The sequence below is a fragment of the Lepidochelys kempii genome, chromosome 24 (genome assembly GCF_965140265.1).
Source record: "Lepidochelys kempii isolate rLepKem1 chromosome 24, rLepKem1.hap2, whole genome shotgun sequence".
NCBI classification, from domain to species: Eukaryota; Metazoa; Chordata; order Testudines; family Cheloniidae; genus Lepidochelys; species Lepidochelys kempii.
The window spans coordinates 6,102,788-6,218,794 of record NC_133279.1 but is presented as its reverse complement, the minus strand read 5'-3'; the positions used below and the strand labels follow the sequence as shown (position 1 = coordinate 6,218,794).

At 43.7% G+C, this 116,007-nt stretch overlaps 1 protein-coding gene across 6 annotated transcripts; it reads left to right on the top strand.

Annotated features, from left to right (window-relative positions):
- The first annotated feature begins 33,392 nt into the window (after positions 1-33,392).
- Positions 33,393-105,534, top strand: OTUD7B (OTU deubiquitinase 7B). Of its 6 annotated transcripts, none has more exons than XM_073323618.1 (12): positions 33,393-33,549; positions 67,964-68,114; positions 75,891-76,061; positions 77,145-77,360; positions 86,927-87,028; positions 89,741-89,967; positions 92,556-92,668; positions 94,033-94,160; positions 94,827-94,976; positions 95,886-95,997; positions 97,834-97,918; positions 99,378-105,534. In XM_073323618.1, exons 2-12 carry the CDS (start codon positions 68,030-68,032, stop codon positions 100,704-100,706), a joined length of 2,718 nt encoding a protein of 905 aa, XP_073179719.1. In that variant the 5' UTR covers positions 33,393-33,549; positions 67,964-68,029; the 3' UTR covers positions 100,707-105,534. The 6 variants fall into 6 exon arrangements, with proteins under 6 accessions (XP_073179719.1, XP_073179721.1, XP_073179718.1 ...); XM_073323620.1 differs by having other exon boundaries at positions 89,741-89,868; positions 95,883-95,997; positions 99,378-105,533; XM_073323617.1 differs by having other exon boundaries at positions 95,883-95,997; positions 99,378-105,533.
- The last annotated feature ends 10,473 nt before the right edge of the window (positions 105,535-116,007 follow it).

Below are 116,007 nucleotides of genomic sequence, written 5' to 3'. Positions count from 1 at the left end.
CTACACTGGGGCTTGACTTGGGAACAGTGTTTAAAGGAGCACGCTCTTGCAATGAAGCATTTTGCTGCATGATTCCTTGAGATGCAGCAAATCACCCTCAATGGTATTATCACCACTTGACACCTGGCATCATTATGGTAGCTTAGAGGGGGTTTTGTCCCTTTTGGCCCTGAAGATCATCAGAATCTAAACTTTATTTAGGCTTCCAGACAAACAGCGCAGAGGCTGTTGCAGTCATTGAACTACAAGACAAACAGTTGCACAGAATCCCGAATGACAATTCTCCCACAACCCTTAATTCTATTATTTTTGGCCTAAAAAGCTCTAGTCTGAGCCCTGAGAAGCTGCACAATTTTGACGGTCAACCTGCGAGAAAACAACGGCATGCCTAATACCTGGAGAGAAAAAAAGAGGTGTGTTATGCTGACTGCTGCGTGGCTCTTTGATCTATGGACAACTGCAGACCTCATTAAAGCTGATGGGTCTGCTAACCACCCTTCTTTCAGGCCAAATGGAAGGAGCAATTAAATGCCCCTTTGGAGAGTGATAGTTGGAAAATGGTAGGAAGCCACAGCTCAAGACAATGGGCTGGATGGCTAGGATGACAGAAGCTAAGCTCTATGTGTTTCCTGGGGAAAGATTGCAAACACTGGGCAAGAGAAGATGTGATGAGTGTGGCCCTGGGACAAAGCCAAGAGACAGAGGTTCTTTTGGACACAGTACTCAATAGAAAGGCAGACCTACATTTCTGAGCAAATTGCTATTGTTTGTTTCTATTGTGTTTAGGGAAACAGGACTTTGTGTACATTCTTTGTAAATAAACAGGATAGCACCAAAGAAATATCTGACTCCTAATTTCTCCTCTTAACAGAAGAAACCTGCCAAAGTCCCAAATATTGACTAGGTGCTTGGGCCAAAGGGGGTTGTATAAGGGTTGAGCAACAACCTTGAACTTCCGTTGACTCACACTGAGGAAGGAGAGTAAACCTCCCCCATATGCTGCTCCTGCCCCCCCCGTGCCAATCCTCCCTGCTGCTCCTGCAGCCCCCCCAGGGCCAAGCCCCCCAACTGCTCCTGTCCCCATGCCAATCCCTCCTGCTGCCCCTGCTCTCCAGTGCCAATCCCCCCGACTGCTCCTGCCCCCCCATGCCAATCCCCCCTGCTGCTCCTGCTCCCCACGGCCAAGCCCTGACTGCTCCTGCCCCCATGCCAATCCCCCCTGCTGCTCTTGAGCACACACCCCAGTGCCAAGCCCCCCATAGGCTGCTCCTGCCGCCCGTGCCAATCCTCCCTGCTGCTCCTGCCCCGCAGTGCCAAGCCCCCTCATAGGCTGCTCCTGCCCCCCTGCTTCTCCTGCACCCTGTGCCAATCCCCCTCCCCAATGCAAAGCCCCCCATAGGCTGCTCCTGCCCCCCCATGCAATCCCCCACCGCTCCTGTAGCCCCCCAGTGCCAAGCCCCCTCATAGGCTGCTCCTGCCCCCCTGCTTCTCCTGCACCCCGTGCCAATCCCCCCTCCCCAGTGCCAAGCCCCCCCCCAGGCTGCTCCTGCCCCCCCCCGTGCAATCCCCCTGCTGCTCCTGCCCCCCAGTGCCAAGCCCCCCCAGGCTGCTCCTGCCCCCCCCGTGCAATCCCCCTGCTGCTCCTGCCCCCCAGTGCCAAGCCCCCCCAGGCTGCTCCTGCCCCCCCCCCGTGCAATCCCGCTGCCTCTCCTGTAGCCCCCCAGTGCCAAGCCCCCCATAGGCTGCTCCTGCCCCCCCGCTTCTCCTGCCCCCCGTGCCAGTCCCCCCTCCTCAGTGCCAAGCCCCCCCGCGGCCTCGCCCTCCCCCCAGTTCCAGCCCGGGCCGTTGGAACCGGCGCCTCGAGCGCGGAGCGGCCGTTGCAGAGCGAGGCTCCGCCGCCTGGGCCGGGTGGGTGCGGGGCGTAGGGCGGGGAGAGACAGGCCTGGGGGGGGGGGGAGGGTGGATATGGGGATTTTCACTATGCCCCCCCCAAATCCCTGGGGTGAATGAGGGAGCTTTGGGAAGCCCCCAAGTCCCTGGGGTGCATGGGGGTGTATGGGGAGCCCCCAAATTCCAGGGGAAGCTCTGGGGAGCCCCCAAATTCCAGGGGTGCATGGGGGCGTGGGGGTTTCACTGTAGCCCCCAAATTCCTGGGTGAATGGGGGAGCTGTCAGTGCCTCCCAAATTCATGGGGGTGAATGGGGGGATATGGGGAGCCCCTGAAATTCCTGGGGCGTGTGGGGCAGCTATGGGGGTTTCACTATAACCCCTTAGGAGATAACTAAAGTGGGGGTTGTGAAGGAGTCTCATTATAACCCCTCAAATTATTGGGGTGCAGTGGGGTTTTGCTTAAGCCACTCCCCAGATTCCTGGTTACGAATAAGGGGGGGGGCTGTGAAGGTTTTGCTATGCCCCTCCCAAATCTCTGAGTGTGGTTAAGGGGGAGATTGGGGATGTTTCATCCCCACCCATTACATGGGAGGAATTCATGTGAGATCCTCCTGTTGCCACCCCACAAATTACAGGGAGGTAAAGAAAGATGGGGTGAGCTTGTCTTACAGCCTCCTCCACTCCAAATTCCAGGATGAAGACCAGGGTGGGGAATTGGGGTTCTCCCTTTAGCACCCCACCCCCCAAGTTCATGAGGAGTTCTGGTCATCTAGCTCATCTAGTTAGCTCAGCTCCTGGAAAGTGAAGCTATGGACTACCCCCACAAGTACTTATCCAAGGGTCCAGGAGGGTTTGTACATCCCACACCAAAGCTGATCTATGGATTTTGTTTTACTTAGCTCTTAGAAACGGACCTGATAGGGTATGAAGGTTAAAAATTGTAGCATCCCTACAAGAAAGGAATAACTGTAGATTGTAGCCTAAACTCATCTCTGTTTCTGATTTCAGGTTCCACTCTCAAAATGCCATTACTTGAAAAACAGGGTAAGTTCGAATCCTTGGATCTATTTATGTAAGGTGTCTCAAACGGCAAGGCGCCAGGCCAAAATGATAGTTGTTAAAATCACTCTTCAGGAATGACAAAATAATCAGGTCAACCTTTCCAATCAGTAATTTATTTCCAACATAATATTAGTCAACAAGCAACTACGGATGAGAATTTAGGGTCCAATTCCGCAAGGTGCTGAGCATCCTCAACTCCCACTGAAGGCAGTCTCAGAAGAGGTATTCAACATCCCAAAGGATCAAGCGCTTAAGAAGCCTTAGACCTGATTCTCCATTCACTCACATTGTTGTACATTAGGAACGATTGCATTTAAATAATTGGGGATACATCAGTGTGAGTGAAATCTGAACTCAGGCCCTTGGCTACATAAGTCTCCAGGTCAGTTGAAAGACAAGTTTAAAACAAGCAGTTCATTGTACTGCTAGGACTTAACATTGTCTTCCTGCAGACTGTGGCCCTGCTCCTGGAAATTGAGCCACATGGACAGATCTCTGTTCCCACATGGCGCCCCACTGAAGTGAATGTTAGGGTGCAGGGGTCAACCTGCGTTGAACAACTTGCAGGATTGAGCCCTATATAGTTTTTGCTTTAAAGCCGTGGGTCTGTGTGACACTTATTCTGCTGCTATTGTTATTCCTGATGATGACAGTTTTGGAAAAGAGCTATTGTGTTCATTAAAGTGTAATAATATAATGTGTGCATGTTTCATACAGAAAATGGTGAGCAGGTGCTGGTGAAAAATGAAACCTATTTGCAAATCTTGTAAGTACCTTTTCTGAGAAGCTGAGCTCTTTCATATGCCGTGCCTTTGTACTTCTAGTTCACTTTTTATTCTGTTTGATTTACACTTAATGTTCATCAAAGTACATTTAAAAATGTGACTATAGTCTAAAATTCCTGTATTTTGTAGGAAAAATAAGGATCAGAGAAAGAGACTTGTCCATGAAATCTGTTCCTTTTTAGACAGCAGTCAGTCTGTAAGTAATACATAACAAACAAACAAAAGGTTCCTGAAGACATTTACATATACATTATTAATGTTCAGTCTGTGAAAACTGAGGTTCGTGTATGTAGCTCAGACTCTGTGAGGTCTGGTCTACACACTGTTTTCAGATTGGTATAACTATGTCTATTCGTGGTGTTATTTTTTTACTAATATAGTTATATTGTACAATCACTAGTGTGAATGCTCTTTTACTAGTATAAAGGTGCCTTATATTTCTATAGCTTATTCCCCTTCCCATATGGTATAACTGTTAAAATAATAATAATAATAATAGTAATAATAATACTGTAATTAATAACAAATACAAATAATAAAGCAGTATAACCTTTGTGTGTAGGCAAGGCTGCCTTTTGCTAAAAATGATTCCTCTATTCACCAGATAATGCAACATAAACAATCAGAACCAACAGGAAAGTAATTCTTCTACATGTGAAGGGACACAATTATAGAATACCAGGGTTGGAAGGGACCTCAGGAGGTATCTAGTCCAACCCCCTGCTCAAAGCAGGACCAATCCCCAATTTTTGCCCCAGATCCCAAATGGCCCCTTCAAGGATTGAACTCAGAACCCCGAGTTTAGCAGGCCAATGCTCAAACCACTGAGCTATCAATCTCCCCCTCTGCTGAGCGCAATGAAAGTGCTCAAGCCAGAAAAGTCTCCTTCCCCACTTTCCTTCTGTAAACATGGCATATTCCACTTAGACGCACAGGGAGCAGATAGTAGAGGAGAATCCAGTAGTATCTCCAGAGTGAGACAGATTGTAACAGTCTTAAAATCCCAGTGTATAGTTTGAACAACCAACTAAATCAGACAAGGGCACCTTAGTTGGGAATCAGAGGGGTCAGAAGTTCTCTGTGAATGAGGTCAAGGGATAGGAGGGGGAGTGAGGGGAGGTATTGAGACTTAGGCAGCCAGCTCTTGGCTGGGAAGGTGGGTTCCAGGGGTTGCAAACTTCTCCCAAGCGTGTTCCAGCTTCTCTGATTCCCATTCCCTGCTCCCTAGCCTGACCCCGGATCCTGCAGCGACAGCTCCAGCCCCCTGGATCCACCTCTCCCCCTCTGCCCCAGATGCATGCAAGTTTACACAGGGGTGGAGCTCCCACAATATTTCCATTGCAGGGGTGCTAGTCCCCCCTACTTCCCTTCATTCCATCGCCCCTGACCTGGGTCTCTCCTGTTCTCCAACTGTGGCACACAACTATTTAGTCTAACTCAAGTTATTGGGCTCAACAGAGGGGTAGCTGGGTGAAATTGAATGGCCCATGGTACACAGTCGGTCGGACAAGATGATCCAATAGTCCGTTCTGGTCATAAACTCTATGAAATCTGGATTTGTTGGTAACATGGCTTGACTGTGTGTGTGACATTGAGGAAGGAGTAAACCTCACAATAGTCATTATATCTTTCACTGGCTTCATTTTTGTGATCCATCTGGGTAGTAACATTCTGCTAAATTACATTATACTTTTAAAACAATGGCCCTGTTCCTGGAATATACTCTCTGTGTAGAATCCTGCTCTTGCATGGAGCACCAATGAAGTCACATCGCAGGATCAGAGCCTGTGTGATTACAATATTTATTAGCCTAATGTGATTATCATATTTATTCAGTATCAGTAAACGAGTTAACTTTCTTAAAGTTGTTTACAGCATATACCTAACATATAGAATTAAAAACAGTATTACAGGTGTTCTAAAATTTGACAAGTATATTGTAATAAGACCTGAAAAAGCTGACATTAATTTCAAGATCTACAAAGGTGACACAGATGGTAAAATTTTCCCAACACAATGATTGATATATTTATTTTTCTTTCTTAGGTCCAAGAAATTGATGCTTTGAGGACAGAAAATAGGAAGCTAAAAAATGCGGTATATATTTTACATAATGTATTTCAATTTTTAGGTGGTTAAATGTATGACAGCTCTCTGCAGTTGCTCAGGGAATAATTACAGAAATCACTTTAGCTAATTCTGTTTTTTCAATATACAGAGATTTCAATGTTAATGTTTCTATATTTGTGCCTAATCCCATTTTCATTCTGTTTCGTTTTCATTAGAACTCAAGGCTGCGTTATAAAACTAAAGGTACATAATCTAAAAAGAACCTAGAAGTTTCCCAGCTGGATCATTATAGATATTAGAAACAGAATTGAAGATTAAATGTGTGGGTTTGAAAAGGTTTAGATGCAATATTATGGTAGAAAAATGATGAAAATGAAGAAATTGGATATGTATTGTAAAATTAACCACTGATAAAATGAGTTAGACTTTAAGGTATATATTCTGGCCAAAATGTTTAAACTTAGATTACTTAAATTTAGCATCTAATATGTGTCCTGAGCTTCAGAGGTGCTGAGCACCCACATTTCACCTTTAAGTCAATAGAACTTTGCATAGAAATCCATGGGCAATGTATGGCTGTCTTAGACCCCAATGCTGCAACATGTAGCATGTAGACAGAGGACTGCACCTGCATTGAACCACATAGAAAACAACATGTTTCACACCACATTTTACAAGATCAGGGCCCTAAATTGTTTGTAAACAGACTTTGTGAAAGACAAAAACGTCCACAAAAAAGAAATTATCTGTGGGAAAATTTGCATGGATCTTTTAATGTTGGAAAGTAATGGGGACTTGTATGGAGTTTGGTAAACAGAACTTCACCTTTTTTTTTTTGGGTGGAAAAATTAATGACTCCTTTTTTCTCCCTTCTCTTCTTAGATTGGGCATTAAAGAAAGAAGAATATGAAAAGTAAGGTTGATGCACTAGTATTTTCTTACAGAGGGTTTAAAATGGTCCACAACGGTGCTAAAATGTATTTGCTTTCAATAGCACTTCCAAATTTTGCAAAAGGTGGATTCATTCCTGTCAGAGTTCATTTGGAAAAATCGGCTCACTTTTGTGCCTGTTTTCCATCTGAGTTCTCCTTGAACCACAGTTTTTGCTTGTTTTCCTTTTTCCTACATGGGATGAAATTAAACAAATGCAAATTTAGGGTGAATAGCAGGAAAACATGGATCAATGGCTCCATGTCTAGTTGGCAGCCGGTATCAAGTGGAGTCCCCAAGGGTCGGTCCTGGGGCCGGTTTTGTTTAATATCTTCATAAATGATCTGGAGGATGGTGTGGATTGCACCCTCAACAAGTTTGCAGATGACACTAAACTGGGAGGAGAGGTAGAAACGCTGGAGGGTAGGGATAGGATACAGAGGGACCTAGACAAATTGGAGGATTGGGCCAAAAGAAATCTGATGAGGTTCAACAAGGACAAGTGCAGAGTCCTGCACCTAGGACGGAAGAATCCCATGCACCGCTACAGACTAGGGACCAAATGGCTCAGCAGCAGTTCTGCAGAAAAGGACCTAGGGGTTACAGTGGACGAAAAGCTGGATCTGAATCAACAGTATGCCCTTGTTGCCAAGAAGACCAATGGCATTTTGGGATGTATAAGTAGGGGCATTGCCAGCAGATCAAGGAACGTGATCGTTCCCCTCTATTCGACATTGGTGAGGCCTCATCTGGAGTACTGTGTCCAGTTTTGGGCCCCACACTACAAGAAGGATGTGGAAAAATGGGAAAGAGTCCAGCGGAGGGCAACAAAAACGATTAGGGGACTGGAACACATGACTTATGAGGAGAGGCTGAGGGAACTGGGGATGTTTAGTCGTCAGAAGAGAAGAATGAGGGGGGATTTGATAGCTGCTTTCAACTTCCTGAAAGGGGGTTCCAAAGAGGATGGCTCTAGACTGTTCTCAGTGGTAGCAGATGACAGAACGAGGAGTAATGGTCTCAAGTTGCAGTGGCGGAGATTTAGGTTGGATATTAGGAAAAACTTTTTCACTAGGAGGGTGGTGAAACACTGGAATGAGTTACCTAGGGAGGTGGTGGAATCTCCTTCCTTAGAAGTTTTTAAGGTCAGGCTTGACAAAGCCCTGGCTGGGATGATTTAATTGGGGATTGGTCCTGCTTGGAGCGGGGGGTTGGACTAGATGACCTCGTGAGGTCCCTTCCAACCCTGATATTCTATGATTCTATGAAAACCTCTCAACAATGAGTTCTGGTATACTGTGGAACAACTAAGGCCATTGTTTAAGTCACTGAAAACTAGACATGAGAAACCATTGGAGAACATAAGCCCATCTGACTTAATTGGGACTTAAGCACATGCTTAAAATTAAGAATGTACTTAAGTGCTCTGATAAATTAGGGCCACAGGGAACATCTCTGCATTGGCTGGGGTGAGATGATAGATTAAATTCCCCCAGTACAGATGAGCCAGCTAAAGTTCTATAGCCCATTTAAGCCCTTAGTATGAAACTTAAATGGACTTGTAATTCTGCTGCACAGGGGTGAACGAATTTCAGTTAGATAAATAAATCTTCCCAACTTCTAGCTGCTATGATTCCAATAAACTGATGTAAGTTAATTTTATAAATTAAAATAGTTCTGGTGAGTGACACATCTACTTGCATTTTGCTTTGTTTTCAAAGTGAGATTGAGAGGCTTTCTGGTGAGATATCTAATTACTTAAATGTCACCAATTTCTGGGTGAGTATATCTGTATTACTAACAGTTCGGGGGAGGTCGTTGATGGGATTACCCCTCTTGAGGATGTTGTTGTGCTGTCAGCTAGTGTGATATAAAAATAGTCAGACCAAAGAAAAGAAGCCCAGGGACATTAACTATTCCAATGATTGGAGTTCATTCCATTTGTTTAGAGGGAATAGAAGACTATCAGAGACAGAAAAATTATGAATCCCAAAATGAAGCAAAGAAAGAAAGCAATTATAAATCTTTGTTTTACTTTCTCTGCCTGCATCAGGGAAACAGATGCTAGTGATGCATTTAGGAATGCAGTACTTCTGGTTATGTCCCAAAGTGGATTTTTTCACAAAAATGCCTGACTTTTTCTGATTGACTGAAATGAACTGTCTCTCCTTTAGTATGAAGAGTCAGAGCTTTTGAATGGCTCAGGTATGTTATTTTTAGAGATCTCAAAGAACATTTAAGATAGTTATAAAAGTACTTTCCTCTGTCTGGCTGTCATGTTTATTTGTTTGTTACAAGGCTACTGTAGTGTGTACCTCAGCTATCTTATATCCTGCCATAATTTTCACTGGTTTGTACTGAAAACATTGATCCAATATTAGAGCATGAACAGCAGCATGCTAATTTAAAATACATCACAAAGCAAATAACTTGAGTGTGGTGTTAAGGCTGAGAAATCAAGCCTTAATCAGGAAATTCTAACGGTAGAGAGACCATAATACATTTGTATGTTTAACAGATAAGAGAGCACCGAGGGAATCGACCAAACATGTGAGGTGAGCAATGGAACAGGTGGCATTTACTAGCTACCGTTTGAAAGGAAATGATAACATGAGATAATACCAGGATGTCATCACTCCGCAGACTGTGGAGTTTGACCTGAATAACTCTCAGGTGAACTTTCTGAAAATAGACTGTCTGATTTGCAGAGGTGCTGAGCACTCACAACTCCCATGGACTTCATTCAATGTGCTGGGTGATGAGCATCACTGCAGGTCAGGTCTGTGCTGTCTCAGGACCAGCACCCCAAATTGATAGTCACAGTTGAACCTTTTGTCTTTGGCTTTAAAATGTTCAGATGTAGGCTGTAAAATGCATTTTGTGTCTTAAAAGGAACTCTTTCAAAGAAAGTTGCAATTCCACTTCAACATTATTTAACTACACATTTTAATTTTGAAGTACCTACATTTAGCAATAAATTTGTAGGAGCTGAGGGCAAATAGCAAGTTAAACATAAACAGTCTGGGGTTTTGAATATTATAAATACCCAAAAGCTGCAGTTTAAAGGGCTAATCCTGAATGATCAATGGCTTTTTGAAATGATTGTACTTGCATTTGAACTTCTACAGTACTCAGACAGAGGGCGCTCTTGGATCGGAGAAAAGGTAACAGCTGTTCTCTCTATTAATTCATTAGATTGCACTTCATTAGATATAAACTAATTTAAATGTTGTGTTTTTGTGGTACTTACACTACTGGGATGGTTTCCGTGTTGAATTAAGTGGCCACAGCCTTCCATCCACTGGAGGGATGCTGTAAAGGGCCAGCATTGCCCATAGAGTGGATGATGCTCGCCAGGGCATCCCTTTAGCAGCTTTTGGGAGGATTGGTGAGTAACTCCTAGTGGGATTTAAAACTAGTAAGTACCACAAGCAGTGTCACTACCATGCCCCTCCCTTTGGGTAAATCCCTTATGAAAGAGAAGGGTGTGTCATTTTCATCTCCCCTTGCACTTGGTTTAATGAAGATCTATAGGAGGGAATAATAAGAAAAGGTGAATTTCAAGTTGGTAAATATAATGAGAAGATCTGCTAGACAGAGTCTTTTGGAAATGTTTGGGCAGGATTAGCCAGTCTCAGAGTCCTTTATACATAGCTGTGGTATATGGGTCCCTAAATCTGTGTGTGCATTGAAATAGCAATAAATTGTGAAGGATTCTGCAGCCAACTGTAGTCTTTAGATCCCTTAAGGCGTGAAATTTCAGTGTGGTGCGTTGTGAGTCCAGGCTTCCAGCTGCTTTTACTGTTTGAAAGTTGCATAGCTAAATTTCTGTGCATCTTGCTAAAAATGTTTCTAAGTGTACAACCAGTTCTCCGTATGAGAGTGGTCTATAAATTAGAACCTGGCACTGGGATTCAGGAGTTCTTATTTCTCTCCCTGACTCTGCGCCCCACTCACTGCGTGACACAGGTCAAACCACTTAACTTTCTCATGTCTCATTTTTCCTATCTACAAAATAGGAATAATAATACTAAGCCACTTTTCTAAAGTGCTTTGAGATCCTCTGATGAAAATGGCTATATACATGTCTTTATTGTTAATTTGTCACTAAGACATCTAGTGAATTATCTGGTGATTATCAGCATCCAACCTTTTTGCCTCCCCATAGATGTGCAAAAGAAAATTTACATCCAGAATAAGATCTACATTGCAAATATCTCAGTTGCATTGATCTGAGGGACCGTTATTAAATAAATGGGGATGGTTTAGTGGTCTGGACATTTGACTTGCACTTACAAAATTCCCTGTCAACACAGATTCAGGTTTTGGCAGGGTTCATACCTGCAAATACTTAGGACTTAGGTGACTGGAGTTAAATTCCCTGCTCTGCAACAGACTCATTATGTGACCTTGGGCAAGTCACTTAATGTCTCTGTGCTTCAATTCCCCATCTGTAAAATGGAGTTAATAGCACTTCCCTGCCTCACAGGAAAATTGCAAGGATATTGCATTAAAGACTTTGTGGCACTCAGTTGGGGGTCATGTAAGTACCTATGACAGACAAGTATCAGAGGGGTAGCCATGTTAGTCTGGATCTGTAAAAGTGGCAAAGAGTCCTGTGGCACCTTATAGACTAACAGACGTATTGGAGCGTAAGCTTTCGTGGGTGAATACCCACTTCGTTGGATTCATAAGATGCCACAGGACTCTTTGTCGCTATGACAGACAGAGATAGCTCTTCATTTTTGTAAGCAGGGGTGGGTGCTTTGCTAAATGTGTGATAAAGAAATAAATGACCACAGTTGCTCAGGACCTCAGTTTTTCTAACTATTGGTATCATTTCTGTTCTTCTCTATGGATCTTATTTAAGGAGTGTGTTTGGAAGCATCCCTAGCTTTTGTTACTTGCTTTATCTAATTGCTATAGCTATGCTTGGTCTCAGTGGAGTTATTTGCAGCTACATTTGGCCTTAAAATGAATGTGAATCAGTGAAGGGAGTGGGAGTAACCATTGAGCACACACCCTGGGTGTCAAGTGGCAAAGGCATTGGCTGGCACCCTTCTCTAAGCATTTGGCAATGAGGGTTGTCACCTGCTACTTTCCTAATTAATTCTTCAAGAGTGTAAATGTAGGAGCAGCTATAGATGCGACCCAAGCCCAAATGCCATTCTAGTTAGGTATTTCCTGTGCTGAGGATACAGGTAATAAATAGGACTCCACAGTTGGAGGGGGCTTATCAATTTGCTCAGATATCTTGTATAACTAGTTACTGGGACGTCATGCCTAATGAGTATTTCAGCTTGTGCATAAAGGTTCTTCATAAGAGGCAGTAAGCAGAGACTTATCTTGAAACCCAAAGCGAACATTAAACCTAGTGTGAGGAGGATGGGCCTTGAGACGTGTGGAACAAAGGAAAACTCGCCACCGCTGGAACTGGCCCATTGTATCTGTCAGGCAGCCAGCACATACACAAGATTGGTTATCATGTCATAGGAGGTTACCATGTCATAGGAGGAATCTCTCAAGGAACAGAGTGGAAGAAATCCAAATGTATTTTGAGTAGAGTAGAGTAGAGACATCCTGAAATCCCTTTCAGCGTCTCTCTTCAGTGTTGTTAAAAAGCAGATTTCTGGGAGCATTCTAGTGTTGTTTCAAAAAGCTATGACATTTCCTTTTGGCCATCAGACATGATGTAAATGAGTAAATCCCTATCAGACAGAAACTTGTACTTTAAAATCAATGGGAATTAGGTGCCTAAATACCTTTTGAGGTTCTGGGCCTAAGTCCAGTTTTTATAGGTGGCAAGGGACTATTGTATTGACTGGTCCACTTATTTCTTTCCTTTGTCAGTTTCTAGTATTCAAGGATGCCTTTTTTGTCCTGTGCTACCTATTGCATCTCATCTGTTCAGTGGTTCCTGGTCAGAACACAAACCATAAGAAAGATAGCATTACAACTTTGTTTTTCTAAGCCACCTGTTGTTTGTTTTTTTATAATTCGTATGTTTTAAAAGCTTTCTCACTCTCTTCTTTTCTGTGCTTCCCTTTCTCACCTCCTCCAACTTCTCTGTTCCTTCTGCCCCTAATTTGAGAGTGGTGCATTCAAACAGCTGCAGAGATATTTTCCTTCTAACCCCTGGAAGTGGCTTTGGCTTCAAACTGTCACCAAAGTGGTTTGTATCAAACCTGAGTGATCAGATTGTTTTGTATGGGGAAGTGGCATGTTCAGCATTGTAACTTCTGTATTACAGGCCTTTATAACTGTCTAAGAACCAAGTGTCTCTGTTACTCAGAACTAAACATGGACGTTAGCGCCTGGCAAATCAGACTGTTGTAGCCCTTGGTTTGGAGTACCAGAAAGGTTTCTGTTTTTACAGGAAAGAAGCTAATACTACTTTTAAAGAATATCAGCTCTGATTCGTTAATGTTGAAGAACAGAGAACAGCTCTTGGTCCTGTTAATCTCAGTGAGAATAGCATTTGGGATTAGAAGCTATTCCTAGCATGAGAGAGCTAAGAAAAGAGGTTAAACATAGTCAATCCAGTGCACCTCCACTATAATGTCACTATTTATAGTATAATTTTGAATGGATAAATCCTGCCTTTCAGCTCCAATTAAGCAATTCTCCTTATCTTCATCTTGTAAAATATTTATTTGTTGCCTTTTTAAGCACAGGTGTGATTGTGTTTTATTTCACTTTGCTGATTTATGAGCTCTCGGATATATTCCTGTAAGAACTATTGTAGGCCAAGAAGCTACACACACTTAGAGATCTTTATACTGTACTGTTTTGTATGTTTTTAAAAGATCTAAGCTTTTTCCATAAGAAGGTATTTTCTAAGGACCGATTTTTGCCACTCATACTCCCTTACTCTAGGAGTCAATGGGACGGCACATGGCATAAAGTACTACTCATCATAGCACCAGATTGTAAAATCAGGTCTTAAATTAGGGTTTAATTGCATTTTGTTGTTTTCTGGGCCTGTTTTGGTTTAAAATGCTTTGATAATGTCAGGAAAGCACTTATTTAATTATTTGTTCTGTTTCTGTGGAAATGCTTTTGTAATGATGTCAGCGATGTTACTTTTGACTAAATAAGCCAAGTATGTTGTCTACTCTTTAGAAATTCATCTTTGTAATCATCCTTGAAAGAATAAGAAATGTCTTTTTGTTCATTCACCGGCTTGTATTGTGTTGGATTTGCCAAAGTGAATTTTAAAAGCTTAAAGTAGATTTGATTTTCTGATCTTAAAACTAATATCTTACTAAAGAAGGATGCAAAAGACATGTAATTAATCTCCTTTTGTTTGTTTTTGCAACACAGGACTGTTGCAACTCAGACTGGTGATGATAGGTCAAGGTACCATATGATGAAACTGATATTTCTTAAAACCATTGCACTTCAGGTGTTAGCAAAGTACTTTGTTTCTTTACATAAGCTCATTGTACATAGGTTTTTACTTAATTTCACATTTAAAGGCTGTGAAATACACCCAAACACTCAAGTTCAAGTTTTTGCTGTTAAAGTATCTTAATCTGGGGCTGGATGACATGGGATGGATCACTCAGTAATTGCCCTGTTCTGTCCAATCCCTCTGAAGCATCTGACACTTGCCACTGTCAGAAGCAAGATCCTGGGCTCAGTGGACCATTAGCCTGACCCAGTATGGCTGTTCTTATGTAACCACTTCATTGGTATCAAAGGATTTGGCTGCTTCTTTGTATTTTTGGATGCCCAACTTGAGACACCTAGGGCCAGTTTTTCAGAGGTGCTAAGCATCCATAACTCCACTTGAAAGCAACAGGAGCTGCAGGTGTTCAGCACCTCTGAAAATCAAGACTAACGGCGAAACCTTGGCTTTGCTGAAATCACTGGCAAAGCTCCCATTCACTTCAGTGAAGCCAGGATTTCACCCTACATGTTTAAAATCAGACACTCAAAAATGGAGACACCCCAAATTAGTTGTAAATTGTGGCCTGAGCCTTGAGCCTAGCTTATAAATCAACAGTGGCATGATTGTGTCTTTTTATGTGTCCTGAAAGCTCTTTGGTCAGGGAATGCCTTTTTGTTTTCTGTGGTGTACAGCACTTAGTAAATGTGGCGCTGGGGCTCCTCCAGGCTACTGCAGTACAAATAAAAATATTTTAAAGTATCTAGCACTCTTTTGGTGCAATACAAATACATAGTCGTATTGATTATAGATTAGAGTCTTACTGAAAAATGTAAGATACGGTAGCAATAATTGTGTTTTGAAAGGAGTGGCATAGTAGTTCAATTAACTAGTTTAGTAGTTGAATAAAAAGGTGGCGTAGATCTCATGCTGGAGATATTGATATCTTGTTTAATTTGTTTTTTTCTTCTAAACCCAGCTGCATAGTTGAAGAGCCCTTGGCAAAGGTAATCAAGATCTCTTGGCTTTACCTCACTTGAATCCAGCAGACTGTAGGCAGGTGCTATGCAAACTTCCTCTTACAGAGTTTTGTCAATGCCCCTCGCTCCTGACCTTCAAAGTAGTCCTGAGCCTGTGCTGTTCAGATAGCATCAGTCAGGCCAAATATCAGTAATATCTGTGGACATACGTTTCAGAGTAGCAGCCGTGTTAGTCTGTATCCGCAAAAAGAAAAGGAGGACTTGTGGCACCTTAGAGACTAATAAATTTGTTTGAGCATAAGCTTATGCTCAGATAAATTTGTTAGTCTCTAAGGTGCCACAAGTACTCCTTTTCTTTTTGTGGACATATGGGAACTAGAGTGAGACCACAAAATTAATTCCTTTGTTACCTTAACTGGAATTTGAACTGAAATCTCCAGAACTTCAAGGCTGCTTTGGTAGGGTCAGTGCTGCAACCCATAGTCGCTCTCGCAAGTAGTCCCATTGAAGCCAACAGACCTACTGTAGTCACTAAAGATTTCTAGAAAAGAATTCCAAGATCAGGCCCTGGGTTTTCCTTAAATACTTTTCCACTGTGGCATTTTTCTAACTGTAGAAGACCGATATCTTAATGCCATTATTGCTTTGAGGAAGAATCAACAAAAACATTATCTAGCTTTTGTGATAAACCAAAGTCCTGCTTAGACTTCCACGGCATAGAAACTAACCATGTTTTATTAACTGGAATTGGTTTATTCTGATCTACTGATTTTCCAAATTAGTTAATAAAGAATATGATAAAAACTTTCCACTGCTACCAGAAATGAAGTGGTCCAAGTTAAAAATAGCTCAGATGGTTCTTTTATTAAACATGCAGAGTGAAAATTTTCATGTACCCTTATAGGAAGTTAATCTGTTATTTTTAGAAAAGACATTTCCAGCAACTGTTTTGTATTTCGAAGAAATGATAACCATCTTGCCTTCTCTTCACAGGATGAGTCTGAATGGTAGAAGAGCAATTTCACTTTAATATGTCTGGCTGCCGGACAACATGTTTGACATTGTTTCACATTTAACTCTTACTGAACAAATTATTCAAATATATATATATTAAAAATAAAAACCTATTCTAATCCCACTGATGCTTTATTTTAGTTCGGTTACTTTTAAAACATTCTGATGACAAAAGGATTTCTTAGAGCCAGATTTTATACCTTTATTTTGAATGGCACCCTCTCCAATCCCAGTAAAATCAATGAGATTACTGGTGCAGTAAAATGCTATTCAATGTGAATAAACTGATCAGAATCAGGCCCTTGTTATTTAAGAATAAATAGATTTACCTTTACTCATTTTGAAAGGAAGGATGACAGAGGCAGATTCTGCATGGATAAGGGGATTTACTGTTATTTTCTTCAAATAACTTTATTAAATTCTCACTTAAGATAATCGCCTTCCACTAGCTGTACCTTAGCATATAATCCTGGTCCAGTTTTTATAGCTGGTCCATCTCATTAGGTTACAGATTTCTATGCCAACCATTCACAGCAACAAGTTTCCAGATACTGACACAGCAAAGCCTAAGGGATTGGCTTGGGGGTGGTTTCTCCTGATAAGACTGAGACTCCACAAAGTCATTCTTTACATGACATTTATTTTCTTTGAGTAACTTACTTGACCTGTATCAAATAGCTTCCTGCAGCTATAAAATTTACACCATAGATTTTAGTCATACCTTTACTTGTGACATTCATATATAACTGCTCCAGTTGGCTTGTTTGGGAAGTCGTTTATAGGTTTCTGATTAAAGGCAAGAGGTAGTACTGCAAACTATATCTGGGAGGACAAGAAACCATTCTGCACAAAACAAAAACACAGTTACGGAATAACTTTCCATGTTATGTTTATATGTTGCCACTTGAGATGTCATAAACACTGGGATTCACTGTTAGAAAAAAAATTGGATGTGCCCACTTGAACCAGCTGTCTCAGTTGTTCTGACATGAGTGTCTGTTTTCTGCTAATATCACATCTGCATGATGAACTGGTTAGCAAACGTACAACATTTCAGTTATCAAGCTCCCATGCCTGCGGGTGGGAAGTACCAGAACTGCAGTGAGACACAGAAGATAATCCTTCCATACATTCTGTCATTGTGTCATGTGCAAAGCTTCTGTTGAAAGCAATGACAGCACGGCATATGAAAGGATTGCAGGATCAGATGTGTGTGTAATCATGCCACACCCAGCATGTTAACCCTGTTGTCAGACTGCTATATGTTAGGAGTGAAATGGGGTGAGTTTCATCTCTGTGAATGATAGAATAATTTTTAAAAGCAGCAGAGTCTTTTGATGAGAAATGCATGTTGGAAATGTTTCCTTGGATCCCATTACTGCCTGTCTGTGTGTGTCATGGGAGACTAACCACATTCTAAATATGCAGGTCTCTGCATGTCATCAGAAAATATATTTCATCTCTTGTACTTCTTAGTTTGACATCATGGGCCAAATTCGTCTTTGGTGTAACAAGATATAGCTCTGGAGTTCCACTCGCACCAGGCCTGGATCTGGTCCTGTAAATTAATATTTTCAGTGCACAAACAAAATTATTTTCCTGTGATATCACTACGGGGGGTGGGGGGGTAATAAGCTACAGTGGATGTAACAGATCACCAGCAAAAGTAACAACTTGTTCAAAGAGCTGCTAATGGAATGGAGCTATAGCTCATGGAAAACTGATACATACAGTAGGTGCTTATCGACAGTAATGTCTCTATGTCCCCTTCTTTGTGATATTTCTCCTTCCTCTGGTTGTCTAGAATATTTACTAGGAAACTTTCTAGTATATTTAATGGGTTCATTTTCCTTAGCTATCTGTCTAAGGTACTCTGATGGGATAGAGCACTGGACTGGGACTCAGGAGACATAGGTTCTAATCCTGGCTCTGCTGCTGGATCCCTCAGTTTCTCCATCTGTAAAATGGGAATAATGATATTGACTTCCTTTGTAAATTGCTTCGAGGACCACTGATGAAAAGTGCTAGATATTATTACATGGCCCCCAGTGGTGTAGTGTCTGTCACCTCTCAATCATTAATGTGTTTATCCTCACAGCGCCCAGGGGAGAGAACGATTACTATTATCCCCGTTTCCAGATGGGGAACCGAGACACAGTAGCTAAGTGATTTGTCCAAGGTCACACAGGAAGTCTGTGGCAAAGCAAGGATTTGAACCCAGTTTTCAGGTAGTGCAATTACCATCCGATCATACTTATTTCTCTACTGAGCTCCTCATCACAAGGCTGATCCAACTCCCATTAATGTCAGTGGCTAGACTCCTGTTCACTACAATGGGACTTAGATCAAACCCCATCTTTGGAGAGCTGCTGGTCCATAAAGCCATAATATGATTTGTCTTGATATGATGTATTAGATGTCATCTGCCCTTTAAGCCTCTCATTTTCTGATCTAGTAAATCCATTCGTCGTACCATGAGTACGCATGTTTTTTTTTCTACCCAGTTACATGTCATCAGTAAATATGAATATCTGTATTCAACTGCCTTGGGGATAGTCTGCATTTATTGAACAGACCTACAGTAAAGTGCGTTTTATGGTTTCCTGCTGGTCATTTGGAAAATGTGCATACTTCATTATCTGGAATGGGCTGCATCACTTCATTATTTTTTTCATAATCTAATTCTTGCTTCCTCTTTTACAGAGAGGAAAAACAAACAAACAAAAGGTCTTTTTCTATCCAGAATGTTATCAAATGCCTTTTGGAAGCCACATAGATATGTCAATTGTATCAAGTTAATTACCCACTCCATGAGCTGTTTGGAAAAAGTCAAGTAAGTTTTAAGGCAAGAAAAGCTTTCACTAACCCAAGTGCCTTCTGGTTAGCTAAGGTCCTTATCATCAAGTCACTTCTCATTGTCTTCTTCACAAATCAGTCCAGTATTAACTGCTCGATTCTAATTCAAGCTGAAAAGGCTTCATGGTCCCAACCCCGGTGCTTTGCTGTGATCATTTTGCCTCCACTGAAATATTTTCTATCCAAAGCACAGACAATAGCAGTCCTAGCTTAACAAATGTCTTCCCTCACCTAGGTTAGTATGTTGGCACACAGACCATCTGTTCCTGTGTCTTTATCCCATTTTACTCAAATCCCTTATCCTCTTCATTGTGCTGTTCTTATACTAATGTCCCCTAACATATCCATGTGATCTCCCACTAGTCATAGCATTGACTCAGGACCTGCAGCTTAATCTCCCTTAATATCCATAAAGGTTCCTGTTTGCCTTGGTGTCAGCCTCTTGTGAAGGAGGTAAGGACAGAAACACCACGCCCTGGGACAGACCACTGGGCCACCAGTACAGTACTTCTGCCAATAGGCAATCCCTGGTGCTCCAAAGGAAGCTGGAAATCTCTATGCTGGGCCTGTTCCATGGAACCTGAGCTTTGAGTCTTTATTGCCTGTGGAGCCATGGAATATTGTTATTGAGCAGAGCCTGTTTACATAGCGTCTTAGTAACTGGGAGAATCGAGCTAAAAAGCTTGACTGCAATAAAAAATAGCGGGGGTAACAGCGGGAAGGCTAGGTTCAGATTTGGATATTCAGGGCCAGATCCACAAAGCTATGTAGGCACCTACCTGCAGTTGATTTCAATGGAAGTTAAGAGCCTAAATACCTTTGAGGATCTGGGCCTCAGTTCTCATTAATATTAATAGGAATGGGGCATTCTAAATCCCCTAGGTCACTTGAAATACTGAATCCTACAGTATAAGCAAAAAACATTTTACGCATACTGACCAATCTGTATTTGCCTTGCTTCTACTGTATCTACACTACAATGACAACTGAGTCAGATTATCCCTTATAACTCACTCCTCATTCGAGTCCATTTCAAACCCCATTTCTTCAAGGAGCCTTATGAACTACATTTATATCTCTTATAGATGAAACAGACGTAGTTACCCTCGAGCGGCATTCATTAGTCTCTGAAGTGACCATCTTGTTGGGGCCTCCTGCACTTCCTTCTCCACCCCATATTATTTTCAATATAGATTGCAGACAATTTGGAGCAGGGATTCCATTGTCATCTGCTTTAATTAGTGCCATACATAGAGATCTACAGTGCTGCAGAACTACTAAAAAATAATAGCGTTACCCCCTGGCCCAGTTACAATGTTTAGTGTAGATGGGAATTTAACCAGATTGTGTAGCTGACCTAAAGTCCCAGAAAGTGGCTAAGGTCCCAGATAGTCTGCTAATTGGAACTGTGCTATTACTTAATCTCCTGAATCAGCTGCAAAGCCACAAAGACCTCCTCTTAAGGACACGGATATAGCCCTCTCGGAAATTAACTGAAACCTACAACTTGTTTCACATCAGATGGGAACAACTTTTAGTAAATACCAACCTGGGTTGTAGTTGAACTGGCGACATGGAGACGAGAGGCTCCACATCCCATTACCCACCCCCTGAATTCATCCAGGCAAACTTTTTAACCTGCTGTTATAATATTCAAGGCCACTATGTAATGTACCATATATGAACACTGGGGATTCTCAATTTTATGTCCTTAATTCCCTGAGACCTGCAGTGACCCAAAGGGGAAAGTCCATATGCAGACAGACAAACAAGAGACTAGATTCTCAACTGGAGTAAACCAATGGATGTCCATAGAGCTATGCTGATTTACATCAGCTGTGGATCTGACCCAAAAAGTTATTAACTTCATGCACACACACACCTTCTCTTTTTGTCTAGCTGTAGCTTATAGCAGACAAAGACGGTAGGTCCAGTATACCCAAATAAATGCAAACTTGGTGTTTTAGTTCAAAGAACATACTGTTCTTGTGTGTTCTTCATTTTTTTGCTTCCAAGGCATTAAAACTGAAACAAACAGCACCAGCTGTAGCCCAGTTAAACTTAACAGTTCACAGGTGAGCAAGATTTATCCAAATAGATCCGCTGTTGTCTAACATTCGCTTCTCCTTTAGGGGGGTTTGCAAAGAAAAGATCATATGCCAGGATGCTCCTGCTCCGGCAAAACCACCCCAGGCTTCCCCCAAGGTGGCATAACCACCTTGGAGAACTGTAATCTGGCATTTGCCAGGGCAGCCACACCCGGGCATTTCCCATCTTTCTCTCTTGATCTGTGAGGACAATCCAGTTAAAACTAACCGGATGAAGGGTCCAATCTCACCCCAAAGGGCTGGAGACAAGTGAAGATGGAGCATTGCTTTTAGAACCAGCTGCTTGGCTCCTTCATTTAGTTCGACTCTCCAAAGGGGTTGAAACCTTCTTTTCCAACTGCAGTCACTCTGTTCTTCAGGCAGCATTTCTGTACTTTGTGCCCTGCTTGGGAGAAGCAGGGGAGCAAAGTCCCTGTGGTCGGCCACAAAACCACCTCATTGTCCTCCCTCAAATTCTCCTTTGCTGTGATGCCTGCAAAAAACTTGACACCAGTTGGACAGCTGGTGGGCTGAGACCGCTGCCTGTCATGCTAACCAATATCATCTAATTCTTTTGCTGTAATCCCCGATCTGTCAGTATCCACCTGTTGTTTCTCATCTTTTACTTAGATTGTAAGCTCTTTGGGGGTAAGGATAGTCTTTTTGTTCTGTATTTTGTACAGCACCTAGCACTGTGGGTCCTGGTCCGTGACTGGGACTCCTGTGTTACCATAATACAAATAATAATAATGTTTTTCAGCACACCGGCACATTTAGCCTCTAAGCCCCAGTATATCCAGTTCTTTGCCTCTTGATTGAGACTCGATGTCATATGCTGCGCTCCTCTTACAGAGATTACTGTACCATTCATTTTCACATGAGTGATGCTCAGACTATGCAAACCCAAGGGACACAACCAGCCTCTGGTTCTGGCTACGTGGAATTTGGAGAATCAGGGTTGTACTCTTCCAATTTTTAGAGCTTAGAATAAGGCACTGGAAATCAGGACGCCTGGGTTCTCTTCCCAGCCGTGCCACTGACTCACTGTGTAAACTTGGGTAAATCACTTAACCTTGCTGTGCTGCAGGTTCCTCCCCCTGCATCTGTAAAATTGATTTAATAAAATGTACTTAGGCAGCATTGAGAGGGTTAATCCATTAACATTTGTAAAGTGCGTGAGATCCTCAGATGAAAGGCCCTTTAGAAGTGAAAAGTATTGTGATCTGGTGGCTACTGAGATGTTTCCAACCAGGAAGCTCCAAAAAAGCTTTCATCTGAATACAAAAATCCATAAAGAATCTCGGCAGGAAAGGAGCAGCCCATTCAGAGCTGGTGTTAGTAAGCGAAACTGTTGAAGACGATGGAGTTGTGCTGACTTACGTCAGGTCAGAATTTGGCCTGGCACGACTGATGGCATCGTGTTGTGTGGTAAGAAGTGACTGATGCAAGCTCTTAAGGAACTCCAGTGCCTTTCATCAGAGACAGCATTGTGCTTCCTGATATCAATAATTTTTCAAGGCAGCTCCCTGCCTAGGTGGAGTGTAGGGAGACAGGCATGGATCCTCATTTGTGCTGTCCCTTTCCCGCAACCTTGGTTTCAAGTCCACGGAGGGAGGGGCTGACCTGGAGGGCCTGGTCTTAGTTACTCTATTTTGACACTGGGACCGGGATGGCAGGGTGGGGGGAGTGAAGGTGGTTTTAAGACACATTTGCACTCCATGTACTCTGGGAGGCCCCTGGTGTAAGGTAGCCTTGAGGCTGCACTAACTTATGCTTTGCACCCCGTGGCCCCCTGGAAGCAGAGAACAGTCATAGTATAGTGTTCTCTGGCCATGTCCGTGACCCAGCCTTTTGCTGGGGGCTGGAAGCAAGGCCTTTACATTAACTGCACACCCTCACAGGGGGATCCTCAAAAGGCTCTTTTCACTTCAAGGCCCCTTTATTCTGCCAGAGCAGAAAGGGGCCCACGGGTGACTGAGCGTCAGGCCTGGAGAGTTTAGTGCTTCATGAGTGTCACCCTTTGGGCTGCAACAACACGCCCCTTTTTTTTGGTTACAATTTCCCATCTCTGGTGGCAGCAACAGCGGGCGCTCCCACAACTGCACCAGGGTTGTGCGCGTGACGGTGTCTAGCCCTGCTCACCAGCCCGCCTGCCGTTGGTGCCTCTACTGGGCTGGCAAATGAGAAGGTCCCGCTACTGCACCAAGAAGGGGACTTGCTACTTGAGGTTGTTGTAATGTGACACTTCTGCAAGCAGCAGCAGGGAGCAGTGGGCCAGGCCCATCAAGAGAAATTTGGGGCCCGGTACACCATGTTTACTAGCACCCCAACCCCTCCCATTTCACTTTATTTACACAGATGTTGGGGTGGGGGAGGCCCGGTACAGTTGTCCCCTCTTTATGCCTCTCTCAGCAGCCTTGCAGAGCACTACGCTGAGTGGGAGGGAGAGGTTTATAGTGGGATGATGTATGCAGTGGTCAGAGACTGGTCTCAACTGATTAGGGCATTGATTTGCTTCGCTGAATTCTCATTATGGGAGATGCGGGTAGCACACGTTACAGGCTGGTCTGGTAAATACAGTATTGTTATGCCTTGTTATTATTACTAATATTTCCGTAACACCGCCACCTAGAGGCCCCAAGCAAGGTCGGGTCCTCCCTGTGCTGGGCGCTGCACAGACAGTCTCTGCCCCGATGAAACTTCCACTGTAAGTGGACAAAGGGTGGGAGAGGGGAAGTGACTTTCCCAAAGTCACGCAGCAGGTTAGTAGCAGAACCAGGACTAGACCCCAGGACTGCAACACGCCAGGTTACTGTGCTGCCCTGCCCTCACTGGCTCCCACTGCACCCTCTCACTGCTTCTTTGGTGAAACAGTGGAAATCAGTCACCAGGTTTGTCATCTGTTTCCAGCCCCAGAATTGATGCGAACACATTTTGGAAAGGGGAACCAACAGAAAATACCTCCTTGGAGGCGCTGTGCATTGAATATTGTGAGAATATTGCCTCCCGCACATTGGACTGCAGTGCCTGAGCTTTTGTTCCTCTGCCATCCCAGCTTGCTCAGGCAGCCCAATTCACCTGGCGTCTCCTGTTAGTTCTGGATTCCAAAAAATCGTTCCCTGGCTCTTGAAATTTACAAACAGGCCCCTTTTCTGCCGAGCCACCAAAGGTGCGAAGATGTATTTTAGGAACCATTCTGCTTCCAGGTTGGCCTCAGTACTGCCAGAGTATCCTCTGACGGGAATGATTGTGATTGCTAGACGTCTACCCGAATCCCAAGACGAGGCTACGTCACCGAAGGGCTTGAATTGCAGTGACAGAACCACAAAGTTGCAGAGCTCCAGACGAAATTGAAGGCGACACCCCGAAGTGTAAATTCACTGGATTGGAGCAGCAGCACTGATGAGATGCACATAGGTAGGTGAAATACGTGCACGGCTGCCGGGGGATGCAGCTCACAGCTTTGCTTCCTGAGCTTAGTCTTCGAACTCTCAGCAGTCTGATTATTAGAGCTAGACATGAGGGGAGCTGCAAAGTTGGCTCCTGGGTGCGCATGTCATTATTACTCTGTGTTATAGGAGGCAGTGTGTAGTGGATAGAGCAGTAGATGGAGACCTGGGTTCTAGTTCTGGCTCTGCTGCTGGGTGACTTTGGGCAAGTCACTTTCTCCTCTCTGTACCTCAGTTTCCCCATCTGTAAAATGGGGACAATAATACTGACCTCCTGTTCAAAGTGTTTTTAAATCGATAGACGAAAAGGGCTAGGTGTTGTTTGCACTGGAGTAGCGTTTAGGAGCCCCAGACAGGGACCAGGTCCCCAGAGTGCTCGGTGAACAAAGATGCTCTCTGTCCCAAACAGCTTACAGTCTAAGGAGAAGACAAGAGACAACAGGTGGCTAGAAACAGACAGGGAAGCACAAGGAAGCGATGAGACAGTATTGGCCAGCATGGTGGGCTGTAGTTTCAGCATACAAGCAGTCTAACTGTTGTAAAGTTTTTTGTAGGCATCATGGAAAAGCAGAGTTTTAAGGAGGGATTTGAAGGAGGACAAAGAGGTGACTTTGTGGGTGTCTATGGGAATCTCCTTTTGAGCTTGAGAGGCAGCCTGGGAGAAGCCACAGAGGGGCCTGTTTGCAAGGTCACCCCAAATTCAAGTGGATTGGGGTTAGCAGTTTGGGTCAGCCCATCTGAAAGAGCTATGTTTCTTGGGAACAGTGTTGCACTCAGCTGTTCAAATCCTGAAGCTCTTTACACTGTTTGCATCTAGCCAGACGCACATTCGAGTCACCGAAGGGCCTGATTCTCTGTTCCCTTGCATGTTGCACAATCATTTACACCAGGGAAAAATAGATCTAAATGCTACCAGGTCAGAATGGGCAGCATCTTTCACTCACTTTACACCAGTGCAAATGACTGTGCAAGGTGCAGGCCAGCAAAGCCGAGTATGAATTTGCCCTTGTTTCTCAATAGCTATTATTAAAGCTTGGTTGGTGATACAGAGACTGGGGCGGGCAGTGCTACAAAACCAGAGTCCCATAAAGCATCAGCTAACAGGGATAGTGACAAGGTGAAAACTGTGCTGGCCGAGTGAAAGTTCAGCATAAAGCTGGTTCCTGCAGGGTTCCCATGCTTGTGCTGACAGCCCTGCTGTGTCATATATTGGAGAGAGCTGCATTAGCAGCAGCTTGACTTCACCTGCCACATATGGCTGAATATTGACCTGCAGCTCCATCACGCTAGATCGTGCCAGAGTGAGACACATGGTGTTGGGAAACAAATGGAGGAAGCTTAGCTGCAGTGTGTGCATCTCTGTGTGTGTGTCTCCTCCTGGAACCAATTCAAGGTCTCTCATATTCACTGTGTCACTTGGCCTGGTGCTGTCTCACCTCTTGTGATTCTACCTGACCCAACACGCTAAGCTAGGGTGGGCTTGTTCCCCGTGTGTAAAATGACCTTGCCATCAGTGAGAATCAGGGAGTGATTGATGATGATGATGATGTGTGTGCCGTCACAACAGCTGCTGTGTTTCAGCCCAGAAGTGGCTGCATTTCAGCGGCAGAGTGGAGACGTCCCTCTGCGTGGCCCCTTTAAGTTTGTCAATCTCTTTGGAATGAAAGGGGCTGTGGAAATGTAAGCCGATTTTATCTGAACTGGGAGGATGCCCTTTTTCTCTGCTCCCACTGTGGTGTTGGCGGAGGTGAGTTCATTGACAAAATAATTTCTCCCGGGCTATGCAATCAGAGGGCCTTAAATAAGAACTGGCAGAAAAGGGACAAGCAGACTTTTTATTTTTTCTTACACTCTGAGCCTCTCGCGTTGATCTGTGCGCTCCAGGCTGCTGGAAAGAAGCAAAACCTGCAAGCTCTGAGAAAGGAAAATCACACAAAACGCACTGGTGATGGGGAGCTGGGACCATCTGAAATTCTGTTGATTTCTATAAAATCACTGTCACTTGGGAAGATCTGCCCTTTGCTTAAACACCGCAGTGAAAATCAAACCCGGCCTCACAGGGGCCAGCCTTGAGGGCACAGCCTTTCCTTTCTTTGCTGGACTTTTCTATGCCTCCAACACGATAAACAATCCTTTTGTGTCCGACATAAACAACACCAGGCTGCTGGACAAGAACAAAAGCCGCGATTCATTCCCTGGGTCAGCTGAGCTGTCCACATGACGAGCCCCATCCTGCCTCGACTGCCGTGGATGGTTGCCGCTGAAACAGGCCTGAGAGCAACAGCTCCTCTGATTAGAAGAGCAGCCTTGGATTGGAGAAGGGGGCCCCTCTCTGCATACAATGGGGCTCCTTATAAACTCACGGAGGGTAACATGTTAGTGGGCTTGAAACCGAGGGGGACTGAGAGGGGAGGGTTGATAGAAACCGGAAATATATGGCACAAAGCTAAGAAGCAAAGCTTCACCCCCCCATCCTGCAAAGGCGGCATAATGGGCAAAGCTGGTGGGCCTTGTGGGCCTTTGCAGCAAGGCAAAGTGGGGGTGGAAACGCTTTTAGCCAAAATCATGGCGTTTTGCACGCGTGTTGGGCAGGGCCAATAGGCAATTCTGTGGCTTCCGTGAGACTGCACACGGGAGCAGGGATCAGCCTGTGCAGCCTGTACAGTCAGGTCCCTGGACTGTAAAGCCTAGATCCTCAAAGGTAGTTCGGGACCTAATTCACATCGACTTCAGTGGACGGTAGGAACCTAAACATCTTTGAGGCTCAGGGTCTACGTTCTTTGGGGGCAGGATGTCACAGCATGGCTGGCCCTTTAAGGGAAGTTGCATCCAACCACAGGTGTGAGGGCTCAGCTATCTCACAGCTGGGGCTGATCAACTAGGGATCAGGTGATTAGAAAAGCCTGCAAGGGGCTCAGTCTGGGGAGCCAGTGACAGGCAGCCCATAGGGGAAGTGCGGGAGAGGGATAGCAAGCAGGTTGATGCTAGTGGGAGCCTAGAGCAGGTAACTTTCAGGCAGCCTGTCCAGTGGAAACTAGGAATAGCCAGGCCTCTGCAGAAGACCCCGGATTGGGGGAAGGGGCAGCTGATGTGCTGTGTGAGTTCTATGGAGAAGAAATAGAGCTAAAGCCCTAAGCAAAGGGCCCAAACCGGGCTCTGGGTGGAAGGCTCAGCTCCAGAAGCCTCATGGGCACTGAATGGGTGTATGGTGCCCAATGCAATGGGGCTCCAGTCCAGGAGTGGGCACCTAAGGCTACCTCAACGCTGCATGGCAAAGCTAGGTCCAGGAGAACCTGCACGTGAGGACTTGGTATTTTTGAGCGTCAGCACCTACGCTGCATTGTAAATCTGGGTTTATATGCTAACACGTCCACACAGAGCTTCTGATTGGGCATTGTGGCTTGAACCGTTTCCCCGCTGCAAAACGACAGGACTTGAATCACAGTCTCAGTGAGGTTTGGACTCCCCTCCCCGGGTGGGTCCTAAGACCTGGGTCCTGAGCGCTTGCTGACCGGAGTCAGACAGATTTGTGTGGGCATGGGAGTGGGGTTGGGCTCAAACCTGAGTCTGAGTCTACCTTGCAGTGTAGACATACCCTCATGTAATAGAAAATGGAACTGTGCTGGATAGAGCTCTCTGTCTGAAAGACAGCTTTCCCCCTTTATTAAAGTTATGAAGGGTCTATTCAGTCCTCAGTCAAGCGGCTGGCAAGGGAGCTGATCTGTACCTTGGGGGCTGGCTCTTTGGCCCATAGAAACTGAAACCCATCAAAGCATCCCTGAGATGGTTCCAGCCTCTCGTCACTACTGACCTGAGCTGGATTGGACTAGGTGACCTCTGTATCCTGGCTTTCCAGCCCCTTGAGCAATACAAGTCTGGCGGCTTCGTTTTGGCTTTCTACAGCAATATGACTGGACTGGAACGTTGACACTGGCATAACGGTGAGGCCCAGTGGCTACGGGGCTCATCTAGGAGTCAAGATAACTGCGTTTGATTCTTCACTCTGCCGCTCACCTCCTGCGTGACTATAGGGAGGTCGCTTTGTGCCTCCGTTTCCCCATGTGTAAAAGAGGGGGGATGATACTGACTTTCTTTTGTAACATGCTTTGGATAAAAATCACGATATAAGAGCTAGACGTTATTACAGCCAGAAGCCAAGGTGCTATTCCCCACTATGGTGCTAGGAAAGAGAGGAAGAAAAGGGAGGTGCAGGTGGTAGTGTTAAATTCAGGTTTCAAGTACAAGGCTTGGCTTCATCTTGCCCAGAAGATAACCTGTTACTACTGCTCGTCCTCTAGCCCCAGGGGGAGGGATCTGTGCTTTGGAGCTGAAGGTCTGCAGCTGAAAGCCGACTGGCGTTCCCTAGGGGGAGTTGTAAAAAATAAATTACAGTGATGCTGTCCGGCCCCAGAGCGTGGGATGACACACCCGGGCATCTACTGAAATGCAGCCATTTCTGGGGTGGAACTCTTCAGCATGACGCAACATTGCCCCTTAATGCAAATGATATGTTGATTACTGTTGGCTGATGGAGGGGCTAGAAATAAGAACTAACTCCACCCCCACCAAACACGCTCACCAAAGCAAATAAAACCAACACCTGGAGAATCAGTCGTGGCAAATCACTTGTGCTACTGTAATGCCTGGATTCTAGAGGCCCCAGCTATGATCACTGTGCACTGCACATCTCCATAGTAAGTGCTTGTCCCTTCCCCTTTCCCCGCCTACCCTCTGCCTCTGCGGATGGGAACAGACACACAGAGAGGGAAAGGGACTTGCCTATAGTCACAACAGGTCGGAGCCAGGAACAGAAACCAAATCTCCCTCCCGAGTCCCAACCCAGTGCCACATCCACCAGATGCCTGCAGGGGGTGGTGTGAAGCCTTGCTGTGGTCTCCCTTGGGTCTGATCAAACCAGTCAGAAACCCAGCCAGTGCTAGGGTCATGCTCAGTCAGAGCACAAAGTGCCGGGGTGACCCAGGCTCCGTAGCTGTGCTGGGATTGTTATGGGCACCCTAGCACATAGGTTTGGTTATAAACAATGCTGGGAATAGAAATGTTTTGGAGATTTTAAGAAGTTATTCTAACCAACAAAAACTAAAGCATTCAGCAATGTGGGTCGCCTAAATTATTAGGGACCCAAAATGAGACATCCCCTGCCCAGAAAAGAGCCTGGTTAGCAGGGAGTGGGTGCTCTAGGGAAGCGGAGGCTAGAAAAAAAGAGTATCAGATAAATGGAGGTGCTGGAAGGACAGTCCCGTGGCTACAAACGCTATTCCCTGCCCTGTTTGCTATTAGCAGTGACCCCAGTGCAGAGAGGCATGTCTCTGGATTGACAGCTGATTCTGCTGCTTGACAATTTTCAATCTGAAGTGGCTTTCAATCCACGAAAAAAAATTCACACTAGTCCTGATTCCCAGTCCCTTGCTCCTTGGGGAGTTATTTATGGCAGAGCAAAGTGCATACAGAGTGCTAGCCAAGGGGAACGGTAACGTTTTGCGTGGAGGTAAAGGACCGCCCAATGTGCAGGACAATGGAGAATCAGCTTCCCTGCATCCTGCTCTAACCACTAGACCCTGGTGTCTGTTAGTGCCTGCCACTGGCATGCAGAATAACCGCAGCTAGCACATGATGTATTGATTACACCCCTGCTGACCTGCTGTGATGGGTTCTGGGCTAGTGTAGCCCTCAGTGCTTTGGTTTGATTTTAAACTTTGATGTGTCGCTGTAGGCCAGTCGCTCAGCGCAGCCTCATCCCTCGCTCTCCAGAGCTTGGGGAAAACGTGGGCCTATTACACATGCGTTGCAGTGAAGTCTCCTTCTTACGTGAAAGTCTGGGAAAGGGTTAGCAGGGTCCTCTCAGCCCTGAATAACTCCCCATCCCTGCAGGACAGATCCTGACCTCAGTCGCACTTGTGCAAATCCAGGGGCCGCTAGAGTTACTCTGGGCCTGTAGCAGAATCCCATGCAGTGTGGCTATGGGAACCTCTGCTCTGCTTTGTGAGGATGCATCCTCCCTGCCTTTAAAAATAAAATGAATGGCAGCTGACGCGGTGCATTTTCAGCATGCCTCGCCTGTGAGCGCTGGCAGCCTACGGCCGGGGGAATGCAAAGCACTTGGTGCCTCTTAGCCCATACGGTACACGCCGTCCCTTTCCTTTCAGGGTCTGAGCGGCAGGGCAGCCCACAGAGCATTGTTCCCTCTGCTCCCTCATCTTCTACGCCCCAGACTTCCTGGGGCACCCAGGCCAAAACTGTTGCAGAGAGGGAGGAAGAAGGAGCTTTTATGATTTCATGGCAAAGGCTTAGGCATTCCCCCTCCCCCTCTTCCCCTCCCCCACCCCAGTGGTTAAAAGGATTCCAGGCTGGAGAGAGGACAGAGTGAGAGACACTGGGTATGAGTCAATGACCTTTCAGAAGGTCCTGCTTAAGGGTCTGATCCTGCCAGGTGCTGAGTTCCTTCAAATCTTATTGACTTCAGTGAGACTGCTTGCCAGAGGAAGGATCTCAGGATGAGGCCATTAGTCCATATAATACAATATCACACTTAAGAGCAACTACATTCCCCCGGGCCTTGGATACTTTCACTAGCTTTGCAATGGGTTGGCCCTAAGGTCCTGCTCTTGCCCCCAATGAAATCCATAGCAAAAATCCCAGTGATTTCAAGAGGAGCAGGATTGGGCCACCGATCACTTTCCCTGCTCAATCCAGCCCCTCCCCTGCATTTTCACTGCTGCTGGTGCAAGAGCCTCCTGCCATATGGATCGTTCTCCCTGCACTGCGGTACGTCAGCACCGCAGTGACCATTACGCAGCCCTTACTCAGGGCTCATCCACGTGGTGAGTTAGTGTACAGCAAGCCAGGACCTCAATCTACAGCGCCCCACTTTGCTGCTCACGAACTCACCATGTGGACACTGCTACAGTGCAGTGAAAGTCCTGGAGTGATGGTAAGTGACCACACAGTGAGTTAGTGCACGGCCCTGTACATTCGCACCCTGGCTTGCGGCACACTAACTCACCACATAGCTGCTGTGGGCAGGGTTGCACTGAGGAACTTCTTCGTAGTGGGTGGGGGCTTCAGGATAGTGCTGTGTTGTTTGTGCACCAGACAGAGGCACCATCAAGTAACAAACTCTCAAGAGTAGCAATTGCCTGCTGTTACCTAGAAGATGCAACCAACATCAGGGCCCTGTTGTGGTAGGTGCCGCACAGTCACATAACAAGAGACATCCCTGCCACAAAGGGCTTGAAATCTAAATAGGCAAATGAAGTGTTATCCCCTTTTTACCGATGGGGAACTGAGAAATGAAGTGACTCCCCCGAAGTCACACAGAGAGATGCTCTTGGCAAAGTCAGAACCCAGATTTTCTGAGTTCCAGCCCAGCATTGTAACCACATGAGCATCCGGCTTCTCAATTACATTCTCAAATTCTCCCTTTGGGCTGAAATGTTCCATGCTTGATCTCAACCTAGAGGCAATATACTGGAGCAAAATCCACAGAGTAATTAATGAGTTAGTGAAACAGTGGAAATCATTTGGGGGGGGGGGAAGCGGGGTTAAATTTTAAAAAAAGATGTATTTGCTCAACTAAAATTGAAATATTCAGGTAACCCCTCCGCCTAGAATCTAGAGTCATGGGGCAAATGATCAGGTCTTTGCTGCACATGTGCTAGGATGTAAAATTCACTACCATTTTGCATCTGTCTGCGTCTTCCTCACAACTCCTAGACATCATTATTCCCATATCTTACGCAAAGAAAGACCCCTCACTTTGATTTGTTCATTTCTACTGTTTCAGTGAGTTTTTTTCCCCCAGAAATGCAGTCTCTATACAAACCCCAACCATTCAAAATTCATGAATCAGCTCCCCCCCACTATGAAATTGGCTTAAAAATAAGCATTACTGTTAAAATTATTTTTCAAATTAATACTTTTGGGTCTTTCCCTTTGCTTTGTGGTTTCTGAACTTTTAGGCGACAGTTGGGATCATATTTTCCAGCATTTCTCTAGAACCATAAAGGCAAAAAACTTACTGGTTTGTTTGTTTTTTTTATGAAAGCTGGGATTCTCACCCCAGAAGCTGGGGCTCTGAGAACACCAAAGATCATGAGACTTGTAACGAAATCTCAAATTAGCAACCTTGGAAATAAATACTTTTTGGCCTTGTCAGCTTGAGCGAGGGGGCTGATCTAACAAGCAGATTGTAAAGGACAGGAGAAGGGTTTCTGTCGGCGGGGGGGAGAGAACGGGGAGAGGGATACTCCTGGCAATTGCTGCACTAGGATGTTCTGGGGGGTGGGGGGGGTGTATTATACGGCAAGGCTTTTTGCACGCTCAGACTTTAAGGCCACAAGGGACCACCATGATCGGACAGTTTGCCCTCCTGTGCACGGCAGGCCAAAGAACCTTACCCACCCCCGCCTGCAATAGACCCCAGCCTCCGGCTGTGTTGCACTGAACAGCGTTGTCATGGGTGTTGTCTCGGGGATGCTGCAGGGAGGAGCTGCACGGGGGAGGGTTGCCATGAAGCCGGGTGCACGTTGGCACGTGGCGAGGGTGCAGGGTGACTGCACGGGGGGAAGCGCCGCACGAGGCGGTGCACGCGGGTGGGGGCTGCTGGCGGCGCCAGCTCTCGCGCGCCAGGGCAGCGGCTACCGGCGCCTCGCGCGCGGCCCCGCCTCGCCAAGGCCACGCCCTCCGGCCCCGCCCGTCTCCAGGGCCGCGCAGGCGCAGCTTGACAAGTGGCGGCGCCGCGCTGCGATTGGCCCCGGGCCGGAGGTGGGCGGGGCCCGAGTGTCCCGTGTCCCCGGGAAAGACGTCCGGGCGGAAACCCGGCGGGCGGAGGGTTGGGAGCGGCGCACACCCCTCCTCCCCTAGAGGAGAGCGAGCGAGCGGCGAGAAGAAGGAGGCGGCGGCGGCGGCGGCGGCGTAGCGAGAGGGTCCCGCAGCGGCCTTCGCCACGCACCCGCCCCCGGGCGGGGACCCCTCAGCGCCGGCCGGGGACCCTGAGCGCGGGGATGGAGCCGGCCAAGGGTAACTCCCCCCCCCCCCGAGTTCCCTGCCGAGCCCCCCTCAGTGGCCCCTCCGGGTCCCCCCCGCCGAGCCCCCCCTTCCCCATAGCGCCCCCCAATGCCGAGCCCCCCCTTCCCCATAGCGCCCCCCACTGCCGAGCCCCTCTCCGGGTCCCCCACTGCCGAGCCCCTCTCCGGGTCCCCCCCGCCGAGCCCCCCCTTCCCCATAGCGCCCCCCAATGCCGAGCCCCCCCTTCCCCATAGCGCCCCCCACTGCCGAGCCCCTCTCCGGGTCCCCCCCGCCGAGCCCCCCCCTTCCCCATAGCTCCCCCCACTGCCGAGCCCCTCTCCGGGTCCCCCCCGCCGAGCCCCCCCTTCCCCATAGCGCCCCCCACTGCCGAGCCCCTCTCCGGGTCCCCCCCGCCGAGCCCCCCTTCCCCATAGCGCCCCCCAATGCCGAACCCCCCTTCCCCATAGCGCCCCCCACTGCCGAGCCCCTCTCCGGGTCCCCCCCGCCGAGCCCCCCCTTCCCCATAGCGCCCCCCACTGCTGAGCCCCTCTCCGGGTCCCCCCCGCCGAGCCCCCCCTTCCCCATAGCGCCCCCCACTGCCGAGCCCCTCTCCGGGTCCCCCCCGCCGAGCCCCCCCTTCCCCATAGCGCCCCCCACTGCCGAGCCCCCCCTCCGGGTCCCCCCCGCCGAGCCCCCCCCTTCCCCATAGCTCCCCCCACTGCCGAGCCCCTCTCCGGGTCCCCCCCGCCGAGCCCCCCCTTCCCCATAGCGCCCCCCAATGCCGAGCCCCCCCCTCCGGGTCCCCCCGCCGAGCCCCCCCTTCCCCATAGCGCCCCCCACTGCCGAGCCCCCCCCTCCGGGTCCCCACTGCCGAGCCCCCCCCTCCGGGTCCCCCCGCCGAGCCCCCCCCTTCCCCATAGCGGTCCCCACTGCCGAGCCCCTCTCCGGGTCCCCCCCGCCGAGCCCCCCCTTCCCCATAGCGCCCCCCAATGCCGAGCCCCCCCTTCCCCATAGCGCCCCCCAATGCCGAGCCCCCCCTTCCCCATAGCGCCCCCACTGCCGAGCCCCCCCCTCCGGGTCCCCCCGCCGAGCCCCCCCTTCCCCATAGCGCTCCCCCACTGCCGAGGCCCCCCTCCGTGTCCCCACCGCCGAGCCCCTTCCTTCCCCATGGTGCCCCCCACTGCTGAGCCCCTCTCTGGGGCCCCCCTGCCGAGCCCCCTCCTTCCCCATAGCGCCCCCCAATGCCGAGCCCCCCGCCGAGCCCCCTGCTTCCCCATAGCGCCCCCAATGCCGAGCCCCCCTCCTAGCCCCCCCACCGAGCCCCCTCCTTCCCCATAGCGCCCCCCAATGCCGAGCCCCCCTCCTAGCCCCCCCGCCGAGCCCCCTCCTTCCCCATAGTGCCCCCCCACTGCTGAGCCCCCCCTCCGGGTCCCCCCGCTGAGCCCCCTTCTTCCCCATAGCGCCCCCCCACTGCTGAGCCCCCCCCTCCGGGTCCCCTGCCGAGCCTCTCTCAATGGTCTCTCCAGGTCCCCCCCGCTGAGCCTCCTCCTTCCCCATAACGCCCCACCCTCCGTGTCCCCCCTGCTGAGCCCACTCCTTCCCCATAGCACTCCCGCCGAGCCCCTCCCCCCTTGGGGTCCCCTGCCGAGCCTCCCCTCAATGGCCCCTCCAGGTCCCCCATGCTGAGCCCGCTCCTTCCCCATAGCACTACCCCCCTACCCACCCCAGCCGAGCCCCCTCTCCAGTCCCCACCCTTCTGGGTCCCCTGCCGAGCCCTGTCTCTCTCCGAGACTTATGCATAAGGCCCCCCAGACTTCCATCAGCCCCTCCCAGATCCCTGACTCAGCCCCTCCCTAGCTCCCCCGCTGGTTCTCATCCTTAGCTCTGCCCCCATGACCTCCTGCCTCGTCGTCTCCCCCCCCACCCCCTTTGCACAAGCCTCCAGCCTCAGCCCCTTCCAGGATTCCCTCCTCCTCCATCTTCCCCCTCATTCCAGGACCCCCAGCCCTGGCTCCCTGCTTCTCCATAGCACTCCCCCCCCTTATCTCTGTTCCCTTCCCCTGCAGCCTTATTCCCCGATAGCCCCCACCTCCGCCCCTGCCCCATCACGCCCAGCTGTATCCCATGGTGCCCACAAGCAGGCCAGCTGATTACGCAGCCCTAAGAAAGGTCCCTCGTCACCCTCACTCACTCTGCTCTAACTCTCCCTTTCCTCCTCGCATCTCTCCCCTCTCATTACAGCTTCCTCCCTCTTTCCTCTTTCCTCCTTCCTCCACTGCTTCAGTGCCAGGCAGGGACCAACTCTCCCTCCCCTCCGCCCCTATCTGGCTGATGATTTTCCCCTTCTCAAGTTTTATCTTTCTGTGTTCTCTCCTTGACTCTTATTATTTTTAAATACACTAAGGGTGACTTTGCTGGAAGAACAGCTGCAGGCAGTGTTTGTTTTGTGGACTCACTCTCTTCTGTGATAAGTAGTTAGGGACCCATGTGTCTGAAGCCTGGATGCAAGGTTTAATTTGTTTAATTGGTCTCACTAAACTTTCTCTCTTAGGCTAGTCAGCTCTGATAAATGAGGTTGAAGTTGGGTAACATCTTCCTTAGGCTACACTGGTCACAATGTCATTAGCTTTGAAACAGCTTTATCTTAAGTGCTGTTACTGTATCCTCAGAGGGTTGTTTTGTTTTTCTAATACAGTATCCTTTCAGTCTTGGTACGAAAGGGTGATGAGCTGCCCTCTTGTTTTGAGAGTGCTATACAAGTGCTAAGTTAATATTAGTATTTGGTGAAGCCCTGTGTGTGTGGAAATGCACACAAGATGTACAGCCTGGGACACACACCTGTTAACTTGAAGTTGCAATGCAAACAGAAACTTTAGGAGATGCTGATGACTAAGTAAAGCTGTTAGATTTCCTGTGTCTGTAATTAATAGGTTAACAGTGGATAGGGGTGAACATAATGGGGACTCCTAGCCCTGTGTGTCTACTACTCTTGTGTATTTTTAGACTGGCTACCCTCAGTGGCTCACAGCAGTTAAAGATGGAGAAGCTGTATTATACTATCAAATCCAGCCCTGTCTGCTGCACCTTACCATGCATCCACAGGGTTATAGGTGAATGATCATGCATTCACCTATATCTGCATCATTGGTTCTTCTCTTGAATTCAAAAGGAAAATTGGTGTTTACTCCTAGTGTTTACTCATATTATAAAGTGTCATTTACTTTCAGTCCTTTTTATCTCTTGATCTTTTCTAGTTCCAGTGTAGTGAAGAGTTAGTCAGACATGCCGTCAACTGAGGACTTTGCACTGCCCTGGCAGGGAGATGGACTTCATTCAAGTTTCTAACTCTTATGATACATCAGTAATTATTGGCACCCTCAGTATACTAAGCCTTTCACAAACAAAGATGCAGGTGAGGTTCCTGCCCTGAGAACTTTAATAATGACCCCAGGGATATGTTACCTATGTTAAGGCCAGAAGTAGAAAAGTATGCACTTGAACGTCTGTATTTTTCATAAAGATATATTAGATGACCTAGATAAACTGGGAGCAGACTTCTAGCAAACTTAATTAATGGGTTTCCTCCCAAATACTACCCAAGAGAACCTTTTAAAAAAAAATCAAATCTTCATGTTTGCACTCTGTAAAATATTTCTTAATTGGGGCATGCTCTGAAAGAGCCTAAGATTCTACTATAATATTTTGTCCTGCCAGAAATGCTAGTGCATGTGGTAATCCTAATGGAAGTCAATAGCTTCATAAACGTCTGTGTCTGAAGTCTTGCTGCTCAGCCAGTGATTTCTAACTTGAGCTTGACTAGGACCCTGGTCTTGCAAAGAGCTCTGCTTTGACAGACTCATAGTGAGGTCAGCGGGGCCCTGTGCAGGCAGAGGGGTCTACCTGTGCAAAACTTATTGCAGGATCAGGGCCAAAGTAGTTTAATAAAGAGCACTAAGGATCTGACCTTGAGTGGTGCTGAGCAATCTCAGTTCCCATGGTGGTCAGTGGAAATTGGGGCTTCTTAAGCACCTTGCAGATTTAGATTCTTGAACAGAATGATCAACTTTTATTTTCTGCAGGTGGCTGCCAAGTCAACCAAGATGTCATTTTGTTTTATGGCCCTATAGAAATTAAATATAAATATTTTTGCACAATTATATTAATAAGGAAAAGATCGAGAGGGGATAAAGTCACTATTAGAAGTCCAAGAGCGTTGTTCATTTCTCATTTGGTATTTGTCATGAATAATAAATACTACTTTTGAATTACAGTGGCACCCACAGGGCACGATGGTTCTCCATTGTGCTAGGCACCCATTGAACTTATAGATCCTGCCCCAAGGAGCTCATATCTAAGATAAAATGCAGGTGGGGGAATGAGGATAAGGGCAACAGTGAGAGGAAGTACTGCAGAACTTGCAGGTTTGAGGGTTGCTTTTTAATGATAAACAAGCGGGACAGTGATGTCACTGGTTCCTTCTGGCCACTTGCCTCATCATTAGGTTATTAAAATGTTTTCACTTGCAAGGGAGTAATAATTAATCATTTTAATCTGGTTAGGATACTCTGATGTGGACCAAATAGGATTAATATTAACAAACTAGAAATCTACGTGGCTTGCAAATGCCATCTTTGTATGTAAATGCTACTTTCTGATATAAATCAAAATGGACTATGCTATCATCCTGCCTGGTCGCACTAAGGATTTAGTTTTTTTAGAAGGCTATTGTCTGTCACGTGCCTGCTATTTTTAATGGTGCCAAATACAAGATAGAGATGCATCCTGCTGATAAATGTTGGGAAGCAAGGCTTTATTTTGCTGTGCAGCATGCGCTTTGTGTGCGTGAGTATATGGGCGAGAAGAAATTAATTGCCTTGAAGTGAGCGTAGTGAGGCAATGACACAGGTTTAAAAACAAGACCTGAGTTTACAAGTCCTAATCTGATGAGGAAAGGGAGCTTCTTGCCTTGATAATTGAAGGTTACCTCACTGCAGAACAGTAGATTCTGTGTGCTTTCACTGTGGGTGAGAAGGCTCATGACTCACGGACTTCAACTGTTGAGCAGCTTGGACAAACCCATGCTTACAGGAAACAGTCCTCGCATTGATGTTCGATAGTGGGAGTCACTATGTAAGGAATGCAATAACAGGACAGGTATTCTGTATGGTTTCAGGAGGCAGTGTTGTCTAGTGATTACACTAGGGACACAGGACTCCTGGGTTCTATCTGATGTCTGCCACTGAGTTGCTGTGACAATTTATGATTAGCTTACCTGTCTGTAAAATGGGAATAATACTTAAGCATTCCTGAGTGTTACGGTGTATGAGTGAAACCTTTCCTTTTGCTTTTGTTTGATGAGCTCCTGTGTCCTAATAACCAAATGCTACCACAGGTTAGCAAGAATGGCAGTCTTTGCTCAGGAGATATGTGATGGTGGAAGAGGAGTGTGTTGCTAATGAAAAATAAGATGTCCTGGCAAAGTAGTTGTGTGGCAGCTGGAACAGCTGTTACCTTTTGTATCTTCCTTTGCAGAATGCCAGATTTGAATAATTTTTTAAAATATCTATCAGTTTTTACGTACTAAAGAAGTGGGTGAATTCAGCTGGTAGTGTATTTAAATGGATATATTTTAAAGGTAAATCCAAGGAAGAAACCGGTTATGCATGCACATCTTTAAGGGCTTGTTCCCTTTCTTCCAGTCTTCTGGTTGATCCTGCCATGAAGTCATAGACTCTATTTACAGTTTCCCCATCATTGCCATAGCACCAGACTGTGGTGCTGCAAAAAACAGTATTATAACTTCATTGCAGGATTGAGCAACAGGAAACACTATACTGCGTGGTGGGGAGAGTTATACAAGCACAAGGAGTCAATTATAGAAATTAGGGTTGAGGACCTTTTAGGTCCCATCTAGCTCATCCCCTAATTAACATGGGATTGATTCCCTGTAATACGTTTTCTGATGCATTGTCCAGTTCTCTTGCTTTGGGAGGTTGCTTCATAGTCTAATGCACTTCCAGATACTCAGAATTAACTTTCATTTGTTTAACTTCAGCCTATTTATTTGTAATTATATCCATCCTCCTAAACTGCTTTCCCACCAGTGGATGAAATCCTAACTTCGTTGAAATAAATTGAGTCAGGATTTCACCATTTGTGTTTTATGCATGTGAAATTCCTCCAAACTTAATATAACTGTTTGCAGATATGAGTGAGTTATATTTAGCTCTGTAAACTTTCCTCAGGATTTGGTCTCTCCCGCTCCTTAATTTTTGTTATTCTTCTCCAGAGTTTGCTATTTTTCTGATGAGACCACTTAAAGTTCTGGGCATCCCAGTGCCAGAACCATATATAAAGCAATATCTAATCTTTGCTTCCTGACATGATGCTTTTGCAGTCTAAAATGGCATTGTCTAAAATTGCATTTCTGTCTTTTTGGTCAATATTGGAAAAAGAGATGCTGAATATCGGGCAAATAAATACCTTTGCCTAGATGTTGTTTTCCTCAAGTGTAGCAGCTGTAAAAGTTTCTTTAAACAGGTTGACCTTAAGTTACTCTTTAAGATGTCCGGTAAGCTGTATGAAAACCAAAGACCTATCTATACTGTCAAGAAGTTTACTGAATCAAAGATAGTATATGTAAGAGTCAGTGCCTGACAGTGTAGTTAAATCTCTTATGGCTTTATTTTCAGAGGTGCTGAGTGCGCTCAGCTCCTATGGGAGGTCAGTGAGAACTGCGATGGCTCAGTAGTTTTGAAAATCAGGCCACTAAGTATTTCCAGCCTAACCCCTGACTTTTATGCAGGTGCAGTTTTCTCAAGCTTTCTATCTGTGCAGATAGCCAATAAGAAAACTGCTTGTGTTTATATTAGATAAGGGCTGCGTACTTGGCTGAAGTGGAGGAAAGATTCTAACTTGATTCATTATGTATTCTAATTACTGTAATGATCTGTAATGTAACTGTGTGGCTAAGAAACAGTTACAGTTGCATAGGGATCATTCACACGTTGTTTGGCGCCTTTGAAGCTAACTGGCTCTGGCACTGTAAGAACTTGTGAGAGTCTGTACTTACCCATGCTTAGAAATGTAATGAGAGCATACATTGTTTAAGCTGTATTTGGAAGTGTAAAGTATTTTTTTAAATTTTTTTCATAGTTTTTTTTACAGTGTTTTCTTTTTGTCAAGTTCTTGCATAAAAAGGGCTTAATTGTGTAAAACTTCCAATTCACATGCTCATTTCTGCATTGTCTTCTTCTTGCCAGCACAGCCCTTCACCCTCATGAGGCGGTTAAATGCAACACTGTGAATGTTACAGTATATGGGTCTTTGGGACAAAACCTTACAATCCAGAATTCTGTCTGCACTGCATGGATATTAAAGATCTGATGGCAGTCTTCATAAGAGTTCCGGTTACTCTGGGTGCCTCAGGCCAACCATTCCTCCCCCTTAGGTTGTGCAGCCTCCTGTAGGCTGCTGTTATGACTGGTTGCCGTCCATTCCCCTGCAGATGGCTGCATTGAACATGTATCAGAGTAACAGCCGTGTTAGTCTGTATTCGCAAAAAGAAAAGGAGGACTTGTGGCACCTTAGAGACTAACCAATTTATTTGAGCATAAGCTCTCGTGAACTACAGCTCACTTCATCGGATGAGTACTGTGGAAAGTATAGAAGATCTTTTTATATACACACAAAGCATGAAAAAATACCTCCTCCCACCCCACTCTCCTGCTGGTAATAGCTTATCTAAAGTGACCACTCTCCTCACAATGTGTATGATAATCAAGATGGGCCATTTCCAGCACAAATCCAGGGTTTAACAAGAACGTCTGGAGGGGAGGAAAAAACAAGAGGAAATAGGTTACCTTGCATAATGACTTAGCCACTCCCAGTCTCTATTCAAGCCTAAGTTAATTGTGTCCAATTTGCAAATGAATTCCAATTCAACAGTTTCTCGCTGGAGTCTGGATTTGAAGTTTTTTTGTTGTAATATAGCAACTTTCATGTCTGTAATCGCGTGACCAGAGAGATTGAAGTGTTCTCCGACTGGTTTATGAATGTTATAATTCTTGACATCTGATTTGTGTCCATTTATTCTTTTACGTAGAGACTGTCCAGTTTGACCAATGTACATGGCAGAGGGGCATTGCTGGCACATGATGGCATATATCACATTGGTGGATGTGCAGGTGAACGAGCCTCTGATAGTGTGGCTGATGTTATTAGGCCCTGTGATGGTGTCCCCTGAATAGATATGTGGGCCCAGTTGGCAACGGGCTTTGTTGCAAGGATAGGTTCCTGGGTTAATGGTTCTGTTGTGTGGTATGTGGTTGCTGGTGAGTATTTGCTTCAGGTTGGGGGGCTGTCTGTAGGCAAGGACTGGCCTGTCTCCCAGGATTTGTGAGAGTGTTGGGTCATCCTTCAGGATAGGTTGTAGGTCCTTGATAATGCGTTGGAGGGGTTTTAGTTGGGGGCTGAAGGTGACGGCTAGTGGCGTTCTGTTATTTTCTTTGTTGGGCCTGTCCTGTAGTAAGTGACTTCTGGGAACTCTTCTGGCTCTATCAATCTGTTTCTTCACTTCTGCAGGCGGATATTGTAGTTGTAAGAATGCTTGATAGAGATCTTGTAGGTGTTTGTCTCTGTCTGAGGGGTTGGAGCAAATGTAGTTGTATTGCAGAGCTTGGCTGTAGACGATGGATCGTGTGGTGTGGTCAGGGTGAAAGCTGGAGGCATGTAGGTAGGAATAGTGGTCAGTAGGTTTCCGGTATAGGGTGGTGTTTGTGACCATCGTTTATTAGCACTGTAGTGTCCAAGAAATGGATCTCTTGTGTGGACTGGACCAGGCTGAGGTTGATGGTGGGATGGAAATTGTTGAAATCATGGTGGAATTCCTCAAGGGCTTCTTTTCCATGGGTCCAGATGATGAAGAGGTCATCAATAGAGCGCAAGTAGAGTAGGGGCGTTAGGAGATGAGAGCTGAAGAAGCGTTGTTCTAAGTCAGCCATAAAAATGTTGGCATACTGTGGGGCCATGCCGGTACCCATAGCAGTGCCGCTGATCTGAAGGTATACATTGTCCCCAAATGTGAAATAGTTATGGGTAAGGACAAAGTCACAAAGTTCAGCCATCAGGTTAGCCGTGACATTATCGGGGATAGTGTTCTGGATGGCTTGTAGTCCATCTTTGTGTGGAATGTTGGTGTAGAGGGCTTCTACATCCATAGTGGCCAGGATGGTGTTATCAGGAAGATCACCGATGGATTGTAGCTTCCTCAGGAAGTCAGTGGTGTCTCGAAGGTAGCTGGGAGTGCTGGTAGCATAGGGCCTGAGGAGGGAGTCTACATAGCCAGACAATCCTGCTGTCACATGTACTGTATGTATATAGTTTGTGCAGAACTTTGGCAACCTTTGGGCCTATCTCAGTGCTGGTGCTATAGAAATCATCCTAAAGGATGAATGGTGCTAAATAATACTGTTGAAACTTAGATGGATGCAAGTATTGTTCAAAAACTAGTCACTGAACACACATAGTTCACTGCTTTTACTATGAAACACTGCACTTTAATAATAATAATGCATATTAACATGTACATTATTTAAGATTCAGTCCTTGCTGCATTTTTGGTCAGTTACTGTCTTGGCAGTGCTCTGAAACTGAAAGCTAGAGTTTTTAATTTAACCTGAGAGAGAAACACTTTAGAATTAATAAATACAATTAAGGGTGAAGTCAGTCGTGCATTTACTGGATAGTGGTGATGTGAGTAGGACTTCGGAGTTATTCAGGTTTCAGAGTAACAGCCGTGTTAGTCTGTATTCGCAAAAAGAAAAGGAGTACTTGTGGCACCTTAGAGACTAACCAATTTATTTGAGCATAAGCTTTTTGTGAGCTACAGCTCACTTCATCGGATGCATCCGATGAAATAGCAACAATGCTAAAAGTAAGTAGTTTCAAAACATTTTGAAACAGAAGTGCCCCCCCGCCCCCCGTTTCTAAATTAAGGAAGTTTTAACTTTTGTAAAAACAGCAACTACGCTTTTTATAAGTGGCATCTTCCTAATTAATTGTATTTTTGTGCTAGAATTAAAATATGACCTAACCACTTTCAGCATTAAGGCTGATAGCATAAGGCGCTTCAGACCATCAGCCTTAATGCTGAAAGTGGTTAGGTCATATTTTAATTCTAGCACAAAAATACAATTAATTAGGAAGATGCCACTTATAAAAAGCGTAGTTGCTGTTTTTACAAAAGTTAAAACTTCCTTAATTTAGAAACGGGGGGCGGGGGGGCACTTCTGTTTCAAAATGTTTTGAAACTACTTACTTTTAGCATTGTTGCTATTTTGGCTTAGCAGCTGCTTTTTGTAATGTGCATGTAGATTTTGGACCCAGGATATTCAGTTAAAAATGTCTTGCCTCCTGTGTCTGAAAACCCCGCCTGGGGGGAGAATACAATTTGCTATCCTGCAGTAGCTCACCTCATGACAAACAATAGTCATTCAAGTTGAAATTTAATACACTTTGGCTTTTTGGATGTCTCAGACTGGGACAGGTCTTCACTTGGGCTATCTGAACTGATGGGTATTTGTCAATGGGAGGAAAATAGGTATCCTTCCTCAAGGCTGCCCAATAATCAGGAATTATTTGTATCTTGTCTTTTATACAATGCTAAGCACATAGCCAGCACTTAGCAAATATAATAAAGGTGTTGGGTCACATCAGGCTCATTGTGTTTGTATCTGCAGTCTCTGTATTGTGTTACTAGTCTGGCTTTGGTGTGCATTGGCTATTTGAGAGTATATTAGACACCCAACCAGTGTTGCATATGTCTGATCAGCAATGTGCTTGGGAAGGAAGAGAGATGTCCAAAAGCCAAATGTGGCAAAAGTTAGAAACCACCCTGAAAGACTTGGATCTCATGTGTCTGGATGAAGGGCAGTTGTGTAGTTTGCTTTGTGAACAGCTATTTTGATAAGGAGCAGGGTTTGGTCAGTACAGGTGTTGGGCTGCTTAGCGCACAGCATTCTGTCCTGCCTAGCCTAAGGGTTTTATCCTGAATATTCCATTCAGGCAGGTTTTCAGTGCAAGTCTAGGGAGGCCATGTGGGGTTTCACAATACACCTCTTTGGGGTGATTACTTCCGTGTAACTGTACATGGTGATAAGGGAGGAAGAAAATGTTGCACAGGGCTTGAATCCAGATACATCTTTGCTCTTTAACTGATGAAATGGAGTCCCGATGGCATGTTGTGTTGTCTCGTGTTCAGGGCCTTCCTAATAGGGTAGTGGTATGGGTGACACAAGTCCTATTTCAGAATTAAAAATGTTTCAATATTTATTAAAAAATGATGTTGGGCACTTTCAACTTGGTCAGCCTCCAAAGCTGTCCCAAATTGTAGGTCTTGTTCTTGTAGGTGTGTGTTATAGCTCACAGTTTGTTTATTTTTAAAAAGTTAATCTTCTGTCATGTCATCTGAGGATCTCCAAGCACTTTGCAAACATTTAAGCTTCACAGTACGCCTGTTTAAAAGGCTCTCATCCAAGTTTTATGGTTGGGGGGGGGGGGATATTGAGGCACAGAAGACAAACAGTGAGTTCATAACAGAAATGGGACTACAGCCCTGAAGTCCTGGCTCCCAGCCCAATGGTCTATCCACTAGTCTGTGCTTCCTCCCACACAAGAAGATCACACAGTAAAGCGGGGGAAGGGGTCTACAAGTTTTAAGTTTCATGTTCCTAATGTATTTCTTTGGAGATATTTTTCTGGATTTAGCTAAAATGTACAACATAGGGTTGCATTTAAGATCAATATTAATGCTTGATTTTGGCAGTGGCCCTTATGAAACCATAAACTACTACTTTCCAGTAAAATTTAAAGTTCTAACAAAGCAGCTGTTCTTCTCACTTCATTTTCTTTACGTTTTTAAAGTGTATATTTGATCATGTGAAAACTCTCAAGTTCTCAATCCTAGAACTAGTGTATTGGGTGCAGGCATGAGCAGTTTGATACGGTGGATTTTACTTGTGTCCTGGTAAGATGCTTGGTAAAATGTGATACTTGGTTCATCATGCTCTGGAAGACCCAAGTGACTTTAAGAATGTATCTAATGTGCTTAATTTACAGTAAGTGAATAAACATACTTCATCAATTGCATTTTTATTCTTTTCCCTTTCTCTTTCTTTTTGTCTGTTCTCATATTGAATGTTTGTATCATTTAGACTGAGATCTTTGGGGCAGGGACCATGACTCTAGTCTCTGTAAACTGCCATGCAAAATTATGGCTCTGTATATGTATATATGTTTTTGATTGTAGCATGCTAATTAGTATCAGCATTTTTAAATCTTATTTTGCTACATAAACAATTGCAAGGTACCACTATTATGGTAACAGCAAGTACTGTGTGTGCCTAACACTGTAATTCTGTTGCATATTTTTATGGTTTGGAAAATAAGTCCTTTTTTCAGAAAGTTTGGCTGGCATGGGACATGTCTCATAAATGATCAGAAAAAGCAGACTAGCTCAGAAAGACACAGACAGATCAGCCTCGATTTATATTTGGGGCTGTATTTTTATGAATGCTATTCAATCCTTTCTGAAAACCTGACTCTAAACATTAGTGAATGGAATATGAGCTTCATATATAACACACTGATTATTGGCAGTTTCCACGGTATGCATCCGATGAAGTGAGCTGTAGCTCACGAAAGCTCATGGTCAAATAAATTGGTTAGTCTCTAAGGTGCCACAAGTACTCCTTTTCTTTTTACTGATTAAAGGGTTGCCTATACTTGTGAATAGTTTGTTTGGTTTGAAGGTGGGATTGTTCTAAGGACAGCAAGTTCCTCATACAAACTATTAACGGCTTTTTCCTCTCTTGGACTCCAAAGGAGGATGATCAAGATTTTTGATTTTTTTTTTGTTTGTTTTTGTTTTGGGTTTTTTAAACTTGTCTATGGCCAGATCTTCATTAAAAACTTTTGCTAGTATAATTTTGATTAGGGGTGTGATATTTTTAGGACACTTCTGTACTGGCAAAAGTCATCACGTAGACACAGTGTGCTGTCAAACACGTTTTTTATATTGGCATAACTCGTGTCAACATTCACATTAGCATAGCTGTACTGGCAAACCCTCCTAACTTGTCTAGTATAGACATTGCCTGATTACAATATGCTATGCTACAGTTTTGCAGTAGTTCAGTCTTGTATGTACTGCATGACTCAACTGTGTCTTTGTTTTTAACCATCCAGGGACACTACTACATTTATAACTGTCCTTGCAACATGGTTGACTTTTGCTGGGGGCTGCAAAAGTGGGTTAACTTCTGTAATTGTCTTGGGCGCTTAAGCTTTGTGTGAACAGTGTAAAGATTTTGAACACTTAAATACTTGACCTTATCAATATAGCCTTGTTCATACTAAAAGTTGAAATACAATTCAACCCAATTTGGCAGTCCTGTGGGCTTGTCTCTTGCACTGCCTACTGTATGAGTCCAGAGAGGAACCCTATGGTTAATACTGAATGCTGTCTGCTTTCTGAATGTATCTGATTCATACAAATTGTTTTTCACCTTCAGTTCAGCGATTAGCAGCTACTAGACCTGTCTGTGTTGTCCTGATAGGTTGGCCCAGCTCCTCACTTAAAGGGTTCCATTGGGGTATGGTTACAGCTAAAGGCGATGTCTCCTTTTCTGTGCAGTTACATATCTATTGCTTAGAAGAATGAGGGAATTAAACTTAGTAGTGATGAATATGGATGTTCTTAATGTGACTTAGTACTTATGGCATTCGGTTTCTGTGGGTGTGGTGGCTAAGCAAGGAGTATTATTCATGTAAGGACCAGGTTTATTATACATCAGAGCTACATGTGGCTCATAGTTCACAGTGTAATCTTAATATTGTTTTCCCAATGCTTCTGTGTAATAACATTTTGAACCACAGTTTAATTTGACTGCAAACCCTATGTTTAAGTAGTGATCATTTGTTAAATAGTGCGCACACAATTTGGGGTGAAGGAAAAGAAGGGGTAAAAATGCAAGAGATAAACTTAAATGTTACTCTTAGCTTTGAAGTTGCTAGCATTAGAGTGGTATCATGACTTAAATGTCGTGGTATAGGTTTTGTGCCTAACTGTTCCCCATATTTAAAAAAATCCTATATTATGTGAGCGTAGCAGGGTGCTGCTGAAAAAACACCTAATTAGCCCCTACTCAGCCAGCTCCAATCAAGAGAAATAGATTGGGGCTGGTGTAACAGGCATGATGCCTGGCCTGGGGATTGACTCCACCTGTGGGCCTGACAAGCCAGCAGTTCGAGGGCTGGGAGCCAGTAGGAAGGGGGGCTGCCAGGAGAAGGGGCAGTTTCCTGGCTGCAGGATGACTGCTAGCCAAAGAGGGAACTAACCCTGTAAGCCTTGTAAATAGCTCAACACTGGTGGTGGGAGAACTGTGTGTGTAAATAAAGCCAGGGGTGCTGCATAACCGGAAGCCTCTCTGAGCTTTATTGGGGCAGTCAGCGGGCCCCAGGAGGAGGAGCGGGCAGAGGACCCTGTCACAGTGAGGTTAGAGAATGCACTAGTAATTAAAAAAATTGGAATCCTAGGCACTGGAGATGGATTAGGACCCACTTAATCTGCTTCCTGCCCCACTATCCCCTGGTGTACGTTTACTAATGTTAAGTCCATCTGCATGAAATTCTTCCGTTCTACCTCACAGCCCAGACCATCTTATGACATAGTATTTCTGACATTTGACACACCCAAGTCCTGTTAAAAACAGGCTTCTGTAACTGGGCTGGGAACTGCACAGACCCATCCCAATTTCAATGTACATATTTTTATTTTAAACAGCACAAGAAACATTTGAATGTACTTGAAGTTAGGATAGACATCAGGTTTGGCTGCTGTTAAAGTAAAATCACCTTTAAAAATAAAAGGCAAAGTCAGATAAACAACTTTAAATTCTTTCGCAAATGAAATATATTTCTTGGGCTGTAACTGCAAAGATCCCTAATGTGGTGTTGGGTGTTGTATAAACAAGTCACCTGTGTGATCATGAGTTAATAGGAAATTGACATCAAGTACTGTAAAGAAATAGGTGTGCACATCCTATGAATTTCATAGTTCTTTTAAGACAAAAATGCTTTCTTGGGCATTTTTAAGAGCCTGATCCTGCAACACTTACCTGCATGAGCAGTCTCTTTGACTTCCGCGGGGCTGCTGGATTTGACCCAAAAATTGCATAGTCAGTGTACAGGCTCAGAATCCTTTAGCATCCTTTACAAATGTTCTTTCTTGAAACCTAAACCTTGAGAAACCTTAAACAAAACGTGTCCATGTGTGCACTCAGTCTTTTCAGGAGTAGTTATTTAAGGTTGGGCAAAAATAAATACCAAACCTTTTTTTCCCTGTTCAGTCTACTAGGGTTGTGCCAGAATCAAGATTGGATGCTATCCTACTGGCCTTGATAAGATTGCCCAGTTTTCTGAAGGTCGACTACTTATAGGAGCCGAATTATTAAAATTCTTAAAGAATTGTAATGCAAGAGTCTCTTATCAGTGGTGTTGAAAGTGCAGTTGCCAATTTGAGAATCTGTAATGTTTTGCTTTCATATTTGTGTACAACCAATATAGGATCTGGCACACTGATCTGATTCAGTGCCAAATGCAAACCTGGGAACAGTCTTTAAAAACAAAGTTTGGTATAGAGCTTTTTTAATTTGATGAGTGGTATTGACAAGGCAAATGACTCCAGTATTGTAGGCTGTGGACATAAGGACTCTGTCATTGTTGGCAGAAAAGTTCTGTAGTGTAACTCATATAGGTTTATGCAAAATACTATATTGGGGGCTTGATCTCTCCAGAGACCCATAAGAGACCACAGAACTATTCTGAATTTAGCAATGTGTTCATTAGAGACTTGGGTAAAATACCAGATATACTTCGCTCCTGACCAATAAAAATGGCTTGGTTATAACTTTTTATGTGTGTGTAACGCTTTGTAAATTATAAATAGGGGTGACTTTACCCACTGCTCAAATGCAGGTGTTTCTGGGGTGTTTTAACAGCACAAAACTTTGCATGGTGGTTCTCTCCATTGGCATAGGAGTGTTCTCATCTAAGCACTGCACCTGTGCCGATGCAGTGTGTTTCACACCGAAGCAGTGCAAGATCAATGGAAGAATTCTTCTGTCGACCTAGCTATGCCGCTTGGAGAGATGGATCACCTGTGCATAGCTAAGTTGACGGAAGAATGCTTCCATTGACCTTGCACTGTCTACGCCAGGGGTTAGGTCAGTATAGCTACATGTCTCAGAGGTGTGGATTTTTCACACCCCTGAGAGAGATGTAGCTACACTGATGTAAATTCCCAATGTACAGCAGTCCTCACTCAGTTTGCTAATCTCTGCTTTGTGAGAGATCTGCCTGGAGCACAGCACAAGGTGGTCAGCTACAAGCCAGTATCAGAGGAAAGTGCTGACCTTTTAATGACTGATTTAAAATATACTCTCATCTAGGGGAGAAAAAATCAACCATTTCAAATGTCACAAACTGAATTCCTAAAGGGAATCTGGATTTGACCACACACCTCCAGAGATTAATCCGAGACCAGGCCTGATTCATTCATTCAGCATCGCTGCCATCCTGTCCCTCCCTTTTATTTAGTGCACTGCAATTTATTTAAAAAATGATGTATGACTCTGGAGAAACTGGTTTCCTCAAAAGGAGGTTATTGGTGCCTGAATATCACTCTTGCAGTATGACAATATGTACAGAGTAGGACAAACCAAGTTAAAAATCCAGTAACCAAAGATCCAATCATTTTCTATCAAAATACAAAGGAGTGATCCATGAATCAGACTGGAACCCTCAACATGTAGTTCTATGATATATAATTAATTATATGCCATGTGCTGAAATACCTATGTGCAACAGGATAAGTGCAGGATGTACTAATATTTATTCTACTCTTTTCCTCATTCTTGTTGACCCTGTGGTGGTTACATTTTAGAAGTATTTCATTTTTTTTCTTTCAATGCCAATAATAATTCTTTAACTTCATTGTGGGGCAGAATTCTTTAAACCTAATACACTAAGAGTAGAATTGTGTCCAGATAATTCTTTTTTGAACACCCACGGAGATTTTAGTTAGGGCTTGTCTACACCATGCAGCTTTTTTGACACAGCCTTGTCACTAAAAGTCAGCATGTGTAAACACTCTTTGTCGGCACTCTGTCGGCTCTTTTGCCGACTAAATACTTCTAGCCCCACGAGTGGCGTTCACTTTGTCCGCAGGAGAGCGCTCCTGCCAACAAAGTCGCAATCACCCTGCCACTTGTGTCCGCAAAACTTTTGTCTTTCACTGGGGGGGCTTTTTAAAGTACCTATGAAAGACAAAAGTTTTGTTGACAACTTTGCAGTGTAGACATACCCTTAGAGGAGCAGAGAAAAGCGATTGAAATTGAACTGATGCACTTTGCGCCTGGTCTTTGGAGGGGTCGAACACTTATCAGGACTGGATTTTCCCCCCCCCCCCCCCCAATTGACTAACTTAAACTGTAGATTTAAGTCTGGCTAAATATTCAAGTCTCACCCTGATACAATCCAAGTCATAAACTGCTTAAACAGGATGTGATAAAAGTTGAGAAGACCCTCTGTAAAGGTGATTTGCTACTATAATTCAGTATCAACTGTAATAAGATCAAGCTTGTGTGTGTGTTCTTGTAAATATATTCTTTGTTTCATATTTTGCAGTAGAAGTTGAATATTGAATAAAACCAATTCCTGTGTGTACTAAGATAATAGGACTTCTGTTTTCCCAACTTTTTTCTTGAGTTGACTTTGCTTTTGAAAAATGCGTCATGGAATGTTGTCCAGAGGTTTGACCAAGGTACTGAAATTGAGGTTTGTTCTTGACTGTACCTCATGCTCTCGCGCTGTGAGAGTTCCCTTGTGTTCTCAGTTTCTCCTCTGCAAAATAAGACAGCAAATACTTACCAATGTGTCCTAATAGTGAAGTTAATTAGCCTTTTTATAGCTTAGCTAATGTCTGTAAAATGCTAAGTAGTCATCATGACATCCCTATGAGGTGGGTATTTTCGTTCTATTAGGATAACTAACTGATGTCTGTAAAACACATGAAGATCTGTGTAGGCAAGGATATATTATTGGGGTCACCTATCCTGCATCATAGTCAAGGTTGAGCCATGCTCCAACATTAAGAGCAGATGTTTGAGTGCTATAAACTCCACATGCATTCTTTGATTGTTTTGAGAATTGGTATGCCTCGCTGAGGCCTGGAATAGGGTTAGTGGAGCAAGTTTGGGGACATTTGGTCAAGAGGTTTCTCAAGATATAGCTACACCTAAAAATGATCTGGCTTTTAGAATTTTCAGTTCTTCTAACATTTCTTGGGGCAGAGCTAGGAAAAACAGTTAATCTTTGACCCTTGTAAAACTCATATTGCTGTACTGCCTCTGGGCTCAGCTGTTCAGTGGAATGAAGGACCAATTCAGAAATATGTCAAGGTATTACTGTACAAGAGCCTGAGCACCTTAGCTTAACAGTGTCAGCTGTAAGTGCAATTTTGAGGAGGGTCAGCAGCCTATAAGCATATCCCCGATGCTATCTAGCTGTCTGAGCCTCCCCTTGGGAGAATTTCATGGGTGGTACTGTCTGGGATATGAAGCCTGGTACAGTGGCCTGGTGCTAGGCTGCCATACTGAAAATGAGATGAGAGACGTACCCAAGAGTCCTTGACAGGATGAAACTGTGCCAGGAGGGGTTCGCTGAACTCTGCAGCACCAGGCACCACAGTCTGAGTCTGCAGGGAGGTAAGAACAGGGCTGTTTGGTGCCTGACACAGGGATGCAGTGCTGAGATTGGACTGGGGAGCTGAGAACAGGCATGCTCAGTGCATGCCACAGTCATGCAGTATTGAGGGGAGATGAGACTGTTGGGCTTGTCTACCTGCACTGCAGTTCAGACCAGGGGTTCTCAACCTTTCTGAGCACCCCCCCCCCCATGCTATAAAAAGTCCACGGTCCACGTGTGCCACAACAACTGTGTGTGTGGTTTTTTTTTCCATATAAAAGTCAGGACCAGCATTAGGGGGTAGCAAACAGGGCCATTACCTGGGGCCCTGCGAAGCTAAGTTGCTCAGGCTTCAGCCCCATGCAGTGGGGCTTTGGCTTTCTACCCTGGGCCCCACCAAGTCTAATGCAAGCCTTGCTTGGCGCAGCCCCTGACACCTGCTTGTGGCCACTGAGGGGGTCTGGGGTCCCTGGCTGAGAACCACCGGTTTAGACTACAGGGGTGCAAATTGTACAGCGTGCCAAAATGTTGCACTCTATCTGCAAAATGTGGACTGTGTTAACACAAACTAGGTACCTTTAGTTTGCAACAGCAGCATCCACAAAGGGCTGTTGGAGTGCAACATTTTGGTGCACTCTGTGTTCACACCCCTGTAATCCGTAATGTGGTAGAGTGTAGATACAATGGCTAAGTGGATGCCACAGGCACATACCCCTGAATTCAGAAGGGGAGGGAGAACTCCCATTGAGATGAATGGTACAGTTTACATCTCTTAGAGCTGTTGTTTCAGGCTATATACATCTCCATGTGGAGCTCTCATTCTGCTGAGAACATCTCATGGAGATGAATGAGCCACTTTGCACCTCTGAGCTTATTTGGGGGTGCAGTGTGTGTTTGGGGTGGGGATGGTTAAATGTATGTTTTGGGGTTTTCAGAGGCTTACAGTAAAGTTTATCGATCCTTCACCTTCTAGAAGGGCACAAGGCAGTGCTAAGCAACCTTACGCCTTATGTCTGATTATGAACAAGCAAAGTTATGAGAGAGCATAAAAAGCAATCCCTCCTGTGATCCGATGAAGTGAGCTGTAGCTCACGAAAGCTCATGCTCAAATAAATTGGTTAGTCTCTAAGGTGCCACAAGTACTCCTTTTCTTTTAACCAGACTTTAGTAAGCTTAACAGCAGCTTTGGGTAGTGGAGACCAAACTGGGGCTGAATGGACTTACTGCCCTTTTGTAGTGAATAGGAAGAGTGATAAAATTAAGTCATAATTTAGTTCTAGCTTTTAAAAAACCTGTTAGTGAAAACATACAGATTTCATAGAGGTGTCCTGAGATACTTCATCTGCTCAATAGGCTGCCTTGAAGAACTAGCCAGTTGAACTTACTGCAATGAGCTGTCATGTTAATATGCTTATAATAGGTGTCCATGTGGTAGACAGTCAAGATAAAAAGAATGAGAAGTCCTTGTGGACCTTAGAGACTAACAAATTTATTTGGGCATAAGCTTTCGTGGGCTAAAGCCCACTTCATCAGATGCATGCAGTGGAAAATACAATAGGAAGTTTCAAGCTCTACTGTATTTTCCACTGCATGCATCTGATGAAGTGGGCTTTAGCCCACGAAAGCTTATGCCCAAATAAATTTTAGTCTCTAAGGTGCCACAAGGACGACTCCATTCTTTTTGCTGATCCATACTAACACGGCTACCACTTTGAAACCAAAAAGAACAGGAGGACTTGTGGCACCTTAGAGACTAACCAATTTATTTGAGCATAAGCTTTCGTGAGCTACAGCTCACTTCACTGAAACCTCTCACTCTGAAACCAGTCAAGATAAAGAGGCTGGTGGTAAAAATACATTAGCTTACAAATTGATTTTCATTGTAATGTGCTACTGAAGCTTGAGGTCCTGACAGGAGCTGAATACTTTGTTTTGCATACACTTCTCATCTGCAGAGATGTAAAAGCGCACCTCTATACTCATCCTAACATGCCTTTCAGAAACAAATGCTCAATGGTGCTAATAAATAGTATTTCCGCTTAAACTGCTTAAAACAAAATTAGATTTTTGTAAGCAGCGTTGTTGTCATCTTGTCAAGGTGAGCAGTGCTTATCTAAGATTTATTTATATATATTACCAGAAAAAGGTAATTCTGTGAACTAGCAGCATTGGGCATTCCCTTACAAGTTACTTCAATATTTAGCAAAGTTCTGAAGCTGATTTGATGTCTTTATAGTGCCCTAATTTGTTTGGCATGTCTGAAAATTAGATTAAGTTTAAGTTATAGTGGATCCTTCTGTTTCTTGCTATTTGGTGTTTGTCTGCTATCGACTTGGACGTTTTTGCCAGTGTTTGTCTCAAAGAGGGATTTTCTTAATCAAGAAGCGCAAGAAATTTTATCAGCCTGACTCTACACTGATCATTTCTCTTGTTTTTTGCATGCATATTTCAGAGTCTGCATCACAGCAGAAGAGGCGTTGAACTTTGAGAATTCCTAACAGTCTTGGACATTGTGGTTTTAAAATGAGTAGTCATGCTCCATTCGAGGAAAATATTGACATCTTTCTCAATAGTCTAAAATAAGGCTGGGGGGGTGTTTACATCTCTAAGTCTCCAGTTGTTGAGATGCTAGTGGCATTGCTGCTGCCACATCTGTGGGAGGTTTGTTTTTCTTGTTTTTTGTTAAAACAGCTCCTCTTTTGACTCTGGGGATTACCTTTTTAATCAAACTTCATTGCATTAAATCTTTTTTTCATGGTTTTCCCCTTTGATTTTGAAGGCTGGAATTTAATACATACTGAACTGGTATCTTAGACTTGGAAGGACCTGTTGTATTTTGAAATTAGGCAGCATTTTAGGAAAATATGTATGAAAGCTGTGTTGAGGAAATACTTAACTTACAGTATTTTACAAAAGTAAAATCTTCTGTGCCCTGAAGATCTGGTAATCTAAGTAGATAAAGCAGAAGAGCACAGGACAGCGGTTGAAAAAAGATATTGTGATGGGCTTATTGATTATGGGGGATTGCTAGGAGAGATTTGAAGGAGGGGGAAGATAGTGTGTTTGGGGACAAGGGGAGACTGCTCCAGGGGCTGCCTGAAACAGAATAGAGGAAGACAAAACAGTAAAACAAGAGAATTAGAGTGAGCATGTATGGAACTTTTGTGTGAATATCATAATTGCAAGATGTACCTGCCAGTGCCAGGTTCTGAAACTGAATTTTAGTGAGACTTGTTATACCAAATTGTGGGATTGTATACAGTAGGATTTGAGTCTATAAGATCATAAATTCAAGCAAGACTTAAAAGTTGGAGGAGGGGAAATGTCCAGACAAATAAACTATTACTGTTTTGAAGTGTTTGACCAAGAGGAAGTAGGGTTTAAAGTTGCTTCCGTGAATGTATTATTCTAGTGGGAGGGCACTTCCTGGTAAGTGGTTATGGTGGGCTCTATGGTCCTCCGCTATGGTCCTTTTTGTCAAACAAGTCAATAATTTACCATGAAATGTCTGATCTAGTGGGGTGGTTATTGTTGGCATAAAAGGTGGATAATAGCGAAAATGTCAAGAAAATAAAGTGGCTTAAAAGTTGCAAGCTGTAAAGATGTGATCTCAATAGTAACCAATCAGTGAGCAAAAAGAAAAGGAGTACTTGTGGCACCTTAGAGACTAACCAATTTATTTGAACATAAGCTTTCGTGAGCTACAGCTCACTTCATCAGATGCATACTGTGGAAAGCGTAGAAGATCTTCTATACACAAAGCATGAAAAAATACCTCCCCCCACCCCACTCTCCTGCTGGCAATAGCTTATCTAAAGTTATCACTCTCCTTACAATGTGTATGATGATCAAGTTGGGCCATTTCCAGTACAAATCCAGGTTTTCTTCCCCTCTTCCCCCCCACCCCCCAACACACACACACACCCACTCTCATTTGTGCTGGAAATGGCCCACCTTGATTATCATACACATTGTAAGGAGAGTGGTCACTTTAGATAAGCTATTACCAGCAGGAGAGTGGGGTGGGGAGAGGTATTTTTTCATGCTTTGTGTTTAAAAGATCTTCTACACGTTCCACAGTATGCATCCGATGAAGTGAGCTGTAGTTCACGAAAGCTTATGCTCAAATAAATTGGTTAGTCTCTAAGGTGCCACAAGTACTCCTTTTCTTTTTGTGAATACAGACTAACACGGCTGTTACTCTGAAACCAATCAGTGAGCATTACTATGGTCTCTGTATTCCATTAGAGTTGTAATTTACTGCAATTTCAATGTCCTGATGACAAACTATTTTTCCTGTTTTCATTACGTAAGGTTATACCTCAGTTTTAATGTGCCTAACACAGAAATGTATCAGACCGAGTTCACGGAACATAGATCTCAGTGTCGTGCCATTGACAAGCAATAGGTCAACTGGAGTGCATGTGAGAACAGTCACAAAAGTAGGATGGCAGCAAGGCTGCTAGCTCTTGTATTTTAATACAGTTGTGACAGGATCCCATGTGGAGAACAAGGGCTGGTCTACAGTAGAGTTAGGTTGGCTTAAAGTACATAGCTCAAGGCTGTTTTAAAAAAAAAATAAAAATTCCCTCCCTGTCCAATGTACTTATGTCAATCTGAGCCCCAGTGTAGACATTGCTAGGTTGGTGGAAGAATTCTCCTGTCAAGGTAGCACAGCCTCTTGCAGGATTTACTGTAGTGACAGAATTCAGAGGAGCAGCCATGTTAGTCTGTATGCGCAAAGAGAAAAGGAGGACTTGTGGCACCTTAGAGACTCACCACTTTAACCATAAATTGGTTAGTCTCTAAGGTGCCACAAGTCCTCCTTTTCTTTTCACAAATTTATTTGAGCATAAGCTTCACTTATGAAGTGAGCTGTTGCTCACGAAAGCTTATGCTCAAATAAATTTGAGAGTCTAAGGTGCCACAAGTCCTCCTCCTTCTTTTTGTAACGACAGAAGAAGTCATTTCATCGCTGCCATAAGTGTCCATGCTACAGCAGTACAGCTGCAGTGTTTCTAGGGGGATGTACCCGAAGACTGGAAGGGGAGCAGAGCAAATTTGAGCGGGGTTGCTTTAGAAGGAAAGAACTGGGCTTGTAATGGCTGAAAATGAGAATAGAGACTAGAGGGCTAAAGTAGAGGAGACTATAATAGCCCATAACGTTTATGAACTGAAGGCCCAATGGCTCATTTAATTTAATTGCTAGAATGATCTCTGTAAGTTGCTTGTCTGGAATGCAAAGTGCTTCCTAAATTGGCTACAAATGAAAGGCTGATTTAGGTGGAGCTGGATAGGAGGGAGGGGAGATAACTGTAGAAACATTAACTTGTATAGATTTTAATGTCATGTATGCTAAGATCTCCCAAAACCAATATACCATGGCTTTTCATTGAGAAATAGCATACTATCACTTGGATTTACAGTTCTTGCAAATCTGAAGGTCTGGTTATGGTATTTATGTGACAGTTGCACCCAAACTGTGCTGAAACTGTACAGAGTTTCTGGAAGACTTTCTGCCACAAAAAGCATATTATCTAAAATTTCAGAAAACTGTATCTGAGGATAAGTAATAGACACATAGCTATACATTTAAAGCAGTCTGGAAAGCTTATATTTATTGTGCCTTTCAAACCATAGGAAGTATTTTCACACTGACTTCGCGATGCAGCTCTTTACTTCTAAGGTGATCTGACGAAGTCTTTATTCCATGCAAGTTTCCAGATGGAAGGTAAACACTTCCTGTGAGGTCCAGTTTAGAATTAAAATTTTCAACCTCTATGTAAAGGGCTCCCCCACTAGGGGAAAATCAATAATGCACCATTCTTATACATCCTTCCAAATGAGGATTTCAAAGAGTTGTAAATATCAATGAATTAAGTATCCCAACTACTTCATGAAGTAGTTGCCCCTCCTGTTTTTAGATAGACTGGCCAACTTTAAACATGAAAATATCTGGCACTACTACCAAGTCTGTGCCAAGAAACCCACAGGTATCTAGCCTAGGGGTGAAATAGATATGATTTGTAATGTTTGATGGCTTTGGTCCCAGAAATCTGTTTACAAAGCAGGTGCCCCCCAGGGAGCATTGTGTTTGACAGTTTGGGTTATTTTATCTGAGTGTTCATCCTGGATTCTTTGGGCACAGCGTTTAATATCCATACCAAAAGGAGTGGATAAGAGCCTTTTGCTCCTAGGCAAAGAATTGTTGGGAGGGAACCGCTGGCTCTTTTCACAGCAAGGAGGGTTATTGTAGGGAATTCTCACCTGGTGTATATACTTGATGCCCATTTTTAAATTCTGTGAAATACTTGTTTAATATACCTAGGGTAATCAGTTATGAAGCTTCACTGATTCTGGTCTCTTTGTAAACCAAACCTAGGCCTCGTCTACATTTAAAAGTTCGGCTGACATAGCTACAGCACTCAGTGTTGTGAAAAACTCACACCCCAGAGCTCTGCCAACCTGATTTCAGGTGTAGACGTAGCTAGATTAATGGAAAAATTCTTCTGTCAGCCTAGCTGCAGCTGCTTGGAGCAGTGAATTACCTACAGGAATGGGGAAAAACCTCTTCCGTCGCTGGAGAAAGCATCTGTTACAGTGCTACAGCAACTGCGTTGTCATTGCTGTCCGTAATACAGACACGGGCTTAAATCTTCCGAGGCTAAACCTTTACGTTGGTGGGAATCATTTCAAAGTGTTTCAAAATAACAAACATCCCTGGTTCGGAAAATAAAATGTGCTAAGGAACTGCCTTTTATGGCTGTCTGCAAATATAATTTGGAAAGCCAACATGCTTCCCCCTGATGTTTAAATAAATTGCTTACTCCTAGAAAGCTCAACAGTGAAATTAAATGAGTAGAGAGAAACCTATTCAAGAGAAGCATCAATGGGATAGTTTCATATCTCCCAAAAGAATATAGAGCTTGGAGAACGTTCACGAGAAGAAAAAAATTCTGTTGGGAAAAAAACCTGGCCAAATCGTTAGGACACTTGTTTCTGCCTAAATTTTATCTATTTTAACTATTTGATCAGTTAGGAATCTTAGCAACTCAGGCCTTTAAGACAGTGACTAAGACAGCGGATCCCACTAAGGGAGAATTTGAGAACTGTGTTTTCAAATTATTTTTGTTTTGCACAAAACTGGAAACACGTTTTTTCACACACACAGCACTCTAGTTTACAAACCTATAATGGTCTCGTCCCGAAAGGCTTCAAATTCTAAGTAGCCAAACAGAAAAATATTTTTTCTCAATTATTAAATATGTTGAGTATTTGTAGAATTCAGAGGGATAACTTATAACAATTGAATGTCTATTATACAGTGAGTTTTGCAAATCAGAAATCCTAAATGTGACTAATTATAACCTGTTGTAATATCAAAGAAACTAAAAAAAAAAGCCAGTTAGAAACCCAGTATGCTTTAATCCCTGTGTGCATAAAACAGACTAAATAAAGCAAACTAATATGTTGTAAGAATAAATACAAAATTTAAAGTGGAATTTTGAAAAGTGCCTTTGTAATTTGATTGCGTATCCCATTGACTCCAATGGGACCCTGCTTCTAAGTGACTTAAGTGCTTTTTAAATTTCACCCTAATTTTTACACAGCTTGTTTTCTTATGATTCGTAAATTTTTCTGTAGTTTATGTGCTTGGGTCATAGCATCCAGGGAAACCAATTATGCCTTGGGTACTAAAGACTATTGATTTGATTCTCAGTTACGTTAATACCCCTTTACACAGCTCTGGCATTGTTAAAGTGGTGTAAGGCTTTATCTACACAGAGTTACACTGGTATAACTTAGGCCTGGTCTACACTGGGGGGGATTGATCTAAGATGCATCAGCTACATTATTCTCGTAGCTGAAGTAGAAGTTGTGTATCTTAGATCGACTTAGAATCACTTACTTCGCGTCCTCGCTGCATGTGATTGGTGGCCGCCGCTCCCCTGTCGACTCCGCTTCCGCCTCTCGCTGTGGTGGAGTTCCGGAGTCAACGGCAGAGCGATTGGGGATTGATTTATTGCGTCTACACTCGATGTGATAAATTGATCCCCGATAGATGGATCACGACCTGCCAAATCGGCGGGTAGTGTAAAACATGGCCCTAAAGTGTGAATTTAAAATTAGTATAGCTAAACTGATGTAAATGTCTATGTGGACACTCTTATAAGCTAGAGCAGGGATCGGCAACCTTTGGCACGTGGCCCATCAGGGAAATCCGCTGGTGGGCTGGGATGGTTTGATTACCTGCAGGGTCCGCACATTCGGCCGATCGCCAATGCGGATTGCTGTTCCAGGCCAATGGGGGCTGCGGAAAGAAGTGGCCAGCAAATCCCTCGGCCCATGCCACTTCCCGCAGCCTCCATTGGCCTGGAACGGTTCGCAGCCAGTGTGAGCTGCGATCTGCCGAACCTGTGAACGTTGCAGGTAAACAAACAGTCCTGGCCTGCCAGCGGATTTCCCTGATTGGCTGTGTGCCAAAGGTTGCCGATCCCTGAGCTAGAGGAAGGCCATGTCTACACACACTGCCACTTACATTGGCAAAACTTACAGGGAGTGTGGAAAAAACACCTCCTGAGCAATATAAGTTTCGCGGGCATAAGTGGTAGCGTGCACAATGCTATGCTGGCGGGAGAGCTTCTCCGTTCGACATAGCTACTGCTGCTTGTGGCGTGTTTGTATTATGTCTACAGGAGAGCTGTCTCCTATCGGCGTAGAGCGGCTACACGAGCGATCTGCATTGGTACAGCGGGGCTGCTGCTGTAAGCTCAGTGTAGACGTGGCCTAAAACTGGTTTTCTTCGGTTTCGCTGAAGTTGGTTGGAAACACATTTACGTTAAACCAAACAAGCTACTCTTTTACCCAGTTTTTGTGCTAGTACAAATATTTTGCATAGGGATGTGAATGTTTTTTACCCAAATAGTTATACCAGCTCATCTAGTATAGAAGCTGTTACACTGGTTTAGCTTTATTCCTTTTCCTGCACAGGAAAAGCTATACTGATAGAAGGCTCTGCATCCGCCCCAGGGGGAGAAGGGGAGGTTGTACTGTTTACAAGTGTAGTTAACAATACAATTTCTGTGTATAGATGAGCTTTTACACTGAAATGATTGTCCGCACAGGGGTTTGCACTTGTTTACTTAAACCAATTTAATTAAACTGATGCAGGTTTGTGTACAGATAAGCCCGAAGTATTGTGATGAATTCTCAATCACTGGAATCTTTTAAATCAAGATTGGATTTTTTTAAGAGCGAGATGGTATAGTTTGAACAGGAATTATTTCAGGGATGTTTGACCTCCTGTATAACACAGGCTGTAGGACAGAATAAAAGATCAGTGGTTTCTTCTGGCCTTAGAATCTGTCTCTATATGTATAATTAATCTAAGACTTGGTCTAAACTGAAAAATATATCCGCATAGGTATTTTGGCCCGGGCTATGGAAGAAAAATACCAATGTAGCACAGCACCAAAAGCCCCGGTCGAGACATATCTACGTTGATGAAAGAGGGCTTCCGTTGACATAGCTAACTTCATTTGGAAAGGCGGTGTTCCTATACTGACCAACTCCTGTTGATGTAGGCTGAATCTATGCTATAGGGCTGTGCCAACACATGGCCGTATAGTCTCCATAGTGTAGACATGCCCTCACTTTAAGGCCCATTTATGCTGCCAGAGTGGTGTAAAGAAGCCTTGGAGAAAATGCCTTTGCCTTTAGGTGCAAACTGCTAGGCCATTGGGTCTTCAGAGAACTTGACATGTCACCTGGAGAAGGAAAATAGGTTCTATAAAGAACTTTGAGGGAGGATGTTTATGTTCAGCTGCTGCATTTAGTGTTGGTTTTGAAGACGCACTCCTATTACAGGTGGCAGAAACCAGAGGAAGTATTCCCCAGGCCCTTAATATTTACTGAGCACCCTTCACGTATATGGCAGCACCATTTGTTCATCTTTCTGAAGTATTGAATATGCTTGTCTGGAGATGAAGGAAGCTATATTCATCACTTTACCAGTACTATTCATTCGTGTCCATAAGAGGATTTTTGTTTGGTTTTTTTTACCTATCCTGCATTTGACAGGAAGAAAAAACAAAGCCTCACTTAATTTTATTATTTCTCTTACAATGTAAGCTTACCCTTCTGGCCATTCAGAAGCTAACAACTTGCTTTTTTTTTTGCTTTTTAAATTGTCTCGGCTGATGTAGCTCAGCATGCTGAAGACGTCTGATGCTGTGTTTCCTGTGCTTTATTCTCAAATCTTCTGCTGCATCTGAAATTTTCACTGCATTGGAAATCTTGACAAGGATGAATTCTGGAGCTGATTAACCTTGAAAGACCTGCAAGTGGGGGGGCGGGGGTGTGTGTGTGTGTGTGTGTGACTACTTGTATCAACAGTACAAATGGTAATAAATGCATCTGAGCATTGCTGCATTTATACAGTCCGGCACAGCTGTTTCATTGTAAAAGGCACATTGGTCCCAACCACAATACAAAAAGCTACTGTGTGGGGGGACCTAGTTACAGCGCAGCTGGGAATTGTGGTTTAGGCCCTTGTCTAAATTCAACTTGCGCACTGGCTTAATTAAAGGTGTGATTATTTTTTTCTAAATCCATTCCGTTAACTTAGTTCAAAAGGCTCTGTGGATCCTCCTAATTGGATTTAAACCTGGTTTATGTGAGTTTAGCTTGTATTAGTAAATTATAGGTGCAAGCTAAACAGATCTAACCAGTTTTAGATTTTTGGAAATCTTGACAAGGATGAATTCTGGCGCTGATTAACCCTGAAAGATCTGCAAGTGGGAGGGGAGGAGGTGACCACATAAAGGTTTGCCCTAGATTTTAATCTGATTTTAAACGGCTGCTGTTTGTCTGTACGCCAGTCCTTAAATGAGGTTGACCTGTGTAGTAACTAGGTGTACAGTGTAGTTGTAACTAGGTACCCCAAGAGGTCTGCTTTCTATAGAATAAGCAGAATAAACTACGTATTCATTGTAAAAGGTGAAAAATCAAGGAAAGACACGAAAAGCATGGTGTCCCATAATGGCTTATTAAGAGAAACAGCTTCTTTAGGTGTGAATGTTTTGGCTGTAGGAAAGCCTCCAACAGTTCCATTTAATCTGAGTGTGTGGGTAATCGTTGTTTGTCAGTAATTCCTCCTCTTATATTTGTGGGTGATCAGAAAGATGTTTTTCTTTTTTCATTGCAAGAGGTAGCACTATCTCTCAATGAGTGAATGAGACTGATATTGATCTCTGCATGCAGTGTTGTAACCATGTTGGTCCCAGGATATTTAAGAGACAAGGTGGGTAAGGCAATATCTTGGACCAATTTCTGTTGGTGAGAGAGAGACACTTTGGAGTTTACACAGTGCTGGAAACAATCGCTTAGCAATTAGTGAGGAACTTGACGTGCTAGAGGTTAACCTCTGTGACTGTCTGGTTTAACTTCAGTGTTGGCTCACTTTAGACAGAAGTGATGGTGTCCTATCTCACTCAAGGCAAATTTGGGTTCAGAAAGTGAATTACAATAATATTTGAGGTATAGCCAAATCTGAAGCCAATAATAGAACAGGTCTCAAATACTGATTTATCTGAAGCTTTTCTGATCCTGTTTACAGTGTTAGTCTTATCAATCTAACAGAGAAACACTAATGGGAGTGGGAGGGAGGGAAGAGATTGGATAGTTTTTCAAAAGATGGGCCTTGTAAAACATTTAACACATGATGAAAATAAGTTTATCTTGAATTTAAAAAAAACCCAAACAATAGTGAAATGTTTGCATTTAACCCACTTCGGTGTTTTGGTTGTGGTCACTACTTCAGCATTGTGCTCATGGTTCTTCAAAGTGAAGCTAACTTTTATTATGCAGGACAAATTCAGTGTGGTAAGTAAAACTGCATACATAGGGAAAAGTTTTTTTTTTTTTTAAGGACATTTAGAATTTTTTAAACAGAATCTCAATGTTATGCTGACTCATTCCCATGTGGATTTCTAGTGAAGTGTGTTAGGTAAAAACTAGATTTTTGAAGGGAAGAGATTTAAAACAAAATGTTCCCTTTGAAGCATCTCTGATTCTGTGGATGAGCTTCCAGGGAGTACAGAAAGGATTTAGAGTAGCAGTCGTGTTAGTCTGTATCTGCAAAAAGAACAGGAGGACTTGTGGCACCTTAGAGACTAACAAATTTTATTTGAGCATAAGGTTTCGTGAGCTACAGCTCACTTCATCTGATGCATTCAGTGCTGTAGCTCACAAAAGCTTGTGCTCAAATAAATTTGTTAGTCTCTAAGGTGCCACAAGTCCTCCTGTTCTTTTTTTTTTTAGAAAGGATTTAGCGTACACTGGTGCAACCTGAAAGCATTGTAAATGTTGTACATGTTAAAACCAGTCCTAACACTTTTTTTTGCATTAGTGTTTGTTGCTTTTACAGCAAGCAGGAAACTCTACCCATGGTTTACATTCCTCAGTGGAGCTAATCTGATTTAGACAATATGTGTAGATGAAGCGGTAGTAGTTCTTGTGTTCTGAGACACTGGCTGGGAATCAGGAGATTCTAGATCTGCCACAAGCTTCCAGTGTCACCTTGAATCAGCCACCAAATCTCTGTGCTTTGGTTGTCTATCTGTTAAATTGGGGGGGAAAGGGTGGAAAAGGGGGGGGGTAGTTCTCTGCCTCACAGGAGGTGTTGAGGATGAATATATTAATACTTGTGAAGCAATCCGATAATTTTGCAGTTAAACAAATAAGGTCAATGACTGGAAGTTGAAGCTAGTCAAATTCAAATCAGAGTGCACATTTTTAATTGTAAGGGTAATTTAACTGCTGAAACAATTCACTCAGTGATATGGTAGGTTCTCCATCAATTGACATCATTAAGACAGGTTTCAGAGTAACAGCTGTGTTAGTCTGTATTTGCAAAAAGAAAAGGAGTACTTGTGGCACCTTAGAGACTAACCAATTTATTTGAGCATGAGCTTTCGTGAGCTACAGCTCACTTGATGAAGTGAGCTGTAGCTCACGAAAGCTCATGCTCAAATAAATTGGTTAGTCTCTAAGGTGCCACAAGTACTCCTTTCCTTTTTATCATTAAGACAGACATCCAGGCTTGATTTAGTGATGTGCTGTAGCTCAACTACAAGTCATCAGGCTGGATGTAGTAATTACGGGGTGAAATTCTATGACCTGCGCTAAACGGGCTGTCAGACTAGCTGACTACAGCAGTCCCTTCTGACCTTAATCTCTGTATGAGCTATTGCTTTTAAGGCTAGCATGTGTGTGCTTGTGCTTCAGGTCTTTGAGGTATTTGTTGTAAAAATATTGGGCATTGCTGCGGTGAGTAGAAAGCACTCTCTTATCCTAAACAGAGTTTTGAGACCTTGGTCTCGTTTTGTCTGGATTATGAGATAGCGCCCTCTAGGCTGCATGGTGCCGCTCCAGCTTGCCCTTGCTGTAACAGCCACAGTGATGGTGAAACCACAAGCAGATGTGCTGCATAAAAACACAACCCGAAAACTAATGAGGGTGTGGATGTTTCTTCATTTGAACCCTGGCAATTAGTCTGCTTAAAGTTCATTGCTGTGTCTTCAGAACTGAAGTTTTCCGTCAGTTTCACCTCTGAGATACTGACATTCGTTTGCATGAGGCAGTTTTCGAAGCAACTGTAAATGCTCTGGGTGAATGGGTGTAGGCTGGTTTTGCTTCTTTTTTCTACATTTCAAAGGTCAGTGCTTTGCTATGTAACTTTTTTAAAAATTGCTGAAACCGTCAAAAGGAAATATGAGATTATCTTTGGTTCCAACAATATACAAGCTCTCCTCTAAAAGCTGTGTAAACACTGAATATAGCATCTGTCAGAGGTTAGGTAGCATGTAAAGGATGAGTGTGTGACCCAGAGCTAGAATGTAGAGACGTTTCTATACCTGATTACCATAACCACAGCAATGGTCCCCACGTATTGCCAGCAAAAAACTTGCTTTATACTTGCATATTCTAATGTTTCTATAGCCTACAAATGAGGACAGTCCAGAAATTGCATAAGTGATAAAAAATATTATGGCTTTTCCATTGTGATTAGCAAACACAAACAATTACATTAAGCTGATAAACAGAAAATTCAAATATAATGCTTGCTTGTTTGCTTACTTTAGAGTTTGAGATCTTTATGCCATTTTGCAGTTTTGCTCATCTTTCATAGGCCTAGAAATTTTTGACATTTGGTAGGGTAAATGGGTTAGTCTGTCTTGGTAGGATACTGGAAATATCTTAATCAACCTTACACACACATTCTCCCCCCCGCCCCGATTTGCATAGGAAGTTTCAGTTTAGAATGAATTTTTCAAACTGTTTATATGCCCTGAAAATAGAGCTTTGAAAATAGCCCCTTAGCTACAGTGCTGCTTAATCTCTCCAGGATATTTGCTTGGTCCAAACTTCTGTGGATGCATGCATTGATTTCTGGCCTAGAGGAACATAGCAAATCCAGATTTGCTATGCCTAAGTAGGAGCACACACCTTGCATATCTCTCCAACTCTTTGGAACTGTTTACATTTAGATTACATAAATCTTGTGTCTGGACTTAAATTTTTAGGACTGGCTTGTTTGATTCCTAGGAAGAGATTTAGCCATTGGAAGGATCTTTTTCAATACACCTCTTTCCAGAGGCCTTTCACTGAGGAGAGTAGTGACTTTATGGGTAGAAGGAGATCTTACATAGAAAATTGCAAAGGCTGCTAAGCTGATTCATATTTCCACCAAGCTGAAGTCCATCATCATTATCTTTACAAGGTGGACTTGGCGGGTTTTATAACTGCAAAATCTGAATGGAAAGTTTTGTAAATAAAGCTGTTCACCAGCTATTTCATAGCTTTATTAGCGGTTGGTTGTTTTTAAAGCAAGTGCATGCTGAAGTGGTTTCTGCCTAGTACAAAGTTTGATTGGTCAACTATTCTAGTCCAAAGGAAGGATAATTTTTTAACCTGAAAAGTAGTTTGTTTTGTACAGACTGCATCTACTAATAAAAATCAGTTCTCTTTTTTTTTTTTCTTGTGAATTACAAACATGCTTTGAAGAGGAATGTCTCTAGATGAGAGGTCAAGGATGTACTGGTTTCAGTACAGATATCGAGAGATCCTGCGAATTCTCTAGATAAACTAATTTATTTTGCTGACTACTTGTCTACTGTTTTGAAATAAGTCCTGCTGACTAAAGGAATGGCTTTTCTTAAGTTAGTCAGCTTTTGTATTCCTTTAATTAGTAAAGCTACTTCTCTGTACACTGAATATTCTTTGCCTCACGCTGTGTTTCTGGTTTTGCATAACGTCTCATTTAAGTTTAGTTAAAAAGTTCTGGTATCCCAAGCCATCACAGTTCCTGTCACATAATTTAGGTGTATTGAAACAATTAGGGTTCTGTTCCAGGAAACAAGAATAGCAACATAATTCATATGCTCTATCAATTAGTGAATAGTCAGGCAAGCAGCCACCTCTAATCCTGAAACAAAATTAGTTTTTAAAAGATGAGAATGAACCATCTGCTATTGGATACTTCCCAGTTTGCTCATAGCCTGCATTGCCAGGCTAATTATTTTATACTTTGTAACATGAGCTGTGTACATTTCATTCTTAGATTGAAGACTAAGCTTTGATCTATGTCCCAGCTGTTTCCAACTGCCTGCAAGGAATTCATGATCACATGACCCTGGATATGGATGTCGTCTTGTCGGATTTTGTTCGCTCAACGGGGGCAGAGCCAGGACTGGCCAGAGACCTACTTGAAGGTAAAGCGTGAGTGACGGGGTAGGAACAGTTAGTTCTTCAGTAGGTTTTGTGTTGGTATAGACGATAGAAAAAGGAGTCGATCGAGAGGGGTAGGTAGGCTGTTTAGTGGGGGTGGTACTGCCCGTATTAAGATGACCTTTGTAGCTCGATTAGTGAAATCTTGGCTTGATCTCATGTTCCATGCCAATGCAGTAACAAACCTCAGCTGGCTGCTAGGGATAGAATGCGTAAAACGGAAGTATAGTGTTGGAATATGCCTTTTTATTCTCGCGTGATGCACACCATAAGCAATCCTCTCAAGGGCTAACAAAAATTGGTGTTTGATCAGAGGTGTTTTCTAAAGCTTGAACAACTTGTACTGGGAAAAGAGCCTTTAGTGTACTCTACCATATGGCTATTTCAGAATTTTGTGAGTGATTATGTTGTAGAGGTGTGAATTTCACATGTGCCCCTTTTGCCTCTGAACTACTCACTTGTAAACTTTTTCTGCTATTACTTTGCCATAACCTTGATCTTGGATTAAGACTTGAGACAAATTCACTGCATTTGTATAATCTCTGATTATTTAATCTTCCATGCATTTAGTAGGCAGACAGCTTTTATCATAAAAATTGCAGCTTTCAAAACTGTACACAACCCTGGGGATGTGTTGTGCTTTAGACATACAGATCCCAAAGCAAATACAATCTGAATTGTAAAATCTAATTTGGAATCGCTATTTCTCATTAAATTAATTCTACATTTCTGATCAGTGTATGAATATTAGCTCTTGCCTACATAGCAGTTCTGATAGCATACAATTTTTTTTTTCCATAGGAGCATAGGTCAGTGGTTCTTAACCAGGGATACGCAAACCCCTGCAGGTGTGCAGAGGTCTTCCATGGGTACATAAACTCATCTAGAGATTTGCCTAGATTTACAACAGGCTACATAAAAAAAAAGCACTAACAAACTCACTACAAACTAAAATTTCATACAGACAACAAGTTGTTTATCACAGTATTTATATTCCAGTGGATTTATTTTATAATTATATGGTACAAATGAGAAAGTAAGCAATTTTTCAGTAATAGTGTGCTGTGACACTTTTTTTGGTATGTTTGTCTGATTTTGTAAGCAAGTGGTTTTTAAGTGAGGTGAAACTTGGGGTACAAAAGACAAATCCAACTCCTGAAAGGGAAACAGTAGTCTGGAAAGGTTGAGAGCCACTGGTGTAGGTTAATCGTTTATCTTTGTTATGAAAATAACTAACTGTGTTTATAATTTTTGCTGTTTAAAATGACATCACACTTCAGTCCAGTCTCCCATCTAATATTTATAAACACTTTCAACCTGGTGGCAGAGTACTGAGGGGGAAAATGAGCAAGTCTTCTCCCAATCTCTGTCAATCTTAACTATAGATATTTTAACAATTCCAGTTTTGGGTAGATAGTACTTCAGTGTGGGTTTTTTAATGTTCTAATCAAATTAAGATGCTAGCATGCAACTGTTTTTTTTTGTTCTTTAATGGGACATGCTGTCGGTTTACTACTAGTGCTAACGAAGATGGGACCAGCTGCCGATATTTTTACTGCTGTCATGTAGCCCACTTAGAGAAAAACTAGCCAACATTTCAAGAACATCTACATCCAACTTGCACTAGTTTCTCTGCGGTTACTACCAGTTTGGATCTACAACAGTAATGAGGTACAGGCCCTAAAGTTGTTAGTGTAGATCCAAATTCCTTCACCTCTTAGCTTCCGTTTTCCCCCTTGATAATGCCCCTTGAGGGCTGAGGATTGGCTCATATTCATATAGAGAGCTTTTGCTCTTCAATTACTTTGGGTGATGGGCAAAGTTCCCATTTACTTTACTGGAGCCAGGATTTCACTTTGTGTTTACAGATGGTAATATTGTCGAGAAGGAAGTCTGTCGAGTGTGGGTTTTGTGGTGTTTATATATCTTCTGGTTTCTAATTTAAGTTAGTGTTTCATTTTAAGGATTTTGAATGTTGTCTTTCAGGGGAAATACTTTAGCTTGAGATGGAGAGGTATTTTATAATTTTTCTCTCCCACTCCAATACTTGTGTAGTTAGTTATTTTGACAGCTGTAATCTTAATTAATTTTCATAATTCACTAGCAGAACTGCAGTCTTATATTTTTTTTATTTGCATTATCATAGTGCCTAGGAGCCTCAGTCATGGCCCAGAATCAGAGTTGCTAGGCACTGTACAAACACAGAACAAAAGTAGTCAGAGTTTACCATCTGAGTATAAGATGAGATAACAAAGGGGTACAGAGAGACCAGCGGGAAGGTTCAGGGAAGCAATAAGACCATGTGGGTCAGCATGATAGACTGTGGTCTCAGCACACAATCCATCTAAATGTTGTCCAATCTTTCTGTTGGCCTGGCAGTAAAGGAGAGTTTTGAGATGGGTTTTTGAAGGAAAATGAATTTGTTTTGTGGATGTTTGAGGCACTCCTCACAAGTGTGAGGAGTAACATGGAAGAAAGCATGAGGTTGCCTGTTCGAATATATAACAAGCAAGTGATGGAGGCTGATGACAGACCGGAGTTGACTTTTTGATCCTGAATGAGAGAAAAGTAGGGTTGGGAATAGGCTGTGAAGGGCCTTGCAAGTGCAAAGAGGTAGATTGTTTGATATGTTGGAGAAGAGGGAGCCAGTGGAGGGATGCAAAGAGAAGAATGACCTAGTTAAAGCTGCGGGTAGGGAAATTATCCTGGCAGCAGCATTCTGAGTGGATATGATGGGGACAAGATTGCATTTGTCAAGACCAAGGAAAAGGATGTTGCAGTAATCGAGATGCGAGGTGGTGAGAGTTGTAGCTGTGTGGATGAATAGGAAAGGAGATATCTTAGCGTGAGATGTTATGCAGTGTGTAGTCTGTTAATAGAAGATCTCTTTTAACTGCATTTGCCAATCAATGTTTGAGAGGTGGGGCAAGGCAGCTAGGCTGATTTGTGGGGCGGGGGGATTCGTATGGTTTTTGGAACAGGAATATTTTATAAAGTTAAGTTATCCAAAACCTTGACAATTTAAGAAGGGTGAAAGTATGCAATGTGGCCCCTTTTGTGTATAAAGAGCCATATGCTTGTGTCAGCTATACAGAGCTGAACATATGAATTTCAAGCTGTCTGACTCTGATTACACGTTATCCTGTATCTTGATTACCTTTCCTACACACAGTTAGTTTTTTATACCTGCTTTGTAGTTTTGATTAGAGTCTAACTTTACTAATGCTGTTAAGTGTAAATGGCTTTGCTTGGCAAGACCTGGTGTTAAGTTTCAGGTGTAAGGATTTCAATACAAAAATAAAGAATCTGGAAAATACGTCATTTGGAAAGATCATCCAGGCTTTGTCTTCCAGTTAGAATGTGCACTTGTTAGATTTTCTTTTTGTGGCCTCCAGAAACCAAATATTCTGCAGAAATAGTTGACAGATCTCAGTTGTCCATGGTGAATTTCCTTTTTGTCTCCACTGAAGTTCTAGCCTCTGGAATACCCCTTTATTTTCAGTCTGGTTATTCAGATGTCAATGCAGGATGTGTGTGTGTGAAATCTGATTAATTCATGTTGCCATTTGCTTTCAAAAACCATATGGGTCTGAGCTACCTAAACCACACTCGCTTTTCAATGAGAGTTTACTTTATGCTCTACTTAAATACTGCATTGTCATTCACAGAAATGTATATTCAGTTATAACAGAATATTTAAAGATTAGTGCCCAGTGGAGCACCCTTATCTACAAAATAACTGCATGCAAAATTTAGTGTCTACGGTATTTATTTACATGTCTACCAAAATTGCTTTGTGGTGTTGTAGCTGTGTCAGGCCCAGGATATTAGACAAGGTGTGTGAGGTAATTGGTCCAATAAAAGATATTACATCACTCATCTTATCACTCTAAATTTACTTTACTAATATGTTTATAGTAAGAGTTTATATAAATATCTGATATTAGTGGTGGTAGATTAAAAATGGCAGTGTTGTGATGAGGTCAAATCTAAGACCTTACTGCTAATCTAGGGACTGCTACAGTTTGAAAGACTAGTGGCATGACTGTCTCTTCCAAATAGTTTGGGAATTTATAAGACACCCTGAAGATAATATAAAATATCATAACCAGAGTTTTTTTTTTTTCCTTGGCTTCCTTATCTGGCTCCTTCCCATCCTTGTCTAGTTCAATATTTTATGTATAAGATGAAATGTACTTTTTCAATAATAAAATTTGTCTGGAGTAGAGTTGTGTAAATCTACTTATATTAAGAGGTTCATTGTACTGGATAAATCTGATGACGTGAAGGAGCTGTAATGTTTCTTGTATAGGATCTATTAAGTTAGCGCATCTGCTCTCATCAATTTGAGCAGTTTGTATGTTAGTGATGTATTACATATGTGAAGTTTCTTACAATTGTGGGCATATGGAATATAGGGTTGGTGTGAATTTTTGTCTTGGATTTTTTTCAGTATATTTGGACAACTTTTTAGTTCTTGAACTAATTAAAGTAAAACGTGAGCAGTTGATCATATCTGGGTGTGGTTAACAGGCACTTGTGTAGCTGAACTAAATTTTATCAGTCCTCATGTAGGCTTTTATTTAGAAAGGAGAAATGCAGTTTGTAGCAGCAGAATATAAAATTGTTCGTGCAGTACTAGGGTAACAGAATTATTGTAGTAACAGAAATGAGCACGCTTATCTCCTACAGGTTAAATTCTAAATTTTGCTTTTTTTAAACTTAGATATTTCCAAGTTTTAGGAAATAATTACTCAATATTGAAGAATGCTGGTAACCTATGTAGTTGCTGCTAACTGCAGATGAGGCTTTGAGTGAAAACACTCATGACTATTTTTTTTTCATAATATTTTCAGTGGGTATCAGTCTGATTCAGATAGAAAATTTGAACCATTATTTCAGGCAGTCTCAGTGATTTAAGGATAACTGACTTTTTTTTGTAAGAGGATACTCTACAATAAACAATATAGTGGTTGCTATTCTTAGTTTTTAAGCTGTTTAGTGTTGATCTATAAAATCCTTTATAGTCTTTGTTTATATGTATATCAAACTTCCTCTTTGTATTTTAACCTAACAGCTATCATTGGCTGGAAGACTTGGGTTGACAATACCTACATATTTGTTTGTAGTGTTGTTGTAGCTGTGTTGGTCCAAGGATATTAAAGACACAAAGTAGGTGAGGTAATTTATTAGACCAACTTCCGTTGGCAGAAGGGACAAGCTTTGAATTTCACAGAGCTCTTTTTCAGGTGTGAGTATGGTAACCAGAGTATCAAAGCTAAATATAAATTGGGACTTTTTTTTTTTTTGAAGTGATCTCCTTCATGTGTGAATCCCCTTATGCTTTATCTATCCCAACTTGTATTTAGCTTGGACACTCTGGTTACCTTCCCCAGATATGAAGAAGAGCTCTGTGATGCTTGAAAGCTTGTCCTTTCCACCAGCAGAAGTTGGTCAAAAAGCACCCTTCCCTACCTTGTCTGTCTCAATCCCTACAAATGTATGTCTGTGGACAGGGCCCTTTACTCTGCCTTTTTCCTTAAGGGCTTGTCTACGCTACCGCACGGGGTCAATCTAAGATACATAACTTCAGCTACGTGAATAGCATAGCTGAAGTCGATGTACTTACCGCGGTGTCTTCACTGCGGTAAATCGACAGCTGACGCTCTCCTGTCGACTCCGCTTGCGTTTCTCATTCTGGTGGAGTACCGGAGTTGATGGGAGAGTGCTTAGCGGTCGATATACTAGACGCGATAAATAGACCCCCCTCTGGATCGATAGCTGCCCGCCGATCCGGCGGGTAGTGTAGACAAGGCCTAAGTCTGACATAGCTAGTTTCATCTTCAGGGCATGCGTGCAAGGCCTGATTTAAAGGTGCCGAGTTCCTGCAGCTTCTATTTGAAGCCCAAAACAAGCCCCTAGGCTCTCGCATATTTGGGTTTTTATTCAGGGGAATTACTGTGTGAGTTAATATTAGTTTAGCTGACTTCACAGTTTATTCACTTGTTTTAAATATAAATGAAGTTTGACCAACAGCCGCATCTCATAAATAAATCTGGTGAAAACTTTGTTTGGGCAGCAGTTTCACTGTATCTGTCTCCATCTAGAATAATGAAGTTGTTCAATGCTGAGTCCACTTAAAAAAATAAAATACACTAGCTCTAGCTATTGATTTTGCTTTTAGGAAACAGAACATCACTATAAATCTGTGAATACTTAAGAATCCTCACAACTGGCACCACATGGGATCCTTCCATATAAACTTAATGTCGTCTTTGTGAAAATAGGGGAAAAAACATTTGGTGAATTGTTTGGCTAATATAGAAATTCAGAAGTTGTAGTAATAGTTGAGTATTCACAGATGTGTATTGCTTCTAGAACTCAGAAGTTCGAGCAATGTAACAGTAGAAATTGTTGGGTTTGTATGTTTGCGAGTGAGGCAGATTTTGACTTGTGATTGCAAATTAAATTTTGATTTAATGGGTCAGTAAATTCCTGATGCTGATGCTTTTAAATAAAAGCTTGGCTCAAAAAAGTGATCATTTACCAAGCAGGTTGCTGTGCAGTCAGTCACTAAACATTATCAATTTATATCTCTCTCAGAAGAAGTTTAAACCCTCCAGAAACATATTTGCCTTGGGAAATTAGATATTGTGACACTTGTTTTGATTTGGCTTATAATAGATCATGGACAATCAGCAATTTAAGTATTCTTGTAGAGAATGTACTGCATATGTTGGCTTTCTTTTAAAGCAGTAAATGAACAATGTATTAAGATTCTGGGTAGGTTAATAAATCCTCAGTATTGCAGGTTCAACATACATCATAACCCACTTGGTGGCATCTGTTTTTTCTATATCTAAAATGACAATTGTTTCTAAAAGGTCAATTTATTGCATGCTGAAAGATTTACATGGTTTAATTTTATATTGATAAATCTTATCTGGGATCCTTTCAGATTGGTGGATAGTATTAAAATTAAGAGGACTGACATTAAAGATGCCGTCAATCCCACTGAAGTTGCTGTTGAGCGACATTGTCTCTCATTCAGTTAGTAGCACATCTGATTCTTCTATAAAATGTCCCAGCTAACTAGTGTGGCTGGCAACTCTCATGCTTTCATACTTTGATTTTGTCTCCTCTGGGGAGAAATCTTTTCCTCTCCCTGACATGAATGATCAGAACCTTAAATTCCAAATCAATTGTCAATTTTTAAAAGAACTGAATTTGACCATGTATGACTATTTGATCCTTGTGTTGCCCTACAGTAATGTGAATATCGAATGGAAAGCTCTGTGCTATTAGCTTTATTGGAGAGCAAATGGGGCTTACATTGTAATAAATTTCTGAAATACAGTAGAAGAGGCTTACAAAACAATATTAAGTATGACCTCAATCAGCTGACAAATTGGTCTGCATAGAAAGTGCTTGTTGAATGTGAAAGAAATCTGAAGATCAATGCAACTTTACAGACAAAATAGGCATCTTTCAAAGTGTGAAATTAACGTAAATACTAAACTGTTAGAGGCTTTCCCCTGTTCCATCTTCTACTCCTAAGCATATACAATGCATACTATTGAATTTCAGGCTTGACGTCTGTTTCCATCACATGGTCGTCTTGGTTTATTTCCAGGTTAGAGTCAGTGTTTTGATAACAAGTTGATAACTTGCATTTAAGGCATTCCTCAGGGGCGCATGTTCCAAAAATGGTTTAACTCTCTTTCTCTAATGCTGAGTTTTCGTTATACTTTCCAAACTAGGTAAAAACTGGGATGTGAATGCAGCACTAAGTGACTTTGAACAGCTGAGGCAAGTGCATGCTGGGAACCTGCCGCATTCCTTCAACGAAGGGCGCAACTTTAAATCCTTGGAAAAAGAAGCTGCTCGACCGGTGCGGCCACCGCTCCAGCGGCAAGATGACATTGTTCAAGGTAAAGCAACGTTTCTAGATGACTTTCAGCTGGATCATATTCACACTGTCATGTGTCAAAGGAGAATTAAATCCTTTCTAAAACACAGTGGGACATATTCTTTCCCCTGCTTTGGCAATATAGGGGATGGAATCTAGCTAGGGGAAAACTCACCTGAGGCAGACACGCATTGTAGGGCCACTAGAAGTGATCCTAAGTTACTCCTTAGAAGCCTCAGCACAGGGTGCTTGCTGGGGAGTGCTGCACCCCTGGATTCAGGGCTGCACTGGTGTCTGTAAGCAGCCGAGGGTGAGATACTGAAAGTCAGAGCATTTGAGCAACCAGGGGCCATTCCAGCTTGTGTCTGAGGCTGTTTCAGTACCTGTAGCAGCCCAGAATTCACAGGTTGCAAAAGGTGGTGGCAAAGCCATATTTGCACCCCACTTCCATTGGCTATGCCTTTGTGGAAGTGAAATGTGGAAACTGGGCCTAGTCAGTCTTCAAGTGGTTATTTGATAACAAGCTGAGTGCCGAATCCAGAGCAGAGCATTGTTGCCTCTTCCTTTTAATCTTCAAGCTGGAACCACTAGTCCAGGCTGCTGTTAACTGATAGGCTCTGTACAGTCCTGGCAGTTTGAAGGGTCTGAGAATCACTTCATTGCAGTTTCTTTGCACTTTCGTTGCACTTTCCATCTGAAGATCTCAAAGCACTTTCATGAATAAAGCCTTAATTCCTGGTGGATGAAGGCTTTAACTTCAGTGTTGGATGTGGAAACTGAGACAGAGAAATGAAATGACTTGTCCAGGGTCACATGCTGAGGTAGGGGCAGAGATGGGAGCAGAACTAAGGACAGAGTCAAGAGACCTGTGGTTTACAAGTAGGTTATGGTCCTTCTCCACAACCCAGTTTTGCTTTCCTTCCTTCCCTTTTGGAATTAGAAGTACTTGTCAGTTCTATATGCTAGGGCAATTCAGATGCTTGCCACAAAACTAAAATACTAGTTGAAGACTATGTAAAATGTTTTTACTTCGAGGGAAAGTGGGCCAGGAAATATGCATAGGCCTTATCTTCACATCTTAATGTTTCTTCTCTTCTTCCTTCAGAGAAACGTCTGTCTCGGGGCATTTCCCATGCTAGCTCCACCATTGTCTCTTTGGCCCGCTCCCACGTCTCCAGCAATGGTAGCAGTGAACATCTGCTGGAGATGCCCATTTGCACTTTCCAGTTACCCGATCTCACCGTGTACACAGAGGACTTTCGCAGTTTCATTGAGCGAGATCTCATTGAGCAGTCTATGCTGGTAGCATTGGAACAGGCTGGTAAGTGTTTCCCTGATATTTTTTTTTTTTTGGTTCTTGACACTAATTTGGTGCAGCGGTAGCAATTTTGTGCCAATGCCAACTGGAATGCTCTGGTTTACAAGCTTCTGGCTGTAAAGAACGGAACATGCACTCCGTATCTACAAAGGATAAAGTTGTTTGATCCTCTCTCTAGCATGAAAACAAACCATAGAGTTGAGAGAGAAGTCTATAGAACAGGCTTAAAGCTACTTTGTTTTTATGCGTAGGCACTGTATGTACGTGATCTGTTCGTGTTGTTTCTAAATATTACTGTGACGGGGCTCCTGCTGGTCGTCTTGGGGATTAGCTCCAAAGGTATGCCCGTTCTCAGTGGTGTCTCACCTGCCGTCATGTCTGCTACTGGACCCACGTCACTCCAAAGACCGCAGCATCCTCTTCATGACACAGCCCTCTGGCCATGCCACAATCTGTGCTCCGCCCTTCCTGGGGGGCCAGTACTGCAGTCCAGCTGTCCAGCCACCCCATGGGTGGGGGAACATGGACCCATCCACTACTCCAGGTCCTGGCCCAGGGACCCTCTAGGTGTCAGCCACTTTGTGTTCCCTCCAACCTCACAGTACATTTCCCTGGGCCATTTTCCTGTGGCCCCAGCACCTTTTCACCCTTACCTCGGCCTTGGCGTGCCAGTCTTAGCAGCCAGCCAGGAGCTCTCTCTAGGTTCCCCGGTCCTTGCTCTGCTCTGTCCAGGGTGCCGGTTCCTCTTTTAGGAGCCTGATTTTCCCTCCTTGAGCTCCAGGCAGTTACTGATTCTGCTCTGCCCTGCCCTGCAGCTCTTCTTATATGGCCCTGATTGGCTGCTCTGCACAGCCTTGCCTCCTATTGGCTGCTTTTTGCACAGCCTCCCTAGGGCTCATTAACCCCTTACAGGCCAGTGTGGGGTGGATGCCCCATCACAGTTACATAGCAGTACTCCCTACTTCTCCCTCACCTAAGATTTCATTTCTGCTGTGTACTATTTATTCAGTTATTGATGTGAGAAAGGCGGGAGAGGTTTTTACCCAATATATACAATAGCAGATGACAACAGATGACCGTCAATACATTTTGAAATGCACGATTTGAAAAAAGATGCATGGTAACTACCTTAGTGCAGCAACCTGAAAATGCACATGAAACTGATGCATAAGTAGTGCAAGAAGAGCTGCTTTCTAGAGGGTGGAAGCATGAAATGTATAAACCAGCATGTATTGTATTTATTTATTTATTTTGTATTATTGAAGCACCTAAGAACCCTAGTTGTGGACCAGGACCCCATTGTGCTAGGTGCTCTACATATACAGAACAAAGACAGTCCATGCCCTCAGGAGCTCATAATCTAAGATAACGAGAGACAACAGGTGCATACAAATAGACCGAGTATAAGGAAACAATGAGACAGTATTGGTCAGCATGATGGACATTGATCTCCACATTCCTGCAGCCAGAAAATTTATGTTGAATATAATCACCACAGGCAGTGTAGACATGTTCTATGTGTGCGCACAGGGCAGAGTCTATATCTCAGACAGTGGTGGATGCTTAATTCAGATATTGTACGGCTTTAATAAAAGCATTTGGATTGGGGTGTCGTAAACCTTGATTAAAGTAGGAGAGGGGACTCGTGAAGTCTGTTTTAGGAGCTGCTTACAACCTGGGTGAATCAAGCTAATAAACTTGAGATTTCTTCAAAATCCTCCTCTCTTTAAAAGGAGTCCTGGTCTGAGCAGAAGACTTGAAGATAAGGTCTTCCAAATTCTAATCTGGTTCCAACACCCACTTCCTGTGTGAATTTTTTTTTTTTTTTTAAATCTCTGCACTCAATCTCATCATTTTTTGCCTGCACCACCAATACACATGTCTAAATAAGACTTTTTCCTCAGTAGGTAACAAATTTTAGGGTAAGTCAAATTTTAGACCTAATCTGCTTGAGTGTCTCTGTAATAAATATTCTGTGGTTTTGGAAATTGACACTTTATAGGAGTGATATTGTTACTTGTGGCTTTGCCATTTAGCAGTAGTGAAGCCATCTTTTCTAATGTGAATAAATTTCATGTATCCTAGCCTGGGGTCATATCTAGGTGGATCTGAGAGATGCATTTTTTAATATGGAAAGTGTGTTGACACACAAATGATTGAAGAGGATTTTATTTCAAGATGTAACTGGGTAACTCAAATATATTTTATTCAAATGATTTTACAGGTCTTTTATACCCTAGAGCACATGTTGCATATCTAATGGTGAGACCAATGACCTGAGAGTGAGAACTCATGGATTCTTTCCTGAATTACTATGGTTATAGGTAGTAGAAAGATTCCCATTGACTTCAATAGAGCTGGAGCAGATCCTTGACTGTAATAGGACAATACCTATCAGATTGGAGGGGTGATGGATTGAATTAATAGATGTCTAGAAAGTGCTTTGAAGATGAAATGCAACTACATTCTGTATTTATTTATTTTATTTAAATACTGTAGGTATTTCTTTTAATATAGAAATATCCTGTATAGTAAACAAAATGTTAAATGTTCCAAGCTTAGTTCAGAGCAACATTTGAGTTTCATTCTCAGATTTTAAATTAATTCCTTTATTATGAGGTTTTAGTGGGCAGTATCCTTAGTGGATGACATAAGCTTAAGGTCTAATTCTCAGTTACATAAAGGACCCTTTGCTCTACTGGTTGTGTAAAAGGGCAGTGTAATTTACACCACTTTAAAGCTTCGTTACGCTGCCAGAGTAGTGAAAACAGGCCTTATTGTAACTGAGGGCTTGTCTAGATTTAAAACAATGCAGCACGGTAATGAAGACACTACCAATGCTAACGGGAGGGGTTCTCCCAGTGGTGTAGGTCAGTGATCCCCAAACTTTGGAGGGTCATGCACCCCCAACCCTGTCCTCTCCTTTCCACTTCACCAGGGGCGGGAGCAGCACCATGGCTCTGGCAGGGGAGGGGATGCAGACAGGATAAGGGGGTTGCAGCTGAGGGTAGGTCTGGGGCCGGGAATGGAGCCGCAGCCAGGGGCTGAGGCTGGGGGTCGGAGCGGGGCCGGGAATGGAGCCACAGCCAGGCTGTGGTGGGACCCAGCAGTTGGGCCCTGGCCAGGTGCAGAACCCCAGCAAGGCTGGGGATGGGGCCAGGCACAGGGACAGGAATTGAGGCTGGTGGCGGGGCTGGGTGGTGCTCCCTCCCTGAGCCCATGGGGGCTGGCCTGGGCCCGTTGTGTCCCCCTGTATTTTCCTCCATGCCCCCCCCACAGGGGTGCACCCCACAGTTTGGGGACCTCTGGTGTAGGTAATCCACCTCTCCGAGAGGCAAAAGCTAGGTCAACAGGAGAACTTGCCCATCGACAGCACTGTCTACCCTAGGGGAGTAAGGTTGGTTTAACTGCGTTGTTCAGGGCGTGTGGATTTTCACACCCATGAGCGATGTAGTTATACTGACCTAATTTCCTAATGTAGACCAGGCCTGAGATCAGGCCCTTTAATAGTCTTCCTACTGAGCATCCTGAAGTGCTTCATAATGCTAATGTACTGAGTCTTAGTACACACCTCGGAGGTAAGGAAGTATTTTCCTTCCTTTGCAGCTGGAGGTGAAGTTACTTGCTCAAGGTCGCATAGAAAACTGGAAAAGCAGGGAATAAGCTCCAGATCTTCTGTCTTCCAGACTTGTGCCTTAATCACATGACCATCAGTCCTCCCTAGAGATCAGTTGAGCAATGCTGAGTAGCTTTTTTAAAAAGCCCCACCGCATATTGGCAAGAGGAGAACTGCTTTCTTCTATTTATAAGTTACGGTAATACAGCTGTGAATTGCCATCTGTAGGCAGACTATTAGAAATTGCTGTATGATTTTTAGAACTAAGCATGTCCTGTCATTGAATGCAATTTACCCTACTGATGAAGTCAGTGAGTGAATGGCAAACCAGATGCTGTATGCTCAGAATAGAAACCTCCCATTTGTTAACGGGTGATAAGAGAAATCAATACAAGACTTCCACTGGCCTTAATAAAGGTCACTTTCTATCAGGATGTTACCTTTTGCTTAGGTTTAATATACAAAAAATGCATACATGTTTCTCCAAGCCATCCCCCAAAGCACTACGTATCATGCATTTTCGGCTTTCAGAGGTTCTGCAAATATTCTGGCTAGTATGTTGTTGACTAAACTGGCTGTTACTGGAGGTAGGTTCACAGTTAAGTCAGATTCATTGCTAGTTCAATACTGTTCCAAAGGGTTTCTAATGGCTCTCTGGGGATTGGATCACTCAAGGAATTTGTAATATATAATAGCCTCTCCAGGTTTTTGCTGATCAGGTGCCCACGCTGCAAACCCCACCCCTCCATCCCCGACCGCCTTTTGTGCTAATTGGACCCTCTGTTGGCATTCTCAGTGGAGAGGCCAATGATTGAATGAGCCCTGACATGGAATTAACCCTATAGAGATGGTTCCTCCAGGGTTAAGCCACATTGGTCAAGTTGCGGGTGAAGTTTGTACTACACCATTGCCGCTACTCTACATTTTCTATAGATACAGGACTTGTGTCTCTGGGGCTGTCACTCAGCACCTTATATGAGCCTTAAATTCACATAACTTTCTGAAAGGCAGAAAAAGCCCTGTGCTCAAGGAGAGAGCTAATTGTAAATGCATCAGTACATTGGAATAGGCTCTCATCATAGCTGTCAACTTTCAAAGGTAAAAATGTTCAGACTGTCAAATCCGTTTTGTGTGGGCTTTCTTAGTTTTCATTAGGAGAATCAGTGGGTGAGTTAACTAATCTATTTAATATATAATCAAGAACTATGAAAAAGCAGAAGCTATGATTAATATTTAAAAGAACTCAGCTCAGTATAGACACCAGTTCTCTTAATTGCACTTTCCAAGCTGTCCCCTTTATTCATTTCTTTGCTCTCTTAACCTACTTTGCATTTTGATTCCACCCAACACACCCAGTGCTCAGTGATTTAGTAGGAGGAAAACCTGTGCTCAACAGTACATGAGCGGTGTGGTGGTGGGTGTTTGATGTTAAATCGATACGCGAAAGGACAAGTAACTCGTGGTGTTACTGTGTGCTCTAGTTACAGAGGAAGGATGGTCTTGTGGCTAAGGAAGTGGGACTGGAGTGCTGCATTCAGTTTCTGGCGCCGCTACAGATTCTGTGGACCATGAGCGCTCCCTTGATTTCTCTGTGGCTCAGAGAAATTGGGAGTGGCAATGTCTGTCTTTCCGCCCCACCCTTTCTTTATCTTAGGGGTGGGCCAACTTTGTGGCCCGAGGGCCACATCCGGGTATGGAAATTATATGGTGGGCCATGAATACTCAAAAAATTGGGGGTTGGGGTACGGGAGGGGATGCAGGCTCCACCTGGGGGTGTGGGTGCTTGGAGAGTTGGGGGTGCAGGAGGGTGCTCCAGGCTAGGATTGAGGGGTTTGGAGGGCAGGAGGGGGATCAGGATCAGGATTGGGGCATGGGAGGGGGTAGGCTCTAGGCAGTGCTTACCTCAAGCAGCTCCCAGAAGCAGCGGCATGTCCCCCCTCTGGCTCCTATGCAGAGGCACAGTCAAGCAGCTCTGCACGCTGCCCTATCCACAGGCGCCACCCCTGCAGCTCCCATTGGCAGCGCTTGGGGCAGGGGCAGTATGTGGAGCCCCCTGGCTGCCCCTACGCATAGGAGCCAGAGGGGGGCATGCTGCTGCTTCCAGAAGCCGCACGGATCAGGACAAGCCCCAGACCCCCACTCCCCGGTGGGAGCTTGAGGGCTGGATTAAAGCGTCTGGAGGGCCAGATGCGGCTCCTGGGCCGTAGTTTGCCCATTCCTGCTTTACCTGGTCTATTTAGTTTTGGGATAGGGACTCTCTTACAATGTGTATATATCACACTTAGGACAAGAGGGCCCTGATCTCAGTTGGAGCCTGTAAGTGCTACTGTAATACAGTAAGACCATAAGAATGGGTCAGACCAATGGTCCATCTAGCCCACAATCCTGTCTTCTGGCAGTCGCCAGGGCCAGATGCTTCAGAGGTAATGAACAGAACAGGACAATCATTGATGATCTTTTGTCATCCCATTTCAGCTTCTGGCTGTCAAAAGTTTAGGGACACCTAGAGCATGGGGGCGGACAGGGGTGGGGGCCAGGCTGTTTGGGGAGGCACAGCCTTCCCTACCCGCCCTCCATACAGTTTCGCAACCCCGCTGTGGCCCTTGGGTCAAAAAGTTTGCCCACCCCTGCTCTAAAGCCACTAGCTACTGCAATTCTGGTGACAGGTGGTTTGAGTGATGGCACTTTTTAGGTTCCTGTGGTTACTCTCTCCCTGCACTTAAGTCTGCCACAGTGTTCAACTACCTATTACCTGAAATCCATCTCTAGACCATGGTAAGGCAGGGTAATAGCTCTGAGGCTGGAAAAGAAGAGCAAACTGGGATTTTCACTGGAAGTACAAAATAAACTATTCCTGGGTTATTGTTAGCTGTACTTCTCTGTGCTCATATTCATTTGACTTGCTACCCAAAGCCACTTGTAGTGTAATTGTATCTCTGAAGCTAAGGTTTCAGAGAGAACTGGCCTGCTTTTGGGTTAGCGCTGTGCACAAAGCTTCTTAAGATAGACTTCTCGAATTGTGTGGATATCTTGTTTTCAAGTCTTTTAGCAGGTATCTTGGCCTTTTCATCACCTTGGAAAAGGCATAACATTTCCAAAACCTGTTTCTGAATGTTTTAAGGGAATGGAGTTGAGGTGCCCGCTTTTGCATAACTTGGTGCATGTGGGAAAAAGTACAAATTGCTACTCATACGTCCCTTTGGAGGTACATTGCAGCCTGTAATCAAGACATGCTAATAGAAAATGCCTCTCTAAAATGTGTCCTCTGACTTTAAACTGATGTTGCAGTGCGAGAGGCCACGTCTACACTATGGGCACTACAGAAGCAGAACTATGGCGCTGAAACTATGCTTGCTGTAATGCTGTAGTGTAGACCCTTACTACAGCAACAGAAGGGGTTTTACTGTCACTGTAGGTAATCCACCTCCCCGAGCGGCAGTAGCTAGGTCAATGGAAGCATTCTTTCATCTACACTGGAGGCTAGGTCTGCATAGGTATGGCTCTCAAGGGTGTGCAGTTTTTCATACCTCTGAGCAGTGTAGCTATGTTGATCTACATTTTATATGTAGCCCAGGCCTGAGACTGCACAATCTATTCAGACACTAACCAGAGTTACAGTTAAAATCCAGGAAAGTTAACTTCCTTGTACACATTAAAGTTTAGTGGCTGAAAGGAGAACAAATTCCCAGGAAAACATGTGAAGTGGACAAAAGGCTTAAGAGTCACTACAGTGGTGTTAAATTTTGTTTAGCTTTTGTCAGAAGCTGTTTTGTTTCTCAATTTACTCTTCTGGCACCATTCCACCTGGCGAAGGGTTGTGACTTTGCTGTGCCAGAAGCTATATTGACTGAAAATAGCCTGTTTTTCTGAGTGGAGCCATTGTCTTGAGAGGTTGTGTACTAAACCATTTTCATCTAGCGTGGACTCCTTTTCTAGTCCCAGGAAAAGAAATTTCTGGCATCAGATTGCAGTTTGCACTCCATTTTGTGCTTTCTCTGTTTATCCCTTTGTGGTGTTAAAACTTCCTTAATGTAGTTCTTCTGCATCTGTTGGTGAGACTGCAAAGAGAAATCACAAGAAATGTAAAAAGAAAAGGAGTACTTGTGGCACCTTAGACTAACAAATTTATTTGAGCATAAGCTTTCGTGAGCTACAGCTCACTTAATTGGATGCATGCAAGAAATGTGTTCCTAACTTTTAAGTGCTGTCTGTGTCTAATATCTAGCAGAGATTCTTCACTGACTCTATAGACTAGAAAGCTAAATTGTAATGCTGGGAAGAGACCTAGTTTTTCTAAAGACGGGTTCACATGCTGATTCAACTTATTTGGAGTATGAATAGAGGCATGCTAGCCTATTGCCTGCAGATTGACATTCAGTTGGTCTATTGTGGAGAAGTTAACAGTGGTCATTGGGAGCTGGGGAACACGTTTAGAGGACATGGTTTAAAGCTGAATCCTGCTTAAAGGTGGCTTGGAACATTTCTGTAGGTTTGTCTCTGCTGGATACTACTGTAAACTAATTTTGTTTTCTTCATAGAAACAAAGATTCAACTTCTTCCAGTTACGCTACACATGACCACAATTCTTAATATTAATTTTTCAAAGTCAGTTTGGTTTTCAGATGATCCGAGAGGCCATATCTTGATTTGCAGTGATTCAAATGCTTTATACTACCTGAGAGCTTGGATTCCCAGTTTTTAAACTGTCAAAAGCACTAATCTGACAGTTTGTATATTGATTGCTAAAATCACTTTCAAAGCTGCTTAGTTGGTGTGATATGTGAATTTTCCCAAGCACTGTTCCTCAACTGGTGAGCAGACAAAAAGAACATTGTACAGTATATGTCTGCATGCTTAAGATATGAATGATGAAACCACCAGGAGAAACTAAAAATAGCATTTTGCAGTTGAAGATCGGCAGAAAAATCGCTAAAGGCTAAAGCGCAGGACTGGGAGCCAGGCCTTCCGGATTCTGTTTCCAGCTCTGCCCCTTAGTTCATGTGACCTCGAATAAGTCACTTCACCCTCTCTGCCTATGTCCTCAGCTGTAAAATGGGGCCGATCTAGTAATCTACCTCAAATGGGTGTTGTGTGATTTTAATGTATTGTATTAAATACATTAAACCTTGACATCTGATGAAAGACACTGTAGGTGTTTTGAGTATCTTGCAGAATGGATTTGCTTGGCGTGCATGTTAGTAGACTGTAGTTGGTTGTGCATTCACCTTCCAGAAAAGATGATAAACCCCACCATCCCTGTACTCTCTCCTATTATCCCCTGTCAGTGTAGCCTAATGTACTTATCGCTTACAGCAACTCTTATTCCTTCCTTTTTACATCTTTCATATGTTTACAGATGGTAAGGCTTGGCTTTCCAGAGTGGCCAGGGACGTTTGTCTCTGATACTGGAGACTCCAATTGCTATTTTTGTTTAAAGTGCTATAGGGATCTTTAACTTCCACAAGGGCCCTCATCAGACCCAGCCAGAGAGAATACTAATGTCTCATTCAAAAGCCGACACAGCCGGCAATATGGGCCACCTCGATCTATTTAGGCATAACTTGAGTTCCACATCCTTCTGGCTCAGATGGATTGTTATCAACTGAGCCATAGTAGCGCTTTGCCTTATTTGTTCAGCTACTACAGTAAGTGGGTTTACTTGTTACTTTGAGTTCCTTCCTTATTTTTTTCTTCGGAGAGATTTGTTCTCTGCTGAAAAACAAATTGGGGGGGAGGGTCATCTGTCAGAAAATGCAATGAAATATGTTTGTTCCCCTCTCCCTTCCCCACTGGCAAGTAGATACATAACTGCTTATTCCTGTTTGCCGGGTGCTCGGAGACAGGCCAAGATACAATCCGTTCCACCTTTCGCCTTTGAACAGGCAAAGACAACGATTGCTCTTCCTGTGTCAAGTATGAGCTTACAGTGGGGGACTCTGCAATATTTCCACAGGTCGCCTGAACTGGTGGGCTAATGTTGATCCCAGCTGCCAAAGGCTACTTCCTTTGGCGACGACAGGCGACGGGAACTGCCTGCTTCATGCTGCCTCCCTCGGTAAGACCTCAAAACAATTCATGGTGAAGTGAATAACAGTTGTGACTGATCAGTTTTTGACACTTGAGTATCAACAGATCCAGAGAAGTTTTGCAGGCACAACTTCTAACCACTCACTTGATTTTTACCTCCTCCCTTAATAGCATAGTATGTTATAAAGGAAATAAAGGGAGGGTCATTAAGGAAGGGAAATAAAACTTGTTACATTTCAGAGAGGGAGATGATCTAAGTACAGGAGTTAGTCAGGAACTTGACTTATAATCCTAGATTTGTAGCTTTTGGCACATCCCTTCACCTCTCTGTGCTTCCATTTTCCATCTGCTTCACAGAAAGGTGACAAGAACTAAAGTTTGAAAGGCCCTATGTAAGTGTGTGTGTTATTCCCTTCTTGAAAACCTACATAGTCCAGAATAACCTAGGATGGGGCAGTGAATTCTGGTTTGTGCATCTGTCTGCCTTTTTCTGAACCCATCCCTAAAAGAGCTTTATTCTTTCCTCAACAGTGTTAGCTTGCATCAGCCTGAAAGGACTAAGCCTGTCTTTCACTTTTAATGGTGCCCCCTCCCCCCGCTTCAGGTGAAGGATTTGTATCCTCAGAGTAATGAGGTAGATATGCAGCTGTGGGGAAGTTTCCATGAAAGAGATGCAGCTTAACTGGTGTTTCCATGAAAGACTGAACTAAGAGCAGAAGGGAGTAAAAAGTTCATATAGTGCCCACATCCCTACTTGAGAAGGATTATTTCTGGGTTGGGTTTTTTTTAAGTGAAGCATGTAGCATTTCCCCATTTTGTCCTAGTCCCATTATTTTAAAACCTCTGGTTCCCCCACCCCACCCCAATGTCTCTATTTTTAGACATGGATTTCTAGACGAAATGTGTGAAGGGTAAATATGTTCTCCAACTATGAAAGTGGTTTTTTGGTAGTAAATGAATATCCTTAACACTGTTTAGAACAGGGGTGGGCAAACTGTGGCTCGGGTGCCACATCCAGCCCTCCAGACATTTTAATCTGGCCCTGGAGCTCCAGCTGGGGAGCAGGGTTGGGGGTTTGGCCAGCTCCGTGCGGCTCCCAGAAGCAGTGGCATGTTCCCCCCCCCCCCCCCCAGCTCCTACATGTAGGAGCAGCCAAGGGACTCCACATGCTGCCCCTTCCCCAAGCACCTCCCCCCCGCAGCTCCCATTGGCCAGGAACTCCAGCCAATGGGAGCTGCAGGGGCGGCACCTGCGGACAGGGCAGTGCTCAGAGCTACCTGGCCATGCCTCCACATAGGACCTGGACAGGGGACATGCCGCTGTTTCTGGGAGCTGCTTGAGATAAACAGGACCCTCTTCTGCTTTAGGATAGCTTATCCTCGGGTTTTTAATCCATTTTATTCAGAGAGAAAAGGGTAGTCTAGTGGTATGGGGACCTAGGCTGGGCCTTTGGAGATCCAAGTTCAAGTCCTCTGCCCCAGACTTCCTGTGTGGCCCTGGGCAGCTCATGTAGTCTCACAGTGCCTCAGTTGCCCATCTGCAAGGTGAAGCTAATAGCAAGAATGCTGTGAGGATAAAGACATTAAAGATTGTGAGGTGCTCGGATTCTCCTGTGATGGTGGCCAGATAAACACCTAAGATATCAGAAGCTTGAAAATGATATTTGTCTCTACCCTTCCCTTTGGCAAAGCTTACTCATATCTGCAAAGGGAATTTAAAGTAGCAGAGCCACCCGTTCTTTCCCCTCACACATTTAGTATAGGGATGCTGCCTCCTGGTCTGGGACCATTTTAGAAGCCCAACTTTTTAGTCCCCAGTGATCTAATCTTCTCAGTGTTGGTATAATATTCTGAGGTTAAGTCAACAGAAGTTAAGTATTTCCTACATGGGACTGGTGCTGTTCATAAGTAGTGAAGCCAGCCTGCCTCATGCAAATGTTATCCTGGCCCCCTGATTGATTTCAAGTAATTTATGGACACGATACTTTACTACCATTGATGGGTTTTTTGGAATTTTAAATTAAAAGTGTCAACTTTATCTCGAACTTCCACATTTCTTTGCTACAGAAAAATGCTATTCAGCTGTTGTCTTGTGGATAAGCTAGGGGCTTGGGGTCAGGATTCCTGGGTTCCATTCCTAACTTTGTCACTAACTCTCAATGTCCTTAGGCAAGTCACTTTATCTGCCTGCCTTGGTTTCCCCATCTGTAACATGGGGATACAGTAGAACCTCAGTGTTACGAACACCAGAGTTACGAACTGACTGGTCAACCACACACCTCCTTTGGAGCCAGAAATACGCAATCAGGCAGCAGCAGACACCCCAAAAAACAAAACAAAAAGGAAAAAAAGCAAGTACAGTACTATGTTAAATGTAAATCACTAAAACAGAAAATTTGAAAAAATATTTGACAAGGTAAGGAAACTGTTTCTGTGCTAGTTTCATTTAAGTTAAGATAGTTAAAAGCAGCATTTTTCTTCTGCATAGTAAAGTTTCAGAGCTGTATTCAGCCAACGTTCAGTTGCGAACTTTTGAAAGAACCACCGTAATGTTTTGTTCAGCGTTACGAACAACCTCCAGTCCCGAGGTGTTCATAACTCTCAGGTTCTACGCACTTCCCTACTTCACAGGGCTGTGGTAAGGCTTTAGTGTGACACATCTTCAGAAGGCGGAGGCTGGAGAAAGGCCAGCGGCTATTAATGCTTTTCTTTTTCTCCCCCGCTCCCTTCCCTCCACGTAGGTATGTGGGGTTTCCACGATCGAGATCTCATGCTGCGCAAATCACTTTACACCTTAATGGATAAAGGTGTGGAAAGGGAAGCGCTCCAGCGGAGGTGGCGGTGGCAGCAAACACAGCAGAACAAGGAGGTAGGAGGCGAAGGAACGAAGACTGAGCTCTTAGTTGTGACTCGAGGAGGCATGTCCAGGCATAATTCTAGTTGGCTCTGGGACCTGCTTCCTCTTCTGGTAAAAGCTGAGCTTTTTAAAAAATGTTAACGTAAATTTGGGGCAAACCCATAATGTACAATGAATTGGCTCACTCCGAAGGGAAGTAGCCATCCATTTGAAGTACAGTTGTGAAACTTTTGAAGAAATTATTTTCCTATGGTAAGGATGTTCTGTTGACTTGTAGCTGTGTTTGCAATATTGATGTGTTAGGCTCCCAAGTGAGAGCCAGTGTAAATGGGATAATACAACGTGACCGAAAGCTCATACTTTCCCGTATTGTTACATTATGATTTTGCTGCAGCCATTCCTACTGTGCCTACATTAGGGATCGCATCCTGTCACTACCAACAAAACAGTTCTTTCAGAGAAAAGAAATGCATCATACCCTGTGTAGGCTTCTCTTGTGATAAGATCGGAGAGACACTTCTCAGTCTGAGCGCTGTGTGGACTTTACCACCAAAAAAGGAAATTCACACTCACCACATTAAAAGACCATTACAGTTGTGACACTAGCCCCAGAAAGCAAGGACATATGTTTGTCAGGATGGAAAGTTACCAGATGTCTTTGAGTAGCTAGATAGAATACCATTGCGTGTAGGGTCTAAAGAACACAGTAAGTTTTCCTTAGGGCTGTTTGATCTTTCTTAAAAACATAATTCATAAATAAGAGACTTTAGATTAATATTTCCCAGTTTAGAAAGAGAGAACCATCCTTGTTAAAACTGAATATTTAAAAAACCAAATTGACTTTTCATCATTAATGTTAAAAGCGCAGATTTCAGCACCTCATCAGTCTGTGGCATCTGAGTGCTGTCTCCAGCTGTAGCCTGCAAATAAAGCACAATTATCCTGTGCTTTAATGACCTTTAGTGTTATGAAAGGCAGGCTTGTGCTAGTCCCTTTGTTTGGAAAATCTGTCTGATTGTTCACCTGGTGACTGACTGGCATTCCAGAGTTCAGGTGATCTCTGCCACCAGTTCTTCTGTTCATGAGTAAAAGCCCTGGTTGAATTGGGGAAGCATGTTATCCAACAAGCACAAACATTCTTTGGGTGTAGAGTAAGACACTAAAATAGCGTTGGTATCTCTGAGTGGAATGACTTCATTTCAGTGGAAGTGGAGTGTCCAGTTTGAAATATTAAAGGTGCAGTTGAACTGTTGACTTGTAAGTTGGGGTTTGGATTGAAAAAGATTAGTGGTGCAAGCTCCCCCCTCCTCCTCAAAATAAGCTCACTGTAATGAGATGTACGTTGTAGATGCTCAGTTCAACTGAAATACTTAACAATGTTGATGATTAAATTATATCCTCATTAAACTTCTGAGTTAACACCTCCCTGAGACCAGCAGGGGCAGACACTGCTGCACTGGTTACTCTTGGTTCACATTTTGAATGATTTCATAAGACTAGTGATTTAATTTTCTAAAACTGAAGCTCAGATTCTGGAGCACAAGATGGCAGAGAGGTATGAGTACACCAGGCTCCCATGCAGTCCCACATTCCAGTCCTGGGAAATTGGATTTCTGAAATCTGATTTAGTAAATTTGGCATAATGTCTTGTGTAGTCTAACTTCAAAATCAGTCTGACTTTTTTTTTTGTTTTTGTTCTTTTAGGGCATTGTGATGGTTTCTGGTTCTTTTTACCTTAAATTGTCACTCTTTTTGTGGGCATGTTGGGCGTTAACATAGCAACCTACCAGCTTCAGCCAAGAGAGCAGGTTGAAGATTCCTTATTCCCAAAATATAATTTACTGAATGATATGATTCTGAAGACCACAGCTAATGAAAACATAGTAAAGGTGGCACCTGTGTAATGCCACTCGCCAATAATCTTTTTGGATTATCAGCTTTTCAGGGCAAGGATTGCGCTTTCATATGTGGGTTTTTTTGGTAGTGCTCAGCCCACTAGGGCACCAATCTATTCTGAAAGACCCCTGGGTACCGCTGTAATATAGATATTTCAGAATCGTGCAGTACATCATGTGAGACCAATCTGTGCTCATAACTGAAATGAAATGAATAAATGAAAGCACTAAAGTAGTGTGTGCAGACTAAAATGAAAGTGGGATTGAAAATGTAAACTCAGTTTGATTGTAACACCTCGAAGAATCACTAACAGCTGAAAATCTGCCCTTATGTGGGATCTTTCTGGACACTTTGCTGCTGGCTTGTTCGGTAGGAAGGGAAGATAAACTTCTTTCTAAAGCAAAACCTGGATGTCTGCTAATCCAGTTATAATTTCCTGCTACTGTCTCTCAATAGGTTATGCAATCTGTAACGCTTAGAATCAAGATGACTTCAGTGTAATATTGGGATATTTAAGTTGTAGTCCAATTCTCCAGCTTTAAATATTTGTTCATATTTCCAGTGCATCAGAAATGTATTTATCTTTCACATGAGTGGTAGATTCTGAATCTAACCCTATTATTGTGTGTTCTGGTTACTTGGTAGATGTCCAGATCATATCACTGTATGCTCTTTTGCATGAAATATATTGGCAGCTTTTGCAAAATTCTGTAGAGGAAATTGATGCTGGGGCAAATTAAAGCAGCTTGCTTCAGCGAATTGGTAAACCCTTATTCTGTGTGGGTTTTTTGTGTTTTGTTTAGTCTGGCCTTGTTTACACAGAAGAGGAGTGGCAAAAGGAATGGAATGAGCTAATCAAGCTTGCATCCAGTGAGCCCCGCATGCATTATGGTACAAACGGTGGCACCTGTGGAGGGTAGGTAGAAGACACCTGTGTAAAGATGCCAGATGCCACAGGGGTTTGGCGGCCCAGTCAGATAATTCAGTAGTCCTTTTTTTATTTTTTTCCCCCCTTCTTTCTTTCCCCCTGAGATGCCCTCAGTTCAAAAACAAAATAGTTTAGTGGTCTCGTAAAACTCACTGGACGTCATTGGTGCGTGACTTGCAGTAATTGCTTGTGGGGAGCTCAGGACTGGGACCAGAAGGTGCTGTAGGCGCAGCCCTACTTAAACGGTGAACTTTTGGGGCAAGGCGTCATCTCTTTATGTTGTGTATACGGAGGGCCGATCACAATGATCCATGACGGGGAACCTCTTCAGTGCTACTGCCAGCAGTACCTCTGTGTACTCTGGTTCTAGCCAGTGTTTTGTCTCATTAAAACGTACTCACAAATACTAGCGAGGGGCTTGTCTGTACAAACATTTAGGTTGCAGCAAGCTGGAGTATGAATCCACGGTGCGTTAATGCACATCAGCAGGGTCTCCACAGACAGCCTGCGGCAGGCTAGTACAGGTAGATTCGCGCCCCAGCTTGCCGTGAACGAGTTGTTTATGTAGGTGAGCCCTAAACCTTAAATATTAACCCTCACTCATGAGTAAGGCCCAGATGAATTAGTTGATGCCCTCTAGTGTTTGCAATTCTCATTTATCGTCTAACCTCTCAGCCAGATGACAGAGGCTAAAGTAAAAATAGCCACACACCAAGTTTAACAAAGAGGAAAAAAATTTAATCTTCTATGTATTTGTGTTCCTAAGATTAATGTCTCTACAAAGGCTACCATGAAATCCTTGTTATGTTCTGATGTTGGAGCACACTTTCTCTTCGCATTGGACAACATTTAAGGATGCGTGTCTCTACTTTAGCGGGATCTTGTTGGCTCACAACTCGTGTTTGTCTAACCTTGTCCCAGCTTTCTTCTGCAGTAGAACACTGGTGCTTCAGAAGAGCACTGCAGCACCGGCTGAGGTTGATGCTCCATGTGGCAGGGAAGTTCATCAACACTACAGCCCCCTAACTGGTTTAGGGATTGGCTGCCTCCATTTCCCATCTGAAAAATAGGAATAATAGCCACCTTTTGAGATCCTTAGGGTGAAAGACCTTTAAAAGTGCAACATCTTAGTATTTTTGGAGATGACTCATTGTCACGTTGTTTGGATTGGGATCCATACGGGCCCAAAATTCAAATCTGTTTAGTCCCTGCTTGCACCCGTTTCTGATCTGATATTAATATGAGCTGTGCGGATGCTTTATATAAACTTTGTTCAGAGTCTGTTTGTAAAGCAAGTAATTTAAAGGTGCAAGAGGTGAAGGGCTGATCACATTTCTCCATTATTTCCAAAGTGTTGACAGCTCTGAAGAGCCAGTGTACGAGAGCCTGGAGGAGTTCCACGTCTTTGTTCTTGCCCATGTGCTGAAGAGGCCTATTGTAGTAGTGGCAGACACTATGCTGCGAGACTCTGGAGGAGAAGGTAAGTCCCACAGGTCTGCAGTCCCCTTCGCTCCACTGCCAGGCTGCTTTTATTTATTCAAATGTATGTGGTGCAGTTTAGTGGAATGCTTCCTTCCGCCCTTCACTCGGTTCCACAGGGGCTTTTTTCCCCTCTAAATTGACAGGGAGAAAAGATGCATTGCACTGGCTCTGGTTTATGCAGAGCAGCTGCAGTGAACCAGCTTGGTTCCGATGGAAGCTCTAAGGCATACCACTGAACACCTTATAATATGAGGTCTCGAAGGCATTGAGACAGCATGTACGTGATGTTTTTTTCCAAATTTGCCCCCATGTACTCATGTGCAGAAGGGAAATTCCACTCCCCATGAACATAATTTTCCACTAGCAGACTTTTTCATTTCCTGTCAGAAAAGATGAATCAATTACTGATCTTGTGTGTGTAAGTTTTAGGTATTTGTGGAGAAGAAAAGAAGGGTGTGTAGATAGATTTAATTCCGCAACTGTGCACCTCTGATTGTTTTTTATCCTTTCTAATGTGGTGGTATCTGTTACCTCTTCCCCAATAAAATAATTTAGATAGGACGGACCTAAGGTAAAACAAGCTGGCTCAGTCTGTCAGAGGTTTCAATACAAATGGTTCTTAATAACCTATTCTGAAAAATAACGCACTATACATTCTTTTCAGCATTTGCTCCTATACCGTTTGGAGGCATCTATCTGCCCCTGGAGGTTCCAGCCAACAAATGTCATCGCTCTCCTTTGGTACTGGCGTATGATCAAGCCCATTTTTCTGCACTAGTATCCATGGAGCAGAAGGAACCCATAAAAGATCAAGGTACCTTATAGGGCTTCTGATTTTTGGTTTTCACCAATTAATGCCCCCAATACAAAAAAAGTCTTTTTTTAATCCAGTAGACACAAGAAAAACTCCGGAAATGGTTCGGTGTGTCAAAAGGCTTGTCTTCATGGAACAGTCATGTGGACTATGGGGTGGGGGTGATTTCTAAAGAGCACTACTGTATTGCGTGTTAATTGGTCCATGTAGACCCTGCTGGTGCGCGTTAAAGGTTCCCTCGTGTGTTTTTAGTGGGGTACTGTTTGAAGCAGTACTATGTTAAAGCACACTAAGGAATGCTGCAAACAGATTACTCAGTACAGTATATACAAAGAGAGCCCTGGGGAAAAAATAATTTTTAGACATCTACATATAGAACTCAAAAATTGCTTAAAACACACCCCCACCATCCCCAAATTAAATTATAAACCCTGAAAAACAGAATCTCTATTTATAGAACAAGACTGGTGACTTTAAGTTATGAGCAATAAGGCTGCCAGTCTAAGAGACGCTGCAGGTCCCAGACTGTGGGCATGTTTTGGCATTACACAAGCCACCCTCAAAATTGACACCCTCCTCAGTAGTGTAAGTCAAAGGCTGAGCCAGAGAGACTGTGAATCACTCTGACTGCTAAGGGTGACGCTCCCAGGATAGGGTTTCGACAACTGGAGCGCTTAGTGATATGAAGGAAGCTTAATTTGCCCATGCTGTACCTACTCTGTAGATAAACATTTGGCTTCACCCTCCAGAGCTTTTCACTAACACTCTATTCACTTTCCAAAGAAAATGATGCCCTGTAGAAATAGTAAACTGTGATTTGCCATTTCCGCTCCCCATTACCTCTGTCCACTTCCACCTTGTTGCCCAGGCCCTACACAAGCTGTGTTATTCCTCTTTCCATTGCAGCAGTGATCCCTCTGACTGACTCTGAACACAAACTGCTTCCCGTGCACTTTGCTGTGGATCCTGGGAAAGAATGGGAGTGGGACAGAGATGACACTGATAATGTCAAACTAGCAAGGTGAGTTCTCAGCTGGAAGTTAAACTCCCTGATTCCAGCTGCTCTGTCGCTTAGTATCCCCTAGCTAATAACTTAAATTTTAATTATTAGCATCTTGTTTCAAACTTGTGCTTGGTGTGTGAAAATCATCAATAGAGATGTAGTAGCCCTTTTTTTCAAATGCTGTCAATTATTGTAAGGCCGTAGGACTGTATGGGCAGAAGTATTTAAGATCAAAGTACTTAAGGTAGGTGCAGGTTTATGTATGTACTATATTATATGGAACAAGTAACCTCTCTAAAGTTCTCAGTCTAGAGCAGGTAGAAAACTTTTTAGCAGTGTATTTTCAAGGGCCAGTTGCTTTTTGACCAAATAGACATTTTTGTGAAAAAATGGCTTTTGATGAAATCAGTCATATTTTTGTGGAGGAAAACGCTTATTTCCCAACCAGCTGTATTTAGATTTTTTTCTGTGATACCTGCTTCAGGAATAAGTGCACATCCATGTACAAATGACTGGCCTTTTAACATTATTACAAAAATAATCCTGTATGCCAAATTAATACAGAGAAATATTTTTGAATTTGGCCACATTTCACATGCAGTCATTTAATTTTACATAATTACAGTACAAAACCGTTTCTGCTACTAAATCTTATTGAGGCCCTTGGAAGCTTACAGAAAACTCAATGGCACTAGTTAACTTTCTACAGCTCAGTCTTTTGTCTATTCTTGCACAGGGTTAAATAAGCCTTATTTTATTCAGTTCCAGAACTTCAAATGGGTTTATTTTTAAAGGGCCCTCTACTGGACAAAATTAACTAACCTTTGCTCTTTAAGACCCTTTAAGTGTGGTCAAGTGTCTTACATGTTACAGTCTCATAAACTTCAGCCAGTTAAAAGATAGAGCTCTCCTGAATAATTGAAGGCATGATGTATTTGTTCTTTGACTTTGCATGTGCATGTTTGCTGTAACCTAATCCCTGCTTCCTCAGGATCTCTTAGGTGGTTTGTTAATTTCATAGGAATTTATCTCCTGGTATGCCAAAGAACAGCATAACTCCCCTTTCTGTGTAGGCAGGAACAGAGCCATGATATGTCTGCGTGCTACTAAGGTTGAGTTAGGATGCTGGATGATGCTCTGTTTTCTCTTGTATTGCTGCTACCTCTTAAAGGGACACTGACAAGATAGAAATCCATATGCAGCAAATGTATGTGACCACTTCATTTTTTCAGCTTCAGTTAACTGAGATCATTGTGGCCAATATTCAACTATTTTCTTTTATGAAAAGAATATGTAGAATTTGTTTATGTAAAATCAGAAAAATGTAAATGATTTCTAAAGATACATTTATCTTTAAAGAGATGAGAAAATTGCTGCCTTGTTTCGTTGATAAAACTGCTGATAAAAGTAAAGTTTTTAGTGTGTGGTCAGTTTTCCTTTCTGGTTCTCATGCACTTGTTTTGTCCAAGTTTCCGGACCTGCAGAAGAATCTGAATTTAAAAACTTAAGTGAAATAACTTTTACAACACTAGTGTGAACAGAAGTGTTTTTCAGAAATTCCTTTTACACAAATCCTGAATATGGGGCTTAAATGAAGCTGATTTGTCCCATTAACTTTTTACATAAATGCTAGTCGTATAAGGAGGAAATTCATATAAAAAAGTCCAGGTATCACTCCAAGGTATCTTTTGATCCAGTTATTACATTATAAAAATTAGCAAGCAATTTTTAATAGAAGAAAAAGGCAATTAAAGTGTAATTAAATCTCCATGTATGGAAAATAGAACCGCAGTTACTAAAAAGATCCTGGATCTACCGGTACTTTGTTTCATACCATTTTTTTTTTTTTTTTAGTGTGACATTATCATTGGAAGCAAAACTACATTTGCTGCACAGTTACATGAATGTTAAGTGGATCACCTTGCCGTGTGAAATGCAGGTAAAGAAACAGGAAATATTTTATTCCTTTGAACACAGTGATGCTTCCTTCCCACAGAGGACTAGACGGGGGGTGGACTTTTGCTTTCATTCTTGTACATTTCTTTAACCTGCCATTAGAAGGCCTGGATGTCATTGATTTGATCAGAAAGAGCAGAGAAATGCCATTCAGATGTACCTCTTAGATTCTGTGCACACTTTAGTAACAGTTTACATTAAATGTTAAAGCTCAAAATACACAGAGCCGCCAGTTCAACTTACTGCACTACACCACCTGGGATGTTCTGTACGCTGCGGGGTCTGGACACTTGCTTTACAGCCACCAGAAAGTGAATCAAGATATTAAGGTGATCAGCTATAACTTCAGGGCCTTAAACCTTAAGGGGTCATATGTAGGGTTCTGAATACTTCAGCATGCTCCCGAAATCCCTATGCTGTCATATCGCCAAGTCATGGTAGCTGCATTAACAGTGAAAACATGGCTTAGACTCTTCCAGGTTCATAAATATATATATATATTTTTAAAGGAAGTTGTGGGGTTGGTATAATTCAGGACCTGGAATGAGTCCTCCAAATTCCGTGTGAATTGTTAAATTTCAAGCTTGGATCATTTCCAAGAACAAGGTGCTGCCAAGGTGTGATGTGTAAGGAAAAAGCTCAAATGACTGCATTTAAAAGTAACAGTTCTCCTTCTGTCCCCCCCACCATTCCTGTCCCCCCCCCTAGATTGTCCACAATACTTGTGAACCTATATCCTCTCTAAATCCTCGCCTGCCATGATGTGCCCCAGGTCATGACAAGTAAATTACATTAGTGAACTATGGGGGTATAGTGCCCCCTAGTGAAATGGGCTGCAGCTCTGAGCTTGAGCAATAGCTACCATTTTATTGTGGTGGTTACTACTTCCAGAATCCAAACGGCTGCTCCTGTATCCCATACAAACACACTATAAAGAACCACCCCACTATGCTCCTGGGTTGTTTTATTAGGTGGGCTACATACATTCCTGCATTTGTCCTTCGTGGTGACCTTATAAGGGCTGTTTCCAGAATGCATCCAGAATAGCTTTTGTAGCTGGCCAGAAGGGGATAGGTCGCCCTAGTAGAGCACATCCCTGGTTAAGGTCTTGCTTTCCCCCATTTAAATCTTGCACTAAGTTGATGCGTCTGCGTCAATGTAATTTTAGGGATGTATTTTAACCGAGTGGGGGCGTGCTATGGAGTACACAGTGATATAAGTGCAGCCTTGTGGCTCAGCGTGTTCCTCTGCAGCTCCTGTCACGGAGTAGCCTGTCCGCGGCTTTTGGGAGAGCCAGCATTGGTGTGGAAAAGGCTCCCCCTGGTGCATGTTCAGGCCTTTCTAGTGAGCACCTGTGTGCTGCATCCACTCAGAATTTGGCCAGAAGACTGCAACTGCTGAACTAATTGACTTTCTCTGATGGCTGCTTTCTTTCTCCTTAGGCCCCTCTAGCCCAGCCAGAATCCCCTACTGCTTCCGCCGGAGATGATGCCCGCTCAGCTGCGGAATCCGGGGAGTCGGACAAGGAATCTGTCTGCAGTAGCACCGCCAGCAACAGTGGCAGTAAGAGCAGCAAGGACAAGGAGAAAGAGAAGCCGAAGAGAGACCGAGAGAAGGACAAAGACAAGGAGAAAGAGAAGAAACGGGCCGACTCGGTTGCTAATAAGCTGGGCAGCTTTGGCAAGACTTTGGGAAGTAAGCTAAAAAAGAACATGGGTGGCTTGATGCACAGTAAAACTGTCAAAGGAGGAGTGAGCAATGGGCAGGGGGAAACCTTGGAGAAGAAGAAGAAAGGATCCTTAAAGGCGAGGAAAGGCAGCAAAGAAGAAACTTCCCAAGGGGATTTGTCGGCCTCTGCTGAGAAGACCTGCCCAGGCCAAGTGAGCACCGAGAAGCAGTCGGATCCCTATAAATACAGCAACGACGTGAAACTTAGCCTAAGCATCCTGCGAGCAGCCATGCAGGGTGAGCGGAAGTTTATCTTCGCTGGCCACCTCAAGACCAGCAACCGGCACCAGTACCAGGAAGAGATGATCCAGAGGTACCTTTCTGATGCCGAGGAGCGCTTCTTGGCTGAGCAGAAGCAAAAGGAGGTAGAGAAGAAGGCCTTTGCAAACGGCGGTACTGCCGCCAAGAAGCTGGAACCGGAGGCTAATCTTCACAAAAGCGAGGATGTGCTACTGAATCCATCCTACCCCCAGTTGCCTCCTAGTTATAGCAGCCAGACCTCGGAGCATGTTATAGGAGCTAAAATGACAGCTTTTCCTTCCAGCTACTCGGGGGTCTTTACCATTCCCCGGCCCGCTGTGGTCAACTGTGTAGAAGGCGCACATCCCCCCAGCTATCAAGATACCAGGAGGCAGGTAGCAGGTGGGTCCTGCAGCAGCCTTCCTCCCTATGCTACCTTACCCAGACATTGCACTCAGGGGCGGCCTCATCCGTACCAAACTAGCCCTTCCCACCTGGGACGGCTCTCCCCAACAGAGATGGATATACCCCCAAATTACCCCGTCGAGTGCGACGGCCCCGCCTGCATGGCCCCCCACAGCAACGGCTGCAGGGACCCCCTAGAGCAGGACAGCTTGCAGAAGGGAGCATGCGGGGACAAAAGCAAAAGCCGAATACTTTATAACGTTCAGCAGACCAAATGCAAGCAGCCGACCTGCAGTTTTTACGGGCATCCGGAAACTGGGAATTTCTGCTCCTGCTGTTACAAAGAGGAGCTAAAACGCAAAGAGAGGGAACGAGAAGCACTAATACACAGGTTCTGAAGAGTCTGGCTAGCTCTGCCATCTGGACCCATGAAGTATGGGGAATGCAATAATAATTTTCCATGCTCCTCTCTCCCTCTTCATAGGAGGGTGGGGACGGCTGGCTGGGGTAACAAATGTGATCCCACTCCAGTGTTCTAGTGGTGATCCATTTAAATGGAGCGGGGGGAACAAACCTTTCCTTCCAGGAGAGAGGGGGATGCTATCACAGCTTTCTTCTGGCAAAGGGTGACTAAGATTAGCAAGCCCCTGGAGGCGGCATGCTTGGGTCAGAGCACATGGTGAAGCAGGGAATAAGACACCAGGTTCTTAAAATGATCAAATCAACAAGACCAAAGCTTTAAGTGAAGGCATGTGGAGAATACTGTGACTGTGTCCTTTTAGTTGGATTCCAACTTAAACTAATTTAAAATAGCTTTTCAGAGGAGTTAGCAAAACAGCCCAGCAATTTTAGTTTAAATATCGTGGACCTTTTTAAGAAGAGATTTTAACATTGTTTTTATTCTTTGCTGGTACTGAAAAGAATTTAAAGTTGGAACTGGATGGTTTCAGTGTAGTGGCTCTGAAGGGGGCCCTCACCTCCAGATCCATCTCCATCCTATGTCTTCTGAGCGTGCCTCTTAGCAGCAGGCTCAGGACTCTACCCTTTAGATGGGCTTGACTATATTTTTTAAATTTTATTTTTAAACTTTTTGTGGGGGTGGGAGGGCTGCAATACCGAGTGTTTGCATTTTCTTAAAGAAGTACTGTGCAAAATGATTCTGTTAGGGATACAGTCAAACCTACTTAGTAAGAATCAATGTGAAAATGAAGTCGATGTCTCCACCCAGCAATAACCATCAGTGTGGAGAAGTAGAAGTGGAAAGGATGTATCAAGCACCCTGCAGCACTGGAAGCTAAATCTATACCAGTTTGCTGCTATTTTTACACACACGCACACTTTCTCTCTAACTTGATTTTTCTACTTGAGCAAGTTATTTCCATACTACCTCTGTTGTGCTGAATAGCGTTAATTTGGCTCTGTTTTGTTGAGCCATAGCTGACATTTGAACAATGGGTAATAGATATTTTTTTGATAACAGGGCTAAAGGAACTGTAATAAGTACAGCATAGCTATTACATAATTTTAAACACACTTTTATTACGTGGTCCACAACTTTCCCTCCCTACCCTCCCTGAGTCCCCTGCAGCATTAGCGTGGACGGGACCTTTATGTCCACATGTTATTTTGCGGGCGGGCAGAACTTTGGCACTGCAGTGTTTGCACAGACATTTGTAAAGATAGAGGCCAAACTGGAGCTGTCCTCATTCCAGTCTTGTACAGAGCAGGGATGAACATTTGAAATAAAATTTGAATTGTAATGATAAATTAAAAGCTTTACAACGTTCCCTTTTTGATTTAAGAAGGCATAACTATGCAATTTTCCATTTTAAGTCTGCCCATTGTCCTTAACTTGGGGGAGGGAAGGATCAGCAAAGAAGGTGAAAGTATACTTATACTGGAAAATGACCTTCGGGCCTTATTCTCTTTTACACCCAGGTTGTGTCTGAACATGCAAGTTGCACCAGTTTAATGTAAGTGTGTTTTTAAATGATGCCTTGTCTACAGGGAAAAGTTGTACCAATTTAACTAAAGGTGTGCTTTAAAATGGACGGACTCTTTTCCCATTAGGAATCAGCTTATGCTAAACCAAAAGAAGGTGCTCTTAAACCAAAAGAAGTGTCCACACAGGAGTTTGCACTGGCGTAACTTAACTGATTTGTTAAAGCAGTGTAACTTTCTTGCATAGATAAGGCTTTATTTAAAATGGTACTAACCCCCTGTGGATATTATTTTGGCTGGAATGCCTTATTTCTGTTTAGCTTAAACTTCTTTCTAATTGACTGAAGCTAGAAGCCAGGTGACTAGTGACATGAGTGTCCACTCGGCCTCTTCCACTGGCTTCACTAAATTGATTTTAAATCACACCTTTAATTAAACTGGTACTGCTTTGTGTTTAGACAATCAGAAGCCCCTGTACACAGCTGTGGCAGTATAAAGGGCCCCACAAGTAGGGTAACTATAATTGACAGATACCACTTTACACTGCCAGAGTGGTAGATCCGAGCCTGAGTGTAACAGAATAATGCCCCAGGTGTTTAGTTTGAGTGTTATATTCTCATTGTGTTTCCTGGCTGCGTTTTTCTTTCCCAGGAACCAAAACAGCAGCTCCACATTTGCTATGCTGATAAAACATCAGCCTTCGGTCTTATTTCCTTTTCTATAAGGGTATCCGTCTCCCGTTCTGGGCTGATTCCTGTATGTTATCAGCATTGTTCCATCCAGACCAAACTGATGAAGGAACAATGTCTGTTCTCCCTGCTGTCAGGTAAATGAGTCTGCAGCATGCTTCATGAGGGTGATGTAAGCCAAGGTTTTTCAGAAGTGCCGAGTGATTTTTGGGCACCCAGCCAAGGCCTCGTTCTCAGAAGCACGTTCTCAGTCAGACCCCTCTAAGGTATCTGAAGTTGGGCCCCCAAGACTTGAGATCCAAAACCACTAGTTGCTTCAGAAAATCTTAGCTGTACAGAGTAAATTGAAATTAACCAACCGGTTTCAGGGCAGCTTCACTTATTTTGTAAGCTGACATCCACACACGCAATACTAATTAAAAATAATAGACTAGCTAGGAAGATGCGAGTTACAAACACTGAATCAATTCACTCTTCTAAAAGGAATTAATTTGAAATCTCTTGAGTTTTTGCTACAAAGATTCACTGCTCTTTAAAAACAGCTTAGCTGGGTGCTTTAATTCTCCAGTGGCAGCATTCACTGACAGTATATTCTTATTAATGAAGTTTGACTGTATTGTCCTCTCTCTCTGAAGACTGTTTGAACCCAGCTTGCTGTACTGTGGTGTGAATGTAAACCTGTACATAGTGGATAGGAGTCTGAAAGCGTGAAAGAGAAACACACAAAGTCAGACTCTCATATGCCAGGATCTGATTGCTCAGTAGTTTGGCAAAGAGATAGTGGAAGTTTAGCAGGTAAAGGGCAAGTTTCCTCAAACATTTGTTCTCCCATTAAACCCAGCTCTGCAATTTTTGCACAAGAAGAGTTCCCCTTAACTACCTTGGGAGCTGAGACTGCAGGATGGGGCCCTGACCGCAGGCGCTGCTGCTTGTGTGTCGTCCGTTATTAGACAGAGGTTTCTTACCCTTGCGGTCAGTTTCTGGCATTTGCTTGTCTGCCATTTTTTTTATTGCAGTTTAGGTATAGTTCATAGCTTTTTTTAATCAAAAAAGAAAAATTTGAACTTCAAACAAAGTTAAGTTTCCAATAAAAAAAAAAATTTGAAGAGTATTTTTTCTATAAACTACAGAGTTTCAACTATTACCCTGAGCATAACTGATTCCAAAGCTTTCCCGCCTTAATATGTCATAATGAATTGACTAGAGAGGTATCTATTGAATTTCTGTAGAGCTGCTAGGATTTTTTCAGGTCATTTATGTTTCCTTATAGTGAAAGTGTTTTGTGTGTGTGTGTGTGTCTTTAAAAAAGGGATGATTAAATATACATTTTATATTTATTGAAAGACAGTATTAACCGTCAGTTTTCCTTTGCATAAACATACTGAATCGATTGCCCACACAGCATTAATCTTCCTGTGGTGGGGCTGAGTATTTTACGGTACTTTATTTTTTTTAAAGGGGATGGGAGTGGGTTGGGAGGGCGGGAGGAAGGAAGAGCAGCAGTGTGGACTCCAAAGCACCTTTGTTTTAAAACAAGCACCAAACGCTCCACTCTTCCAAGAACCAAACAGGAGGGGGCTTTTCTGTGTCTGCTGGCCTGGCAGGATTCCCACGGAGACTAGTGGGGACGATGCGCACGCACCAGAGGCAGAACAGGCTCCTGGAGGACTTGCATAAGAGATGGAAAAAGGGGAGGATGCCATTTGATTTGGTCTTAAAACAAGTGCACTTAGGGGTGCAGTTGGAAGAAACGTTGCTTGCCGTTGGGACCTGGATAGCCCCGGGCAGCCTCTTATTCTGCACTGCCCTGGCTCCTGAGAGACACTAGCGGCTTTTTTATACGTTAAAATATTTAATGAACCATTTAAAGAGCATTTCAACTGCCCTACACCTTTGTTTTACACTCCAGCTCTGTTGCAGGGAAGGCACCGTAGGATATGTCGTTCTAGTATTTCACCGGCTAGACTTTAATTCTACAAGATCTGCGGCATCATTTGATTTTAAAGACCAGTTTTTAGAGCCATGGATGTGACTAGCAGGCCCGGAGAATCTCCATAGAAAGGTTTAGCACATAGCCTGGTTTTCATTAGTCATAAAAGAAGTGACCTGAATTAATTCTTCAATTGCTTATTGATAAACTTTTTTTTAATTTAATTTAAATATTGGGTTGGCAACTTTTTACTCTAGTTTAAATGCACTGCTGTAATGAACACTAGATGGCGCTTTGTAATCAGTCTTATTACATGGTATACTTTCATTTATGCTACCATAGATTTCACTGACCAATAAAAAGAAAAGTTCAACTAATAACCGCTGAGAAGCAGCTGTGGCTGTTTTGTCTGCTTCTTTCTTGGATTGCTAAAACCAGATCTCAGGGATGCAACTTTGCAGCTACACAAACCAACCGGCCTGTGTGTGATTATTTATTGGTATTGCAGGAGAGCCCTAGTTGTGCTTGGCACTCTACGAACAGAACAAAAAAGATGGTCCTCCTGACCCAAAAAGCTGACAGTGTGGAGGGCTGTCAACCTCATGCATAAGAACATAAGGAAAGCTGTGATCCATCAAGCTCACTATATTGTCTTCCGACAGCAACCAGAGAGAATGAACGGAACAGGGCAATTATCAAGTGATCCATCCCCTGTCATCCACTCCCAGCTTCTGGCAGTCAGAGGTTTAGGGACACCCGGAGAATGGAGTTGAATCTCTGACCATCTTGGCTAATAGCCATTGATGGACCTGTCCTCAATACATTTATCTAATTCTTTTTGGAACCAAGTTACACTTTTGGTCTTCACAACATCCCCCTGCAACGAATTCCACAGGTTGACTGTGTGAAGTAGTACTTCCTTCTGTTTGTTTTAAACCTGCTGCCTATTAATCTCATTGGGTGATTCATAGCTCTTGTGTTACATGAAAGGGTAAATAACACTTCCCTAGTCACTTTCCCCACACCGTTCATGATTTTATAGACTTCTATCATGTCCCCCCTCAGCCATCTCCTTTCTATGCTGAACAGTCGGTCTTCTTAATCTCTCCTGTGGAAGCTGTTCCATCCCCATAATCATTTTTGTTGCCCTTCTCTGTACCTGTTACCATCTCAAAAAAGAATTGGGTGACCAGAACTGCACACAGTATTCAAGGTGTGTGTACACCACAGAATTATGTAGTGGCATTATGATTTTTCCTGTCCGGTTATCTATCCCTTTCCGAATGGTTCCGAACATTCGCTTTTTTGACTGTTGCTGCACATTGAGCAGATGGGTTCAGAGAACTAGCCACAATAGCTCCAACCAAAATTTTTCATGCTGGAATTGTAGTGAATTCTCTTAAGTAGATATTAGAATCAGAGAAATGAAGGCCAGGAAGGGACCTTGCAAGGTCGCCAAGTCCAGCGTGTGTTTCCACCCCCCCCCCCCCCACGGTGAGGCAGGAACAAGTAAACTTAGGCCATCCCTAACAGGTATGTGTCCAATTTGTTACAAATCTCCAATGATGTGGTTTTCTCAGTCTCCCTTGGAGGCCTATTTAGAGCTTAACTACCCTTAGAGTTAGAAAGTTTTTCCTAATATCTAACCTGAATCTCCCTTGCTGCAGATTAAGCCCATTACTTCTCCATGTCTACTGAAGGCAGGACAAGAACAATTCATCACTGTCCTCTTCATAACAGCCCTTAATGTATTTGAAGACTGTTTTCGAATCTCCCCTTAGTTGTCTGTCTTCAAGACTAAACAGAGCCAGTCTTAAAACTTTTCTTCAGAGGTCACCTTTTCTAATCCTTTTGTCATCTTTGTTCTGCTTTAGACTCTCTCCGGTTTGTCCACATCTTTCCTAAAGTGTAGTGCCCAGAGTACAAATTTTGCCCAGAGCAATTTTCTCCTGAATGGTTTCAGAGAAACAGCCGTATTAGTCTCTATTCGCAAAAAGAAAAGGAGTACTTGTGGCACCTTAGAGTCTCCAAGGTTAGTCTCTAAGGTACCACAAGTACTCCTTTTCTTTCTCCTGAATGTCCGTTCGTGGCACTAACGTCTGTGAACATGGATTTAGATGTGTATCAGGTCCTTGCACTTCCCCTTGGCACCTTTTCAAACTTCCACCTTAACCAGTCTGGGTACAAAAGCAGTGTGGCACATTTTCTTCACTTCAGTTGCTGGCTCTTTGTAAGTATGTAATGTAGCCTCACATTTTGGACTAGCTGACAGTGCTATATAGGATTGTGCTAAACTTCCGATTTCCCTTTATTTGGGTAACAAATCGTTTTTTCTACTAAAAACAAGCGAGGGGAAAGGCTTCCAATTGCCACTACATAAATACTTCTGTGCAGGTGTTTGAATTAAAAGGGGTTTTGAATGTAAACTGTCCCCTGACATGTTAGAAGCTTAACCACAGCAGCGCAGGTGCCAACAAGAACAAGAAGGTGAAACGGACTTCTCCATCCCAACTGAGAGGAATTCAGAAAAGTAAACCATATAAATCTGGGAAAGGAGTCCATTTTTTTAAAAAATAGTGTCGAAGATCTAGGGATGGCTTTAGTGATGAGAGAAAGATTTAAGGCCCTGAGTCAAAAAAAAATCACTTAAGTGCATCTTAACTTTAAATAATGCTTAAGTGCTTTGTTGACTTGGGTGCAAAATTAATTCCTTTGGCTCTGTCCTGTGTGTTCCAAAGTCCACTGAAATCAGTTGATTTCTGCTCAATGTAATGGGCTTTGAGTCAGGCCCGTAAGAAGTAACCAGGGGAAATGGCCTTGGGTTTACCATGAGTTTCTTTTGCAAATGCTTTCAGATGACTGTTTGGAAAATCCACACTTTATCTTATTTTAGTTTTTATTATTCTTTGTCGAGGATTGTCGACAATTGTGCTGGAATCTGCTACTGAGTCAGAATTGTGCCCACTGTTGGCTGGGTTAAATTAAAAACACAGAGCATGAATAATGGAAGGTCTTCATGGAATGCCAAGATTTCCTGCCCAAATCCTCCCACTTTTTTTCAGATGCTGATGTTGCCTGCATGGAGCATGCTTAGATGCATTTGCTTAGCAGCACACCTCTCGTTATTTGCCAGTGTTTCCTAACTTCCTGTTTTGCCTCCATACCTGGTATTGGTTTTACATTATATGACTTAATAGTTTAGTAAAAGAATAAAGTATGTTGGCTTTCTAGTTGATGTATCAAATGAGCCACCACTTTCCATTGTTCTCTTAAACACTCATCCTGGATTAGCACTTTGGGATTATCCCATGATGTTTATCCCTAGACTTTTTTTTATTCTCACTGGTCACTTTCTCACCCATCTTTAAGACTGGAGAGGGATTGGCCTCGACCTCTTGCAGACACAAAAGCAAACTTCCTAAGCATCCCAGCGTACATCTATGCTGCAAAAATCAGATCAAAACCTGTGGCAGCAAGCCTCAGAGCCCAGACCAGCTGACTAAAAATAGCAGTGTAGATGTCCCACTCCTGCTGGAAACTGGGCTCTGAGATCCAGCAAGGGTGTGGAGGGGAGGGGGTCTCAGGCCGTGGGTTCCAGCCCAAGCAGGAATATCTACACCGCTTTTCAGTTGACCCAGGCTCTGAGAGACTCCGCCATGGGTCTCTCCCCCAGAAACCTGCCATGTATCAAAGCTGCATCCTCTCGCTTTGTGGTGTCAGAGCTTCATGTTAACCGCTCTGTCCTTCTGGTTGGCTACTTCTTCCGAAGCCCTCACGCGCTCGTGTGGTGGTCACACAGGTGGCCAGAGAGAGGTCCTGGTTCCCTGACCCAACCAGAGCACAATGTGATGATCAAGAACTCCTTGCTATTATTGGCTTCTGACTAAACTCCTAGAGGCCCACAAAGTTTTTTTTTTTTTTTTTTTTTCCATCCAGCCCAACGTCTCCTTGACTGTTCTGTGCATTTCCAGCCACTCTCCCCTGTGCTGCTTAGAGTGAGTATTCATGACAGCATCATAGTTGTTTCAGCTCAATCTGACCATAACTAAACATCCTCAGCTCCATGGTCTCTTCTCTCTCTGGATTCTACTTCACCTCCAAAAGCTGGAAGTCCCGCAAATAGTGGATCTGGATTATTGCTGGGTATCCTTGCTTCCCATAGTTACACTCCATCTAGCTTGACTTGACGGGCAAAAGTCCCAGCCCGTGCTGTGTGTCAAACTGAAACAGCTGTCAAACATTGGTGTGCATCCTCCCCAAACCATGCTACTGATTCTCTCTGGGCAGGCACGGGAAAGGACAGCATGGCCGCTATAGCGGCTGAGTGGCCGTGATTTTCCAAGCCTGAAAGTGGAGAGGTTGAAACATACTTAGGCGTCTTGTGTGTGTGAATTCTCCCCCAATAGGAACATGCTAAAGTGATATGGAAATCAAGCATTTCAGCTGCTTCTAGTGGCTGCACGCAAACATTTGAGCACAGCTGAGAGGATCGCAAACGGCACAAACCATTTTTTTATCATCACTTCACTTCCTGTCTCCCCACCCTCTGGTGCAAAAATAATCTTCTGAATTGATCCCTTTTTCTGAGGACTGGATGATATTAATTTTATGGAACGCAGCATGGTTTCTTTCCATAGTTGTGAACTGAGTAAGCCTAAAAAAACAACACCCCCCGCACAATAATACCATTATAGCTGTAGAAATTCAGGCCCTGTAAAAGAGATTCAGCATCTGTTGTGTGTTCATGTATAAATACTGTCTTGTTTGTTCATTACACTTTGCACTGTGCTGATCTGGGTTTAACACTTACTGTAAAATCCATTTGAACTTCAGCATCTGAATTTAGGATACAATACTCCGAACAGTGACATTCCAGTTTTCTACTCAGTGCAGTTCATTGGAACTGTGGAACTCCTTGCCACAAGATATCAGTGAAGCCAAGAGCTTCACCGGATTTAAAACGGGACTGGACGTTTATATGACTAACAAGAATATCCAGATTGACAACAGTAAATATACTGGTAGGGGTATATTTGGAAGGGATAATAAACCCTCATGTGTCAGAGCATATGCCAGTGGCTATCTATTGGGGGCTAGGAAGAAGCTTTCCTTGTGGGTAAGTTATCCTATAAATGCCTTCTGCAGGTGTTTTACAGCTTCCTCTGAAGCAGCTGGTGTTGGCTACTCAGACACTGGACTAGATGTAGTGCGGTCTAGTGGTTAGGGCACTGGGTTTGAGAAGCAGGACACGAGTTCTATTCCTGGTTCTGCCTCTCTCCAGCTGAGTGACCTTGGATGAGTCATCCCCCTTCTCTGCCTTTGTGTCCTCCCATCCTTTATCTGTATCCCACCCTTCAGCTATTTGTCTAGTTAAGTTCTTTAGGGGCAAAATCTGTGGGTCTGGGCAGCGCCTGGCACAACGGGGCCCTGATCTCAGTCGGGGCCTCTAGGTGCTACCATAGTGGACTATTGTAGTGTGGCAGTGGCTCTCAACCTTTCCACACTCCTGTCCCCCTTTCAGGAGTCTGATTTGTCTTGTGTACCCCAAGTTTCACCTCACTTAAAAACAACTTGCTTACAAAATCAGACCTAAAAATACACAAGCGTCACAGCACACTAGTACTGAAAAAGTGCTGACCTTCTCATTTTTACCGTATCATTATAAAATAAATCGATTGGCATATAAATACTGTACTTACGTTTCAGGGGATAGCCTATAGAGCAGCATAAACAAGTCTGTATGAAATTTTAGTTTGTACTGGCTTTGTTCATCTTTTTTATGTAGCCTGTGATAAAACCAGGCAAATATCTAGATGAGTTGTGTACCTGCCTCGTACCCGCAGTGTTGTGTCCCCTCCAGGGCTGTGTCCATGCCCCGTTGAAAACCATTGCAGTATGGCAATTCCATGCTCCTGTTGAAGCCAATGGGAGTCTCACCACTGACTTTAATAAGAGCAGAAACAGGCCTTTTGGTACATGCTCTTCGGCGCCCTGTACCTCTGTGCGCTCTCTGAATTGGTCTGAGAGTTATAGAATTTAAGGCCAGAATTGGCCACTGGGTCATCTAATCTGACCTCCTGCCACTAACCCATGCTGCGTTACCCTGGCACAGAGACCGATAACTTAGCAGAGACTAAAATATTACAGCCCAATTAGTGGTGGTATGGGAATTTCCCTTAGATTCCAGCCTGAAGTGCAGAATAAGCCCCCACGGTGGTCTTCATATTGCACTCGTGGCATTGAACCCTTGTGAGAGAGGGCTGGGTTTCTCCAGCTTGTGTAGAAATGATTGAAAAGAATGCTTTGGCTTTATAACCCTGGAGGAAATTCCTCTTTCGCAAGGTGCCAGATTCTTAGCTAAGTTCAGACAGCATCCAAGTTCTCCCTCAACAAAAAGTGGAATGGCTGGAATTGACTGGAGATTTCATAGTTGGCATAAGTCATTAGACTGTCAATTTCCTTTTTGTTTTGGTTTTTTTTTTTAAACTGGTCTTTGCTTCAGTCCCCTGCCCTGGCTTTAATGATCTCCTGCTGCTTGAATGCTTGAACAGAGTCAAAACTTATACCAAAGCATCTGGGAGCACAAGCCTAAATAAAAGGAATATATGCAGTCGATACTGGTGGAAAAACCTTCACACTAAAAGCAAGCTAGGATAAGGGAGAAACTATCTTAAACCTTCCACCTGTTCCTTCAGTGTCCTAGCTTGCATTCCGTCTTCACGCCATCTGGCCATGGCTCCTCTACCAAAGCCAGAGATGACCAGATACAATTTCCTTTCTCTGTGTGCCTTGACTGCCATTTTGCTACTCGAGTTTAGACTGACCCCTGCACTCTGAATGCTGTTGACCGGCTTCTTCACGCTGTGATACGTGCAGTGACGTTTGTATGTTCTGATGGATCACCCTGGCTGTGGGCCTGGCTCGGCCAGCTGAAAAGTCGCAGTAACTTAGCATCAGATGCGTTGGTGCACTTACAAAATGTCCCTCTGCAAATCTCAGGGGTGGGGTGGTATGGGCTAGTGGCCAGAGCAGCATCTGGGACTCAAGGGAGCTGGCTCCCAGACCGCTGCTCTGGGCATTTAAACCTACAGATGCCTTGCTGGGCTTGAGGAGTAATTGTGACTTGTCTGTTCAATGGGGCTTGACATTTGACTGCCTAAATGCAAAGGACAGCTTGCTGTTGCAAGCAAGAGGTCTTCTGTTCCAGCTGTTTGGCTCATAAAGAACAAGATCACTGAGATACTTCCCCATTTGCAATCTACCAGCGGTAAGGTCTTGTCTAAACACTTAGTGTCCCAGTGGTCTAGACTGGTACAGTTAAAGCAGTGCGACCACCTTCATTTGGATGCAGTCAGATCAGTATAAAGGGGTTTATACCAGTGTAGCTTATTTCCATATGGGAAGGGAAATAACTTATCTGGCTATAAGGCGCTTGTATGCCAGTGTAACTGTATCCACACGTGAAGTTGTACCATTATAACTGTATCGGTGAAATTAATCACCACCTAACCCACATAGTTATCCTGGGACAAAAACGGTGTCTACCAGGCCTTTCTGCTTCAATCTGCCTCAGTCTTGTGCTGGCAGACACATTCGTGGTAGGTGAATAAAGCCGTTTGCGTTACCAATCTGGGGTCCAATGCACCCAATTTCTGCAAAGCGGTTGGCTGCTTGAGCTCTAAACGCCATTACCTGTCTTTGACTACAGGAAAGAACCTTTTGTTGAGTTAATGGTACTAAATGCACCTCCCTGTGCGAAAGAACAAACATCTCCAGAAATTCCCCCCGCATTGCTGATTTTTTTTTTTTACAGGGGAAAAATCTCTCCTAACTGCATCCCTTCTGGTCGCTGTTGGCCTAGACTTAAATCTACAGCTGGTCTGTGTTGTACCAATAAATTAAAAACCAGCAGGATCTTATTAAAGGGAAAAAGGCAAAATACCACATTTATTGTGAATACAGAAAGAATCCTAGTAAGCAGTTAGTTATAGCTATAACATTACATTCAATCTCATATTTATTCACACATTCATTCATACACACACACAGGTTCTGCAAGGGTGTTATCATAGTTACCAGCATTAGAGTTGCTCATGCCAAGCCACTGGCCAGGTGGACTGGACACAAGGCGGGAGCAGGGCCTTGTCAGATGCTCACCTGATGCTCCTGGAAGTTGGTTTGCAGAATCAGACCCCAAAGTTCTCACTTTCTAGAGTCCATTTTTATAGGAATTTCTTCCTATGCCAGTCTGTGGGAATTGCTTCATCATGCTGTTGCTGAATCAATCAGCAGATGGCACATTCCTGATGGCTCCGTGCTGCTAGATGTTATCTTGTTCTTTGGTTCTCCCATTCTTGAGGCTGTTGGCTGGATTCCAGTCTGCCCTCCGGGGGCGGTGGGGTGGGGTGGGGGGGGTCCTCTGGTTATTTCCACTTGACGCCTTCTTCAGCTGATGAACACTGGATTCTTAGGCTGGCACCTCCCTGATCATTCAGTTATTATCCACACCAAGCATCCATCCATATACATCCTGTATCTCTATTTTAATCACAATTGTTAATACAACAAAAGGGCGGGGAGTCTCTGGGTGCTGTTTCTGTTGTTCGAGTATTGCTTTGAGTCTCTCTCTCTCTCTCTGTGAACTGCTTTGAGAACAGACTCTGTCTTAGAATGCACTAACGCAATTAACAGCTTGCAAGTTTCACACATAGAGGGAGAGAAACAGCACCAAAAACCAAGAGACCTCTTAATTAGTAATACCCTGGAATTTAAACTATGGGGAATCAAACTCATTTGTGATTTTAATTCAGAACTTCTTTAATATGATCCAACATATCAACCTTGAGTTCCAATTCAGGGCTGAGTTCACGCTCCATTGACTCTTATCTATGGGATTTTTACTGATCATGAAGTTTGAAGGATGAAGTTTAGCAGGGTCTTTGGGTGAACTTTCACAGCTAGTTTGCTGGCTGATCCCAGAGGGGCTGGTCTTCAACTTTTTGCCTTTGTTCCGATTCTCGTTGAAAACACGGGTAGCGGTGAAAAGCTGCACTGACTGGCCAGGGCCGGCAGAGGCTTGTGTCCAGATACATTAGAGTATTAGGTGGCATTTCAGAAGTAAAGCTTGAATTTTGAACAGGGAATCCCATAGGCAGGACCCAAAACAAGTCAATAAGGCAGATTTCACAGCCCGGAACGAATAACTGGGAGAGGTTTAAGTGCAAGAATCTTAACTTTTAAAAAACCTGCACATGATTGACCTAAAAGGGGAAGGGAAAAGAATAAACTAGGGTAATTAAAACACTAGTTCTAATGCTATTCCAGTAGCACCTGGCCCTCCCCATGGTGCTGGCTGGTGTCCAGACGTACAGGGTACATCTTCCCCGCAGAGCTAGCATGCGTGTGAGCAGCCGCACTGCCCTGCCCCGGTGGAGTCACCCCGTCCTCACTAGCGCTGCGCTTTCCCAGTGTGTGTCACTAGGGCTTCCGGGCCACAACCCCTTGGTTCATAGCGCTCAAACAAGCGTGTGACGCTGAGTCTCTCCCAGTGAATTGTGGGAGAATTTCTCTCCTCTTGGGCCCACTGGGGAGGGGCGGGACTGGCAAGACACTGGGGGACTCGCCTGTAGCCCCACCTGTGCCCGTTGGCCTGGGTTGAAAGCACAATCAAACTTGGGTGAGAGGGTTTGGTGTGTGGACAGGCGTGGGGTTAGGAGTAACCCCTAGCTCTGCAGTGACGTCAACTCCCTAGTGTGAGGCAGTCTCTGCATCGAAGAGTTCCCGATCTAAACAGACAAGCCAAAGGGGGAAGAGAAAGGAGGGGTTATACCCATATTACAGATGGGCAGCTGAGGTATTGAGACTTGACGTGACGTGACCAAGGTTGTGGGAGGAATGTGTGGCAGAGCCCACACTGAACCCAGGGTTTTTTGAGAGCTGGTCCAGTGTCTTGTCGTCCTTCCTCTCTCAGTACTTCAGTTCCTGGTTTGGGCCTGGTGCCCCTCGTGTTCTGCCAGCATCCTGCAGCAGAATGTGTGTTGATGATGCCACTTGCAAGGTTAAAACAATTCAGTGGCATTAATCCCATCAAATCAATGGGATTTCCCAAAAGCTTTTAAAGGTGTTTTGCAAAGGAGGGATCCCCTGACGTTCCTGGAGTGGAAAGGGAGAGATTTCCCTCGTCACGGACCTAGAAGCAAATATCCTTCCTGCCCCTGCAGGTTGACAGGTACCAGAAGCCTATGGTCCCTTTTGCAGGACAGGGGGAGAGAAGAACCAGGAGCTCTGAACCTAGCAATCCGAGACCCTGAGGGAAGGGTCCTTGACTAAACCAGAATTTAGCTCTTGCTCCATGCCCCTGCAAGCAGCTGGTGAAGGAGTATGACCAGAGCAACCTATTTGCCTTCATCCTCCTGAGAGAGCTGCAGCCCAAGGGGCCAGCCTCTCTGCTAGCCGTTACAGTTTCACCTCGACTCCCCAGGCCTGCTGCATTTCAGCGCCAGGCCTTCACTGTTGTGATCTGCGATAGCAATTTGGTGATGCTCTAAAAGGCTGCTTTGGTGGTGACTGATGCCTGATCTGCGGTCCGGTGCTGGAACAGTGGGCCGTCTAGACTGTCCCTCGAGCAAGCCCCATCAGAGCAGGGGTACAGAGAAATGCCTGCTGCATTCCTACCATTCCCTCTGTGCTCAGGCTGCCTAGTGCTGTAGCCCCCCCCCCCCCCCTCTTTTTTTTCAAACTGGAAATGCTTTCCTGGGAGTGCGGGCTAGTGGTTAGAGCAGTATACAAGCTGTCAGGACTCCTGGGTTCTCTTTCTGTCTTGGGGAGGTGAGTGTGTTGTGTAGTAGCTGGAGCAGGACACCAGGCATCAGGGATCTGGGGTTTCTATTCCTGAATCGGGGTGGGGGGGAAGTGTGTGGTCTAATGGTTAGAGCAGAGTGGCTCCTGGGTTCTATTCCTGACTCAGGGAAGGAAATGGGTAGACCTGGGGACGGGACTTGGGACTCCGGGGTTTTGTTCCCAGGCTGTGGGACGAGTGTGTTGCTAAGTATTTTAGTCTTCAAATGGTTAATCCCTTTCGAGTTCTATTCATCGCACGGTTGGTTTGGACGAATGTTTTTGACGCAACCTTTCTCCCTT

Coding starts and splice junctions, on each gene's coding strand:
- OTUD7B (XM_073323617.1), top strand. CDS start 68,030: ATGACCCTGGATATGGATGTCGTCTTGTCGGATTTTGTTCGCTCAACG. Junction 94,161..94,826: donor GCGAGACTCTGGAGGAGAAG/GTAAGTCCCACA, acceptor CATTCTTTTCAG/CATTTGCTCCTATACCGTTT. Junction 95,998..97,833: donor GATAATGTCAAACTAGCAAG/GTGAGTTCTCAG, acceptor TTTTTTTTTTAG/TGTGACATTATCATTGGAAG.